Source organism: Argiope bruennichi, chromosome 5 (assembly GCF_947563725.1).
Source record: "Argiope bruennichi chromosome 5, qqArgBrue1.1, whole genome shotgun sequence".
NCBI classification, from domain to species: Eukaryota; Metazoa; Arthropoda; class Arachnida; order Araneae; family Araneidae; genus Argiope; species Argiope bruennichi.
Genome location: NC_079155.1, coordinates 128,803,684 through 128,925,828, shown reverse-complemented (window position 1 = coordinate 128,925,828; position 122,145 = coordinate 128,803,684). Strand labels below are relative to the sequence as shown.

The following is a 122,145-nucleotide window of genomic DNA, read 5'->3' as shown; positions in this document are numbered from 1 at the left end:
GTTCCTCCCCCATTTCAGTTGCCAACACTATAAGATCACACTTGATACCCTTTGCCAAAAACGCCATTATTAAATAATAATTCTGACCCAAAAATAGAAATTTACCCTGTTTCTTTTGAATTATACAAATGTTTTTTTTGTTGTTTTAAAAACGCGCAACAAGAATTCTGTTACTGCGGAGATACTCTTTACAATATTGAAAAAAAAAAAAAAAAAAAATACTCAAATGAAAATAAAGTAAAATAATAATTGTTAACAATATTATCTTGATAATTTTTAAATTCATAAAACTTATTTTAACAATCTAAAATGCAAGTACATGTTCCAAATAATTTCTGTTTTATTTGAAAACATTTCTTAAAATATTAAACATAAAATGGTTTATGCACTTGCGACAAACTTTTTATAATGTAACACAAATTAACTTTTAACTTTTGTTGTTGTTCTAATTAACAACAATAAAATATAATCTCTAATACAACACTCCCTTTATACTTATATCAATAAAAAAAGAAAATGCAAAAGTAATAAATCTTCCATTAATAAAGATCATTCATATTAAAATATTTAACCAGAATTATTTATTTGAGCTATAGTCCAATGTTACGAAACAATAACTGAAAGAATTTAGTACATAAGCAATCATAAAATGTATTAGAATGCTTTCCCGAATAACAGCAAATAGTATTAATTCTAAGAAATATCCTTTTAATAAAAAAAAAAAAACACACAAATGGCATAAATTAGATGATAAAAAAAACCCATAAATCTACTCTTTCCTTTTACTTATTTCTTGTTTTCTTTTTTTTTTTAACTGCCGTCAACAGGATTCATAAAACAAGAATGATTTATCCGGAACACCGGAAATGCGTATATCAATCAGAAAAGTATTATTTTTAAAATATCTTTCGTTCGGAATCGAAACGAAAGTGTTACTGGTAATTATTTTTCAACTAAAATACAGAATTATCAAGCACAAAATTCAATTAAACATATCACTTATTTACTAGAATACAGAATAATCAAGCATAAAATTCAATTAAACATATCACTTATTTAAGACAACAATCAAAATAAATTCTTTAATGTCCAGAATATCTGAAAAAAGAACATAAATATCAAAACAAGTGAAACAAAAACTCGTAGAGCTTATTATTGTATTTTCCAAGAATTAATTCCTTGCAATGTTTATGGAACAATTACTTTATTATATATTTAAAAAAAAATATATCAAAAGAACACAAGTTTTATTCTTATAAAAATAAAGAATTTATTATAAAATGATATACAATTATTTATGACAGCATTCACCCTTTCAAAACGAAACGATAGTGTCAACAGTTGTTCAGCTCATTTCTTGATAGAAATAAATTTTTAACACAGCATGTTTTAGTTTTATTTCTCTAAAAGGTACAATAATCAACTTTCTTTTTTTTTTTTTTTTTTACTCTCTTTATTTTACTGACATAAAATATATTTAATCATCGTAACCACTGACGCGGTATTATCACTGACGTAACAAATAAAATGGCGAGTTCCTGGCGGAACAAAGTATAAACTATAATAAATTAATACTTATTTGTGCTGTAAAGATATATTACCAACATGTTAGAAGGTGACACAACATGCAGAATTTAGAAATCTGGATATCACTGGCGTGGTACAACAACTTACATTCCTGACGGAACAAAATCACTGACGTGATACAACAAATTATATTCCTGACGGAACAAAATCACTGGCGTGATACAACAAATTATATTCCTGACGGAACAAAACAATATCTTTACATGCGCACCAAATCAGTAAACATTTAGCTTACCTGAGTTCCTTTAGCTACTGCCGTAACTTCCTTCATTACATACCTGGATTCGGTGGGTTAACTCGATTTCCTTCTGGATCAGCCGGAAATATAATAGACACCTTCATTAATCCAGATCCCGTTCGCTGCCACCAAGATGTCGGCGCTGCCGAGCTTTTTTATTAATTCTTATTTCTCATCAGAAAAATTAATAAGGCAAAGACTGCCCTTTTAGTAAATAAATGTAAACGAAAATAATTGGCATGACACCATATTTAAATTTTTTGACATTTAATTGACGTAGGACGAAACATAACATATAAGAACACTATTACAAAATTTAGTACGTTAACATCATAGAACTTTCGAACATCCAACTCTCTCCTTTCTTGGCCGCGTCTCTCCCGCCGTCCTTCTTCTCCACCCTCTTCCCTTCAGTTCGTTTTCTGGTTCTAATCATCCGCAGCGCCCTCACAACTGGCGTGATACAACAACTTATATTCCTGACGGAACAAAATCACTGACGTGATAAAACAAATTATATTCCTGATGGAACAAAATCACTGGCGTGATACAACAAATTATATTCCTGACGGAACAAAACTATATCTTTACATGCGCACCAAATCAGTTAAACATTTAGCTTACCTGAGTTCCTTTAGCTACTGCCGTAACTTCCCTCATCACATACCTGGATTCGTTGGGTTACCTCGATTTCCTTCTGGATTAAAAGAAAAGATAATAGACACCTTCATTAATCCAGATCCCGTTCGCTGCCACCAAGATGTCGGCGCTACCGAGCTTTTTTAATTCTTATTCCTCATCAGAAAAATTAATAAGGCAAAGACTGCCCTTTTAGTAAATAAATGTAAACGAAAATAATTGGCATGACACCATATTTAAATTTTTTGACAACATTTAATTGACGTAGGATGAAACATAACACACAAGAACACTATTACAAAATTTAGTACGTTAACATCATAGAACTTTCGAACATCCAACAACCTTCTCTCGGCCCCGTCTCTCCCGCCGTTCTTCTTCTCCACACTCTTCCCTTCAGTTCGTTTTCTGGTTCCAATCATCCGCAGCGCCCTCACATTCGGGAAAGTTGATTGTGTTATATTATCATACATCACTTCATAAGAATTATTTGCAGGTACTATTTTTTCTCCGTTTATTTCGAGAAGGTGTGACATGTAGAATCTAAAATGTATCATTTCATTATCAAATTCAAATTTGATATACTCTGAATAATGCTATTAAATTTTTGGGCGGCTTCTTTATTTCGATGTTCGTTCTTTTTGGTAAATTAACCAAATATTTAAATAGTGAATAAACTTTACTACTTTACTATGCGTTTCAAAACGCCACGAAAGTTCTGGAAGTAACATATTTGACATTTAGTTTTGTCATGCTTAGTTTTCCCTTTCGTCTACGTACAAGATCGTCCGAACTACCGACTTCAAATTTTTTTTTCATTTGCCTTCATCTCATAATTATCAAGCATTTCTAGTAATATAAATACACCCGTCCAAGGTTTGCCATTTTTTATTACATCACGAACTCTTCCATCAGAAGTAGAAAAGAAATCTTTTCTTCACTTTTAAAAACTGGTAAAGTCTAAATCATGAAGCTAAATTTAAAAAAGTAATAATAAATTGTGCACATTTTCATAAAGATCATGATTGCGGCAATACATAAATACTGAAAATATATCTCCAAAATTTGATTAATCTTTTTGCATGATTATGCCAATATCTACAGCTGCCAATTCAACAGAATTAAAAATAAAACAGAACATTTAAGACTGATTATTCTTATGGTTTCCAGAGGAAAACTATCATTAACATGTTATTTGGATTTGTTTTATTATAATTTAGCTAAAAGAGTATTGAGACATTTGACGGGTATAAAAGATAAAAAATTGTTTTATGACAATAAATTTGGTTTTATGAATTCTAGTTGAAGAAATCATTTCATGGTGGCGTAATTTTATTACGCAATTCATTAATTTCTCCGAAATGTCATAAACAAAAGAGTTAGTCTCTCAGTATGTACATGCAACTTCTGAAATTTCTAAAGACATTATTTTGATCCTAAGTTTATTAGCTGAGTTGAAACGTTAACAATATATAAATGATGCTGTCACCTTAAATTCGAATAGCTAAGTGCAGGGATGTTTGTGGGACCCCAAAAAATCCCCTGAAACTTTTACGGACTTACTACCGGCATTTTGGAGTTTCGAGAAGGGGGGGGGGAGAGAAATGAAAAATTATAATTATGAAATATTGAATGACCTAATTATAAAAGTTCAATGAATTACTTTTTTTGCAAAATTAATAACCATAAATTTTCAAACATATAAACTACTACATTTTATGCAAATATTTTAAATTACCTGAATTAATTCTTTAAAAAAATTATTTAATTTCTGCTGCTTTTTTTTATTTTCTGATGTTTGTGGGCTTGTCTTTCTTTTGTGGTGAACTTCATAATTGCAGGAAGATTGACTTTTATTTTCCTCATTTACAGTTGAAGAAATTTCCTCGAGAACTGCACATGCAGAGGTAGAAGCAGTTTGCTTTTCTGCTAATGTAGAAGGTTTTTCAGAGACTTTTATAGGTGACTCATCTGAAATACATGTTTTTAAGTCCTCTTGATATGTTTTCCAACTTCTGTTCATATTCAGTAAGAGATCTTTGTGAATTGGATCAGTCATTGGATTTTTTGAGCCATATTTTTCACATGAGGTTTCTTTAGAAGCCATTAAATCATATTTAATAGTCTGCACTGCATCTAGGGAATCAATCTTAAGAGAGGTTCTATAGTCAGTGACAAGTGTATCCATTAAGTTGAATGCACTTTCCACTAATGGGCCATGGAAGCAGCTAAGGCAGGCTTTGACCAATTTAGCCAATGTAGGATACTTATAATCATTTGTGAAATCATCTTTTAAATTAAAAACTTTAGACCAATATTTATCAATTGTACACTTGACTTGATTTCCACTTTCATCAGATGTGTAGAGCATTTCTTTGGTGATATCAATATCACTCTGGTATAACCTTATTTCAGCTTCTACTTTTGACTTTTCATTATCACTAAAAATATGGGACATAAAAGATGATAACTTTTCAAAAGCTAATATTGTACTGGTTTTACCTCTTAGCTCTGAATCTAATGCTGTAAAACTAATTAGATATGAATTTTTAAGGGGTAATTTCTGTTTCATATGCTGAAATTTCAAAGTGAAATTCTCTTGCGTACATAAATAAAAAAATATTTCAATAAGAGAAACGAAAAATTTACACGTGCATCAATAAATGAAACGAAAATTTTACACAGCGGAGAAAAAAAAGTTGCGAAGCGATCAATGACAAATAGCTAATACGGCGAAAAATCCCCCTTCTCTACTTATTGGCGCCACGCCAGGAGAGATAAGACCTTTGAACCCAGAGTCACGTGATCGCACATCTGGTCGCGAAGTCTCTCCCTTTTTTTTTCTGCCGCGCCTACTTGCCGAAAAGAATCCAGAAGAGAATGTCCGAGAAACGGGGGAATGAGTCATAACTCGCAATAAGGAAAGAACAAAAAAGAAGTTTTTTCCCCCTTTTCACGCATTATCACTGCCTTTGGAGAAAGAAAGGAAAAGTTTTCACCACACACGCTGACCTTGCGTTTTCTGCTTTCAAAGCAAACAAAATCGCCCAGATCAAAATAAATAATTCATTATTATTCCTACTTCCTTTTGAACGACGATCCCCGGAATTTCCGGGTATCGAAGTTCAAAATCCCCGGAATTCCGGGGTTTCCCCGGAGCACAAACACCCCTGTAAGTGGCAATTCAGAGGATTAAATCCATTAGGTCTTGGAATACTTAAAGGCATATGAATTTAAGCTTTTATTTCGGGAAAGATTTATCGGAAGACAATTTGTTGGAAGAAAAGTTTGTTTTGTGAAAGATTTGTTGGATTTGGTTGAAATTAAATTAGAATTTGTTCAAACTGAATGTTAATTGCAATTTTTCACACGCAGCTTGTTAACGAAGAAAAGTTAAAATATTCTAGGAAAAATATTTCACTAATTTTATAATTTGTGTATGTTTAACATTAGAATTATTAAAAAAAATTTGTCATCGCAGGAAGATATGATGGGATGAAGCGAGCGAATTATTTTTCTACAATACCTTCGTGCTGATTCCCTCATTCTTTGTGATCCTCTCCATTATCTTTGTAATTTCCTCATTCTAACCTCTCTCCCTGCAAGCTCTTGAAGGTACAGCTGTGTGCTTATGACGTTCAAGTAAAAATGCTGCATGATCTTTCGTCTTTATATCTGTGCGTGTTTGTGCATGCGTAATAAATGTGATGTCTGAAAGAACCATGACCAGAATATTGAAGAAAAAAAAAATTAAAGTAGATAAGAAAAAAAAATCTTTTTCAATGCGGGTTTTGAACCTGAAATTGTAAAGCTAAGGTAAAAACGCAATGTTTTATTCCCTACAAGACAAGTCGGACTGTTAACGTGAAAGTTAAATCAATTCTTTATTCATTCATTCCGATCCGACTTCCAAGATCAAAGCTTGAATAAAAGCACATTATATTCCTATATATCAGAGTACATATGAATTCGAAATCAAATAGTTTCATCCAAAGATATTCTTCATATCCATAATTTTTTTCCTTTCTTTCTTTGCTTAATGCATTCTTACAGACATTATTGAAATGTATAAATTTGGACTTTTATTATGAAAAACAGTTTTTTGGATCAAAACTTTAAGAGAAGAAATTTCTTGGTAATTGAAAGTGAGCTTGCTCTAAAGGTTTGTTCTTTAATTTGAATACTTCAAGCAATGCAAAAGAATATGTCCAATGTCGTTTTCTTGGTGCAAGAGAGACAGTCAGGGTTGTTATAAAATCCAAATTTATTCAGTAGAGCTTGGGTGATGACCATCCGGGTAAATTAGACGTGCTACATTACATCTCTTCTTCTATTTTAAGCCATGTGCTAAGGGAAAGAATGGATGGAATATCGCCATGAGCTTCTTGGTGCTTGCTACTTCGATAAATTTGGCGCATATCTTGAAGCGAGTTTTTTTAAATAATAAGAGATTATATCTGCAACAGCAATCCACTCAAAGTATGTGTATGATTCCACCCCCGTTTTTCTACGAGATAATCCACCTTTTTATTCCAAGCAATATTTAAATGCACTGGAGTCCATACCAGGGAGAATTTTTGGTTGTTCTAATTAGATAATTAACTCAGAAGATTTGAAAGATAAATTTTTCAAGACTTGAAGGACAGAAAAACTATTTGTTAACAACAGAAGATTTTTTCTGGAATTGCGAGCTTCTCAATGGCAAGATAGATGGCTAAAACTTCGGCAGATGAAATTAATAGGATTAATTTGATAGTCAAAAGATTGAGTGTCTGATAGGCACGTGACACGTGACAGAGGTGTTAAAAGGCGATGTAGATAAATCTGTCGAGATGACAAAATATTGAAATTTCTTTTGAGAGAGAATGAAATTTTTGGAAGAGAATTTTGTTGATAGAAAGAACTTATACTTCATTTTGGAAACAGACTCGGAAAGGAATAGTTTGCAAATTTCATTCCGACAAAAGGTGGTATATAATTTGACTAAAAGAAATGCCCAGTTCTTGAAGCATACTAATACCTATAATTGTGGGATTCGAAACTGAATTATCCAAAATAGGGTCGACAACCGATTCTTTTACCACCTACACCGCCGATTCACGTGGTGATGTTGAAGCAGGATTCCCTCATCATTTGCATCTTACCATCCGACAGATGAGTTGAATCTTTCCAAATATGCGCAATGTATTCCTATAGAAGTATTTCTGTGCATCTTCGAAAGCGAATTCCTGTCGATTATTTTAAAACAATAGTTTCCAAACACACTGTCTTTACATATTTCATAAACTTAAGAAATGAGAAAAAAGATCTTATTTTTCTGTAAAATTTCAATATATATATACATTTGACACAAGCGGGATTCGGAAGAAAAAATTCCACACCATGGCCGACAGCCTGTGCTCTTTTCACCTACACCACCGGTTCACATGGTGGTATTGAAGCAAGATTCTCTCATAATTCGCTTCGTACCATCCGCCATGCAAGAGAAATCTTGGCAAATATGCACAATAGGGAAGAACGAAAATGGCCTTAAAATTTTTTGTTTACATTTTAGTTTGATAATAGTGCGGAAAAGTTACCATTTAGGTTCAATAACAATATTTAAAAATTTTGTTGCAATATTACACGATCTTGAGTTATCGCAAAAACTTAAAATTTGCCAAAAAGTTTTTAAATTTTTTTTCATAGGTTTTAGTTTGACAATAGTGGTGAAAAGTTAGCTTTTACGTTCAAAAAGAATTTTAAAAAATTCTGGTTGTAATTGAACAATATTTACTGGTGTCGCAAAAAGCTTAAAACATGTAAAATTGAAAAATTATAAACTGTGATAAAATATTTTTACGAATTTTCCGTTCATATAATGTTACAAAAGATGATTTTAAATACATATATAAGCATTACAATTGGAAAAATTATTAATTACAAAGTATAATAATAAAAAAAATATTTTTTATGTCCAATTTGCGTTTTTTACTTCTTCTTCCTTAATGATTACAAATGTTACAGCTGTAAAATGTTTGTTTCTACTTCACTGCCACATTAAATTGGTTTTTTAAATTAAATTTTGGCATATTCATAGGTGAGTGAATTTTTGCTCTTATGTTTCCTTCTCTTGCGATTGAACCACAAACATTTCGAGCCGATTCGGCCACCAGTTTCACAGCTCTTTCCACTGCTTGCATGTAACAAGGAAGCCGGTGATCGTCGATAACCGAGTCCCCTATACTATTTGGTTCAGCTTCAGATGCCTTGTCTATCAAGTTTTTAATTTAATATTAAACCGCACAGGCACTTAGTAGTTTTATCGCTTCTTGTCTAGTTGATGGATCTTGTTGGCTTGCCTCTCTTTTTGTAAAGAACACTGTTGTTCTTCAGCGTTGTCACTGTCGTCAGTAATCATTTCTGATGCACTAGTTTTTGTCCGTTCTTTATTCCTCAAAGTGCTTGAGGTAGCAATATCAATATAACCTATAACCGTTTTCCTGTTAGAGCACTGATCGCTTAGAACCTTTCGTAACTGGCACTATATTTTCTCTCATACAAGTTAACACTATCAAGTAAACGTCTAGTTTATTCTCTAAATTCTGCGATTGATTGATTTTTTCGTTCCACCCTAATGCACAATATATTTGTACGGTAGAATTTCTGTGTATCTTCGAAAGCGAATTCCTGTCATTTATTTTAAAACAATAGTCTCCAAACGCACTGTCTTTATATAAATTTCCAAATCATTGCCTAGTATATATCTTTTTTATGGAACAGGAAAAAAAGTTATTCCTCTGAAATGGAAATTCATCCCCCCAAGAATGAGAAGCCACTTAAATTCTAATCACCAATGAAAATCCGAAAACAATCTTAACAAGCTTCTTAATGTGAAAGAGGAAATCGCCGGTGATTTTTCAAGTTGGAGCCAATCTTTGAGCAATTTATAGAAAAAATATTTTCTACACTCTTGCCCATGTAGGAGAGACCTATTGAGATGACTTCCCACATCCCCAAAGGGTGAAGGATTAATGTTTATATTAAGAAGGATTTTTTTTTTGTCCCAACTTTTACAAATTGAATGAATTAAACTAAAAGCAAATAAAGTATTTTGTAGGCAGTTAATATACACAATCGGCATTAATTGGGATTGGTGTTTGAGATCTTCCGATATAATAGTGTTTCTAAAAATATATATATAAAAGCACATCCTTAACTATATGCAAACAAATAAACCAGACTAAAATAGGAAAATCCTTTATTTTGATGACTTAAATAACAATGTATAATTAAGAATCATTAGATGGTAAAAAAATAAATTAATTTAAATAAATTGCAATGAAATTTGCATAGTCATTAATTCATCAAAAGAACATACAGAGTATATATAGAGCTATCAAACACAAATGGGTTAAAAACAAAATCTGAATAGTAATAGGTTAATGAGAGAATGGCTAAGAAAATTTCTGCCTTAAAGGGCAAATTAGTGTACCAGCACTAAAGCCCATATAATCAAAGTCAAGTAAATATTAATACTTAAAATATATGCATGGCATTCTTGCCTAGATGCAAAATGAATTTTCAGTCATTTAAGTATAAAAAAAATGAGCCACTAGAGACTATGAGATTCATGACAGTAAATTAACAAGATTATTGATTTCATTCATTTAATAGAAGTATAACAATTACAAAATCAATTCAAATTCCCTTCTAATTAATATCAAAAATAAACAATGTCAATAACTAACACCTATGATTTGAGGCATTTAGAAGTATTCCACAACTGTACAGAGTCTTGCAATAATTTTTGCACAGAATGGTGAGATAATATACAAAATACATAAGAGCCATTGCATAGGTAAAAAGATGATTTATGATACATTCCATAAAAACAGTAACAATTACATCTTGATTTAAATACAATACAACAAGAAAGCTCTAAAAATATGTTCATTGATCACTGTCACTTTCTTCATTGTCAGCTCCATTTTTCTTATTACTTTTGTAGCGACCACTAAAAGGGGGAGGAAAGCCATAATTTAAAACTTTATGCATAATACATCAATAATAAAAGCAATAAAGGTAAGATAGCTTGATTTTATTAATATCATTATATTAATTTCTATAAACAAAACTGATCATATCATTTTCTAAGAAAATAAAATTACTTTAGCTTCCTATTTATATGCCCTAATGTGACAAAATGATAGAACGATCTAGAGATGTTCACTTCAATTCACATTATTAAAAAGATCTTTCTATTTAAAAACCTGATCATATTTTAAAATGTGTAACAGTGAACACAGCAGAAAATTAAAAGATAAAAAGTTAAAAAACAACAATTATTTTATGCATTTTTTGATAAAATTTATAATACAACTTTATCATAGGAGACAAAACTATGTAATATTGCATAACCTGAATAAATAAAATTATTGAAATAAACATTAAAATAAAACAAATTAGAAGTATAATTATTTTAACTTTTTTTAATGTTAATTGATACAGCAAAGATTACAAAAGGAAGAACTAGAAGAAAGAAAAATAAACAATTTATAAGTTTCAACTTTATGCTGTAAAAAAAAAAAAAAAAAAGCTTATTTTTAATGAATTGGCAAAATTATTTTATTATTAATGCTAAAACTAATGGCTTATATATTATATATATATATATAAAACCTCAGTTGAATCAAATTTAACATACTTAAGCCATTGTGCTTTTGACTTATCACATTTACATGCTTCTAAAAGTACAGATTGACAGACTTTCAACCTCGTGCTAAATATAGCACAAAACCTGATAGTTGTCTACAATTATCGATGTTAAGTCTGAATTTTATCCACCTAGCTCTCTTAATTTATATCCAAACAGACTTGCTCTGAATAGATTTTTAATATTATATTATTTCCAGCTCCATTACAATATCAGAAAAAAGAATGGCAGGGGAAAAAAAAAAAAAAAAAAATTAAGTAACACTATTCAACTTATATCACCCCCCCCCATGACAAACTGAAGCATTAAATCTAAAATACTTAAACATTTTACTGATTTAAAAAAAAAAAAAAAAAAAAATCAAATTACATTTCAAATTAAAAAAATACTATAAAATACATGCAACCATAAAATAATTGCAAATGACGAGTATGTATCAGTAAAGCTGACAACAGCAGCCATTTATATAACGCATTAATGTTTCCTAAAAGATCCTGAATGTTTACTTACGGATTCATCAGTACATTTTTAATGGAAGGAGGTAAATTATTCACTGTCTTGCACATTTCAAAAAACTTTTTCATATGCTTTAAAAATTCATAGCACTCTTTATCTGAAACCTGAAAAATAAAAGAAAATGCAATTACCAAAACAGAAAATTCTGCACAATGTATATTACATAAAAAGCTAAAATGTCAACAATTTATAATATCTCCAACCTTCCCTTTTAGAAAAAAGTTAATGTGGCAAATTTTAAGAAGCCTACAGGATATGTTTTTAACCCTCCAAGTGCCGGAGACATAATTTTCTGCAAATCAAACCCCCTTCTAAATAGGCGGAAAAGTCTTATTTCGACCTCTTTGGTTGTCTTCAAGATGGACGCAAAAGGTTTATTCCTACTCCGGTTGTTGCTGCTGTAATCGGCGTACACGCCTTTTTTCACTTTTACTGTCCCTCTTTGACAGTGATGGACGAGAAGGACCGCAGGTAGTCCGAATGGAACTAATTTGCGCTGGTTAACAAATTCTTTCTTAAATCATTGTTTTGATTGCAAAATTTTATAATTATTTTCAAAAGTAAAGCAAAATATTTTTTGACGACCTTATTTTAAAGAGATATGAATAAACATTCTTAAAATATATCAATTGGCATTAACATGATATTAACAACAAAAAAATTTATATTTTTTCCTCTTTTATATTAAAACAAACAACCCACACACCCTACTTTACAGCAAAGTTCATCCATGCTACAAACACTTGGGTAGAAATCTCATTACTTAAAATTGAAATATGCATCTGTTTTGTTATATTTATTTTTGACATAAAAGTGCCAAGATTTTCTCTATTCATAAATTTTTCTTTTCTTTTCAAATACTGAATAAAACCTTGAAAGAAATTTCTGTTTCATTAAGAATTAGGGTTTTGTTTCAGTTTAAAACACAATAAAATATCAATAACCTTCAGAATTGTATTTGAGAAGAAATTCATTTTCAATAAACCTTTAAAGAAAACAAATTTTTTTTCTCGGTAGTGCCATAATATTGTGAAGAGATATAGAAATCTATTCTTATATGTTTTTTTATATAATATCATTCTATTTTATAATAATGCTTATGGTACACTCATTCATTTTGAAATACTAAAAAAAAATCATAAATCTGTTTTTAGAGAAATGTGGTTATAATTATTCCACAACTAATTACATATAAGTGTTAACAGATTTGTAAATATAATTGAAAAAGTAACAATTTATGAGCATTTTGCACAGGTTTGAATGAAACAAAGTAAGGTAAAAAAAGAACAGCCTTGCATAATGTATTGCTTGCAAACATCACTTAATAAATTTTTGTAAGCACCTGACATTTGTTTTTTTACATATTACAAGAAGTTAGCAAGGAGTAGACGAAAATTTGGTTTAAGAATCCCTGATTTATATATTTTAATTTGATGTATTTCCTGTGAATAGCGAAAAGCAAAAATCGGTGAAAAATGCTCTCTATAAAATAAGTGAGCCTAGAGATTCCAAATTTGGCTTTGTATTTACTACATATATAGTAAATGTTTATTAAGAAAAAAGTTTTAGAAAAATCAAAATTTTTATTTAAATAAAACTAATTAAAATTTTGATCCATCCAAAATAATGAATTTTCTTTCTTTTTATTGATCATAATTTCTTTTGTGGAGTGAACATGTGCTATTCAAACTAAAATTTGAAGTAATATGAATAAAATGTGATTGAATTTCTGTATTTTATTTCAGGTATGATTTCGGAAAAAGAAGCGTGAGGAAATTGAGTTAAGATATTAAACACTAGAATGTTAATAAAAATTGCTTCTAAAAATACATTATTTACATGACAGCCTAAAATAAACAAATAATTTTTTTTAAATATTAGCATTATAAAAATTATTAATAGCATTAATCATAGTAAAAATATTAATGAAAGTTTTTTTTAAAAAATTAAATAGTCCAATCGAATTCTAATTTTCCCAAGGAAAAAATATGCAACATCCATTTTATTGATTTAAGCTGTTGAGCAATCTGTACAAAACTGACCTCTGATTTTTACCCTGAGTGTTACAAGATAAAGTTTATAACAAATTTACACATTTTTGAGTTTAAATAAAACACTATTAATATAGAGGAAAAGTATTTAACAGTCCTTTAAAATTAATCTATTTTATAAAGTTTTATAAACTGAGCTATAAAATATAATGATAAATCAATAAGATCATGAGTTAATGTGGAATGAAAATTAGGAAAAATCATTTTTTTATACAAGATAAATTTTTGATATTCCATTTAAATATATGTTGTATATAAGGAAATAACTGTTTATTATTTATATTATTTTTTGAAAATTCAACTCTGTTTGGAATAGAAACCAAGGGAAACGAAAAATGGCTTAAAATACTTTTTTTTATCAGAAAAAATCCAAGAAAAGAAAAAGAATTGACTTTAAAAATGTTTTCTACAATCTCAAGTGGTGTCATAATAGCAGTTTAAAAAAAAAGTTGTGAAAATTAAATTTGAAAAAGAAAAACAGTCTTACATTTTAGTGATCTGATTCACAAGAAACAGGAAAGAATAGATAACGTGAGCAAAAAGATTATAGTAAAATGAATATTGGCTTGAAAATTGAAACAAAATGCTAAATGCAAATTAAATTTTCACCGCTTTTTAAAATTTAATTTCAGACTTATACTAAATTGTATTTTATACATGATTATTAATGGTCACAAATAAGCTGTAGATTTTTGAACAAAATATAAATTAAACAAATCATATTTAAATATAAGGAAATTATCCTAAAATACACACTTTAACTTCTTTTAGATAGGATTCTTTGAATTAGGAAACAATAAAATTTGTATAAGGATTTTGATGAAAATTAGTAAAATCAATTTTGAAGGTTGCTTAGTTGATACAAATATGTGCTTGTTATTATCCCCAAAAGCCTTAATTTCATTTTATATTCTGTTTCACTTAGGTTTCATTGAGAAATATGAAGCCATTTCATTTATAACATTCAATTCATACACTATATGCATTTCAAAATTTAAAAAAAACGCACCTATCTGTTAACTCTGATATTTGCAATTCTATCAAAATGATTTTAAAGATAGTTTGTGTTGAAGCATTAAACAGCGTTTCCTTGTCGAAAGTGATTCAAAAGAGAGAAAGATATTAAGACCATCTTTAAAGAAACAAAACTATATGGGGGGGGGGGGGGGAGTGAACAATTCATTATTTTTGTAAAAGCATTTTGCTTTATTTCATAGCAAAATTTAGATGAAATAGTCACTTAAATATAAAATTCCTGAATTTTAAGCTCAAAATTGAAAGATCCCAAGTTTATTAAATGTAGGGATGTCCTTAAACAATATTTTCACGCTTTTATATAAATGTCTTTATTTCAAAAGCTTGAATATACTTTTTAAAAAACTTTGTCAAAGAATGATCAAGGTATATTCTCCTCTATAAAATGACAATTGGTGAGGCGTCATCATAAAGATGTAAAAATTTCACCTTTCAGTGCAAAAAATACCTTAAATTAAGTCTGTAGAAAAAAGAAGAAAAAAAAAAAAAAAATTTATCCGTATTAAATATTACTTATGTTAATTGCTAAAAAAGTGTAAATATGATTTGTAACATAAGATGTCTTTCGCAAAAATGTCGAAATGCAGAAAGATATGTAATACACAATGTAATTATAGAAACAATTTTAAAAATTCAACTTAAAAAAATTAAGACTTCTAATGGAAAATATTTTTTCCTGTTCCAAGATGTGGTAGTTTTTCGATAAGTGAATTCGGATAAGAGTTTAGTTTGGAACTACATTATTGCTAATATGAGAAAAAAAGTTGGGGAGTAAAGAATTAGAGGAGGGAGGGGGGAAGTGGTTTCCTACAATACAATCTCAAATTATACTGTTTAGTTTTTAGAAACTAAGAATACTTACTATCTTTCGTTCTTGCAATCTTTAGATATCAATATTCTTTTTTAATTGAAAAAGAAATAACCAATACAATTAAACTTTTCTTGGTTTTTACTAAAATTTTTATATTTATCTGCATTTTCTGGGTTTTCCCAGTGACGTGGCAATCCCAATCCAAGTCCTGAAATTTGTATGACTCATAATTAAACAGCATGAGAGGCAATATTCCCCTTATATATAATTTTGTTAAGGCAATAAAGATAATATTGTTTTTTTTTGCCCCTTGCGTAAATATAAAATTTTAGTATCTTATTTCAAATAATGTTAAACTGTAACTTCCTCTCCCTGCTTTTTCCACTCCTTAAAATTATACTGCATTATAACTAGTACATGAATGCTATATGTACATTTCCTCATGTCTTAAATATATGTAGGAGTGTGTGTGTGTGATATTTTTCCAGATTTCAGTGGCAACCCTGCTGAAAAAACTATGTATTAACAAGAACAATGATCAAATATGCAAGAAACTAAAGAAGCTTAACTGTGTTTTTATAGCAGCTTCTCCGATGTTCTCTTTGGAACACCAAATCCACTGTGCTACATTCTTATCTTCCATTCATCAGTCCAGGATGAGTAATTTTCTTTAACATATAAAAAGGTTAAACATACATTTATCAGACATAACAAAAAATTCTTCACCATCTTTGAATTCTACTGAAGTCTGAACATTTTTAGATTTGAAACAAGCATGACACAGTACATATTTTATACTGTCCCTTCTGGATAACCTCTCCAGTATTTCAATGCACTGTTGAAGAAAAAGGAAGCAGGATAAAAAAAATTAAGTGTTATCTTAATATGTGTTTTAAAGTTTGTTAATACATGTTCAAAAGCTTCCCTCACACTTCGAGAAAATTAAGCACTTTTTAAGATGCACTCTTTTTAAATTAAGCATCGTTCAAGACATTAAACATCCTGTTTGTAAACATGAAATTAATATTAAAAAATATATATATATAAAAACTTATCTTACTGAAAGAACATAGGGGCTATTCTTGTTGGGCTTTAGTTTCTTTGTAGCAGGTAAGTAAATATTTTTTGTAAACTGAAGAGTATCTGCTAAGCTAGCTGTAAAAAAAGAAAGAGCAATAAATATATAAATTTCATAGCTAAAAAGCCCATAATACAATAAACAGCACCATGCAATATATTACATGATGCAAAATACCTGTCTTCGAAATTACCCTTTCAATATTAATTCAATATTTCAAAATTAAAGAAATAACTGCATATCTTTTAAATACTTACTCCATTCAACTGATATGTTATGTGAAGCAAGGCAAAAATTTTATTTTGACACTGACTTTAAAAGATTAAACTGTACACAAATGACAGAGGATATTATAATCTAAAGATGAAATATAATTATTATAAACTTCCAACTTTTCATATTTTCCTTATTTTATCTATTAGCTTAATCATTTTACTATTTTAAATATAAATAGTAGGTAGAAATGATGATAAATTATTCTTCTACTGGCTGACTAACATAATTACTACTATGCAAAAGAGTTTCAGAAGAATTCAGAGAAATCACAATTATTAGTTGAAGTAAAATGCATACTCAGTTCTTGTTCTTTTCTTTTTAATGGAAGCTGAGGATGTCCTTCAATGAGTTGCTGTTCCTCTGCTTTCCGATCTCGACCAGGACAGGCACAGATTTTTACATCCAATTTCCGTCGACCAACCACTTTACCCCTAAACAATAGAAAATCTATTTCATCCAATAATAAAAAGTTACAACTGATGTTTATATGATCATTTAAACATAGTCTTAAGATGATAATAACAAGAACAAAGCCAATACTGTTTATGTCTCTGTGGATTCTAAATGAAGATTAAGGATATTTCATAAGATGATCACAAAATGGTCTTTATTTAGAAAGTACATCTTTACTTCCTTTATTAGCAAAAATTTTTCTTTGTAATCAAGATGCCCTTTTAGTTATTTACAAACTGTACACAAAAAGTATAGTTTGATATCAAAAAGAATGCTGTTTAGTAGAAAGGCAGAGTGCAAAAGAATCAACATATAATATTCCTATGTTCATTTAAAATTACTATAAAAAATAATTAAGTATTAATTTTGATTAATTATGCATATACAAATATTTTTAAATTAAAAGTAGGAGCAAAAGATGTGTGGGATTCATGGAAAATTTTTATAAAAACTTTCAGCTCACATTCTAATCAAACATTTATTCAAACAAGATTAGCTTCCATAAAATCATGCATACCCCTTTTCAAGAGAGAATATGAGCATTAGAGGCCTCCTATTGGGTCCACCAGCACAGGATCCAAAGCAAGTGAACTTATAAAGATAGGTGGAATATAGTTGACCAGCTGGGGAAGAATAAATTGAATAAGATTAAAAATATTGAAAGGGGGGGGGGAAAAAAAACCCAAAAAGGTTCAAAAATACATAGTTAGTTCCATTACATACCAGGAGGATTTTCAAATGGAACAATGACACTATGGCGTTTAGTAGTATTGTCTTGTTCATAAGTAGCTCTTTGACTTTCACAGCGAACCAAATGTTCTGCCTCAAACACACCTGCAATAAGAAAATTTGTAGCAACAAAAATTCATACACGGTACATTTCAACAAAACCCTTAAAATTTTAACTTCTCAAAAAAGGGAAAATCAATGCTTGTCTGTCATTTTCCAATAAAAGTAAACAATGCCAGATAAATGCATGCAAGAACAACAAAATTTTGGCATTTGTGATATCAAAAAAAAAAAAAAAAAAAAAAAAAAAAATTGTGGAACTATTTTTTAATTATTTATTTATATATTTTTAATAAATTTATTTCATAGTGAAAACTGCCAATCCAATTTATGAAATACCGATAAATTTAAAGACAATTAAGAGTAAATTTTGATTGTTTAAGATTTAAATATAAATAGTATGGTTTTTGTTTATATTTTTTGAACACATAATTATCCTTTGTTAAAAAAAATGCTTACTTACTAAACAATTTATATACTTTTAGTTTACATAAAATTAGCATGCTCTTTCTTGTAATTGGGACAAGTGGTTAAAATGACAAGTGATTGTAGTTATAGGTATATGGAAAATACAATAATGCTAGTGTTAATATAAATTACAATATGAATGTAAATTTTTTACAGTTTTCTCAGTTTTAAGTAAATATATGTTGATTTCTTGAATTCTGCTTTGTCAGTAATTCATGTTGAGGACAGAATTTAAATTGTAAACAAAAAAAAAAAAAATATATTGGTGCTATAATATTATCAGAAATTATCACAGGAAAAGGCAACATTTTGTTAAACTGTAAAGTTTTAAAAAACCACTTTGAGGTACACATTATTACCCTCCAGAGTAGATATGTGTTTTCGGGTGAACAATGCATTTGGTCACTTGCATTTTTTTTCACCTCAGGACCAAATGCCACATCCACTGAAAGGCTTTAAAAGATCTATTTGCATGCATGTGCACCAGGCCTTTTTTAAAAACAAAATGATTTCTATTAACCTCTTAACCAGTTTGCCCGTACGAAATGCGTGTATCCATTTATCTCATTTTCACAATTTTAAACTCCAATTAAGCTTTTTGTAATTGTTACAATATTTCCAAAGTTATCTATACTTATAATAAAGCTCAATGTGTGTGTGTGTGTGTTGGCGCTCTACAGGCCAGGTCATTTGACATACAGCTACCAAATTTGGTACGCGTATACCTTGGAGGTCGGGAATGTGCACCTGGGGTTCCTTTTTTCGAATTTTTAATTAGAATTTTAATTATTAATTAAAAACTAACTTTCCCGCCAAAAAAATCTTCCATTTTCTCCACCGCCAAATGAGTAAGACTTCAGTTATTTTTTCTCCCAACAGTAATGAGGCTAGGGTTAATATTTTTCGGCGGATTATTTCAAACGATTCTGTTTATTTTCTTAATGTTTGATGCATTTAAAATTAAACATTGTTAATGAATCGATCCTTCAGATTCATTCTGAAGTACTTTTGAATTAAAATAAAACAGAACAAAGGAAATTAAAAATGTCTAATCCGCATAGCGTTACCCCAACTGGGGTAGAAAAAAAAATCATTTATTTGCGTTACGTAACTGGCGTTGAAAATTCACGCATGCGCTTTGTGTTCTGAATTCCGCATTGTGTTGACGAATTATTATCAACGGATGCGGACTGGATTAAAATTTTTTTTAGGTTCGTTGCATGCTTTTGTAATTAAAATGTATTTATGTTAGTTATATATTTTTTGTATATGCTTATAGTTTTAAGTACATCGTTTTTTAAGCAGTTTTTTTAAACCTGTTTTCGACCGATTATTTTAAACGATTCATTTTATTTTCTTAGTGTTTGATGCATTTAAAATGAAACATTGTTAATGAATCGATCTGTTCATGATGAATCTGAGAAAATTTTGTTGACAAATTCTTGAGATATTACATAACTTAAGAAAGATATTCTTTAGTGCCCATAAAGTTTAAACGCTCAGTGACTCTATTATCAGTAATCATATTATTAAAAAAAATGCTTTGTTTCAGTAAAAAATATTATTATATTAATTGCAGTTTAGTCATTTCCATTTTAATTTTAAGCATAAATTCTACCGAAACTAGCAGAGATACATATTATGTTATGGCTGAAATACTTTATATTATTTAGAGTGAATTACATGACTATCAAAATTTGAAGCTTTAAAATATTTGATGAAGAAGATATTAAAGTAGGAATTACATAAAATATTTAATTATTAAAATTTTAACGAGCAATAAGATTGGTGAACCGGCTGGTCGCCAAAGGCGGCTAGTATAGAATAAATAAAAATCCCAAGTGTTCTATAGGAATTCTCATTTGTATCAAAATAATAAAGTATTCCCAAAATTGAAAACTTCATCTAATTTCATAGTAAGGTAAATAAAACAGTGAAGAGGTTAAATTACATCAGTAATCCATATCTCCACCCCCCCCCCCCAAAAAAAACATTGGTCTCATATATTAGTATTTTTCTTTCCCAGGTAACTTTGGAGCTAGCAAGTGTCCAAGAATCACCAGGTTTCTTAAACACAAATAGAAACACAAACTTGCTAAGTAAAGAGAAATGACTGCTATAATTTATACTCCCAATTGAGAAAAAATCTTACTAAAATAACATTCTATCTTTTTTTTTTTTTTTTTGAGAGAGAGAGAGAGAGAGAGAAACAGAAGTGTTAAATTATGAACAATTATTTTATGGATATTTGTAATAAACAGTTAAAAAATATCAATTTATGATAAAAATGATTAAAAAGATGCATAGTTTGCTCAAAGTAAGACAAGAAATGAGACAACACTTATAAATTACGTAATATCAGCTTTTGTATTGATGTGCATTTTGAGATTTCTCAAATGGTTTGAAACATTAATTATTAAATTTTATGATGTATTTTAAAATATTAATTGTAAATAATATTTACTTTTCCTTATACTTTTAAATTTTGCATCAATAATCTAGAGTTAAGTATTATCAATAATAAGAAAATACACATTTTAAAAATATTTTTTTAGTATTAAATATTTTAATTTTTAAAACCATGACCAAAAAAATATATTTTGTCACAAAACTGTTACATTTCTTCGCAAAGGATGTATTTTGCAAATTATTACGTACATTTTTACGAAATTAATGAGCATTAAGGACTAGCGATAGAAAACGCCATGGTCTCTATGGCTACTTGTTGGGTCCCACCCAATAGAAGTCATACTTTCCATGTACATCCATCCTGAATGGTTATAATTAAAGAAGAAAATCAATTGACCACAAGAATGGGAAATTCAATTCTGGAAATACTGAAATCTGCATTTCTTAAGAAAGGCATCATGTTTGTTAATATTAAATGTCACATGGTCATACTTATTTTCCTTTATGAAAGATGAAGGAAAGAGAATATACCTTTAGAAGCTTCTATCATTGAATGATTTACGCAACGATGGACAACTTCTGATGCATGTTCAGGTGAGCTATATAAAGCAGTAGCACGTATGATGATGCCATCAGTCTCGCCAACTTTTGCAGAGAAGTTGATAGGGCAAGGAGCATCTTTTCCAACATAAAGTTTATCTTTCAACTTTGAATACTATTAAAATATTCAAATAAGAAGCAACTAAAAATTATATAATAAAATATTACTTGAAAAATTCTATTCATTCATAAAAATAAGCACTTACAGTCCATGACACTCCTTTAGTTGTCTTCTGCTGAGGTCCAAAGGAAACAGTGAAATCATACAAACCAGACCAATTCTGACTAAAAATATAAATAAGAGTAAAATAATCTATTTATATAAAACACAAACGAAAATTCACTTATTGTGTGTTACAGAAATCCTAATTACTAAATAGACTTTTATTCACAAACAATTGTAAATACCATAAGGAAGGCTTACTGAAAATTTAAATGATACTAATAATAAAATTTTTTATTAAAAGTTATCGCATATCACCAATTATTACTTTATTCAAAGGCACCCATTTATACTGAATAACAAAATTAATTTTTTAAAATTTTATTTGTCCCTGAGCTGCCAATTCCTGTATTTAATTAAATTTGATATTCTTTAAAAAATCATTTAAAAGATTTCAAAGTCGTTTGGCATAAATATTTTGATCTTAAATAAGAAGGTCGCAGATAAAAAAAGAATTATATATATATATACACACACACACACACACTTAAAATATTTATACAATTGCTGAATAGGCAACAGACACCTTTCATCATCCAAATTTTATGTTTTCTAACAACACTGAATCAAAATGAAAAATTTCACCTCACATTTAATATAAGCCTGAGATAGCATGCTCATGCTGATATGAAAATATCAGCAGTTGCTAATAATTTAAATTTTTCTTTGTACAAAGTTCTGGAAATCAATACAGATGGTATTGCTTTAAGCCCTGATAATTCTTTAATTGTTAATTACCATTTCCATATTATAAATATGGGATATTCCCTCAAAGTGGAACAAATATTTATGTCCATAACCACTGCAATTAAAAATATGCTTCCAACTGCCAAGCGTTATCAAATAAGACATCTAAAGGTAAGAAAATATTTTGGTTCCAATATAAAAGGATATAAAAAAGTTAAACAGTAAAAGTTTTATGCAGTCATCTATAGAAAAAAAAAAAAAATGTTTTCTTGCACTCAATTATGCAACTGCAAAGTTTAATCCTCATACCAGAAAAACTTCCCATGATATGAAAAGGTAAATTTATTGAAATACACCATTTTTCATCAAACTGGTGATTAAGGAAGCTTTTTGTTGTAATTTTCAAGTTATACACAATATGAAAGATGAATGATAGAATGAATTATAGAATTAGAATTTTTTGATATGCAAATAAAAATGCATTCATTTTAGCAATATTTGACTATATGATAACCACTTAATCATTTTTGACATAAAGGGAAGTCTTTTGAATTTATTTAATGATAAATTCAAAAGAATTCTCTTGTGTGTGCTGCCAAAGGCAATTCATCCCTTAGTTCAGATATAATGTCAATCAAAACTAATTAAAAATATTAGCAGCTATTCAGTAAAATTTCACTTATATTAATAATATTGTAGCAAATTCCGTTAGTATTAAATCCATCTACTTCCCTCCATATTATTCTACAAATATAATTTATATATATGTAATTTATATCAGATTATTTTATTATAAATGCTTAAAAATTTTCTAAGAATTACCGAAGCATACAAATATTTATATTCCAAACAATGTTAGGATTTAATATAGTATAAAAAAAGATTAGTTACTCAAAAACTACTGAATCTATAAAATCTCTACAGAGATTATGCATACCTAGCAGGCAAGGAGGAAGGTGCATAAGCTGCACTGGAAGATGACACAGAATTTGTCACAGGCACAGTTGAATTCACTTGAATAAGCTCCTGGAAAACAAAAAATCCTTCTCTATTAAAAAATTAAATATGTTCAGTCCACAAGTAATATGATCTGATATAATTATTCCTATTTTCATAAGCATTATCAATTTATTTAAAGATTAAAACTATACAGGAGGACTTTTTCACTTGTAGATTTATTCATGCTAAAGAAGAATATATTACCCAAAAGCTGGTCAAAATACGTCTTTATTTTATAAGCATCTTTAATTGTTCTTGCCTTCTAATTCATTCAGTATGAATATAATTAAAATCTTGATATGAAGGAGTATAACTTTAACAATTAACTCAATATTAAAGTACTTTAACAACTTTTTAATGAATTTAGATTGATGCATGTTATCAAATTCAGCTCCTAAAACATTAGAAACATTTTCAAGAGTATAAATATTATTAAAAAAAGAGAAAAATACAGTTTGCAATACTTGGTCATCCGGGGTGCGTAGCGAGAAAATGATTCAAAAATTAAAAACTTTTTAAGCACCTCAAAAAAAAAAAAAAAAAAAAAAAAAAAAAAGACCCTTTTACATTCATGAGCCTGCTTATTTTCAAAGCATGGGATGTACCCTGTTTTATAATAAAATTTTGTTTTCATTGAAATTTTTAAAATTACTTTTAAATAGTTATTTTGAAATTTTAAGTTATTTCTGTAATAACATAATAATTTCAATATTTATTTATGCGACACTACAAAAACATCTATTGTAAAATATTTAGCTTTGACAAAAACATAAAAATGATCATAGTTTTATCATTACCAAAACATTAAATCAGCCTATAAAAACGAGGCTCATTTTTCATTATTTTTTAAAATTTGACAAATTACCAGCTAATTTGGAATGATACACATTTTTGATTATAATTGGCACAGTGAAAGATGAACAGCATGACCAAAAATTTTGCATTTGATTTATATATATGCTGCAACAAATAAAATTCAACATGACTGAGATGTAAATTAAAATTTCCTCCTGCTCTAACTCAACATATTTAGCAGTTAAGCCCATTTTATTTGCCACAATAAAAACTAAGAACTAAAACATTCCAGGATGACTATCATCATAAGATTAGTGAAACTACCAGAAATTAACGATAGAACAAGAAAATTCTAACTGAATTTTTTAGATGAAATATTTTAATAGAAAAGAATAAGTATTAAGAAATTTACAGACTTAATTAAAAAGAAAAACCGGCCTTTTATTTTTAACTTCTATGTAAAAATAAATAAGATTTTATTACTTTAGCTTTAAAAAAGTAAGAAAAATGCGATCATATATTTTAGGAACAAATGAAAATGATTTCATAATTCCTATTTTTCAAAAGTAATGAAAACAAATTTGCAAAGTAGGGGGAAGAAAGGGGGAAAAACCCAACCCTGTAGCTACAAGTAAAATGGGTAGGGGGGGGGGGCAGTTAATGCATTTTCTAAAGAATAACTTTGAAACTAGTGCGACACTAAACACCACATTGCCTTTAAATTTAACAATATTTATCAAGCACAGAATCTTATTCAATAAATTCCTTTAAAATTTTGAGCTTAGTTTGAAAAACAAAGAAAGTACACTTTTAATCCAAATATTAGCACATTTAATGTGACTCAACAATTAAAAGAAATTACATTTCAAATTTTATTTTAAAAAAGAGTCCAAGATTAATTTTCCAAAAATCATTAAAACTTAAAGCATTTATTCAAGCAAAATTAGAATTCAAAGAACCTTTTTGAACCTTTAAAACAGTGTAAAAATACTTTTTACTCAAAAACATGCTTTGATGATATGGCGGGAAACATGTTCAAATTTTTTTAAAAATTAAATTTCTAATTAAAATTCCATAAACACATTCTTAGTGAATTCTTAATATTTCTACCACATTTCACGTTTCTAACTTCAATGATTTGTACTGTGTGTTGCTTTGTGAATCAGGACAAACCTTTAAGAGTTATTGAGACTTCAATGGGAAAAATATATCTGAATAAGTTACAAAAACAGGAAAAATAAAAATAGTTAAATATATTAGAATCTAAAACCTAAAGAATAATAGTTTTAAAAAAATAAAAAAAAAAAAGGTTAAGTACCAGATTTAGTACTTTTTTTTATATACATAAAACCTAAAATTTGTTGAGATTGGTCAAACAAATAACAATTTTCAAATTGATGAGGCCATTAAAAGAAAAAAAGGAAAGAAATCACGATCACTGAAAATTTATGGCTTTAAGTTAAAATCTCATCATATTCGGATTGTATCCAATGACTAAGAATTCAATATACATAGTATAGTAAATCCCTTTAATAAGTTATACAAGAGATTGCTCTAAACGAAATATTAACAAGAATAATGATCAAATTTGTAACGAACTAAAGATGCTTCACTGTTAGCGTTTTTGGATCTCTTTGGGACACCAAATTCATCTTGTTGTATTCATATTTCCCGTCCTTTGCAATCTGCTTTTTTCTTTAATACATAAAAAAGTTAAACATACATTTGTCAGACAAAACTAAAACAAAATTTTCACCTTCTTTGAATTCTACTGAAGACTGAACGTTTTTTGAAGTTGCAACGAGTATGGCACATTACACATTTTCTATTGCCTCTTTGGGATAACCTTCCCAATATTTCAATAAGCAACAAAACACATTGATGAAGAAAGACGGGGGGAGGGGGGGGTATTAGAGGTTACCTAGTTATTTCTTTCTTGTATTAGAAAATGCTAGCTTTTCTTTCTCTCACTCTTTTTTTGCTTACAGACCACATTTACTTCAATTTTAACTATAATTTTAGAGTGTTAGTAAACTTAATATAGTTAGGGGATCCCAATATTTCACATTTTCTAAGCCTGCTAACTCATAATAATTTAAATTAGATGGAAGTATTACTAATTTTCTACTGGCATTGCATTTCAAACACTTCAAAATATATTTCAGTGTTTAGGGAATCAGATTTTTATCATTCTTGAAATTATTTATGTTTCATACAATTTTACAATATTTTTATATCATAAGAACTTTTTATAATAATGATCTTTTTCTTGTTTATTAGTTCTGTATTATTATACTGGACCAATAATTTATATCTATTGTAAAATAACCTAGAATATTAATCAATTTATTTTTGTCCTATTTCCTTTTCGTAATATGTGCTAAAATTGATTTGAGGATTTGAGAAAGCTGCTAACATAATGCTGCTCTAAGAACTAACATTATAATAACTTATTACATTAAAGGGGAAGTTAATTCATTAATGCATGAATGTGGAAGAGATAAAGTCTAATGAGAACATTTCCAGGCAGCTTCGGGCCAGAGTTTTTTCAGTCATGCATGATGAAACAATTGAATGTAATTGGTTATCATCTATCTTTTGTTCATCTAACAACTTCAAAAACACTTATCCACTTCAAATTAGAAATGCCTAAATGAGGTTGGATGGCATAGAAATAACTTTTTTAAAACATTCATTAAAGGAAATTCATTTTTTCATCTTTTCATTATTTTAACCAACTTTCAAATATGATAAATTTTTAAGAGGCTAAGCTGCTCTAAGAACAAAATGATTTTAGGAAACTTTAATATATGACAAAAGAATTTTCATGAATTTGAATAATTAAACAAATTGCTATTCAGCTCAAAAAGATTTGAAAACATAAAAAGTAACTTAATAATAAAGAAATAAAATAATAATAAACTTCATATCAAATTGAAAAGAAATTATACACAATGTGAATAATGAATGACAATTGAAAGCAAGACTCAAAAGACTTTAAATACGAAACTATATCAATGGCCATAAAAGCAAAGTATATTTATCAAGCTATTTAGAATTTAAAAAAAGGCACATAAAATAATAAAAATAGGTAAGGATGGGATAGTTAATAACATTAGTTTAGATAATTATTAACATTTTGTTTATGTCAGTAGTAATAAAACTTATACTGATCAAGCAAGGCCATATTGCAAATTCTTAAAGACTGTTAAATAAGTATTGCAAACTTTCAATATTTAATTCAGGAATTTTTTTGAAAACTTACAACTGGAATTGCTTCTGACGTCTCATCGGGCTGATTTTCCTTGGCTATCGAATTTTCAAAAAAACTATCGTCCACCTAAAATTAAAAATAATATGTTAAGATAATAATAAAAAAATTCTAACAATTTTAAATAAATTTCATATTAATTAACAAAGATTTTCACATTTATTGTAACAGGAAAAAAAAAAAAGACATTAATACAAAATTAAAGTTTATGAATAAAATGTATCATGGACATTTATCCCTTACTGATTAACATTAATTGCAGTACTTCTATTTTATTGAAAGTGCAGACTAACAACTAAATATTAAAAATTTAATAAAGAAGAATTTATAGAATTTTTCAATCAAAAACATTCAATGTAAATACACAGTATAGTGGAATGAAGGATTTTAGAGAAAAACTGAATAATATCCGTTAATATAAACAGAAACGTAATTACAAGAAACAGATTTTGTTATAAATAATTTGAACATGAAAGACGTACACAAAAACGAAAGTATCAAAATAAAAGTTAAAAATTACATTAATAATAAATAATTGCTTATAATATCAGCTTATATCCTTTATATCTGCTTATAACATCACTTCCATTAATACACACCAAATATATTTTTTGTTTTTAATTATCAATAAAAGAATAATTATTCATATTCACAATATATTCAATACTAGGTACATAAAAGCATGCACTCACAAAAATGATCAGCCCGAAATAGTAAAAAGAAATCAAAAATCAGACTGACCATAACAATTGGCGGCAGATTCCGAGGTATTACGAAAGTATTTGACGTCGGCGAACACCACTTCATGACCGAACGAATTACAAACCGAACCGTCAATGAAGACGAAACGTGTCTGCAAACTGCTTTCCGAGACTGAATGACTATTTAGAAAACCTATTCAAAAACAACCCACCCGCTCCTACCTCATACATGCAGTAACCGAACAAGATTCAACTTGCACACCCGCAAAAACATGAGTAGACGTGATAGCAGCCTTCTTTCTCCCTACTGAGGTAGAAATAACATGACGCGTGTCGTCACACTTTTCGGAAAACGCAGGTTTCGCTTTGCGGTTTATTATCAGGATAACGTATGTTGTTGCACGTTTGAACGCGATGACATACAATATTGCGTTGAAATCATTGCAATTTTTTTTTTAATTATCAAGATAAAGAAGGAATTTATATTAAATAAATATTACCTCACACACCTATTCGTCGCTCCCATTTACATAAAGGATAATCACCCTTTTTTAATTGATCCATTTCATAAATGTTTTAATATAACGTTTAATTACTCTTTTCTGGTATACTAAATATGCACAGTCATAATTATACAAACTTTGCAACCATTACATCTACATCGCTTAAATAAATTTGAAAGCAATCACATAACAAATGTAAAATTTAATAAAATAAAAGCGCATAGCCGTACAACTATCCTAAAAAAATTAATTCAAATACGCTCATCATTTCAAAATCTTAATCAAATAGTTTCCATTGACTTTTCTTTGTAACTATGCTTTCCTTCTTGCACGGGTAAAAAGGACAACAAAAAGATTACATATTTACTGCAATTCATTGGTAAACATTAGATATGAAAGGGTCTATTAACGTGCATTCTTTGACAGTTAATCGTCGGCATGCGGTTAATACGTTTTTTACAATTATGAGTCTTATAAGAGACTATATAAAATCACAATCACAATAAAAAATTAATGTTCTTTTATTAAGTGATTTTGGAAGCAATGGACGAATCTATCGAAAACTTTCCCCTAAAATAAAGATCATCACAGACACGCAAGACGGAGGGGGGGGGGGCCCAAAATAAACTTGAATTGAAATTTTTAATTCAGTTATATGCCATCTATGTATTATGAAAATAGCTCTGCACAATCGTTTGAAATCACACGCATACACACGAGAATACAAATTAATAAAACTGCCGTTTTAGAATGAAATTTGTACAACAAAAAAGCAAGATTAAAAAAATGTATCCGTAATTACGATATATGAACTAAATACACACTATCAGCAATAAGTTCACTATTTTAACAGTGTACATACTAAGTAAATAAAGCACTTTTTAAGAACCTAAACAATTTTGCATATGTACAAATAAATAAAAAGATTAACATACTTTTTAAGCAGAGGATGTTTTCAGTTTAACAAAAATGCAAAATTTTATTGAAAAATGTTATATATTTTTAAAATTTGGATAATTTACATATTTTATTTTGTCTTTTTGGTATGATAAAAAAATAAAAATGAATTTTTTAGGTAATGGCGATTTGAATTAAGCTAACTTTTATAAGATTAACAATGGAGATTCCTGACATTTTCCAACATTTCTTAAAATTAGCAAATTGCCAGTAAGTTTAGATATGCACATTTCTAAAATTGTTGACACTTACATAAACATAATATAATCAATAAATTTTTAAAGGGTCCTAACAATTTTTTTTTATCATTGTTATATCAAAATCGAATAAAAAGTAGCAAATGCATTAAAAAATGTGTTACTTCAAGTTTTAGATCTTCTTAAATCTGAAACAAACATTTCACCAACTGCCTAAAAAATGTTAGTCCATAGGCATCAGGATTGGGTGCAAATTAGTTGTACCTAAATTTAATATACAGCAAACAAAATTTAATATGGCTTGGAATGGAATATATATATTTTATGATAGAATGTATTTAGCACTCAACCTTAACACAATAAAAGCAAAAGCATTTTAGATGTTGATCATCATAACATTCAAAAACTACGAATGTCATTTTCAATTTGCATTTTAATTGCCAAATGATTTTTCTTTTTAAAAAGAAAAGCAAGATTTAGAAATGTCCGAACTTTGAAAAATTATCTTATTGTTTCTTATTTCTATATTTTCAGATTTATTAAAAATCAGCTTTTCAATTCATAATTTATAAGAATATTTTAATTCTTAAACCAGTAGAAGTTATCCTTTCTCACGCATTGTCTAATAACAGTATTACCCTCCTCTACTTACATAAGATTATGAATATTGAGTAAAGCTGCAAATACACTGTATGGCTATAGGTACCTATAAATTGAGTTTGTGTTTTAAATGCATCGTTTCCAAATCCAAAATTTGATGCAGAACTACAATTGTAGCCAGAAAATCACAAACCAAATTTCATATAAGTCGCTGCATTTCTGAGTATCGTGTTTACATGCTTGTGAAGTTAACACCTAGAATTTCTTTCGATTCCAATAGATATCTACACTTCAGATGTTAAATCTGTGTACCAAATTTTATGCATCAATCGTTTCATTTTGTATACATTGCGTTAACATATATTCGGACAGAGTAAAAATTTGATAGAAATATAGAAACCTGCTGTAAAGACCATACATCAAATTTTATTAGTCAAATTCAAAGTGTTACTGAGTTATCTTCCTCACAGAAGGACAGATTGACATGATATTAAAAACTTTAATTTCGGGAAGATCTAGAATAGATTCAGACAAGGAAGTAAAAATTACAGAAAAACAGATTTAATAATTTGCATAAAACTTTCAGCAAAGGGTAAAATTGCATGATTCAGATTTGATGAAACAACGATATTGCTTTAAATTTTGTTACCATAAAAATCAGTTACAAATTATGTCTGAAACAAATTCTTTAAAAAAAAATATTAAAATTCAAGAGGAGGAAAAAAATAAATTCCAGCAAAGTGATATGAATTTTTTTAAAAATTAAGGCAGTGTAATTAATTTTTGCAAAATAATATTTGTTATTTGGTTTAATTTTGCAAAATAAATTGTGTTAATTTTTATTTACTAAAGTGTTGAACAATCTCAGAGAAATACGCCAGAAGAAATTTCCTGCTTCTAATCTTCAGTGTTTAGTTTGTATATTATTCTGTCTTTGTATAATGGTTTAGCAGTAGAAAACCATTATACAAAGAAAAAGATTTCATTAGAAAACTACAATTGTACTAATCTCACACAAATTTGATTAAAATTATTGAGTTTAAAAAACACAATAGAATCTAAACTTTTATTCTTTAAAGTTCTGGTAAGTTCAAAGTACAAGATTTAACAGAATTTTAATTTTATAGAAACTAAAATTTGGCACAATTAGTCCAACATGCAATGAATTTTTCAAGAGAATCGAAGTAAGTAACATAGGAAATTATGATCATCAAAAGCTTACTTTCAGGTTAAAATTTCATTATTTGATTTTACATAATCAATCAAAATTCTATGACCAGCAATTTATTACAGTACTAAAATCATTTAGAAGATTGCTTGAAAAAAGATCTGATCCAAAATTATATGCCTTAACATACTAAAGAAGCGTTTTTATAATAAAAATAAAAGCAATGAAGTGCCATACAGAGCTTGCCTCGAGTCTTCTTAATTGAATGCTTGTGTTCTCAATTTAATTCTTAGGGCACCAAATAATTATGATAATAGTTTAATATCTAGCACAATTAGAGTCGATCAGCATATTCTTTAACTATTCATAAAGAATTAAATATGAATTTACTGGACATAGCCAAAATAAATTCTTCACCATTTCATACACTAGAAGTTGGAGAAGTTCAAGTATTTTATGAGGTGCAACAAGTTTTGCACTGTCCATAATCCATATTGTTTCTTCAAATTAATCATTTTAATATTTTAAGATAAGGCAGTACCCATTTTTGAAGATTGAAGTACTAAAAAAGGATATTAAGGCATCTTACGATGTGTCAACACCCCCAGAATCTATCTTGCGTTTCCCTTCAGCCAATTTTCTTTCTTTGTATAACTGGGAAATAAAGCTTTATTACTATCAGGGATGTTTGTGGGACCCCAAAAAATCCCCTGAAACTTTTACGGACTTACAACCGACATTTTGGAGTTTCGAGAAGGGGGGGGGGGAGAAATGAAAAATTACGATTATGAAGTATTGAATGACCTAATTATAAAAGTTCAATGAATCACTTTTTTTGCAAAATTAAGACCTTTGAACCTAGGTCACGTGATCGCACATCTGGTCGAACGAAGTCTCTCCCTTTTTTTTCTGCCGCGCCTACTTGCCGAAAAGAATCCAGAAGAGAATGTCCGAGAACCGGGGGAATGAGTCATAACTCGCAATAAGGAAAGAACAAAAAAGAAGTTTTTCCCCCCTTTTCACGCATTATCACTGCCTTTGGAGAAAGAAAGGAAAAGTTTTCACCACACACACTGACCTTGCGTTTTCTGCTTTCAAAGCAAACAAAATTACCCAGATCAAAATAAATAATTCATTATTATTCCTACTTCCTTTTGAACGACGATCCCCGGAATTTCCGGGTATCGAAGTTCAAAATCCCCGGAATTCCGGGGTTTCCCCGGAGCACAAACACCCCTGTACTATGCTTTTGATTTGTCATATTCAACGTCAAAATACCAAATCTTAAAGTACTACAGATACTATTTTCTTCAGAAAATTCAGTATTTTTAAAGGGCCTTTTTATTAAAACATTTGCTTCCACAATTCACGATTGATATCCATCCACCTATCTAGTTAGATGACCTGTTCTTTGCTATCTCTTAAACATAGTAAAGAAGGGGTCATCTAATGAGATGTTTTGGTACTATTACATGTTACCTGTAACACACAGGTGCAAAATGTGGCTGCCAATGTGCTAAGTACTTTTTAGGTATTTAAAAATGGCTTTCAAATTTAAGCATCTTTTCATGGTGCTATGCACCCTGTACTTTTTCTGTTTTAGGGTGGAAAGTGGTGGGCAGGGAAGCTTGATATAATTCCCAGTAACCACTAAATAGAATATCTAAAATCCCAAGTTTCTTTGTTTTTAATTCATATGAAAGATCATGACCTCTAGATATGCCTCAAGACTTATTTTCCTCTTCCATTTTTGAAATATTACATAATAAAAAGTCCAATTGAATAAATTTTGTCAATTTTTCTCACAAATCTAGCCACTTTACTAGGATAACTAAGCAATCAGAATACTATTCGACCATTTATAATTTAAAGTAGTACTCTCCTCTGCTTTAATGAAATGCATTTCTTCAAAACTAGGTATTCTTTTAATAATGCCAATGAGATTAATTATGTTACACAACTTCAAAGAACATCCTATGACATCTAAATTATAATAAAATTGTTAAAATGATAAAAGTAAAAATAGACAGAAGTATTTTAAATTAGAGTTGCACACTAACAATAAAATTATTCTAATAAATTAGCAATATTTCAAAGTGGCAAAATCATCGAAAATTAGCAAAATGATCTATTTGTTGAGGTTGATGGCTATTTTAAAGATTTATTTTACAATATTCCTAAAAAAAAAGGGGGGGATGCCTTAAGTATATGATCATGCACAATAAATCAAAGCATTTCCCTTATTTCATTAAAAGTTAGTGCTCCTCCTCCTCTGACTAAATCTCATCCGCAATTTTTTTGTTTCAACATAGAATGCAACTCCACAATCCTTTCGATAGTTCTAACTATATTCTTCCATCAGCTTATCAAAATCATTCCATCTCAAACTGTCCATCTCTACCTTCATAATATTGGACAGACATCATAATGAATAAAGCTTCACAGGCACTTGTTCAAATCTTGTCTGACGAGTACTTGTGCTGGATGCATGTCAGATTGCATTTGACAACACTTCGTAGGCAAAGCTTCTCCTATGCAGGAATAAGGATCATCTTCAAACAAGTGTTCAGTACAAAATGTTACTCAAGATACATGCAAATATTGCACGAGACTTCACAAACATTCTGTGTAACATTGCCCAATAAAAGAAGTACAATTATATTTAATCAAATATCCAAAGCCCAACACTTAAGATTTTGAGCCCTGATAATATAATAAGAGACAGTTTGCACAAGGAAAACACACACACACACACGCACGCACACACACACACGAGCGCGCGCGCACACACACACACACACACACACACACACACAATCTAGATATTACAAAGACATAAAGAACTAAAAGACTAACTTCTGTAGTTAAAAATCCAAAGACTTAAAAAAAAAAAAACTAATGTTTTAATATTTGATAGACTTCTTAATTCTCATTAAATCTAATTTAATAAATTCAAATCATTTTAAAGTTATCTAACATGTTTAGCAGATACATTAAGATGTGTGCTAAAAAAGAGATAATTAGATCAAATAGTTAAAAAAAATCGCAACCATTTTGGAAAATATTGTTTGATTGTAAATTACAACATATGCATATTAAAGAGCTTGCTTTTCTTCTCCGTAATAAAAATTAAAATATTCAAAAAAAGTAATTTTACTCAAACACTGGCAAAAATACACCGGCAATAAACAGTGAAATTGGTTTAATCTTTTCACACAATATAATGAGAAATTATGATGGGAAAAACATGAAGCAAATTTCCATCAGAATAAAAGGTTCAACAGCATGAAATCCATGAAAAAGTATGAAATTTTATAAGGTTAAATATTATATAGAAATATTATTCAATGCAAATACAAATTATATGTTTAATATCATTTTTTATGATCTAAATAACAAAAACTAAAAATAAATAAAATGTATTAATACGTTCTGTAATTTTAGGCAATATTTCTTATAATTAATATACAAAAAATTCCTTTCACACATGACATTTTCAGAACTAATTGTGCAAATTGACATTTAAAGTATTCGAAAAAAATTTCGATACTGTTAAATTAAAGAGAAAGAAAAGACTACATATATGTAATCATATTTTAATATGTTATGTCAGGCTGAAAAGAAGAAACTTTTGAAATTTTAACTTTGATTTATTTTATGATTGGAATTTTAATTTGTACAACAAAAAAAAAGCAGAAGATGTGCCAGTCTACATCTTAACACAAGAGCAAAAAGACTGAAGTTTTTCCCTTCAATGATTATACAGTGAGATTTTGATAGGGATTTCTGTGACACTTGTAGATTTATGAAAGGTAACCTAGAGTATCTTTAAAAGAATGTTGTAAGCGTTAGGAAATATTATCCTTTCACTAGGAGCATGAGAAAATGCGGATATATAAAAAGGGGGAATCGGAGTAGAAAATAAAACATTTCAGAATGAAATTAATACAGGCTAAATTAAGATAAAATTAAGAATTACTTAGGATTTATGAGATTAAGAGATCATTATCTATATAAATGGCTCCAGCAAATAACAAATACACATTTAAAAAATATAAGATATCACTATTATGGAAGTAATCTAGACATTAAGGTATTTAATTTCTGAAGTTCTAAATTAAAATACAATTATGCTGGATAATGTTATTTATTGTTTTAACTAAGCATTCAAGATAACAATTATATTAATTGCCAGTAATTTCTTTTTAAAGCTTTTCCCACAAGTAAAATTTACAAATATGCATACAATACAATGTCAGAAGCTTCTGAATGTAATACACATAATATAAATTCACATAAATTTAAGATTGTCTGGAAAATTTTATTCCAATTTTTTGCAATCTCAACAAGTAGATTTTTATTGACTCGTGAACATAAAAGTGTACCTTCCTTATACCCTAGAGATATAAATATAACTATCTACAAGAAAAATAAATCGTAGTGACAAAGTACAAAAATAGACAGAAAAAAAATCCTGAAACAGTGTAAAAAAAATAAAAAGCTTAAAGCAGTGGGAAACACTTTTTAGTAAGCCCATATTTATAAATTGAAAAAATGTATGGCTATACAATAAAATGTAAAAGAAAATCCACATATAAATAAACAACAAATTTTTAAATTCATGGAACCCTGACATAATTCAAGAATAACAATGCAGAAAACCTCTCAAAAGGTAGTTACTTTAAGAAAGGATGACTACTTTTTTAAAAACATGAAAAGGACTTTTCATTTTGGAATAACAATTTTTTTCTAAGAGTAAATCAACTTTTATGGTTCAGATGACCATTTAAAATTTTAGAACACTTATAAAATATGGATAATATACAAATAAAAATATATTAAATAAACTAATGAATAAGAGTGAAGCAGTTCAGCAGATGAGGTTCAATTATATTTACAATTACACAAAACTTCAAGGGAAGGTAAATTATAAGTGAGAGAAGAATGAATCAATAGTCATTTAAATGACTTAAAAGCTAATATCTTTACTGTACTTCTATCAGGATTTCAGTAATCAACCATGTCCATAAAATAACGATCCTAAGTATACTGTTGGAAATGTACAGAATGGCTGCAGACAAAAAAAAATATATATAAAACACACACAAAATAGAACTTACCTAAATAAAAATTGTCATCCTGCAGCAGCTGCCTTATCTTTTCTCATGCAAAATTAATTGAATTAAACTCCACTCAAAAATGAAAGCAGTCATCGAAGTCTGATGTTTACTGTAATAATTACTTATTGGTATTTCAAAAATAATTTTGTAAATTGTCTTTTTTCCCCCCTAGCTTTCATATTTTTCTGATGTAAATGTGTGTTATTTTTAAAGGTTACATCAGTTATCAAAAAAAAAAATGATATTATTTTAAAATAAATAATAATTTTATTACAGAAATAAACCACTTTTTAAAGCAGTTGCTTCTTTTAGTAATTAGAAGTACAGAAGACAATATATTAAAACATAGAAGGTAAGATTGTTTATTATTATTTGCAATAAATAATAACAAACTGCGAAGAAATAGAGAAATACTAACTTCGTTCTTAATAATCACCGTGTTTAGCGAAGGATTAGTTGTCGGAGGCGACAGTTGGCCTTCATATTCATCAGAATCAAGCGGTTCTTGCTTTACTTCCAACACATTTAAATGTGGTACGACACCTTTTTTCAAAGAGAGAGCGGAAGAATTATCTTTTAAAATCTCAAAATCATCGCTGGTGAAGTGCCTCGAACAGACAACTGATTGCGAACCATCACAAGTCACTTCTCTTCCGCACTTCATAAGCCATTTTTTCCGTTCTTCATCGTCTTCAGGTAAACGATAGAATATTACGCTATTAAAATCATTTCCAGATCTTTCGTTGCAGTTTACAACCAAGCATTCTTTCGTATTCATTAAAAAGACTTTTTAAATTTCCAAAAACAAAAAATTTACAAATAAACGGATCATGCCTAAACACGATAAGACAAGAATGAACAGTGAACACTCCCTTTATCACTGTTCAGATGTAAACATCCTTACTGCGCATGCGCAGCTTTGATTTCAAAATTCGTTCAACATGAATTTGATTTCAAAATTCTTAGTGAAATTTTACAGACGAAGTCAAATTATTTAGCGCTTTAATTTCATGTTTTTTAATACATTTACATTTCTTTTTAAATTATTTATTGTCATCTTCAACAATTTCACCTTTTTTTTTTAGAACAAATTAGTGGAGCCATCTATGAAAAACTAACGGAAAGAAAAAAATAAAAAATATTAATCATAACATCTAAGTATTTCTGTTAACCTGATAGTTAACTATAAGTTTTAGATGCCTCTTTCTAACTAATTTTAACTCATACAACATAAATATCATATGAAATAAATTTAAAAATTACTAATAATTCTACATGAAAAATAGGTTAACAATTTGCACTAAAAGCATCTAAATTAAAATACTGTAAGAATTACAGGCAACTTACAATAAAAAAAAAAACCGAATAAAATGTTTTTATTTTCCAGATATTCTTAAGAACATTACTGTTATTTTAAGTCAGTACAATAGCAGAAATTCAGTTCTCTCTCTACCTCCAAATTATCAAAAACTATCTAAATAAAAACCCACACCCATCGGAATCTTATTTTTAAGCATCTCAACAATACAACATGCACTCCATGATAAATATTTGAAATCGCAAACAATTTTGGAATCTTTTCCTTCCCTTTTTGAAATCTCTTAGAAATATGAAATGTATTGTATTTTACTTCATTAAATATAATAGCAATATATTACACTTTCCATCTACTAATTAAAATATTTCAGCCATCAAATTCAGAAGATTCACTTTACAAGGTCTTATGTTTTAATAATAATTTATTTATATTCTTATTTTTATATAATTATTTATTATATTTATATTATTTAATATTTTTAGATTTCAATTTTAATCGCTTTGTGAAAAGTAAATGTCAGTATTTATTCCTAATTTTATTTCATGTTATATATAATTAAATTAGATGTTTATATATAATAAAGTTTAAGCAGATGCTTAGTATAAATATTGCAATAACAAAATAACATTATGAAACACAGATTCCTGAGCAATTTTATTAGACAAAGCTTTAATATCTTAATATTTTATTTCACAAAACTTATATTTATAATGCAATTATGCAAATATAATTTTATTTAACTAGCTTCCGTTGCAACCATCTCCCTGGCACCATAATCTGAAGTATTTGCCTAGTATAAAATCCATTATTGAAATGCAGCTGCCCTAAAATAAAACTGAAATTACCTAAAATCAGTTTTAATAATCATAGCAATATTAAATTCCATAATTTGAAATCTTAAAATATTTTCATTGATAAAAATCTTTATTTTTTATTTAAAATTTTACTCTTAAGATTTTATGAAATTGTTTTTCATAACTCAATAGCCAAGTTAACCCATTTGAGATGGATTGCACATCATATGTCATATGTATATACATATTTGGTATAATATGTATATACCAAAAAAGACGGACAGCACCCATTGTGAGCAAAGACAATGAACAGAAATTATCAGTTAGTATGAAAAAAGTAGGCTCACATGGAAAAGCAGCAAAAAAACTTGCACTGTTCAGAATAGGTTAATATCATTGCTTAATTTACTGTCTTATCAAAATAATACAGCAGACTCGAAAAGAACCATGTTATACAATAAAATAGTGTTCATACTATTTCACTAATGGAACAGTTACTTTGATGATCAGCTTGTTTATCCAGAATTTTCAGTTTTTTCAACATTGAACTATAATATATAGAATACAAAGCTATGTAAAATTTCTGCTTTATGTTTCACGAGACTGAAAAACTTGAATGAACAGAAACTTAAATTTATACAAATATATCACTTCAATTCTTGATTTTGAATATCATCTTTTCTATTAGTACAAATGAATCACTTTTTCTTATTCCTGCTTTTAAAATAAAGAATGTTAATTATAATTATTAATTAATCCAATAAATTTATAAATGAAAAAAAAGATAAAATAATTACATTACTATATATAATAGATTAAAGAATACTATGATTTTTTAAAAAAAATAATGAAATAGTTTGAAAAAGTAAATTTACAAAGCATATGTAAGCAAAACATAACAAACCATTTAAAAAGAGTTAACTCGGAACTTTTTGTGAATAAATTTTTTTAAAAACAAAATTCAAAATGCCTGAAAGTAAGTAAAGTTTATTTTAATTGCAAAATTAAAATGAGACCTAAATCTTTTAATTCGACAGCAAAGTAAAGGCCCACTATTATTTTATAAAAAGGATAAATTTGAAGATGGTGATTGGAAGTATTTTACTTGGGGAAATTACCAAATGAAGAAAAAAGAAAATTCTTCATTCAATTGAAAAATATACAATGGTGGCCAAAAATATAGACACTTTTGAAAATTATGTTTTCGAACTTTGCATGCTTATAGAAAATGTTACATTTCACAAAATGCGAAGTCTTGTATATCATTTTAAAGGGAATTTAATACTAATTTCAATACAAAAACAAAATTCGTCTATTTGCAAAACAAATAAGTTGAGCGGCAATAATTATCGAGATGCGTTAGATGCTGATGACAGCAGTGTGTTATCAGTACTTAGTAGGGTAGTTTTTACTTTTTATTACAGCTTCATATTGATATTTCATTGAACCGACAAGAGTTTAAGCTTTTCCTTCATCATTACATGATGCCAGGAAACAAGCAGGAGTATCGCCTCAATTAGTTCTCTTTTATTTCATGGACACCTCATTAGTACAAAAGTTTTCAAACAGTGTCAAACTCTCAATGGGATACAGGTCAGGACTGTTTCCTGGCTGTTGGGAAGGTATAAGTTTTGGCTCTAGGCTAGTGTCGGGTTTTTTTTTTTTTACATTTAGTGTCCTATTGATAACATGAAGGCGACCATTACCATTTGCCAGCATACACGACTAAATCATAATATTAAATAAGTTCTTCACAGTTGCCTGAACACAGTCAGGATGTAGCTCTTCGGCTATTCTACCTCTTACATATTTTCGTCCATCACTACCGAATAATAATATAACTTGTGACCACAGATCATCAGTCTAATTAATGTGTTCCTTTGCCCAAAGTAATCTTTTTATGCGTTGCTGTAAATTGAGATAAGGCTTTTTTTTTCCCCCGAGGAATTCTACCTCTGAGTCCAACATCTAATAATTTTCTCCTGATTGTTCTTGAATTGACAGAAAAGCCAGCATCATTCATTGGGCTTCTGATGACATTCTTCTATTTTGGAGACAGTGTTTTTATTCTTCTGTCATCAACAGATGCGGTGCACCTTTTTTCCAGCTTTGTTTTTAATTGAATTTGTTTCCTGATATCAAACAAAAATTTCAACTCCAGATGTAGTCACTGAACCACCCGTTTTGTAATTTCAGCATAGGAAGGACCACATTCTAGTAACACAAGTACTCTTAGTTTTCTTTTTAGGTGTACAATCTATTCTTTTATTTGATATCCTTGATTTTTGAATAAATATTAGAAATATTTACAAAAATTCCTACTAATTCAAAAGTTTAACAAAATTTCTTACTAATTTCATTACATAAAAAACAGTTTTCCTTCTACAGAACAAAGCAGATTAATGACTTGTTCCAACTTTAAGCCTGATGTCAGCTGTTGCTGGAAGTTATTAACATTTGATTGGTTCCCAGAACAAGAATAGTGATCTGTCATTGAAGTTAGAAATCACAATCCACTTCGTTACTTTGTTTTCCAGATTTAAGTATAATTTTTTTTATATTGCAAATATTTGAAGTTTGCTTTTAATATTGAAATCAACATTAAATACTCTTTAAAATGACATGTAAGAATTTGCATTTTGCCAAACGTAACATTTTGTATAAACATACAAATTTAGAAAAAAGTGTCATAATTTTAGCCCTACTGTATATTCAGAATCATGCGTGCATATAGCATCAATCTATGATAAATTAAATTAACTGTGGAGTTAATATATCACAGAAAGAAAATATTGATAATCATAACCCTAACAGTGCAAAATGATATTGTGATTAAAATACCAGATAATACAATAAAGTTAGTTTCACATTCATTTATAATAAAACAAATATTGTTGCGAATCAGAAATATATATAATTTTAAAAAATTAAAATTGAGAGATAACATAGTAATAGGTAATTGACATAGTTTAGAAGGAAATTTTTGAAATTTTATGATGGTGCTAAAATTATTTTTTGTGAAAATATTTTTGGATGCCTCAGAGAAACTTTATTTTTAATTAACTAATATTTCTATTGTTACCTGGACTTTTAAAGTGATTAAGTGATCTTTCTGTGATTTTGAAGAGTACACAAGACAAATTTCATGAAAAATGGACAAAAATGCGATTTTGAACAAACATTATCTGCTTTACTAAATATAAATAATCAATATAACATATTTAACATAGAAAAAAAATCCAGCAAAACTTGGTTCCAACAAATGTCAAATTTGTATTTTATGGTTTATTTATGCTTTGTCAGTAAAAAAAATTCCAAAAAAGTTGAATGTAGTGCTAAGATTTGACAGGTTTTTGACTATGATCATATTAAAAAGGTACTCTTATTGCCCCTAATCATTGAAAAGCTTAAATGTCAATTATATTTTGTTGGCAAGTTTTGCCAAACTTTGGTGGCCTTTTGTTTGAGACCACACAACAATGTACTAAAATGGCCAAATAAATAAATAAATAAAAGAGCCAATGTAATATACTCTTAATGCAATCCACACGTATACTTCACACACCCTCAATAAAACGTTAAGGAAATCGAAGTCGATTGAATAAGATTCAGGCTAAAACAGTTTTGTGTAATCATGACTCTACATAACACTTTCACAAATGATTATGAAGCAATGTGATATAATAAAAATAAATGTTGAATATCTAAATGTAAATTTTAATGCAATTAATTATTATGAAATTATTCTAAAAGGACTTTTTGGAACTGGGTAATCAAACCTATCATACACATTTTTGAAAATGCATACAAATATTTTAATAAAGATAATTTAATAAGATGCACATATTTTAATAAAGAACAAATAGTTATTTCATAAAAAATATATTTATTTTGGCTTCAGAAATTTAATTTCTTATCCCTAATTTCTGGAAATAATTCTACACTTCAATATAATAAACAAAGAAACCCTTCTAGTGTACACAATTGATTGAATCAATCACATAAAGCAAAAAATTCTTTCAACATAAATTTCATGTTGTGTCTCCTGAAACAACTGAAAAACGTCCCACAATACCCATTACTAAGGGCTGCATTTTCAAATTGCAAGCAACCACAAATTCTTCTGAGAAAAGAAAAAAGGTTTTCTCAGAAAGTTACAAGCTGTAGTCACAATGACTTACATATAAAAATCTGTTGGAAGCATTTTATATTTAATAATTAAATTAAAAAAAAAAGTTCAATTTACAAATGCATAATAATTTTTTTAAAACATAATTTACTGTAGAATTACAAAAAATTTGTAAAATATCTTTGGCTGTGAAATAATTCATGAAAGTTGAAGCCATTTACTTGGTTTTAATTGTCATTTTATTTAAAAAAGTAAATGTGTAAAAATTGTAACTTTCATTTTCAGATATTTGTAGTATGCTTCACATTAAATCCAGACATGTCATTTAAAGAAAACGTCTTCAATGTGAAAACCTCTTTAGTGCATAGTAAAGTGCTAAACAAAAGAGCTTTGTTGGCTTACAGGAGATAATTTTATAATTCAAAACATTTTTGAAATATCTTTGGAAGAGTTATATAAATAATTTTCTACACAGTTTAAAGACCATTTTAATTTGCATCTAAGAACATTGCGAAGACTTAAGAGTACTTTCTAGCTGCTTTCATTGAAGATTCTAGGTAGTTACGGAGGAAATCCCGATTGTTTATTGATTCTACAAACTGCATTGAGAAATAAAATTGATTTCATGATAAAACAATAAAACTATACAATATTTTGGGCAATATTACACAGTATTGAATATACTGAATGTTGTATTAACAACGTCATACAGTACTACAAAGCCACTGGAAATTTAAAACTTAGCATAAAAAATATTAGTTTTAGATTCATTCATTTTATTTGATAGTTAAAACTAAAAAATTTCCGAAATAATTTTTTTTGATGAAGTCTAAACACTGTATAATAATGTACAATATAATGGGAATAATACAAAAATAAAGTATGTTAAAAAACAATAATCAATAATGCTGCTAATTCTACATTTAATAACATGATATAACAGGTTTTTTTATACGTTACACCTGAAATCACCAAACATTCTGGAAATCCTTCCAAATACCTTGATTTTTTCTTTTTTTGGTTTTAAAAAAATATCTAAATTTACGTTTTAGTTATTTAATCAAAGTAAAATAAATGCCAGAAAAACAACAAACCACAATAAAAAAAAATAATAATAACTTAGCCTTTGAACAATTTTTTCATTCCAACTTTCATTTATGTATAGAAAGAATACCAAAGTTATTATTAGTAAGAAAAGTATCAAGAACTGTGAGAAGTAATCCTTAGTTTAAAGAAAACTTATTTCACATTTTGCTTAATATTGAAATTTCTATTTATATAAATTAGATTAAAACTAAAGAATGGTAAATTGTTTCATACATTATATTTTAAAACCCGACATCCAAAATTTATTCCTATAGCAGATATAAGTTAAGAGAAAAAATTTTTCTTTTTTGACATCAAATTAGCACAGAATTCCAAAAAAGTCATTAAACTAAAAGAATAACCCAAAATAATCAATTGGAAGTACACATTGCTTTCTACTTAGTAAAACATATCATTACCACAATCAACAAGAGTTCTTATTTGTCTAGTAGATAAAATCCCGATTTTTAACGGAAAATCTTTTTTTTTTTTTTTTTTAACTTAAAATAAATGGAAGACAAGAACACAATAGATATGGATTAAAAAAATAATCAAGATATATTACAAAAATGTTTGTTATTTTTCATATAATAGGTTTTAACTGGAAATATTTTAATAGGTAATTCTTGGAAACTAGATTGTACAATATTGGAGCCCAATATCAATCCAGTCTTACATTTTACAGTGATTTAATATTGTTTTTCCAATTATTACAATATACTGTGCTACTTGAGCACAGTATATTGTAACAGCACAAAGTTTGCATAACAAAAAAAAAAAAAAAAAAAAAAAAGGCACATTTTGCAGTTTTTTAAAGAATCCAGGGGAAAAAATATCAAGTACTTTTCTCACAACCTTGAGTACAATAAAATAAAATCTTAGGAGTTATCAAGGATTTTCAAGATCATAGGACCCTGATTATAAGTACAACCTTGTCTTGTGAAAATGAATTTAATTTCAAGCCCCCTCCACACTAATGGTAAACTTTATACCTTATGGGTAAGGGAATCAGCATGAGAAATGAATAAATCCTATCACACCAATTGATAGCCATTCCTCTAAATAAGCTGGAATGTTGAAATAGAAATGTGAAAATATTGATAGTATATTAATGTTTTAAACTTACTACTGTTTCTACCCAGTTTATTACATGAAATAATATATTAAGATTTGTTTGCTTCTAGCTATAACTATACATTTACATTTACTACAAACTGCAAAATAAACTAACTATACTTTTTATACTACAGTATTATTTTTAATCATTCATATAATATCAAAAGATGTGATCTTCCACATATATCGAATATTCAGATGATAGATTAAAGACTTTTATTATGATCCATATAGTTCAATGCTTTTCCCAATTTTGAATGAGGCATTCGTTGCTTAACATTGTGGTAAATATTGGATGGGATTTTCTTTATTTTTAAACTATATTAAAATAAAACTATATGGGAGAAAGGTATCATTAAATTTTAAATTATCCTAAAGGTGAATGACATTATATGAGATTGAAATGCATTTTGAATATCTATATTTTAACTCTGAGTGACAAGATTTGAAATTATTTTTAATGCAATAAAAAATGACATTTTAAATGCTTTATATAGTCCCCCCACCCACCAACCCTGAAGAAATCCTTTTAAAAGTTTAAGTCAGTAGCAATAGAGGTAAGATTTGGTCTCGGTGGAAAATCAATTTTCACCGACAGCTGAAATGCAACATTTTCCCTTGGACACATTTCAAAAGTAATCACATGAATAAATTTTACCCCAAGGTAAGATACATAGAATCAAAGAACAGCAAACTATAATAAAGATGAATGCATCAATTTTACAATTGTACTTATTATCTTCATTTTACTGCCCTTTTCTATTAAAAATTCTTTATTTTTGTGCATAACAGAATATAATTTTAATTAAATAAAAATTTGAAAGTTATAACGGAAATTAAAAATGGGTGAGGTACTGATGTAAATAATATACGAGAAATAAAATTTTAATTACATTTATTAAGAACCTTGAATAAGGAGGAATTAAATGGAATATGGTTTTAAGGAGTGGAAAAAGCAAGGGAAGGAAGCCACAGTTTAATGTTAATCGAAATAATAGCATATTAAAAGAAGGTTTATATTTGTATACAGAGAAAACAAACTATGATCTAGAATTTAGCTAGAAAAAATTTATATATTGGGGGGGGGGATATATAACCTCTACTTATTAACTGTAAGTCACATAAAATTAAGGACTTGGGCGAAATAAAACACATTTGTTATCATGACATAAAACATTTTTGTTATCGTGATACACATTTAATGATTACTAAACAAAAAGCATTAAATAGTAAAACTACTTTATTTTTGCCAATTTAAGTATTTGGGCATCAATTTCTGCAGATTTTTCAGTCATCAGTTTCAAGGAGCTAATGGCCATAATCCGTAGCAAATAAGGTAAACCATTTCTGTATGACCCAACGTAAAATTATTTCACTTTAATTGAACATATGCGAAAATATTTCCGATATAGTATTGAATGGATTAAAGGATGAATGTGATGCAACAAATTTTAATGCACATCAAAACTCAACTTTAAATGATTGTTCTTGAACTAAATAGTTTGAAATCAGTTTATTTTCGGAAATTAAATTTGACGTTTTCGTATTTGATGCGTCATCTTTTCCTGTATTCCTTTTAGATACTAACTCCAACATCAGTGATGACTTCTTTGAACTGGTACATGCTTTCCCATATTATTGAAACTTATTATCCTCTTACAAAGGGAGCAACAAATGCATTTTGCAGAACTTCTCAAATCTATTCAGCAAAATCAGGATTGATCTTTTTTTATCCGTCCAATTCCTATTAAATGAGATTTTGAGACGCTCATTGTTTTAAAAAAATTCTCTAGTCTACTTTGAATAAGCTCACAGTTTCTCAAATAATAAACCATTCAATAAATTCAATATAGTAAACTAATGATCTCACGGTGAAAGAACAACTGTCACGAAAATCGAAAGATTTATTCAGAAAAAACGGGAAGAGAAAGGGACTGAGTTACCATATTACACTATCTCGAATGGTATTGATTTGTTTTTAGAAGCTATGAGTATAATCTTATATTCTTGCAATCTTTAGAGATCGACATTTTCTAGATGGGAAAAAAATAACTAAGAAACTTTAAATTCCCAGTATTTTCTTGGTGCTCCCAGTGGCATGGCATATCATCTTTTCCTGCATTCTGTTATCCAACATCAAAGATAGCTTTTTTGAAATGGCAGACAGTCTTTAATGTTTTTCTCTTTTGGCACAACTAGCAATTGCCTGTTTTCCTATATTACTTAGGCTTATCCTCTTACAAAGCAAGCAGAATGCAACAAATGAACTTTGTGGAACTTTTCGAACCCATTCAACAGAATCAGGATCGATTTTTTTTTTTTTTACCCGTCCACTTCGTATTAAATGCGGATTTTGAGCAGCTGGTTGTATTTTTTGTTTGTTTTGTTTTAAACATTCAATAAATTCAAGTATGGTAGACTAAACACCACCACGCTGCTTTCACAAAATGAATGTTGCCTTGCTCCAGAGAAATGTATTCCTTTCTTTCATGCAATAAGAGAAGTCTCGTGCATGCTCATTAGTTGCAATTCAGGAATTTCATGGAAAAAGAAAACTATCCTGCAAATCGAAACTGAACTGATTTATACAGAAAAAAAAAAAAAAAAAAAAGAGGCGATAGTAGAAAAGGGGTGAGCTTCGCAATTGTGAATGGTATTCTTTCGTTTTTGGAAGCTACGATTACGATCTTCTATTCTTTATCACATTTTTTAGATGGGAAAAATTTAGGAAACTTAAAATTCCTTGCATCCCCCTCCCCGTTTTTATAAAAAAATTCTAATTTCATGCATTTTCCAGTTTTCTTTAGATGATTTATAAATTCTCTGAGTTTTCCCATTTCTTTCAGATGATTTTTAAATTTCCAGGTTATCCCAGTGGCTTGACAACCCTGGTATATGAGTTGCACTCTACAGGTCAGGCCATTTGACTTATGGCTAACAAAATTTGGGATATGTTTTCTTTGGAGGATGGGAATGTGTACATCAGAGATATTTTAAATTTTAATTAAACAAAAATTAAGCTGGATTTTGACGATTTTCCTTGGTAACTTACAAAAATATTATTGCACAGACAGATTTTAAAGCAATTTTTTTAATTTTACACTGGAATTAAATTTATGTTTCAAAATTGTTTTTTAATGATACCAATTTATTAGCTATGGAAACTTTTGCTGAATATTGGAAATTAAAAAAAAAAAAAAAAAAAAACTTTTTGTTTGATTTACAAAAATAAATTACAATGTTGTCCAGAAATTCAAATTGTTTTTTTCCACCTTATTTCATCAAATACTTAATCATATTATTTTTCTCCAACTGTTAAAAGCTAAAGATGATGGATTTTTTTTTTAATATCTAGTTCAAAAGATAAATAAAAAATATTTATGCTTTTAATAGCACTATGATATATCAGTACTGTCTCCATTAGAATGCTTCACGTAGACTATAGAACATGACTTAATTAAGATAATTAAAACAACACAGATTTAATGACAGACAATTTGTCAGAATCCTGAACATGAAGTTATAAAAAAACGATTTATACGAAATAAAATATAAAAAATATTCCTGATGAACTTTTTTTTTTTTTTTTTTTTTTTGCCTGAGTTGACTATATTACCCATTTATTTTATAAATTTGGATAAATAAAAATTAAATAAATTTAATTACAAATTAAAATAACCAAATTATGTGTTCATTAGGACTATGACAGCTTAACACTAGTCTCCATCAGAAAGATTCATGTACTCACTAATTAGAGCATGTGCAGGTCAATAAAATAGTATGGCTTTAATGCTTGAAATTTTGGGAATTCAAAATCATAAAAATTTATCTTAACAATTTCACTGGAATTACGTAAAATCAATAGTTTGGTGAAACAGCTGGTCACCAAATGCAACTAGCATACAAATGCTTATATTTAATATTACACAATTTGAGTGTTGCTTGGTGAGAATATTTTTATTTGCTTGCATCTTAAAAAAATAGAATACATAAACCTCCTATAATATCGATATGATCAACTGGAAAATAGATAATTCTTTATTAAATACATTTGCGCAGAATTTTAATACCTGAAATGAATATCAAAAGTTTAAAATGTAATTATCCTCCTATTGAGAATTGATTCATCCTGTAACTGGATGACTTGTTAGCTTCAGCCATATCATCATTTCTAGAAACCTCTACTTTTTTCCAAATGGAGATTTAACAATAACTAGGTTATTTTCTACCGGCAAAATGCCACTAACAAAAGTTTTAACTGACTTAGTCACAGCAACATTTTCTTTGAGTACTTCACAGGCTAAACTTAAAATTATAATCATTTAATACCACTTTACATAAACTGAATTGATATAAAAAATAATACATACACAATTTCAAAAAGTGTTACAAGAACAAACTAAAAGAATATAACCTAACCAAAAAATATTTTGAGAATATACATGATGTAGAAAAAAATCATATCAATAAAAGAGCAGATATGTTAATTATTATATTTTTGGCAGAATGTGCATTTCATTCCACTTGAACATAATATTAAATAAATGTTAAAGAACTTTTTTAAGGCATTCACTGAAACTTAGTATTTTTTTGTAGTTTTCAGTGCCATATCCAAATTTGTGATAAAACCAAATATATATTTTCTACAATTTCGCACATTAATAAAAAAAGTAAATGTGAATAATAATTTTCCCTTCCAAGAGAGTTTTTCCCCCCTTCTTCCTTTTCTTTTTCCCTTTTAAACTACCAGAAATGCTCCACATATGGAATTAATACTAAACCATATATTAAGTTCTAAAAATATAAAAATATTTTATTTCTAACAAAAACATATACTTTATAAAATTTAGCATAAATGGAAATATTGAAAGTCTGAATATAACTTATTTTTTACAAATATAACATGTTAAAAAAAAAGATAAAAGGTGCTAAATATAAATTAACATAAATAACTTACATTAACAGCAAAAGGTGGTAATATTGAGAGAGGAGGCTTGTCCAAAACAACCAACCTAGGAAAGAAAGAAGAAAACATGAATACTAAACAAATCTACCAAAAATTTAAACTGATATATTTCATTTGACTAATTAAATGAAAAGAAGTTTCATTCACTAATTTCTACGATAATAAACGAATTTATTTCATATGTTATTTAATGTTTATTCAGTTGAACTAAAAATGAAGCATAAAAATGTTTTAAAATAAATATTTGAATAAAAGAGAAAGTCTAATGAATATTTCCTAATTTATCTAACATCTACAATGCAAATTTACACAACAGAAAAAAAGTTTAAAATACAGAAAATTATACTTATCATTTAATAAAATTGTTAAATATATTTTAGTTCCATTTATGCTAAATCAAAACATATTTTTAGTAAAATAAACACTACATTTAAAACTGTACAATAAAGAGTTTCAAAGAAATTTGAAATTATTAGTAAGAAATGTAAAGTTATCACAATTAAATTTCCATTGTATTACAAAATGTAATGTAAATCAAAATGAAATTTGGACAATGGCATTTCAGACCATGTATTAAATTTCGAAACAAATTTTTCTACAAATGAACACAACAGGTCTGCATTCATTTCATAAAAATAGTGAGAAAGCTGCCATTTGGATGTGACAGAAGCATTCTCAATAAATGCCCGAAGTTGCACAGGATAAGATACGTAAAACAAGGAACAGCTGTTAAGAGAAAAAAGGTTGAACAAACTAGTATAGGCGAAAGTTTATCATGATAAATATGGAAAAGTGCACTATCCATCATAAAAATCATCATCAGAATCATCATGGGCACAGGGTTCACAGAGTCCAAGGATTAATTTTTTTAAAGCACTTGTAAAATGTTTTTAAAGAAATAATAAGAACAAACCTCAAAGTAGTATTTTTTAAAATTTATTTTTTATTATAGAGCTCTGAGTTCATTGAAATAAATTAAGTTGAATATCAACCAAGTAAGTGCCCACTTTTATACAAATGCATATAAATAAAAATATAACTGTTCATTCAAAATCGATGATCTCCGGAACTTCTTCAACAATTTCTTTTATATTTTGGTAAAAGTTGCATTTGGCAGATTTTTATATACTTATTACATAGATGACACACATATAACAGGTAAAAGCATTTTTAAAAAATGTTTTTGATAATGGAGTCCAAAAAATGATGCCATGTAAAACAGCACCATCTGTTGGAGGTAAAAGCAACAGATGCTAAACTAATCAATTTTAATTAAACTAATTAAATTCCATTTCACTGTTTCTGATTGCATTGTTAAATTGAATTTTCAAAAATTTTAATGTATTTTCATTTTATTTTAAATACTTTGACATTTCACTGGAATTCAGCTGTGCATATTATCATAATGTTCAATGATATAATATGTGCTTAAATCAGCGATGCAGACATCGACAAGGATTTGCATGAAGTTATGGCGAAAAATATGATCAATATACCTTTCGGTACATCGAATCTGATTTCAACATGCATGACAGACCAGAAATGCTCAAAGGATCTGTTGAACATTAGTATGTAACACAGTTACAGGAAATGATAAATATCCTTTACACAGAAGATCAGCAGAAGAAAGCTACTGCTTCGTTTGATTTTAAAATACGTCATAAACAAAACTATAACATGGATGATCTTTTGCATACACAATCAAATATTCTTATGCAAATGTTTGAGTAAAAAATACATTTGCGAAAAATTATTCAAATTATCAATAACGGTCCTGGAGAAATCTTCTTAGATATGTTGTGGCTTGAACTTTAACAGATAATATCGCTTTCTTTATATATTTTTATTGTTTGTTTGATATTCAGTTTTGTTGTTCAAAAAAAAAAAATTATATGGTTGTTAAGAGCTGTAGTGATTTTTTTAAAAGTAAAATGTGGATAAAAAATTATTTAAAGTAACGGATTTCTAATTATTACGATTAATTTGGAGTCAGAACCAATAACTGGTGACCCGGGATTTTTATTTTAAAGTCAATAAGGCTGAAGACAATAATCGAAGATACTACAAACGAGCTGCGCAAAATAAGTGTTAAAATTCATCCTTTCAGTTTTGAAGCACAATTTAAAATAAGTGGAATTTTTTTGGTGGAAACCAAATTTAACTACTTAGTGTCACAATTAAAACCCAAATATGTTGAGAACATATGGGATATTGTAGCAAGTAATTCCGCAACTAAATATTCAGAATCCAAAACAAGGCTTCTAGATTTATTTAAAGAAATAGAAAGTATTGGAATTAAAAAACTTGATTGAATTGTATTTTACTGTGCCCCTGAGTTTGGCGGCAATATGGTAACCCAAAGAAACAATCTTATACGGCTAGGATAGAAAGCATAAATATCCTTTTATGCAAATTCACAATATTTAGTAATTTAGACCATTTTATTTGCTTACAAAACTAAGAGCTAAAGTATTTCAGAATGGATACCATCATAAAATTAGCAAAACAGCCAAAAATTAATAACAAAAGAACATGCTCTAATTATTTTTTTTTAATAGAAAAGAATAATAGTGTTTAAAATTGTTCAGACTATAAAAAATTAGTTTAGCAAAGGGCATTTTAACATTTTACATTTTGAAAATTTAATAAGAGCCTGCTTTTTAATCTGTATACAAAAATAAATAAAAACGTTGGCTTTAAAAAATAACAGGAAAATTGGTTACACATTTTATAAGGAAATAAAAATGATTTCACAGTATGAAATCCCATTACTTATGCAAATGTTTTCATAAATAACAGAAATAAATTCACACAGCTGCAAAAAAAAAAAAAAAAAAAAAAAAAAAAAAAAAAAAAAAGAGTTAATATATTTTTTAAAAACTATTTTCTGAAGCTGGCATGAAATAGGTCCCACTGTCTTAAAATTTAAAAAACATTCAACAATCAGATAATCTTATTCAGTGAACTGTTTTAAAGTTTTGAATTTTAAATTAAAGCAAATAAAGCATTTTTTTAATCACACCATTAACACGATTAATGTGATTCAACAATGAAGAAATGACAATATTTTATATTTCGTTACAATAAAAACCCATTGTTACAAATTATATCCAAAATTAATTCTCCAAATATTACTGAAATTTTTAAAAAAATGCATTTATTTAAACAAAAATCATATCATTGGAAAGTCACCTTCTAAAACTTTTGAAATGATGTAAAAATAACTTTGGTGCGATAGTAAGTTTTGATGTTATGGCAAAAACATGTTAAAGTTCTGTTTTTAATTTTTACATTATTATAAATAAAATATTGAAAAATCCATTCTTAGTAAGTCTCAAATAACCGAGAAGCAACTTTTGACCAATTTTCATGTTACTAACTTCAATAGTTTGTGCTATGCATTGCTCTGTCAATCAGGATCTGTATGTATAGAAAGATTTTTAAGGGAAACAAAAACAAAAAGATATTTGTAAAAAATGGAAAAAGAGAAGAAAAAACCGCTATTAAAATTACAGAATCTGAGCCCTAAAGATTTGCTTCCCCCCTCCTTTTTTATAAAAAAAAATTAAATGGTAGATTTAGAAGGATTTTGTATAAACTAAAATGTGTCCATATTGGTCCAACAAACAAATTTTCAAATAGATAATAATAATAATAATATTAAAAAAACTGTGAAAGAAATTATGATACTTGAAAACCTATGGCCTCAGGTTAAAATTTCATCATACAAAATTTTACGCAACTGACTAACGTAATTGCGCACAGTAATGAATTAAATTGAGTATAGTAAAGTAAAATCATTTTAAAAAAATTGTTCAAAAGACTGCTCATAAACGACATACTGGTGAGAAAAATGATCGAATGCGTAAAGGACTGAAGAGGCTTCACGGTAAATCTTTTTCAAGGAGCTTCGGCAAGTACCAGGCATTACTACAGAACATTCGTCTAAGTAAATAAAACAATCTGTCAGATTTACCATACACAATTATAAAAACTTCATGAAAAATAATCGTTTATAGGATGGACAATTACACCCTTTGTGCGATTTTGGGATTAGCACTTACATATATCTATAATAGTTTTGTAAATAGCATGTTTTGAAAAGTAATAATATGCTGTACCATAACTTAGTTACTGGGAAGGGAGGACTGCTGTGGCTTGAACTTGTACAGAACTTTAAAATAACAGTTAATATTGTTTTACGTATTTATTTTTGTTTTGTTGTTTTTGAGATGGCAACAAAAAGATATCCAGTTTTGTTGTTCAAAAAAATATAAATTGCATCTGGTTGTAAAGAGCTGCGATTCGATTATTATTAAGTAAAATGTGGATTAAAGTTATTTAAAGTAGTGGAGTTCTAACATTACTTTGGAGCCAGGACCAATAGATATGCCAAGAGAAACTGGTAAAACTTTCCTAATTAGATTGATTCTAGTAGCAATTTCATTCTAAAATGAAATTTCCATTTTTAAATTGTCATGCAATTTATAGAAACTCCCACATGCAATATTTCCAAAGCATCCAGCATAAGAAAAGTATTGCAGATATTCAAATTTTTTATTCTGAATAATGCACAATGGCACATAAAAATTTTCAAAGAAATATCAGACCATTAGGGAATGCATTAATTCTGCTTGCAGGAGATTTTAGGCAAACATTGCCTGTAATTCCTTGATTGATACCAACAGATGAAATATTTGTTTGCTTGAAATACTTTACTTTGTGGCAAAGAGTACATTAACGTACACGTTGCAAATAACTACAAATATGTGTGTCCAGCTATAAAACAATTTAATACATGAGATATTCTCATATCAATTGCCATGAATGTTGCCAATTGAATGTTGCCAATTTATCTGTCCTTAGGATGAATTTCATTGTCTCATAATTTCTGGAATTTAGTGACAAAACGAGAACTGGTTGAAAAAGTATTTCCCAATATTCAAACCAATTACAAGAATCACAAATGAGTGAGCGAGTGAATTGCTGAATAAGTAAGCTATTCTTGCAGCCAAGAAGACATTATGAGCTAAATAGTAGTATTTAGTTTAACCTTTAAATTGAGGCTGTCACTACAAGCCCACTGACCCTAATGTGAAAACAGGTGAAGTGACTAATCATTCAACAGAATTTTAGAATTCCATTGCACTTACTAGAATTGAAAATTGACATGAAAGTTATCAATCAAAGCTTTGCGACGGTCATGGCTTGCAGTAGAGAGAATAAGCAACATCGAAGAAGAAGCAACAATCTTAACAGGATCTTTCAATGGTGAAGATGTCCTCATTCTTCACATTTTAGTGATTCCAACAAATATGCCATTTTAATTTAAGCAATTGCAATTCACAATTCAAATGACATTTGCAATCACCATCAACAAAGATCTGGGCTAATTTCTAGATTTGTGCGATTTAGATGTAGATATGGATTCTTCTCACATGGACAGTCATGTATTGAGCATTCAAGAGTCAGCAAATCAAAAAATCTTTATATCAGCACAGACAAGAGAATAATTAAAATAATGTATACCAAAAAAACATGAAATTAATCATATTAGAAATATTTGCTTTCTCTTAATATTATTTTCCATTTAACCAGAATGAGCCAAACCACCAGGTCGCTGGGTACAGATAGCATAAAAATAAATTGCTACTAGGAATTATTAAATATTTTTCACTAACATTGAAACTATTTTTTTTTTTTTTGTTTCACTTAACAAAACTTATTGAAAGACTTTCATAACACAACTTAAATTATTTAATTATACTACTGGTTAGTAGCCTAAGAAGGAAAAAATTATATTGCTATTTCATTAGCATTCACAATCCTGGAAGAAGGAAAAAAAACAGTTTAAAAACCATAAGTGAAAGTTCTTGAATGCAATAATAATAATAATTTATTAAGCATGTTAATAAAAAGCTGTTTCTTTTTTAGAGATTTTCCAAATACTTTTGATCCATTCAATTTTTTCCATTAATAACTTTCCCAATTTATTAGATTTATAGTAGTGAAAAGTCTCTGGCTTGTGAAACAAGTGCATCAGCTTAATATTCAATTTCAATGATTTTCTTTTCAAAGAGAATTTTTTTTTTAAAAATCATAGTATTTTTTATTATGCCATTGACAACTATTTCTTTTGCCATCTACTTCCCCCAAACTAAATATTTTAATGAGCTGATGTTGCAATATTCTCAATTCTTTAGTAATGTTTGCTGAGTGAATTCTGCTAGACTGCTTTGTGCAATCATAGACTATCATGTTGTAATCACGCTGTAAAACATGATATTTTTCAATTAATTCCCATTTTAATATTTTAACACCAAATCCTCTTTCAATAAATGCATATTCATGAGAAAGAATGAATATTTTCCCATCACTCACTGCATTTTTTTTTTTAATTTGTGATCTTCAAATAAAGAATTTTTAAAAAAATCCTCATCAAATTTCATTTTCCTGACATGAAAATTATCAAAATTAAGTAAAGACAATTAGATTAGGAAATCTATAAACACCATGAGAATAGCATCTTCATACCATCTCATCTTTTCTGATAAAAGCACAACACAGAACATGATTCATTTTTCACTTATTTATTTTCTGCCAAAACAACACTTCCAATTGATGCAAAATTTAATGAATTCATTTTGCATTCCAACATTTTTAAAACAAACTGACAAAAGCGTACAATGTTATTGGATATTACTTTTGTAAAATGCAAGTCTTTCAATAATTTGTACCTTCTTTTGCCTATATTTACTTTATCAATTGCAGAACAAGGTACATTGTCAGAAAATCATACTGGCATTAGCAATTTAATGAAGAAATAATCTCAATTGAAAAATTCTCTTTCAAAACCATAAAAAGCACAACAGTTTTCTAACTTATGTATATCATATACATAATAAAAGCAAAAATGGGTCATCGCTGAAACATTTAAAGAAATTGCCCAGTAATTACTCACTCTCACTAACAGCTTTTCCCATTTATTTTATTAGTAGGGAAAATATCCTGGTATGTTGAATAAATATATTAATTTTATTACAAATTTCAGTAGCATATTTTCCTAATTTCTTTTTCCATAAAGAGATGAAATTCGATCTGAACTTTCTTTATGCCATTGGCAACTATTTCTTTAGCTATCTGTTCCTCCAAAAAGTAGGCAATTTTTTTTAATGGGCTGATATTAACTGAGTGGATCCTGACAAACTACTTTTTATAAATTTGTCTTTATATAAAAAATAAAAACTCACCCAATCTTATTTTCCTGAACTTAAAATTTTTCCAAACTGAGTAATGATGATTTGATCACAAAATATGTACACTCCATGAGAATGGTATCTTCAATTTTGTTCTTTCTGAATATATTTCATTTTTTTTCACACTAATTCTCCACTAAAACAATGTTTTTTTAATTGAAACATAATTTATTGATAATCTATTCATTATGCATTACAACATTTTTAGAACAAATTACTAAAATTCATGCTTGAAAAGCACATAACATTATCAGATATTTCTTATGTGGAATGTAACCCTTTCAATAATTTATTTCCTCTTAACACTTGCACTCATTATTGATTGCAAAACTTCACACATAACTAGAAAAATTGAACTAGCATTAACAAATGACTGAAGAAATAATTGCAACTGAGAAATTTTCTTTAAAAATTTTTTTAAAGCTATTTTCTATACCAATGTATATCAGATGCATAAAATAGCAAAAGTGAATCAACACTCTGATACATTTGAAAAAAAAAAAAAAAAAGGTTTAATATGTTTTCTCACGCATGTGGAACTAGCAGAAAATGCCTTTACAAGATGTTTTATGCAAACATCTTAATACAGGAGCTGTCACCCCTCTCACTAAAAAGTGAGGACTTAGGACAGGGCCAGGAAGGGCACAATTAATTTCTGTATTTTGTGTTTCATAACATAGCCAGCATTTTTAAAGCTTTTTGGTTCCACAGATAAAATCAAAATTTGCCATTGATCTACAAATTTAACAAGGATAACATACAAAATTTCACTTATTAGGATTGTCACATTTTTTTAATTAATCTGAATAAACAGACTGATACATGATGGATTTTGATCAAAATTTGATACAGATCTATACTTAAGTTGCAAAAATTGGGTGCCAGATTTTACTGACATGGCTCTTTGGATTTGTAGTTACAGCATTCACTTCATCCAGGCAAACAAACTGTGGTGGTAACATTATAAGCCAGTTAACAACTTCCAGAGAAGAGTGTACACTTTTGTCTAATGGCTTTGGTACGGCTTCTGGCCATCTCGTGAACCTATCTATCATTGTTAAACAGTAATAGTTTCCTTGAGAAGAAGGTAGAGGGTCTACAAGGTCCAGGTGCACATGTTCGAACCTCTGTGATTGGTCTACAAAATTTCCTACTGGGGTTTTAGTATGGCAAATTACCTTCGATTTTTGACACGGGATGCAATGCTTAGCCCAATTGTTGCAGTCTTTTCGAATGGAAGGCCAAATAAAACGCGATCAATTTAATTTTGAAGTGCTGCAAATGCTAGGATGAGATAAATTATGTAGTGATGCAAAAATTTGTTGATGAAATGATTAAGGAATATAAGGTCAAGCTGTACCTGATGATACATCACAATAAATGGGAGTTTCGCAATTTGGAAAAGCAATTCTTTTAAATTGTAATGTTTCAGAATTATCGATTAAATTTTTTAATTCAGAATCAATTTGTTGCGCTTGTGCAATTTCGTTATAATCTATGGGATTTGGCATATTTATAGCGTTTATCCTAGAAAGTGCATCTGCTAAAATATTCTCTGAGCCTTTTATGTGGTGAATATCGGTGGTAAATTGGGATATAAAATCTAATTGTCTAGCCTGTCTCGGAGAGCCTTTGTCTAAGCGTTGTTGGAAAGCGTACGTTAACGGCTTATGATCCGTAAACAAAGAGAAATTTTTAGCTTCAAGCATATGCCTGAAGTGTTTGATGGCAGCATAAGCAGCTAATAACTCTCTGTCGTAAGCACTATAGTTTCTTTCTGCTGGGGAGAGTTTCCAAGAAAAGAATGTGAGTGGTTGCAATTCTTCATCTACTAATTGAGACAATGTCCCTCCGATTGCAAAGTCTGAAGCGTCGACTTGTAAAATTAATGTGGCATCTGGTTTTGGATGTGCCAATAAAACAGCATTTGCAATTAATTGTTTACAATTTTGGAATTCTTCCGCTTTATCTGACCAGTCCAATTTCGTTTTATCATTCTTTTTCGCACCTTTTAAATATGAAGTTAAATGTACCTGATGTTTTGCTATGTTAGGTAAAAATCTACGGAAGAAATTTAAAAAAAACCTAAAAATCTTTGAAGATCCTTAACTGTTTTTGGTTGTGGATACTTAAGAATTGGTTCAACTTTATGGGGTAAAGGTTTAGTTCCTGAACTAGTAATTAAATGACCTAAGAAAGGAATTTCTGAGATGCCAAATATGCATTTTGAAACATTTATGGTTAGTCCATATGTATTTAATCTCTCCAGTACGATTCGTAAATGAGCTTTATGCTCTTCTTGACTGGAACTAAATATTAAAATATCATCCAAATAAACATAGCAAAATTTAATATCTCACAGGATTTCATTCATGAATCACTGAAAAATTTGTGCTGCCCCACATAGTCTAAAATTTAAGAATGTGAATTCAATTAGTCCAAATGGTGTTGCAAAACTTTCTGTAATGAATTTTGTTTAAAATTTGATTTAAAAAATCTATTGTTGTGTTTAGAGATAGACATAATTTCCAAAAATCTATTTTTCAGAAGTTTGATTTGCTAGAATAAGAAAAGAACCTCAAGCTTGAACTTTTTTTGACAGTTAAAATTATTTTTATCTTTTGTTAAGAGTAACAAATTATCTTCAAGTAACCTTGGTCCACCATGAACATTCTGCCCTACTTTTATTTTTGAAAATCATTGTATTCACTTTTGAAATTCCATAATGAATTAAAAACACATTCACATAATAATGAAAAAGTTATAAAATTTTTTGCACAAAAATCGTTTACAGTGAAAATACGTAAAAAATGATGATGAATCATAATTAAAAAATGATCTGCAAAGGTATAACTATATGAAAAAGTGTAACAAGCTAAAGTTACTGTTGAAAACTCACATGGTTTTACATGTGACCCTAAAATCCTTGTCAGTTCCAATTAACTTAGAGTCAAGTCAATGAACGGGTTTATATTTTCCACATATTTTCAATATTTTTCTACCTTTTCCATAGACCTCAGATTTATCGGCAAGGAAAATAATATACAATAGGGTTAATCTAGCAGGATGGGATATTTTCCCCTCCTTTAACAAGAAGAAAAATAAGCACCTGAACAAAAAAAAATAAGCATTTATAAATCCCTCATATAAAAATCATTAAAAATAAGTAATTTTTAAGGTCTTTTAAAGCCTTGAGAATTATTGCAAAACCTTGACTACTTTTTTATTACCAACTAATTTTTTATTTACTCAAAGTCATAAATTGAAAAAAAAAAATGCATTTAAAAATGTTATCCTATGATTTCAAATGATATGATAACGATTTTTAGAAAAGAATGGTGAAAATAAAATTTTAAAAAGCGACCCCCCCCCCAAAAAAAAACAGCTGTTAAAAAAAACTGTGAAATAATAGTGTTCCCAAATTTAATGACCATCAGAAAATGCATTTTGACTTAATATTTGTGTTAAAAAGTTAATTTCAAATTTTACTTTAACCTCTTTTTTTTCATTAATTTTGATTATTATAATGCCATTTCAAATGCTAAAGCAGCAATCTTAGAATAGAATTTGTTTCAATCTGCTAATAAAAAATAAATTTTACTTATTTTTCAATTACCTAATAAAATAATTTTCTGGGGCTGTGAGTATAAAACAAAATTCACGGAGGAGTCAAGTTCCGATAAACCTAATCAGAATATCTTGATATTATTTACCACTGGATGAAAAAGATTTCAAGTTCTGTATAATCAGTTTGAAATAATAACTAAAGAGCGATGAAAGGATTAAAGAAGAATTTCTTGAGGAAATATTGATTTCATTGAAAATGATAACTAAGTAAAATAATCTCTCTTTCACCTCCCCCCCCTCGTCTGCCGCATTTCACACATTCATAACAATTCCCAGCCAATCATAGTCAACTGAAATGCAATATCCTAAATCGCCATATTACAATCTATGTCATTTTGCAGTATTTGGTAAATTAAAAAAAAAAAAGTTTTGCTAATGATTCTACTTGCATGTTGATGTGAAAAAATGTTTGGGAGAGGGTAATAGTGCGGAAAAAACATCTGTTCAGAATTCTAAAAGTGCAAATTTATCAAGATTTATAGAATCACTATTTAAATTTTGGAAAATGATAAGTAAAGAAATGAGAAACCATCACAAATATAGATCACATGCAGAAAAACTATCAAATTATTTTTTTAAAAAAACTATTATATACATATATCATTCAATTAATTTATAAAAAAATAAAGAAACTTACTCATTCCATAAAAATTCAAATGTTTCTTGAGAGAGAGGCAAAGATTCTTGAGAAGAAACAGTTGCAGTACCATTTTCATCACCCATTTTCTAGAAAAATTGGGGAGAAAAAATAAAATCAATCTATTTTTTTTAATAACTTTCCATAAAGAAGTAGGAACTCACCTATTTGGAAAGTTACTGAAAATCAGTGAAAACGAATATAAAATATCAGAACTAAATATAAAAAGCACTTAAAAAATAATCAAGAAAGTAAAATTATCAGATTTAAATGACGAGGGGAAAAAACTAACTAAAACAGCAAATTTACATCAGAAATATATATATGTAAAACATGCTTTAAAGAAACAGTTGGGTTCTTTAATAATTTTTATTTTTCATTAATTCAAGGAAATCATTCCTTTTTTTGTTTTGTCAAGATTTTTTTTTTTTAAATCTAAGTTATAATGAAAGCAAAATAGTGAACCAGATAGAAAAGCAGAGAACAGGAAAGATAGAGGAAGAGTGACGAGACACAATAAAGTATTTGGTACTAATATAATTTTAGAAAAAATAGTCAATTCAACAATTTGGTTCCATGGGTAAAATAATAGTCTGCATTACAGTGAAACTGGAGCTCCAGTGATTATAAAAATCGCTTTTGGCACATATATTAATTAGAAATTATATTACACACACACACATATATATATTTAAAAATCACAATTACAACCAACTTTAAGGTAATTATATTTTCATACAGTTCCTGAAATACAGAAAAATACTTTTTCAACCCTGAAAACAGTAATCAATTTAAACTTTTATGATATTCATCTAAAAGCTATTATGAAATTTTACCTTATTATTTGTGTAAGAAGATAAATCATAAAATATAGACAACATAATGCATTGCTATATGTCAATTTACATAATATACTTATCTTTATTGCATTTATAATTACAAAACCAACCAGAATAAGAAAATGAGCAAAATTTTAATAATGAGTAGAAATATATGATAGTTTAATAATGAGAAAGAAAACTGCATGCTTGCTAGCATTCTACAAGGCGAACACAAAGCCATAAAATTTAACATAAATATACCTTGGTAGGTGGAAATGAAATCTTAGAATTAATTCCTTAATTTTAGTAGCATCTTTTTTTTTTTTTTTTTAAATTTTCAATTTGTGGCAGAATTTTTCACTGATGTTATATTCAGACTGGTTATCATTTTTTGTACAAATATTACAGCATTAAACTGTACAATGAAATGCTATTCATTTCTTATCTTTGGAATGATAAATTTTTTTATATTTGTTTAAATTTGTATAATATCTAAATAAAATACTCTAAGATTAACTATGCAAGAATACATATTCATTGTTTGAAATAATTACACTGATTATTTTCTAAAACATGTTTCTATTCAACTAATATGCTGTTACATAATTCAAACTTATTCATTTTTGCTTCAACATAAAATTTAAATCTCAAATGAGATAAGATTGTAAAGGGGCAGCTACATGACACAGAATGTCCAAAAGAATTTGGATTTAAAAGCTGATCACTCTTTTCAGCTTTATACTTCCTTTTTACATATCATTAATGCTTTTCCTGTTGCTAAAATATCTCCGCCAAAATACTACAAAAGTTACGACACTTATTTCCTATACATAATTTTGATTTAGTATTATGCACATTATAACTCAACTAACATACTGTTTATTATTTGAATTTTACATCCTTTCTGCTTTCACTCAAAAGTTCAAATTTTAAATAGCTTTAATATCAACTCTATTAACTACAAAAGATGAGTGTGTGTATATATATGCTGGTGCTATACAAAGATGGATGTTTAAGTAGATGCATGAACACAATCAAAATAGCACAAAAAATAACAGGTTAAATATCTTCCATAATATGAAGTTCCAAATGTCTTATTCAATTGGTGTGAACATCACCAATATACAGGCAAGCAGCATTTTTTTAATAATTAGCAATATAAATATGAAACAACTCATAACAAATATTTCAAACTTATTGAAAAAACATACCTTTACCATCAAAAATTTTACAGAATTTTTGACATATAAAATGATAGACATGGGTAGTACACTAATGTACAAACATTTTCAGAAAAATTATCTTCAAAAGCATCAGTGTAAATAAAGATGATTACAACTGCACTATTCAGTAAAATATAGATCATATATCATCCCTACTAATAATAAACATGAGATAAAGATCTATACTAATAATAAAAGTATATGTGTATGCTAGAGTTCTTCAAAGACCATATTGCTTGATCTATACACCAGATTTGCCATTGACATATATACTTTGGAGTGTGGGAATGTACATTTCAGAGATTTTTTTTATTATTATTTATTTTAGTTAAAAAATTTAGTTAAAAATTAGCTTTTTTCCGTGATTATATCCAAAAATAATATTACACAAAAATGAATTTTACACCATCTTTAAGTCCAAAAAAATTGTATTTGTAATGATATTGATGCAATAGTCTTAAGAATTTTTACTGAATTTTAGAAATTTTTAAAAAATATTTTTTGTCTAATTTCCAACAGTTGACTACATTGTTAGCCTGATATTCAAACTGCTTTCATTATTTCCTCAACTAAATGATTATATAATTTTCTTCTATTTTTGAAAGTGAAAGAATTTTATTAAATATATGCGTAGTTTACAAGACAGATAAAAAAGTGGTTATAATATTGCAAAATTTATAAGACAGATGAATCACATATTGAAATTACACCATGATTTTATTGAACTGGTCTCCATTGAAAAGTTCTTTCATACAAATAATTGTAGAATATAAAACAATTAAAATAGCACATGTTTGAAACAATTGAAACTTTCACAGCACCATGAATATGAAGTTATATCTAAAAATTTAAGTGAAATTAAAGATAACCATCATCCCAGGTGAACCAGTTAATATATTGTTTAATAAAAATGATTCAGTTTACTTCAAAAGTTTAATATTCATATAGTTTCAAAATTCTATTCATAAATTAAAGTACTATATTTTATTTATTCATTCATCTGGAAAATTTAAACTAATAGATTTTCTTAAAATAATTCCTTTTGAATGAAATACATATTATTATGATTAATTTTTTTCAAAGCTAGACCATAAAAATGCACTTAACAAAAAAAAAAAAAAAAATTATCTAAAATTACAGAAAATATTGTGTAGAAAATCTGATTGAATCCTTAACACTCCAATATGTCAAACAAATTAAACTGAAATCGACATTCAGAGGATGAAGATGTAGTAGTGGTTTATTATTTGATCAAGTAATTTGCTTGTCTTTTTTCTTTCAAAATTTTCATTTAATTCCTTTTGTTTCTTCTCTTTATACCCTTCAAAATGTGACTCATGAATCCTTTACACTTAAAATCAATTGTTTTGACAATTCAAAATTACTTATTCCACTATTTGCTTGAATGCTGTCAAACAATTTTTCTTGCAATGAGTGTTTATTCTTTCATATTCTTCCATACATAATCCTTATTGATCAAAAATCCTCTCTCAATATTATTGTTGCCATGAAAAGGTATTGTCATTTTTAACAATGGTATGTCATCATTGCAAAGTTTAGAGTTGAGAGCACATCAAACTAAAACTTACTCACTCTCTGTGTTCTTTAGAAAGTAAAAATGATCTTGCAGAAAGTTTCAGTAGGGTTGCTATTAATATTCATGAGTTTATCATTCTTCTTATTGTAATGAAATTTAAAAAAACAGTCCCCATACCCTTTAAGAAAGCTGTCCCTGGTTTTGAGGATGTTTTTAGAAATAGAAAAATATCTCATCTGCAATCTTCCCTGATGATAGATATTTTTATGAATTCTCTGATTTTTCCCTAACTTTCCAATTCTGTCTCTACCCTTTAATTTTATCAGTCACCTAATATTAACTTTTAGTTAGATATAAAATAATTTAATACAATATAATTAAAAAAAAACAATAAAATAGAGCAATTTGAATGCATTCATTTAAAAAGAGAAAATGTCAATTAAAAATAACCACAAAGGTTCAGACAAAATATTGATCCTTTACAAGGTTGAATGAATGCAGAATAAATACTAAAAATTATTTATATGAAATATATAAATATATATAACTATCACTATGCCATATCATATTAAGAAAATGTTTAATACTGACAGTATAAATAAGTGATTCACATAGAGTTCATAATTTTGATAAATGGTTATCTTTTAATCAGCATCTTTATTTTTTAAAACAGAAAGAAAACAATTCTGCAGTAAATATTTATCAAACATACAACCCTTGAATATGAATTAAAAATAGGTTTGGAATCACTTTTGCAATCGGAATGCAGGATTGAAAGAACAGTATATTCAGATTAGAATATACTGAGAAAATGGGTTTAATGAAAAACTACATTTCAAATCATGAGAAACTAATTAAAAATATAGTTTTGAAAATGACTGACAGCAAACAAATAATTTTTAAAAATAAATTACAATTAAAATTTTATAACAAGGTCATATTGTAATAGTTTTTTTTCAACCTTATGTCATTTCATAAAGCTCAATATTATATAGCTGTCCCAATAAGATAAAATCAGAAATACACCATGAAAAATAGCATCAACAAAAGAAAATAAATTTGAATCAAATACAGCTTTAATTCTTGAAATGCTAAGATACTAAAATACAAGATAAATACATTACATCATTAAAATTATATATACATGAAATTCTTAATTTTTTTTTCTAAATATATAATTTTGTTTTTAAACCTCTTGTCATTTAAATTTTTAGAATAAAAGAGTTCAAACATAAAATGTGCTGAATTTTTTTTATTTTACCTATTAGAGACAAATAAGCTCTAAATACCAATAAATACCAATAAAAGAATTAGAAAAATCAGAAATTAGTCGTTACTTGGAGCCCCCCCCCCAAATTTTCAATTCAAGTTTGTTAAATTGCAACATACACACAACTAATACTAGAAAGAGTTACAGTATTTTTTTTATGATGATGTGGGTATAAAATGAAATAACAAGTGACATCAAATTTTGGATTATGGAAAATTAACTAGCAGTTGTGTCAAAACTTGAGAAATTCAATGACATTTGTAAAAGCAGCCTTAGTCAAAATAATGAGACTTTAAGCTACAAAAAGAATTGTATTCTTTACTATAATACTCCACCACCACATATACTCTGACAGTAAACACTCAATATTTGTGAATTTATTACCCACTTAGACAGTATCACAAGTCAACTTCATTTATTCCAAATTTCAACTATGAAATGTTAGATTTGATAATTAACATCAAATGAAATGTTCAAATATACAAGATAAAATAAAATTTATATGGATAAAATGAACTATCTGAAAGCAATGTATTATAGAAAGATTATATTTGCACATATTAAAACAAAATTTGAATAATTAAAATGTAGAAAAATCATACCATTTCTCACAATATAATGTTGATGGTATTTGAATATATTAGCATATAATCCAAAAATGAAACTTTCCTTTTTCTATAGATAAATACAGCCTAATACATAAATAGGATTACAGATAGCTAAAATAGAGCCATTTTCACACCAATATCCTTGACCAGTACAAATTACAGAAATTTATAGATCTGCTTTTACAAAATGAATTTTATGTCACATTCTAAAAGCAGTAAAAATTTGGGATCAATGTGTTACCTAGAAAAGGTTATTATTTTGAAGGGGATTGTATTCAGTTTCCATAACTAATTTTTTAAAATTTATTTACAGGCAAGTATAATGCTTCATTGTAAAATTGCATACAACAAATGCAAAACAGAAAAATTTAGATTCCATATGGACAATATTTCAAAATAACAAATTTGATTCTATATTCTATCTGAAATACATAAATTTGTCATAGTAGATTATAAAAATTGAATCAGAAGAATGAGAAAAAAGAATAATTAATTTCATAAAGCTTATAGATGTAACAATACATAAATTTTCCTACCAAATGAAACTAGTATCAAATAATAAGAGTAAACATAAATTAGAAAGAATTGAGCTTAGAATATTGCAAAACTCCATTGAAAAGCATGGCAATTTAATTCAATACTCAAAGAGATATGTAATAAAAACAAAATTTAGTTGAAAAAAGACTAAGTACCATATCACATATAGTAAATTCAAGATTTAAAAGTGAGAAAGAACAGCACCTTTCCCTCCAATAAATACTTAAAAATTATAAATTCCAGAATAAGTCACAGGATGTAAAGAAAGAATTCATGAAAGAATTTTCATGCAAAATCTTGATGATAAAAGTCATTGTGCTTATGTATGTATATATGTTTCAATCTCTTCCAAAATGACTTGCCAATTTCAATGAAACTTAGCACTATTTTTCTTAAGGACAAGAGAAAGAATACTGCCAATTTTTCAACATTTAAAAATTTATTAAAGATTAATCAAAATTTATTTGCTTTTCTGTAATAACTTCAGAGCAAGTTATCTTACAATAAATATTTTAATATATTAAAATTCAAAGTTTTGACTATTCAATGAAATTTCTTTTTTCCCTTCACAATTATTACTTCTTTTGAAATTTAATAAGACAAATTTGAAATATAGCAATTATAAAACTATATATCACTACTCTTTATATTCTTTTAAAGTCATTATTTAATATTGCCAAAGAGCTGATGGTACTTTTCCATTTCGTTGCCACAAGTGATAAAATCGCCATAAATGATGCAACCAGCACAGAACAGAATATCCCCATTGACAAAAACATTATTAACATTTTTTTTTTTTTTTTATGAATATACTGAGTGTTGTCACCAATTAAGTTTGCTAGGCAAGGTTTGCATTGGCAAAATGGAAAAGTACCAAACTGACCCTTCAGTTTCAAACAATTGTAAGTGACCAGGGGTCAAAGACAATCAAGTGAAGTAGTATAATAGAAGGATTAAGTATATTACATTAACTTATACAAAATTAGTTTCTATATTAAAAATATTGCACATGAAAATATTTTAATTCTGAGCAATGCTAAGTAATTTATATAATGTACTTGTTCATATACTTAGAATTGCTCAGAATTAAAATATTTACATCATAGTAACAGGTTACATAATCTAAATGAAGTAAATTAGTAATACAAAAATGTTTGCTACTTCTTAAAATATATATCATGAGACAAAGAAGAAAACCATCTAATCTTCTATTTATGATTACCAAAAACCTGAACATACTATATATTTAAAATATAAAATAAATTATTCTTCATACCTTTTTTTCTTCTTTCATAACATTGGAAATTGATTTAGGTAAAAAAAATAATTTTCAAATATTAATAAGGAAATCATTTGTAGGAACTAGTAAATAATTTCTGATATTCCAGCATATATAGATAGCGCATTTTTTGACATTAAATATACACTAACTATAATAGTGATTTGATTTACGCATTTGATTGAAGAATTGTACAAATCTTCCTGAAAATTTAGCAGAAAATATATGCAACACTTAATTGCTTTTATATTATTAATTAATTTTACTTAGATATAATTTGATTCAATTAAAAAAAATACTTCATATTTTTTATCAACATTTTTTTTCCACATAACTTAGAATACCATTGAGTGATTTCAGAAGAATTTAATTAAAAGCTAAGAAATTCTGAAATTTAAATATTACAGCAAATGCAATGGAAAGAAAAGCACTTGCTTTTAATATTTACCTATCATATCTTTCTTCTTTCTCAAACGAAATACTTGCAACTCCCACCTATTTCCTGAATAGTGAAAAGTCTCATTAGTTCTGTGAAGAGAAAATTTTTAAGTTGGGAAAATTAGAAAATGCAGACAAAAAGAATTTTCAAATCCAATTTCATCTTGTATTGAAATAACATAATCAATTCAGACTTCAAAACATATATGCTGAAACCTAAAACAAATTTAAAAGATATTTGAGGAGATAATTATAAAATTTGTTATAAAGACATGCAGTTTTGGAGGTATGCAGGTATAAGATATTTAAAAGCTTTCATGAATATCTTAATTTATTTTTTATATTTTTGTAATATTTTTACTTGTACAAAGCATATTTGCTTTTTTGAAGTTTAAACTGACATTCAATTACCTATAATAAATTCAATTTATCCACATTCTTAAAATTATTTTTTCATTAAAAAAAAAAACTTTCAACTTTTAAGTTACACTACCATCTGGCAATCCTCTGACTTTTATATCCACTGACAACAGACTTTTATAACTATCCACTGTTAAGCTAAATTATTACATGAAAAACATGTATCTAAAATAAATTCTTCCTCTGCTTACATTAAGGGAAAATTTTTTTTTGAAGTTACTTAAGTTCTAAATGCTTCCCTGCCCTTTGATTTAGCACTACTCACATTTCAACTTGTATTAGTAAGAAATGTTTCAAAAAATTTCATTTATAATTATAACATCCATTACTATTTTATTTCTATTAAATTATGATGATATAAACACAAGAATAGATAGTGCGAAAACAATCCAGTTCGGAAATGAAAAGAACATACCTACATCATTGTCAGGTCACCATATAATCTTGTTAAAAAATTCTAATCAACTCTATTTCAGGATAACAGATATTTCTATAGCTTTCCATTAAAAAAAAAAAAAAAAAAAAAAAACGAAATTTTGGGCAAATAGTGTTAACTAATGCATGCTGTGTTTACAAGAAATTTTACTTAATGAATCAGAAGAATTGAACTCATTCTTCCAAATTCAAGAACATTCCATTTTTTTTAACAAAAAAATATTTTTGATTTGTTTTAAAACTTATTCCACACATATGTGTCAAAGATTTTAAAAATACAACAAACAAGACCAAGAAGATTCAAACTCAAAATTCTTAAAAGTAACTACTCAACTAACTAAATCACTACACTAATAAATGAATTTACAAATTCAAATACTTATAAATATCAGAATTTCTCAATTTAATTTTAACATCTACCTCAACTCAAAATTTGAAACATGTTAAACGTTTTAAAGAGGAAATTGTATAGTTCAATTAAATTACATAAAAATCTCCCTTTTTTTACATTTTAGTTATTAGATGAACAGCTTAATAAATCTGAATAAAATTATGCTATTTTAATACAAGATGTACTGGCTGAAAAAGAAAAGCAAAATAAATCTTACTATTAATAATGTTTGTATTTATTTATTTAGATGCTTTTTTCCTCATAAATTTACAAATATACATCAAAAGTTATATTTAAATTTGTTTTGAAAGGATGTAGCGGATTGTTATAAGCGAGGATAGAACCTGGGACCTTGTGGTTTGCAGCCGAGTAACATGACCACAATACAAAAGCAATCGCACCTGCAGCGTAGCTGTTAACTGGCTTATAAGCTTTCACCACAGACGCTCCCTCCAGTGAGTCGGAGGCGAGACAAACGATATGGCTGTAGAATAGCGATGTATTAGCTGTTGATTCTAATACGCCTGTAGCCATTTGAGTAGCGCCAAGCGTTATGGTGAGCGTGTGTGGGTGAGTGGTTGCTGATGTTGTTACTGTGTCACGTGACCTGACGACTTTGGGTTGCTGCGTCAAGCGAGTCTGACGACTTTGAGTTGCTATGGGTAGATGGCGCCACAACAGCTGTACGAAGATTGAAGGTTCATCGTCCAAGGTCACCAATGTAGCGGATGTTATGAGCGATTATAGAATCTGGGACCTTGTGGTTCGCAGCTGAGTAACATGACCACAATACAAAAGCATTTGCTCCTACAGCATAGCTGTTAACTGGCTTATAAGCTTTCACAAGGATTTTATTTTTGATTCAAAATGCATAATGATAGGGATAATTTAAAGATAAAACTATACAAACTCGACTTCTGAAATATCTGTTTTATTTTATTTTTTGGCATACTTTTCATAAGTACAGAAAAATTTAATTTGGAATGCTTGGAAAACCAAAATTTAAAAATGTTTCTGTAAGAATAGAGGAGATATGTGCAACTTAAAATACCATTTAAAAGGTAAAGTGGCAGACATTTTGAATCCCATTTAATTACTTTATCCATACAATTGATCAAATTAGTATTCTATTTTTAAGTTAAAACAATCAAGTTCAGATCAAAATTATAATTATACACAGACTACAGTCACATGATGAACATTAAGTGGTCAATATGATGAATTTAACACATTTCAGGACTACAAGTAAAGGATTTTTCTGGAAATACGTTTTTATGATTGTGATGACTATCTGGTTCTAAAGCTGAGACCATGCCATGAAAACATTGTTGCTGTTTCCTTTGTATACCAAAAGAGCACAAAATGAAAAATGAGATTTTCCTACAGAAGACAGGTAAAAAATTGTGAAGAAATATAACTCCTTTATTTTATATCTGCAGAAAAATCTTCACACATTTCCTTCAGTATATATCATACTTAATAGTGATTATGTATCTTATGCAATGCTTTTGAATAGTATGACCCTCAAGCATTCCAAATCACTTGATTCATACACTACTCATAACACAAATGCTTTATCAACTTTGTATAAAGATTTTTATTGCATTTAAAAGAAAATCCTTTTTTGATAGTATATAGAAAATTATAATATTACACCTAATTTCATTTAATAAATTTTCAACAACTATCATTTTAAGAAATTCTCTTTTGAATTAAAAAAAAAGTAAAACTTTAAAAGATTATTAAAAAAATAGCAAGCAATATAATACTTGTATGTAGTAAGCAATAAAATACAAGGTAAATTTCATTTCAATGCAATCTAAATAGAATCATTTGGAGCACATAAATGCTTGATACCATTCAGTTCTATATGCTATAATGAAACAAATACTGAACATGCATCATATTTTGATGCCTATAAATATCTTATAAAAACAATTAACTCAAAACTAACAAAACTGTTACTTAACTATCCATTGAATTATCAGAGCTACTTACCTTTACTGCAAAGACTTCAATCTTTATAAAAATTGTCACCGTTTCTTAAAGTACATATAAATTATTACTTAATATAATTATTTAATAAATATATTTACATATTAACTTTGGAACAGGAAATATTGTTTTAGAAATTTTTCCAAGCAACACAAAAACAGTATGATCATATTTTGATCTAGTTCAGTACACCCTTCTTTCTATAGTTTGTTACTAAGCAATATATTTCAATAACTTGATAGTTAAAGTTTTTAGTTTTTCTGTTTCTCTCTTCTTTGAAAATTTCCTGAAGTATTTATGTAATAATTACTTCCGAGATTTATTATATGTAATTAAAAAAGAAAATATTTTTAATAAACATGAAAAACAATGTTTTATAAATTAAAGAATTTCACTTATAAATAGTTCCAGTAGGTAAAATATTGAAAAATAAAATTATACATACCTTTAAATATTAGTGCATATAACTAATCAAATATACAATATGTTTTACATTAAAAATATTTAGAAAAAATATTAATACTGAAAGAAATATTAATAAACTTGTTTATTATCTTTACATATTTTTAAAACTTTTTTAATTTCCTCTTTTATGCATTGTTTAAATAAAATTTAAATATATAACACAAAAAATTAGAATAAGTTATATTCTGAAAACATAGCAATTTTTTTAAATAAAAGTTATAAATTCTTTTATAAATTGAAAACATAAGTTATGACCAAGACATTGTATTGACATATTAATGTATGAATAAAAAATTTAAATGTTTAGAAATTATTGGTGAATGAGTTGGTTAAATAAATATTTTATTACATTGTAATTCAAAAATAAGTTAAAAGAATATCTTAAAACTAAAAATGGCAAAATGTTTCATTTTTAAATTGTTATTTCTGAAGAACTGAACAGTAGTAGATATCCACTTTAATTCAATATCTTATATTGAATATATTTGAGTTGAAGATATTCAATTATCCAAAACAGAATACAATAATCTGCATTTTCAGCTTTGCTTAGAATGTACTAAAAAAACAATAACAATTTAGGATACAATATAAGTATTTATAAATGAATATGATACATATTATAAAGTAAAGTCTCGAAATCTGAACTAATTCATGTTCACAAACAGTTTATCATGAAACAATACTTCATTAAGGAGCAGCAGTTATTAAAGCTTAAAAAAATTATAAGATAGATAAGATATCTAATAAATAAAATATGCAAATTTATAAATAAAACCTTTACAACGGAATTTAATTTCTATTGTTCAATTTTGAAAAATCTTAATTTCAAATCATGCAAGTCACACATTTATAAACAAAATTCTTAAAGTGGTTAACAAAAGTGTATTTCTGATAGTAAATCAGAAAAATATATAGCTAACATTTTGTTTATACATATCTTATAAAATCAATAATAAAATCAAAATAACTTTAAAACTCTACCTCAATGAAGAATCTATAAATCTTTTTGAATTAATTTTAAATTTCTTTAATATAAAGGGCCTTAATTTGTATTATCCTAATTAAAATTGCACTGGCTTTTGAAATATCATAAGATTGTTAGATATACATTTATATAAATAAATTACAACTGTTAGAGATTCTTTTCAAAATATAGTTTTCCCCACCTTCAAAGAGCAGGTTGTTTTGCTACAATAATGCATTATCTTTCATCATAATTGGCAGCATAATATAATAATTCATTGCCCTATACATCAACTCAATGTTTCATAAATAAAATAAAATTCAACAAAATGTTCAATTTATTTTAATGCTTCATTACGTTTAAAATTTATTTTTGAACAAAAGTATGTATTCGTATTATCAAAAGATTTATTTATTATAACATTGTTTCCTCATATTGCAAATTAATCATTTTCGATAATGTAATTAGCAAAACTTATTAAGTGATAAAATTATCAAATCATTTGTTAAGAACCAAAGAGCCTTGTCAAATAAAGTTATTATTTACAATCTAGAACATATTATATTTATAATTTATACATATGCAAAAGAGAAATCATAGGAAGATCTAGCAAAATCTTAAAAATGTAGAAGCAATGTATAATTGCTTTAAGGTCAGCTCTCTAAGAGAGAGCCTCTCCATTTTAAAAAAGCAGAATGCTTAATTGAAATGCTAAATCATCATTTACCACAATTTGCACCTATGATTGATTTAATTATAGATTTCATTTTTAAATCTTAAAAAATATTGCATAATACAAATAACAATCTCATTTTTGAAAGGCAGTCTAACTTGAATTCTACATGTATAAAAGATATTCACTATTCAATATGTCAGTATATATATATTCCAAACTATTGATTTATTGTCCTCAATTGTAAATACTTGTAATTACTACAAATAATACTAAATAATTGTAAATACTACAAATTCAGCATAAATAATAACCTATATTCTTAATCAATTATACAATGACCAAAGAATGAGTAAACTAAAAAATATTTAGGTAATAAATAACTTATAACTTTTTCACATAAATATGACATAAAGTGAAGTTTATAAGGTAATGATTTATTATTTTGCTTACAAACAAAGCTTGCATAGTTTAAGATACATCAAAAGAAAAAAAAAATTAAAATGAAGAAGATTTTATATAATTCCTATACAGAATTTTTTGAAGAAATTCGGTAGAATTACAGTCAAATAAATTAAAATATATTTACAAAAAAATTACTTATGTTTACATAATTATAAAATTTATTAATGCTGTAAGTTAAAAAGAATTTTCATATGTTTACAAATGTTGTGCTGGATTATTTTATAAACATTCATCATGACACTATTTATAAATAATATTAAATCTAATATTAATATTTAATAACAAAATATATTTAAAGGATCATAAATGATGCAATAAGAAAAAAACATTTTGTTAATAGGTTATTTTTATAAGTTATTATAAACTTTGTTCCACATAAATACAAATCCTCTCATTTAAATATATCCATTTGAAAAAATTCCTTGATTAAATTAATATTTACTAATTAGAAACTTATTTTAATATAGTGATCTAATATCCTTAAATGTTAGTTATATAAATATATAAATTTAGTTAATATTCTTTTCTTTGATTAAGTTCCAGAGAAAGTTATTTCATTCAGCAAATCTGCAATATATATGTTTATTAGACATAAATAAGAAGTTCCCATGAAGAAAACCGACACTATAATTTTATATGATACACAAAATCTGCAAAAAAAAAAAAAAAATTATTAATTAACTGCAATCAAATAAGCATACATATCACCTGTACTTGCAAGTATCATTTTTTTAAAAAACTTGCTGGAAGAAGAGCTATAGAAAATAAAAAAAAATTCAAAATTATGCAATGAAAAATTATTACAATACCAGGGCCAGTCTTAAAAACAAGCTATAATAAGTTCATACAAATTACTATACAATAGGAAATTAATTATCATTTTCTTCTCTGTATTCTTTTTAATCTATCCATAATTTAAATTTCACTAGTCTTACATAACATTTATAGATTCTTATTTAAATTAAAATAATGCAGTCGCATTATATATTATTAATATTTATTTGTTTGTTTGCTAAATATGGCTATTGTCTGTTTGATAAATAAAGTTATATTTAGAGCAGCATAGTTAAAATATAACTCACTTTTATAACAACAACAGAAACAACGAATTGCGGTGCGGATTGAAGAAAATTTCTTTAAACTTCTAATTATCCTCATTCAATTTATTAACACAAATGTTTCTTTATAAGCACTCCAAATCAGATCTGCAAATTTGTTCCACAAACGCCAACCTTACAGCAAAGCGTTCGCACCGCACCGCACCAGCACAGACACACATGAACATGTCAAATCTTGTTTACAATTTCGATTACAGTTAAGTGAGTGGTTATTTAAACGTCAACTATGCAGTTTGTTGACAATTATTTTAGTTTCCCATGTACATTTATATACATTTTGATAAGTATAATATTAATAGAGATTCAGGATAAAACTATTTATTTGTAAATACTGGAATAAATTTTGACAAAGTTTAGATTGAACTAATACAGAAAAAAAAAAAAAAAAAAGGGAAAAATTGAAATTGGAAGCCATGTAAATTTTGTAACCGTGGTATTATTCGGCGTTTGTTTATTTACTGTTTGATCAAAAGTAGAATAACGAGTACGAATATAGAAAGATAAATTTGTGTTTGAATGAAGAATTAAAAAACTATGATATATTTATAAAAATAATTTAATACCGGACTTACCAGTATTTATTGTTACTTGCTATTGTTACACTGGTTGAAATTATGAGTAGTGCAATTAATATTAAAACAAGAATTATATTACTGAGTTGCGGGTCTTTCAACCCCATCACACACATGCATCTTAGATTATTTGGTGAGCAAACTTCTGTTGTTTCAAATATTTTAAATAAAAATTATAATTAAACTGCAAATAATGCGGAAAAATTTGTTTGTAAGGATTTTCTAAATACCACATTATTAAAAATGTCAGCCATAACGTCACTAGACGGCAAAACTGAAAAATATGCTATGAATCATTCGTCAGCCTATTATTTTTGCTATATGATGTTATCAATTATATTCCGTAATTTAGATGAAATCACATGAGTTCACAATACACCGTTTTCTCTTGATATGAACTGTAAAGATCATATCATCCTCTGTTTTAATTTCCATGTCCCTATGCCAAAAAGAAACTTATTAATTTTACTTTTCTGAAGATTTTCCTTGCTTAAAAAGTATGCACATTTTTCCCTCTCTTATTTTTTATTTATTATTATTATTTTTTTTTTTTTTTAGTATGAAATAAGTGTAACAGGATTTTTATGCCTTACATAGTAATAAAAATTTCATTCTCAGGTGCTTTTTAATTAGAATAAGATGGTGCATGGGATAAATTCACTTTTATGTAAATTAAATTTTACATTCATCAAAAACTATAACCAATTAACTTCATTAAAACTTCATTCTATAAAAACTACATTCTACAAGAGAGCATTCATCTTAAAATATTACAAAATTATTCTACACAAATTTTAAAAAAATCAATGTTTAAAATCAAATTTTTTAATTTTATATTTTTTAAAAAAGGAGTTAAGGAAGAGAAGTTTGTAGGACATTGAAAACACCGTATGATGTTTTTTAAGTGACATTTTATGATGTTTTAAAAATATTAAGTTAACTGAGGTTACTGATTAACTGTCTATTAATCTATCTATTTATGTATATATGAATATGATAACTAAAAAGTACTTATTAATTAATGATGAAAGAGCCAAATGTAGCACCAAAACCTAATTGGCATTGCTATCCTATAAGTGTACTCCTAACTTATGAAAAGAAAACAAACATCATTTACATTGTTTAAGCAAAGTTTATAAGAAGAGAATTGCATTTTTTAGGAAATTTCATTCGCTAATCATTCACCATTAATTAATAAGTACAGCTAAAAATGTAACTAATTAAATAAATGGAATTTAATGTCAAATCTTGGTATCCAAATCATAGATTATGATTTTTTTTTTTTAAATCTAGTCAGCCAAGGAAAAGAGATTTAAAAAAGCATTCTTAATTCAGTATAGTTATATTAGTATACTATGTTAATTCTTTTCATAGCTATACATAAAACATCCAAAATATATTAGCGAATGACAGAGCCAAAGGGTATACTTTCCTATGGGTTCTTTTATAATTTATGCAGAATTTTTTAATGAATATTTCTTTTTTTAATATCACAGCAGCAATGTTACTGATATAGCTAATTACTAGCATGTGGACTCCTTTAAAAAAGATTTTACTTATACATGCATTTAATTTTTAATGTGATTTTTGTATTAAAAAAGTATTTCTAAATATTTTAGCTATTTTAAATATATTTTAAATAAACATTTATTACAATTTAATGATATATCTTAAATAAATTAAATTATTCTCATAATTTTTTAAAAATTGTTTAATAGCATTATAACTTGCAAAGACATTATGTCATCTGTCTAGAGCATATCATTTATTTTATAACTTTTTGATTCAAAAGTAATTGCAGGAAATATGCCAAAATGCAGTTCAATTTTTAAATATAATTTAAAATTTCAAAAAAAAAAAAAAAAAAAACCTGAGGTGCACTCTGAAATTCTTTAGCTGTAGATCACATGTCCTTGCTTGTAGAGCACCAATACACACACATTCCTCTTTATTAATAGTAAAAATAAAGATAGGGGAAGTTATACTTTTGTTTTCTTAGTTATATCAATAATCAATCTATACACTAATTTACAAGACTAAAAAATGTGTGAGTACTTCCTTTAAACATTCATTGATACTTTATCAAAAATTTAGCCTCCTCCCTTTATTTGAAAAAAAAAAAAAAAAAAAAAAAATTAACTGTTTCCAAGAATATAGTATCACTGTATTTATATATATATATATATATATATATATAGTGATATCTTAAAATTTAATTTAATCCTAATTAATTTCCAAAGTTTTATATTGATCCGGCCCATGTTAACTTCATTCTAAAATATTCTTATTTCCTAATCCCATTCCATTTTTTCTATTTAATTAATTCAACTGAAGCTTTTTTAAAATGTTTTGGTTGGCAATTCCCACACTCAGAGTGAAGGGATAAAAAATTGTAGAGCTAAGACATTCTTTTCGAGGATCCCTATGGTTCCCTTACCGAAATCGACACATCTGTGTGTGGGGCCTTTTCAAGGTCTCCCGGTATATGATCATGTGAATTAAATTTCCATCAGCTTTTCCTCATTTTTGCTTTTGTGTTGATGTGCTCATTGCTTCTGCTTGTATATAAATCATGCCACCCGGGTTGTAATAAACCGAAGTTAAAAATTCAAGGTGTCTTCGCTGCCTTAGGCCAGGATTCTGCTTAAAAAATTATTTTTATATATTCATAGTAAGTTATTCTTTGATTAGGATTGCTATATCCTCACAACTTCTGAAACCACAAAAAAATATGAATAAATTTTTCACCTTATATTATTTTATATTCACAGTATTATTTTAACAGTTAGCATAATAAAGTATTATTTATTTTTGAAATGTAAAATGCCAACAGCTAATAATGATAAAAATGTGTAAGTTTTTCAGGGGGGGGGGGCCTAGATGTTTCAGTTTCTTATCTCAAACCATAATGAAGTTTATTGATTTTAAATTAATTATTGTATATAATTTTATAAACTATCTTCAATTAAAGTCTTTTCTTGAGCTAATATCAATAATATTTTAATATTCCATTTCTTAAAAAAAAGAAAAAAAGAGGCTTTTAAAATTGTTAAGACAAAAAGTAATAACTCTTCAGCTGACTACTGTTTATTATGCTTTGATTGAACATATATGTTACGGTCAGTGCAATTAATCAACTATTATTAATGAATAATAAAAGTGAATTATCAATTTATCACATTGATTATTATTTGTATTGTTGTTATTGTTACTATTATAAAATGGTCTAGTTTTGCTAGAAAATTTTCAAATATCTAAAAACCTCCAAAGAGTCAGTAAATAAAATCAGGTCCTTTAAAACATCATTTTATTATTAATACTTATTAGTTCTAATATTTATTAATACTATTCATTTTATTATTCACTAACTGCAGTTAATATTAATAATAACTAATTAATCACATTGATTACAATATCTATTAAAAATAAAGTTGCATGTGTTGATGGTTTGCTGGCTAGACTATTTGACCTAGGACTATCAATTTTAGTAGAAATATAATTTGAGGGCTGAAAATGTGCCTAAAAAAATTTTTTTTTAATTAAATTAGATTTTGATGTTTTCTTAGTAATAATTTCCAAAGATATTTCCACACAAAAATCACTTTAAATTACTTTAAAGTTCAAAAAATTATCGTTTCAATGATAACAATTTATTAGCATTAAAATTCTTTAGCTTTTTTTTCGTATTTTTAAGAATATTTGGCAACATTTTTACTATAATGAATGAAACATAAATCGTTTCGTTGATTATCTGTTCATGTGAATTTTTTCCTATATTGAAAGCTAAAGAAGCTTTCTGTGTGTTTACAAGTTGAATAAAAAATTGCAGTTAACAATACCATAAAATTTAGAAGATGAAGTAACTGTTCATTTATATTTTTAATAGCACTATGATGTCATTGAACTGATCTCCATTAAAAAAGTCCATGTATGCACTAGGATCATATGTAAGATAATTTAAATAGCATAGCTTTAGTGTCTGATAATTTGACAGAATCATGGACTTGAAATTATGTCTAAGCATTCTAACTAAAATTTAATATAAATATTATCTCTAGCAAACCAACTGGTTACCAAAGGTCTTTTACATCAATATATATTATTACAGAGCCAGCCTCAAACTTTTGTTTCATTTTAAGATTAAATGATGTCTTATATTGGGAAAAAAAATTAGAAACCGCCTTATATTTGTAGAAAGAAATCATAATGCATGTATGAATTACTGGATGCGGAAAGGGAACGAATCACAAAATTCATATTTTAATGAGACATATACACAAATTGTATCCTGCCATTACTAATAAAACAATATTTAATTTAAATTTTTCAAAAAATTTATGGTTAACTATGAATTTGTGAATATTATTTTTTCTTTTAAGAATCTTTTTTTTATATCTTGAACATATCAACTTATAATAATTAGACTTTATTAATTTAATAATGCTCAAATGTGGCAAAATATTATTTATAAATAAATATTATAGCTTATATTATAAAGCATAAACATATTTCTGTTTGGAAAATTGTAAAAATATAATAAATAAGCTGAGTAACTTTTAAAATGTGAAATAAAACTGGTCATTGTTTGCCGGGGACATTATTGGCAAGCATGTTATGTTGTTCAAAAACTTATTTCTTTCCCCCATCCAAATAATAATAAATTAAAGTTTTCTTAAAGTTGCCAATTTTTAATGAATTGATAGTATAGATTTGAAAGTTTCAGTATTCCGAAGGCAAAATTTAATATAGATAGTGCTTTTCACTTCACAAGTGTGTGTGTGCGTGCGTGCGTTTTGAGGAAATATTTAGATATAAATCACATACTGATTACATATGAATATTTTTCAATCGTACCTACATATGATTAAGGTCGTTTAAATAAAAAAAATAATGACTGCACTTAGTTTAACATGTTATTCGAAACAGTCTGCTATATGACAGTATTCATTCTACAGTTTATCTATCTTTGACATCGCGACCATTTTTCAGAAAAAAAGATGTCTTCTCTGAATGAAGCCCCTGAAGCAGGATCAAAAATTCATACACTTGGGGGAGGAGAAAATTTTGTTTGGACGGGTCTGTTTGTAGCAACCCGTGTTCGATGTCAGTAGACACAGGAGTTACTGCGACCCTGTTGGAAGTGGATTTGTCTCAGAGGTTGAAAGGATAACCTATCTTCATGCGGATTGCTACTGATATAATCTCCATGGCTAGAATCGCTGATCCTTGTAGTCTCGATCTGGATTTCCTACAACAATTCGGCTTTGTTATGGATCTGAATAAGAGTGTGATGCGAATAGGAACCGAGGAATTTCTTGTGTATCCGGACTAATTACTTCATCGCAGAGAAACCTTTCCTACAAAGGCAGATTTGCTCTTTAACCTGTTAACCGGGTAATTAACTCATATTCAATTCGTTTTGCATTGAAATACTTCGCCATACCCAGTTAACAAATTAAAAGATTCTGCGTTGAGAGCTGCAGGCAGTTCTCGTGCATATCGAGAATGAGCAGAGAATAAGTGGAAAAATTCCCATGAAAGCTTTGGAGACAACGGTGAAGAATTCCTGGCTTTTAAGTGAACTGCGGAAGGCACTGATGTAGCATCCTGATTTTTGGTTGATTTGATGGAGCAAGTTGAAAGTGCACAATTGGCCCGCTTGGTTAGAATTCGTACCGGAGAGTTCTGTTACAATACGATGTTTGGTTCCTTGGGACACCTTGCATTTTAAGAAGCGGATTCAAATCTGAATGTACAACCCGAAACGAAGAAGTGGTCTAAGGCCCAAGCAGCGAGAGGGTTCAGAAGAATCTTTTATTATCGTCAACATAGTGAATGATGTCGTCAGCGAAATTGCGCATATATATATATAATGTTGATTCCCAGCACAGTTAGCTCTATCGTGGGAAAAACCGTTTAACGATCACCTTTATTGGATGCTGATCAAATGATGCCGGATCAATGACACCAGGTTTGGCGACGAATTTATTTTAAGTAAAAACACCTATATAAATAAATTTAAAATGTAAAACCTTTTCTTAATGTAAAATTTTATCTAAATCGTTAGTCCTTTCTGAAATAAACAAAATAAATATAATATATATATATGTGTGTGTGTGTGTGTGTGTGTGTGTGTGTGTGTGTGTGTGTGTGTGTGTGTGTGTGTGTGTGTGTTTGTTTGTGTGTGTGTGTGTGCGTGTGCGCGCGCGTGCGCGTGTATGAATTGCTCATTTAGATATATAAGATAATGTATGTGTGAAAATTTTTAGTTTTATAGAGAAACTGTACTTTCTATTTATTGAAAGAAATAAAATTGAGAGCATTCTAATTAAAGAGAAATTTAATCTTTCTTTTGTCAAATATCACTGAAATCAATAGTCTTCAAAATAGACATTTGTCGGAAAATCCACAAATGAAACGATGGTGGGAAAGGGAATGAACGCAAATCTGCTAAGATGAATTATTTCAGACATGAAGATATTTGTTGTTTGGTTTTCATGTGTTTATAATTTAATAAAAATTTTACTTTTCTTTTTTAACTTTAAAATTTTCCATCTTGAACTTAACTAAAACAACAGGCTTAAGGTGAATAGAAAATCAAAATCGGGAGCGACAATGGACTCACATAAATTTTCTTTTTTGATGAATGCCACTTTCAGGGGTTTTTAGGGCAAACGGAACCCTAAATTTCTCCTGCATTAGATTACTGCTATAATTAATTATAGCCATTGAAAGTTGTTGAAATGGGCAAGTCTTTGATAAATTGGATATATTGCAGCTGAAATGATATTTGTGATATTCAACATTGAACAATCTGATTTTGGATTTTGTCAAGGTTTCAATGCCAGTAACAGAGCTTTAAGATCTGGATGAAAATGGTTTTTATTTTATAGGATGTTTCTTTCTCTTTCAAAATATATATTTAGGTCTATCAGAAGCAGGAGTTTAAATCAAGATTCACTTACATAACATAATCATTAATGAAAGTGATTATGCTAAATTTAAGTATAATCACTTTATGTGCCACTACTTGCAAATGGTAAGAGATAGGACAGGGCTCCCATAATGTCCACATGCTCTCTTATCATTCTTTTTCATTTAACAGATTAGATTAAACTCACTCAGAACACACATACTAGTTCTTGAAAATTGTATGTTTATATATATATAGTTTACAACTGAAAGTTCTGTACAATCAAAAGGACATTTTGGTGTAAGCAATCGGCTTTTCACTGAAAATAGAAATACTTTATTCTATTATTAACTTGTCAAAGCCCAATGTCCTTTTTATAGGACAGTTACATTTAACTTCCATGCTAAACCAAATATGTTTTTTTTTTGTTGTTGTTGTTGTTTTTGTTTAAGAAAGTAAATATGTTTTCAAATGGTATATACCATCCAAGAACCAGATTTTGAAATCAAAGTACTATCATTTTGAAATTTTTTGTTTTGGTTTATTTTTGAAACAATGCAAAGGATTTGAAAATAATCTTTCTTTTTATATTTTACAATTTTTTGTGTATGTCTATAAAAAAATTATGTCTATATATGTTTTATGTCTATAAAAAAATTATGACATTTTATTGATCTTTGCATAATTTGTTTGCTGTAATGATAAAAAGAAATTCGTAATTTCATATTGCTTCATACAATAATCTTTATCTTAGATTTTCAGGTAATTTAATAAAAATTTACTGAAATATTTACTTAAATTTAAGTTGGACATTAAAGGATTAGCAAGCTTTGAATATGATAAACTGCTATTAAGAAAAGAGTAGTTCATAAGTACTAAATATCAAATATTCAATAAATTATGCCTTAATAGTTTATCAGAACTTTGTGTTATTGTTTCATGATAATAAATTATATTTCCTAGTCTTACAGCAACTTTGTTATCAATTTCAAAAATGTTTTCTTCTCTACCATAATTTTATCCATGTATTAAATCTCTGAATATAATCTCAGAACTATGTATGCATTCTAGAATTAAATCTGAAAAGTGTTTGGATTTTTCATTTTACAAATCTACCATTTTCTTATTTGATAAAAAAAATTTAAAAAATTATCTTACATACCTATAATAAATTTAATCAAGAATTTTCTTAAATGTAATTTTAAAAGTGTATTGAAAAGTAAATTTTTTATTTGATATTTAATCATTTTTTTAAACTTTTTCATCTAATTTGGAATTTTTTTCAATATTATGATTATTTCGTAACATTTCAGTGATTTTGTTTTGTCTCAAAAGTACTTAATTAGTGCTATATGTGTGGATTAAATATTTAATTATGTTTGTCTTTTAATTGATAATTATGTGCTAAAAAGATCATTATTATCAGACAAGTGCAAAAATTTTTATAACTCTCCCACTGGATTTTGTAACTATCATATCACTGAAACATAAAATAGGTAAAATTAAATGAAAATTTATAAAAATGCCAATTCCATCCAAACCGTTATAACCCCTAACCTGTACATACATTATAATTATTTCATGTGCTTTTATTACTTTGGTAGTATTGTTAATTTAATCTTTTCAATTCATAGTTCAAATTTTCTTTTTAGAATTGGCAAGAGATTATTTGCACAGCACTGGACGATTTCAAGTTGTGGGTGGGATTATTTCTCCTGTCAATGATGAATATAAAAAGAAGGATCTCATTTCTGCAAAACACAGATGTGAAATGGTAGAACTTGCTCTGAAGTCTAATGACTGGGTCAAGTATGCTTTTTTTTTTTTTTCCTCATCTTTATGTTTTTCTTCTCTTGTCAACTGTGAAATGTGTCTCTTGTTCATAACAGTTTTAAATTGTTCAAATTAATTTTTTTACAGTTAAATGTATCACCTCATCTATTAAAAAGTTTGGAATATCAAATAATTCTGTAATTTATTATAATTAATAATATTTATTATCATATTTTTATTATTCATGTATTGCAGTTCCTGTTAGTGAATGCAGTTCTGTTTCGTTTTTTCCAAATTGAGACTGCATTATGCCATATAAATATGTAAAATTAAAATGAATAAAACATAAATTTTTCCATCATCAATTTAAAAATTTCAAAATAGTGTGGCGATTTTTACACTTTATATAATTTGAAATAGTGTTGATCGATAAAAAATTTGGATGTTATTATTGTTAAATAATAAACTGATTTCTTAACAATATTCTGAGTATTTTGCCAATCATTTCAGATATGAGGCTTAGAAAAGTTACTAGTTCATACTAAACTTTAAGCATTCAAAAGTAAAGAGCTGATCAAAATTTTTTGGCTGTATTTTTTAGTAAAAAATTTACATTTTTTTTTTTTTTGAGGGGGGGGGCATGATTTGAATAGATTTCTGTCAAGTTCAAAAAGTTACCAGCTTTTGATTCTTAATATTTATTTTGAAATAGTTGTATTTGAAAAGTATGTTCCATATCCACATAATTGCTGGGGATGATGATTATGTAGTCACTCTGAATCATTTTAACAGTATAAGCAATTTTCAAAAATGTTTCGAGAAGTAGAAATTCTTTTTATTTTAATTCTCTTCTGCTTTTCAAAAGTTAGTTTTTAATTTATTATTTGAAATACTATGGATCTTTGAAATAATTTTGTGTCAATTTCACTTCTAACAATGAATGGGCATAGGTTAGAAAAGTAAGTTCGGGATAGGATTTTGTATAATGGTAATATAACTTTACGTTATTCATTCATTAACATTTTAAATCGCAATTGTCAGCCAGTTCTGAGAAAATGATCCTTAAGCTTTGAGAGTAGCTTTTAAACAAGGTGATTGTAATTAAAGTACCGATTTCAAAAATCGATCATTTTAAAACTACTGGTCAGAATGACTTGATATTTTAACAGAATATTTGGGAGGCATTGGAAAAGGGGAAAAAAATAGTTCCAAATGCGCCGATAGATGGCGATGTCAGGGTTCACATTATCTGGAGACATGCGATTTACTTCTACGTGATATGCGCATCGCAGACATAGTTGCCATAATAATGCACAGCACCAGCTCTTCGCCTGAATGCTTCATCACGACTCTGACTATGAATGACCGCGCTCTGCTCTTGAACCATTTTTATAAGAAAGATGAATGTGCACTTACCGCTCTCAGAATAGTTTCGGACATTAACATTCATGAAATTCGGATCCAATAACCACAAATGGCCTGCGAAAAATGATTGTTAAATTCGAAGAGACCGGTTCATTTGATTTGAAACGGGGCAGAGGAAGGAAACCAGTTTCGGCTGCGGAAGATGTGGCTACAGCATTACAAGAACAAGAATCCCAATAATGATGCTGGAATCAGCAGTGCACGGGGAGTTGGCCGAAGGCTGGATATGTCGATCAGAATGATACGGTTCATCTTACGTTGTTATCCATACAAGGTAATTCATGTGCAGCAGTTGCTACCTGCTGACCAGGAAACACGTGAATCTTTTGCACTACGATTTCTTGCCCGGATCGAAATGGACAACGGATGGTCTTGGAAAATTCTGTGGTCTGACGAAGCCCACTTCCATTTGCACGGTTCTATAAATGCGTAAAATTGCAGGATATGGGCGACCGAGAATCCGTTTCAGTTACAGTCGTTACCTCTTCAGTCTGTAAAGGTTACTGTGTGGCGCAGGATAACGGCAGCGTTTATCGTTGATCTGTTTTCCTTCAAGGAGATCACACCTGCGGGTCCCGTTACTGGCTAGTGGTATGAAGCACTTTTGTGTAACCATGGCCTTCCGGCACTTTAGCAGCGTCAGTGTGTCACAATATCCATGCAAGTTGGTGCTCTTCCGCACAGTGCTACTTCTGTGAAGCAGCTGCTGAGTGCTCATTTCAGAGACGATAGGATCATAAGTCGCCATTTTCTCCCGACTTAAACCCGTGGGATTTCTGGATTTGGGGGTATTGTTCGTCAACGGATTCTGAGACGACCGCATTTTGACGATTCCATATCATTAAGACGAGGAACGATGAGCGCATTTCTCGTATTCACCTTTGACCTTGGATTTTCCCCATTAGATACTTTTTAGTTCAATTTTTTTTTCAGGTGCATGTAAGTGTTGTGTGCATGTGAGTGTTTTTACCGCATTTTATTTTAACTCAAAATTTCGTATTGATATGGCTAGTTCAAATAGGAAAAAAGCTTTCAGGAGTGGTATGAAGAAAATTTTACATAATATCATTAAATATTGTGACCAAGAAGCAGAAAACGGGAAATTAAAATATTGCCAAAAGAATTTAATAACATATAAAAAAGAAGCATTTTAATATAAAAAAGATCATTATTATTATGTAATAAAGTAATTACCAAATTTTAAGAACAGAAATTTTTCATTTATTCTTCATAATTTAATGTTTATGCACCTTACATTAAATGAAAATTGCTTTGAAATATTTTACTGTGCATTAGTACCTTTTTCCTTCTGTATTATTAATTATCTGTAATGTTTACGTCTCATTAACCGGCGAGTCTTCATTGTTAAATGTAAACATCTCCTCCTTTCCTCTGGCCCCTATTTTGTCGAATTAAACCCTTCCTAACACATGCGCAAAAGCGCAAAGAGTTTTACAATCCGTTGACAAACAGTACCTGAAAAATGTTGTTTACAGCGAATCGATTGAGAATCTAGCAGACTTAAAGGCAAGGATCGCACACCACATCCATTGTATCAATACAATACCCTCCGATTTGTTGTGGATCATGCCGTTTTAGCGCTTCCAATTAGTAGCGAAGCAAGGCGGGAGGCATATCGAACAACTTATGCCTTAACCATCCATCAGTAAGGTGTTTGTTCCATGAAACTTTTTTTTTTTTTTTTTTGTCATTATCACTGTTGTCGATGTAAACATGTATTCTTGTCTTATCGCTAATAAATTTTTAGTAAACCCCCGAACACTATTGTTTCCTTTTGGCTAACAATATTCCTGCATTTAGCGAATCCTATTTTGGTCTTTCCCTTGACTGCGCCATCTATCGGCACATTTTGGTTTTTTGCCCCTTCGCCAAAAAAAATTCCATTGCTTGATGATTGTTCTGCTAAAATATCAAGTCATTCTAACCAGTAGTTTTAAAATTAGCGATTTTTGAAATCGAAACTTTAATTATAATCACCCTGTACTAGAAATTTGCAACCTTATCTGACCGTCCTAACAACACAGTCGGTAGAACTTTAATTTTTCATCCGTGAAAAACAGGTTTCAATCCTGGCCTCTTTTTTTTTTTTTTTTTTTTTTCCGCTCTTTTTTTTTTTTTTTTTTTTTATTTCTTTTTAAAAATAGTTCAAATTAACACATTACAGATACTTTTAGTTAATTTGCTTTTCATTTTGTATGCATATATAAATAAATGTTCATTCTCCTAATTCTTGAATTATAATTTAATTTTTAAACAAAAAATAATCATAAATTTAGATGTGTTTTTATAAATGTTTGAAATTATTTAAATTAATTATGATTAATTTATGGATAGTTTCAATTAATATGTTATTCACTTTTGTAAGCAAAAAATAGGCAAAAATTAATACTTTAATTATAATTTAATTCTTAAAAGGAAAATAATTATTTATATAGATCTTATTTTTTAATTATAAAGAATATTTAAATTAAGTTAACATGTTACAAATAGTTTCAATTAACAAATCCTTTGTTAATAAATTTAAAAAAAGTTCATTTACCCGATACTTTAATTATAATTTAATTTTAAAGTATAAAAATAATTACAAATATAATTTAAATAGTGACAAAAGTTAATCATAAAAAAAATTTACTAGATATTTCTAGAAATTTATTATTTTCAATTGCATGAAAGGAACAAAATGGTGTTTATCTTAGAATTATTGGAAACAAAACCATGGTTGCCACGTCACCAGGAAAGCTTAGGTTATTTAAAAATCGACTAAAAGAGACCAAGAAAATGCAGGAAAATTGAAAATTTTCCTAAAAGCCAGTAAAATACAGGGATTTTTTTTTTTTTTTTTTCCCTGTCTAAAATATGCTGGTCTCTAAAAATTGAAAGGATAAAACATTGTAATCATAGCTTCCAAAAACGAAAAATACCATTCACGATTTTGTAATGCAGAAACTCAGCTATTTTATACTCTCTCTCTCCTTTTTTCTGTATTGATCAGTTCAGTTTCACTTTGCAAAAGAGCTGTTCTTTTCTATGAGATTCCGAATTGCAGCTAATAAGCATACACAAGACTTCTGTAACTGCATAAAAGAACATAATACATTTCTCTGGCTGAAATAGCAGAACTCAGTCTGCGGAAGCAGCGCTGTGGTTTTAAGTCTATCATATAAGTATTTGAGTTTATTGAATGGTTTGTTTATTATTTGAGAAACTGTGAGCTCATTCAAAGTAAATTAGAGAATTTTTTTTAAACAATGAGTGGCCCAAAATCTGTATTTAATACGAATTGGATGGATAAAAGATTCATTCCTGATTTTGCTGAATGAATTCGAGAAGTTCCGCAAAATCTTTTTGTACTTATCGCTTTGTAAGAAAATATGGGGAAACAAGTACTTACTAGCCATGCCAAAAGAGGAAAACATATAGGAGTGTGTGCTAGTTCAAAAAAGTTATCATTGATTTGGGATGTAAAAGGAATACTTGAAAAGATGACATGTCATATTTAATGCCTGAAAATAAACCGATTTCGAGCTTTTTAAGTTCAAGAACAATAATTTAAAACTGAATTTTTATGGGTGTTAAAAGTTGTTGCTTCACATTCGCCTTGTATGCATTCAATCATATATCAGAAATATTTTCACATATGTTCACTGAAAATGATATAACTAAGAGAAAGGCCGTACAAAAATGTCATATCTTATTTGTTACAGATTAGGTCCATGAAAACTGCAGAGCTCCATTAGCTGTAAAAGTTACAGAAATTGATGCCCAAATACATGAATTGCAAAAAATGAATAAATAAAAAAAAGTAATTTTGCTTTCAACGTTTTTGGTTAAGTAATCATTAAATGATTTGTATCATGATAACAAAAGTATTTCATGTTTTATTTCACCTGAGTTTTTAACTTTTGTGACTTACAATTAAAGAACATGAGAGGTAATGCCTTAATATATAAATTTTGTCTTGCTAAATTCTAGATAATAAATAAAGAGAAATTGTTCTTTTTTTACTGTATGTTAAATATAAGCTTTTTTTTAATTCGCCGTTATTTTAAATAATATTAAACTGTTGCTTTTCACTATTTTTTTTAATAATGCTAATATGCGTTCTTTTTCTTGAGTGCTATTTGTGCATTTCCTTACATTTTTAATAATCATACAGAGAAAGCACAGGGAATTTTATTTTCCAAATTTGAGGTACTACTCTAAAAACATATATAACTATCTTGCACAATTGATAGCCAATGATTGTTCAACAAAACAACATTAGATAGATCTATTGGAAAGCAAGTTTCATTTACATTTAAGAGTATTTGTCTTTCATCAGAAAATTGGGCAGTGTACCGTATCATGTTATTAAAAATATTGGACTGTCTGGCTATACGTTCAATAATTCAACACCTGTTTCTTATTTGTTTTCGATTTTGTGTCTATAAATTGTTAGTTTGAAATATTTTTGACGGAAAATGAAATGGGGGAAAAAAAAAAACCTAGCCCAGGATCGAACTTTGTTCTTGCAAATGAAAAGCTAAAGTTCTTTCAATTGTGCTGTCAGGGTAGTCATCTATGATTGTGAATTATGTATAAAAGCTATACTCAAAGTTTGGGAGTCATTTTCTCGGAATTGACTGGCTATTAATTTTAGAATTTTAATGAAGGAATATAATAAAAGGTGTACTACCATCATACAAACTCTCATCCCGAACTCAATTTTCCAACCCGTGCCCTCAATTCTGTAAGTGATCCTATTTGTATAGTTTAAAATTTAATTAATGTAGAATGAATTTTGAGATATTAAAATAATGTATTATCATACAGAACACACATCTGCAAAATTTGAAAACTCTTGCTTATTAGAAAGTAAGTGAAAAAAATCAATTAAAAAATTGCATCTTTGCAAACTTGCAGCAAGTTTAAGTTAAAATTGAACAAAAACGGCCATATCCAAATGCAAATAATTGATTACATTTCTGTTTTGTTCAACTTTGTGACAATGCTATTTGCTTTTTCTATTTTATAAAATTTGTATTAAAAAATTATAAGATAGGCAGATTTTTAAAATCATAGTTTTGAAATTGAATGAGCTATTATGTAATATCATTAACCATAATTATTTTAATTTAACTGAAATAAGAACAGAAATTGAATTTAGTAGAAATGTGTTGTTAATAGTCAATTTATTTATTATTACTTATATGCTTTCTTACAATAGAATTTAAGATTAAATTTTCAAGTCAAAGAATTTTATTTATCACCGTGTACCTGATTCATTTAGTTGGTATAATGATATACGTTGAATAAGAGTTTTTATTTATTTGTTTATTGTTACATCCACTTTTACTATTTTGTGAATCTTATCATGAAGTTTGTCATAGAAACCTTGTCTCTCAGACTAAATCATTTTTAAATAATATTGATAATAGTAATAGTCCTGTTTAAAAAAATCTCTCAATAAATAATCTCACAAATTGGGCTATTGAATTTTAATTCATGATTTCATATTATAGTTATTTATTTTATTTGTTACATATGCACATTATTAAAGAAATTTTATCTTTCTAAACTGTATTGTTAAAAAAGTTAACATTTAAAAATTTTCTTAATTTATAAAATTTTATGAGAATATTGCCTAATTTATTTTTTATTTTAGATTGGATTGTTGGGAAAGTGACCAAGAAAGTTGGACTCCCACTGTCAAGGTTCTGGAATACCATCAAAATATTTTAAACTCCATTACAAATGCCAATAACATTCAAATGTCGGCTTCAAAAAAACAAAAACTTGATGTAGAAAATATGAATGGTAAGTATTAATGGCACATATTTGCCAGAAATTTAGAATTATTTTCTTTGTGCTCTCTTTTCAATTGTTTGTTTATACCTCTGCAGTGTTGTTCATTTTAAATTTCTGTTGTGATACAACAATAATAAACATGGAGGGGCGGGGTGGTGGTGGTGGTGGGTAAGCAATTCTTATAATCTTCTATCTGTTCTTTTGAAAAACTTCAAAACATGTAAAATATAAAAATAAGTTTATTGCATACTATAAAGAAAGTGTCATTTTATTTTTCCTTCAATATTGCTTTGAATATTCCATTATCTGCCCCATCAGTCTGACATCAATCATGTAATATAGAGCATCAGTAAGAGCATTTGAACCATACTATATGAAGTATTGGGGAATCAAGTTTCAAGTTACTTTTATTCCACTTTCTGAAATGGAAACAATATACTAAGCTTTCCACATATCTTCATAAAAAAGTATATCTATTTAGAGATCTAAGTAGTCGTGGCATGAGACTTCTTTTCACAATCTAGCATCTCTAAAGTTTTACTGATTTAATATTGCAATTTCTTCCAAACTATAATGCTGAGACTCTTCTGCAGCCATTCATTAAAAAAATTATTTTATTTTATTTATTGGAATAAAAAAATTATTGAAAGTGCATATCTCTCTTACTAATTTTTTAAAAAAAGTATAAAGATATTATTTCTTTGCTTGCATTGTATTTCCTGAATCTAGCTATTTGATTTGTAATGTAATGTTATAACTAAAACACTGAGATTTAGAAGATATCAAAACCATTATTATAGTTTTTACAAGCTCAACTGCAGTTGTACTATCTGCCTTTTGTCTGCATAAAAATAAGCTAAAATATTTTTATGAAATATAATTTTCTACATTTATTCAAAATTTTGCATATATTGGTTTGATTACATTCTTTCCAAAATTTACTCAAAATTTTATGTAATACTATTGGAATTTCAAAATTTTGTTTTAGTTTAAAATTATAAACCAAAAACAACAATAAATTATATACATTTATATTTAAAACATTTATTTATATGCTCCACTGACACATTGTCTGATGAAAATATTAAATATGTTTTTTTTGCATATGCATTATCATGGCTGTGATTAAAATTAAAGTTAAGAATATCATGACTATCAGAAAAAGAAACACTTGGGCATGTTAAAATTAGTGTCTGCCTACTGTTGTCACTTTTTTTTTTTTTTTTTTGAAGGTTTGGAAATTAAATCCTACATTTCTGTATCAGCCATGGTCTGGATTTCTTATATTGTTCTTTAACTTTGGGGAGTTTTTAAAGATTTGAAATATTTAATGGATATATTTGTTTTCTAGTCAAATATAACATATTGAAATTTTCTTCGTGGAATCAAACTACTCGTGGAAAAGAATCTTTTGCTCTAAAATTGATCATATCTTCTTTATTTAATTTCATCAACTTCTCAATATATCTTTACATAATGTAATTTGGATGATCATTAGTTTTTTTTCAATTTGGTTATAAGTCTCATGATCCTATTTAATGAAAATGATAATGATTTAATTAATCATTATCATTTAATGATAATGATCATTAAATCATTAATCATTAAATGATAATGATTTAATGATACAAGCCATTGAAAATTTCAATGGCTTGTATCATTCCCATAATTCTTTTTTTGTAACATCTGATTCCTTATCATCTTCAAATGTCTCCATTTCTCCAGTCACCAAAGATTTAAAATTTTTTATCTACACCTTCAGGAATTTTTCATGTAATTGCTAGTTTGTACTCCAAATCAGAAACTCTTTTGGAGATTGTGAGATGTAATATTTAGAATCATTAGTTTCCATTACATTTCAATTGTTAAAGTTGAATGCAACATTAAATGTTTCAATGCATTTTTTTTCAACCAGTACTGACATTTTATAATTTTTCATCTGCATACCATAATCTACTGAAGTACCTTTTTAACCCAATTTGGAGCAGTATCATCAAGGAATTCTGACACACATAATTCCTGGTATGAAAAAAAAAATTTAGGTGCTTTCAGAACAAAGGTTGTTTTACTGTGTTTCTGATGACAGATTTCATCCCATATGTATGTGAAACATGATAAGGCTTCAACTCAAAAGTTATTTCCAAGATTGTTGTAGTTTAAAATGCTCTTAACAGCATCTAGAAGTGTATAATTGAAATATTTGCTCACTCTATTTTTTCTGGGATATATTCTTTCAATTTTTCAAGCATAATATCCCGATTACCAAGAAACTTTCAGAATTTGGTGTGACAAAACTCCATTGCTTGGTCAGTTCTATAATTATTTTACTATTCAGAAATGTTTCTGCTTGTTTTTGAAATCTAATAAAACAGACAAAAATACTATTTTCTTTTTGATTGGATAAACAGTTATATTATATGAATAATTTTCCATGATATGAAGTATCTATGAAGTCCTTGAGATTGTGACAATTAAGGTTTGCAGATATCTATGAGAATTATTCTAAAGGTTCTCTGAACTTGGTTTTACTGAGCATTTTAAATTATCGACTTTTCTTTTTTGCAATTTAGTTTCTAATTTTTAAAAGCTGGTAAACCTTTTACTGTATTATTTTTAATTGTACTCACAGAATATCAGATTAATACGTCAATATTCGTATATTTAATGCAATTACATTTCTTTGATTTATTAATTAAGAAGGATGTGTGTAATATAAGCTATTTCCCTTTCTGCTGGAAGTAGCTTTCTGCTTTCTTTAAAAAATATTCAACTTTGCCTTTCTCTTCAGGGATGAAGCTCCACATATATCAAACAGAAGTGCTTCATCAACTGTCTTAATTTTGGTGATTGCATTACATTTGTTAACTATTTCTCTACCACTTTTGAAGAGTAATGTATCAGTTCCTATCAATTGTAATTCAAATGTAAGCATATATGCATTTATGCACTGTGTCGTGCAAGCACTGTCTTTCATTTTATCAATAATGCCATTTCAAATCAGAAATGGATTTCAACCAATATGAGCTCGATAAGATGTGATCCAAGGTAATAAAAAAACACATGGGGTAACAGTAGCAGTATGGGGATGAGCATTGACCTCTTGAGAATGATCCCTAGGGTAGTGATCTAAAATGGCAGCGTAATTGATTTGATCACCACTCTGATGTACAAATTTGTTGTCAAGGTATAAGGGATAACAACAGTGCTCTTATTATTATAGAAAATTTCTCACGAGATTATAAACCCTGGTGTAATTTCAGTATATGTATATGCTGCAAAAAACTTGTCTCTGCACACTCACCTGGGTCTCCTTCGAACCAACATTCAAGTATCATTGGTACCAAGATAGAAATGCTCTTCTCAGAGAACACTACAGATCTCCACTCTGTTTTTGTCCTTCTCTGTTCTGCTCTCTAACTTGATATATTGCTGAAGTTGCTGATAATGTGACTTGAAGTTAGTGATATAAATGTTATAGAGTGCATAACTTGGTGCTTTACTCTAGTAATCGCTTTGTTATCACACTGATTCCATCAAAAACCCAAATTTTTGCTGTATAATGTGAGCAGCTATATGGCAAATGCGATGGTCTTAGCCAGTTAACTGTTTTGACCTCTTCGGAAATTGTCACAAACATGTATATATTATATAAATATTATAAATAATTAATTATAAATGTAATAATTGAACAGTTATTATATAAATATAATAATTGTCATTGAATAATCTCGTCATACCGAAAATGTTGTACTTTTTCTATGATGAGTATACTCTTCAAAAACAGTTAACTGGTTTAATATTGGCCTGCATGCGATACATATCCTCCTGTAACCTCTGCTGCATGAATATATTTCGAAGACAAACTCAATGGATACATTACTACTGTGATTCCGTGAACAGTAAATTCATTTTTTTGTGACCCAAATGCACAGCCTCTCTCAATCTCATTTAATTGCTAATGCTGCCTTCTTTTCTTAAAAACCATTCTTGACTCAGAGTTAACTCATTCCGGAAGTTAATGAAGTTTACATTATGTTTTAAAAATAAAGTAGGATTCCCATGGTCCTTGAAAAAGTATTAGGATTCAGCCAGTTGGACCAGTTGCTCCCAATAGGATCCTGCACAACAAAGACTGTAATCAAATTTAAATTCCGAACATTACAATTTTTTCGTACATCTAAATTTGTTTGCAAACCCTTGTCATTTTCCACGCACACCCTTTCTTACAGTGGACAAACTTGCAACTGTTGATTATTAATGTTTGCCATTCTTCAGTGAAAAGTGGAAGGTGTTTCATTGGCATTTAACTGCTAATTTAAACTGTAGGAGATGTTCTGTTTGATAATGAGTTCTAAATCATTTTGTTTCTTGTCCAAATGGAATCACAATCACCTTGACTCCCAATATTTTAGCAGTTTTTGCCTGAATTTTTGGAGATACGAAATTCTGAGACTCGCATGAGATATACATTAATGCAGCTTTGTTTTTAAATATGAATGCAATTATTTTCAACTAACTTGGGGGGGGGGGGGGGTGCCGTTGTTTATTTGTTTCTTTTTCAGGTAATTTATTAACAAATCATTAAAGTTATATTTTCATTACATGTTCAGAATTAAAAATATTTGCAATAATTTAACTAAAAATCTAAGCAGTAATAACTAACAAAATATAATGTTAATTTTAATGTTGATATATAAGATTAATTTATTTTTTTATATTTCAGACAGCATTTATGAATGATACTTAAAAAAAATTCTGTAGAATAGCATATATATAAATTTTTTAATTCTTTTAGAAAGGAACTCATCAAAATATATATATAAGGTATTATAGCTATTAAATTTAAAAAAAAAAAAGGAACAAGCATTTAATTTTTAAAAAATATTGCAATTAAAGATATTTATAAATGCCTATAGTTTCATATTTCAAAAATTTGCTGAAATATTTAAGGGAAATTTACAACCATTTTTTCATACATCATATTGGTTTCAATGACTTATGTTGTATATATTTCACGGATAATCCATATATCACAATAAGTTATTAAAATGCAATCATTGTCTTGTTAAAATAAAAATATTTTTTAGTAAAAAATAATAATTCATTTATTTCCTTCCATTAGGAAAAAGGAGTTCCAAAATGAACTCTTTCGACATTTGTACATAGTTTCATTCTTTTAACAATACTCGTTCACATGCAATCCCACCTATTACTTGTAACATTATGGCATGTTTGTTGAATTCATCGACAAATATCTGTTGCTACAGGAGGTTAAAAATTAAATGGTCTAATAGATTAACGTCAAGCCAAGTAATCTTGGAGGAAATTCAGCAAGTCCTTGTGAGGCAAACCAACTATCATTCATAATTCTGCAGTGTACTAGTGTTTTACCGCTGATGTGTAGTGAGGAGGAGAACCATATAATTGCAATGTATAAGTAGGAAACAGGCTGTTCTATCGTTAATTCAGGCATATATAATCTAGATGAATTGCCATCAAAATGTAGAATATATGTGTGTATATATATATATATATAACAACAATTTTGTTGACTTTTGTTGTTGGTTATGGAAAACAGGCACTTGCAAGTTTGAACCTAGTTACCGGTGAAGATTTAACTTCAGTTTTTCACTCTTAAATAAAATATGTATTAATCTTAGGGGGAAAGTTTAAATGTTATAGACATTTAGAAATGAAAAAAATCTTCTGAGAAATTATTATACATAAAAAAGCATTAGATTTTAATTTATGAAGTTTTCAGCTCGCAAATTTTAGAATTTGAAGGGGGGGATAAAACATTAAACGATGCAAAATAGCCTTAAAATCTCAATTATACAAACATAAATTAAATGTAACTTCATGATTAACTTTATGTTTTTTTTTTGGTTTTTTGTATTATGATTTTTGAAATTCACCTCGAACTATAAGTTTTTGACTTATTACCTAACTGAAAGATGAACTTAACAAGTGTAACCTTGATGTTATTCACTTAAGAATCTGGTAGTACCAAACATGTAGATAATGTTAAATGTGAACTTTAATGGTAGAAATAATTTATCATTTGTATGTTTATACTTAAAATATGTAATAATTGAGATGATACACAAAGTTTTGAAAGAAAGAAAAAAAACCCTTGGAAAATTATGTTATATTAATTTTATTTTATTTTTATTTTAGTGCGTCATAAATATTACTGTTTAGATATGGGTGAATGGTTTTTATGTTCTTTCATGTATTTAAAAATTAAAGTTTATTATTATTATTATTTACTGGAGCTTCTACTCCATATTTAGTCCAGTATCCTTACCTTCCGAAAGGTAGCAATAGGATATAGGAAGTGATATGTGAAAAGATTGAAATATTCCTTCAATTTATTTATTAAATCTTTATAAAGGCAAACCTTAAAGAATTATTGATATAACTATTGTTTCAACATTGTAGACAAAAAATAAAAAAATAATTTTAACTTGGCTTTGCTGATAAGGCAGAATTTCTTCAAAAACTGAATCAGTTGTTAACCTTCACTGTTTTTTGCAGCTGTGAATAACAATGGCCAATCAAAAGACTGGGATCTGTCACAGCCTGTCCATCTGATGCTTCTTTGCGGAGGTGATCTTCTGGAGTCCTTCAATGTGCCGGACCTATGGGCTTCAGCAGATGTAAATTATTCTCTGATTTTATTTTGAATGTGCAAATGAAAAATTAATTTTAAATCAAGTTAGCTTTATAAAATTCCAAAAAAAAAGTGATTTCTTTCCCCTCCCTTAAATCTTTTTATTCTCCTGTAGATAGCTCGAATTGTTGGGAAGTTTGGTTTGGCAGTAGTTACAAGGAGTGGTTCTAATCCTCAGCGGTTTGTCTATGAATCTGATATCCTTTCAAAGTTTCAGGTGCCTTTCTTCTCTGAATCACTACTAAAAATTATTGATATTTTGTAATTCTACATTATATTTTTATGCTGCTACCTGTAATTTTTTGACAATAAAAATTGCTTATAATGTAAAATATTTTCTTTTAAAAAATTGGTTTACAACTTTTGTTGCAAAACATTTAATTTTATTTCGAAAAACACTGAATATTTATTATTACATTTTAAGAATGTGCTGCTAGTTGATTATATTGTTTATAGTGCTTCCCCCCCCCTCATTGTTATTCTTTGTTCATTAATTTCCTGCTCCATTTTTATTTCAGAACAATATACATATAATCACAGAATGGATTCCAAATGATATAAGTTCAACTAGTATAAGGTATGAATTAATTTCTAAGTCTATTTGTATGCTAAACAGATTTTCTGAATATGTTTTTCTAGAAAGAATCCTTTCAATTATTAAGTATTAGCATTTGATATAAAATAAATTTAATTTTCATTTTGCAGCCTTTAATAAACTATCTGCATAAAGTTTATTTATTGGACTTTCATATATGTAACATACAAGGATATTTAATGAAACACATTAACAGAAGGATCTCCATGCAATATTATGAAATCACCATTTTAGGTAGAATCCTGTAGGAAGACTGCCTATTGCAATGGTTCTCATGACAAAATTTTGGGAAAATTTCTGCTGTTCTTCATTGATTATGGTCCCTAGAAACTGAAACCACCCTTTGCTGAGTAGTAACTAGAGTAATTTTATTTTGATTTTAACCTGCTAGGAATCTGTTCTAAGAAATGTAAAAACCTCGGTTGAGTTTTTAGGCAGGCCATCTTGCTCAAAGGAAATGGACATGGTGGGAGTTCACTAAAACTTCTTTAATATTGAAGATAGAAAAATAAATTAGCCTTATTAGTGTCCCAGTAAGGCAAGAAACTATGAAATTTAAAGTTTTAGATGGCTGCAAATGCTTTGAAGTTAGGTGTTTCAAGCCCTAATTTTGACTGTTTCTAATATAAACAATTTTTGTTGCCAATTTTGAAAAAAAAAACACCTTTTTTTTTATTTTCATAGTTTCAAATCGTTTAAATGCATGTAGAGTGAAGATTAAAAACTTGAATAAACCTAATTAAATAATAAAGTAGAAAAAAATGGCAACATTATGTAAAACAATCAACTTAAAAACTTCCATGAGCTGCATGTTTTATAGAGTGTAATATATATATATATATATATATATATATATATATATATATATATATATATATATATATATATATATATATATATATATATATATATATAATGAAACTCGTTATTTCAGAATTTTTGTTTTTACTTTGTTTTGATGTCTGCTACATTACTGAGGGTATATTGTATTAGAAAGATGCTGTAATAATCAAAGACAACCATTATGGCTTTAACCCAAGTATGAACGCTTTTATTAATCGACTAATAGCAATTAATTGCCCAAAAAAATCGGCAATGATATCTTGTTAATCTATTGACTACTTCACGAATGGCATGCAGTTAATAAATATGCAAGTACCAAATAATATATTTAAAACAAAACAGATAATAATTTTTTTTAAATATAATTAATAGTTAAAATTCAAATATTTTAATGTCCAACAGATAAGATCTTAGTTTCAGTATTCATGACGAAAAGCAGACGGTTTCTCTCCTCCCATTATAAATTAAAAAGTCAAAAGATGAATTTGTACTTTCTGTCATAAAATGTCATGGTTTGCATTTAATTGAAAGAGTATTTGCAAACGTTGAATAATGTATTCAAATTCATTTAAGGTGAAGAGATAAACTTTCAGTTCTCTTCAACGTTCACAGACTTTTGGTACTTGTTTTTCAATAATAAAAAATGTATATGTTATTTTTGTAATATTTGTACTTTGATTTTATTTATTTTTTCATTAAATATTGAATTATTCGATAGCAATATAAGCATTATCTATGGTTGCTTCAATATGTATTATTTCATTGTAAACGAAGTATAGAGAAGGTATTGTCATTGTCAAAAAAAATCAAACTCAAGATTTTGATGAAGTTCGGACTTTCTCGAGTCCGAAAAACTTATTTTTAGCATTTTATTTTTTGAACAAAGGTAACTCAAAAATTCTTTGAGGTAAACAAAAGAAATTTCATGTACGGTCTTTTCACCCACTTTTTAGATTCCTATGAAATATTAAAATTCGTTCCGACGAAGTCCGGCTGTTTGAGTACAAATGAGCCCCATTATTACATAATGGAAAGAGATATGTAAATAAAAATCATGGTACGAGTTTTTTAGCATTTAAAACGGGGAATTCATATTAAAATTTGAACCGAAACAGTTGGCCATCTGTCGGTCCACACTTTCTCATGCATTTCATAAATGCAATGACTTAAATGAATGGAATTAGTGACGTTACCGTATGAATATAATTGCCATTCGTGTCAAATTTCGGTGGCAATCAGGTCTTCTAAAAGGCGTCCAAAACACGCATTCTCAAACTAGATTCATGCCAAAGATTTGTATTTCGTACCTATCATCAGATCTGCTATTTGTAACTACTTTGCATGATGTGAATGAATGCCATGGGAGGTATCCTAAGTCTGCAATTTTATGCTGGGAAAAGAGAATAATGTTTCGGGAAGACCGGTTTCAGTCTGAGGATTTTGAAATGTAACTTAGATGAAAAACGAATCTACCTTTGCCTTCCAGCTTACTGAGAATTTTTTTATTTAATTGCATTTTGCATGCTTGGGTGGGTTTGACTCTTCCATCTAGAATATTCATTGAGAGCAAGTGACTAGTTATAGTTTTCATTATTTGTATTTAAATGTGTTCTCTGCTTTGTATATTTTTTTATAAATGTAGCACAAAATGTAATAATGTAAAAACTCATTATATTTTGTTAAAACCCATTTCTAATTAAATTTAATCCCAAAGAGAACCTTCGAGGATAGGTTCAGTATTCAGTAAAAGTTATTTGAACTGCAAAAATGTAATGTGGGGGGAAGGGTGCTGCAGGGATTGTGAATGAAATAAAAGAAAAGGGTTCTGTAGATAAAGTAGGCAGCTCAGGTTTGATGGGGCAGCATGAGAACATTGTTTCATGAATAACCATGTTAGGAGTCTAACTTAATATCAAAAATAAATATTTGGATTTTTTAAAGTGAGGATGCAGAGTACTTACTTTTTGGAGCAGTACTCACATAAATGCTATTATTTGTGTAACTAGATTGTTGTGCTATTGCAAATTATTCCATTAAATCTTAGTTTTGTAATTTGTTTGGATTTTTCATTTCCTTTTACTTAAACGACTAACAAACAGTGCTTTGTAATGGCCCCAGTCACATGTTCTATTGCAAAAAAGACTTTTTAATGGATGCCTGAGTTATCTTTAAAATTTGTAAAAGGCCTTTTGGAACAAATTATGTTTTTAGTGATTATATATTTGTTTTCCTGTTTAGTAACTCATATTTAATATTGCATACACAGGAGGGCTATACGAAGAGGGAACAGTGTAAAGTATTTGATACCAGATGCTGTATTTCACTACATCAAAGAGCATGGTCTTTATTCCTCCAATAAGTAAGATTTTATTGATTTTTTTAAAAATTATCATAGCGCTTATGCATTTCATATCATTTACAAGATTTTTTTAATTTCCCTGTCTTTGTATAACAGCTATTCGCATTTATATTAATATTTGTAGAACTGAATTGAATTAATATTTTTTATTTTCCCCCCCTCTGCATTCTCTAATCGGAACATTAGTAAGTATCATGTTACATTTCCTGAACTCACTGATGCAAATTATGCTTTTATCAAGAATCTTTGTGATGATATTTATCTTGAGTCTGAACAAGAAACTGCTGTGTAAAAATAAGGTATATTGAACAATTTCACTGTCTGTTTATATGTATAAAAAATGCTTTTTTCATACATATGGTTTTTGTAGAAAGGTACCAATAGATATACTTAAGATTCTGTAGTTGTTGCAAACAACTTATCAAAATTACACAATATTAGTCTGTGGGCTTTACCATATCAAATAGTTTGATAGAATATCTGCATGATAATTGTGGAATTTTGCATTATACAGATTCATCAAAAATACTTTAGAATATAGTGCTGTACACTATCTTGTCTGATAAGATCAATCATAAATTATTTATGTCAGCATGCATCATAGTTCTCATCTTTCTTGGAAATGTTGATTCAGCTATCTGATATCCTCGAATTCTGAAATATTGTGCATTTGCATATCATGAAAGAGGGAATTATACTTCTGTCAGGACTATTGCATGCAAATTCTGCTACCTACTGAGCCATTCAATTCACCAGTATTAGCAGACTAATATATCATTTCGTTACAAACGATAACTGTCAAATGATTATGAATCTCACAGGTCTGTGAATGCCATCCTGTAGTTTTATATACTACCAAGAAATATACCATAAACTTTCAATTTTTGCAGTATATATATTTTTATTCCCTAAAAATTAAAATTTTTAATAGAAAAATCATTTTCAGTGATGGCTTTTTGAAACGAATATGTGCCTGCAGAATCAAAGTAAATATGTATTCTTTTTTGGAAGAGTTCTGTAAACGCCCCCACAAAATTCTGTTATAAAAGAATTCCTAATCTTCCTGCATCTAAGTAGAATCTACTCTGATGAAATTTCCATTATTTCCATACTATTGCCAACAGTCTTTGCTCAGCATGGTGAAATTAAAACCAAAGAACATGAAATGAAACCATGAAAATAAAGTATAGTTATATATACATTTATTATATATATATGATATTTATTTCATCTTAATAGTATCACTATATAAACCATAAACAATAAAATTCGAAATAATTAATTGAAAATGAAGAAAGAAAAAGAAAAGAAAGAGAGCATTATGAAAATTTATTGCAAACGGTGGTATCTATATATTGAAAATAATAAGGAAATCCAATGAACTAATTGCCCAGCTCTAATCACAATAATTTTTGTTTCCTTGGAAAACTCGTCACTTCTAAATATGTGATCATGTGTCCTCCTTGTTTCTCCGATTTTGATGGAAATAGAAAAAATCTGTTCTTTACTGTACATTGTCTGTGAGAAAATTTTGTGGCAGAATTCGCCAACCCCGACCATTGGACCGGTTTCGAAAATTTTTAATTTCGTAACAAAGGTCATGATATCTAGATACATCATCAGTGGTCGCCTCCATTTCTTAGAGAAATCAGCATGTGCATTCTCCAGAGGATTCAATAAAGATCGCCATTGTGCCGATTTGAAAATTTGTATTTCTTATCAGTGTTCATAAATCTTTGTCATCAATATTCGCCTAACAACTTTTCTCATCATCTCTAGAGATTGCAAAATAAAATGGTGACAAAGTCCTTGACTCTAACAAATAGACCTGTTTTCGTCGCCATGTAATTAAGTGCAACTAATCAATCAGAGTGCTCTGTAATTATAGCTTAAGTATAATTTATAATAATAAGTATAATATAAGTATAATTTATTTTTATGGAATAAGATGTAGTTCTTTAAAGTTGAATGACATCACTAAATTATATATTATTCACAGTTATTACATTCATTGCACCAAATGAAGTCATTTGAAAATTTGTAATTAATTTCGTATGACATGTCCATAAAAAATGCTTCGATTATATCATAGCAGCAGCGGACCAATGAGAACAATAGCTGAAGGATGTCAATTTAATTTTAGCATTTGAATATTCACAAGTGTTTTATTCTTACCACTTTGCAAACTTTATTCATACTTTGAACAAGCACCACTGAAAGCAAGTCATTTTCAAATTCTGAATTATTGTGAAATGCAATGTGATTAAATTTCCTAAATGATTTAATCTTTTTTTTTTTTTTTTTTTTTTTTTGCGAAATGGCTGTTTTCAGGTTTTCCATTTGGGAAAGGTTATTAGTACTCCAGTCCTTAATTTCATGGTGACTTAGTAGCATGTGACTGACATAAATAATTTATTTCCTTCATTTAATTATTTTTTTTTGCACTTTTTTATTTTATTCTGTTTTTTTTTACTGTATTTGTGCAGCAACCAATATTTTGTTATTTTGGCGATATATTTAACAACTGTTTCAGAAGTAGTTATACTACAACTGAGTCGAACAGTCAGAATCTGAAATAAAAATGCTTATGAAAATTCGTCTCACCATAATGAAGCTAGATCATCACAATTAGCATTGAATATTACAAAACATTAGAACATTACAGAACTTTACAAAATTCAGTCATCACTGTATAAAAATCAATATGTAAATACAGTCTACGTTTAAGGAATTGAAAAGAAGTTAATGCTATATGCAGAAAAACGTTCAATCGGAATATAATAAAAATAAAGCACTGGCATAAAATGAGAACTGATTTAAGTTTAATTTTATACCCCCTTTTTTTTCACAATGATTTGAACAATATTTTTTTTTTTTTAATTTCTTTATAAAGAAATCGATTACTTTACTTTGTATCTTGCTTTTATCAGTTACATCACAAATCGCATTCCCGATGCATATGACAGGTTAACATAGCACTGGGAAAACGGGAAAAATACAAGGGATTTAAAAATCTTCTAAAAGCCAGGAATATTTGAAAATTTTCATAAAAACCGAGAAAATACACGCAAATTTTTCCGTAATTCTCTTTTTTGTTCTTCTAAAAAATGCCAATCTCTGAACATTGCAAGAATAAAAGATCGTAGTCAAACGGAACAACCGTGTAAACGCGGAAATTCACCTCTTTTCTACACACTACTTCCCCCCCCCCCTTTTTTTTTTTCTGTATAGATCAGTCCAGTTTTGATTTGCAAGACAGCTGTTCTTTTTCAGTGAGATTCCCGAATTATAGGTAATGAACATACGCGAGACTCCTGTAACTGCGTGAAGAAGTAGAATACTCTGGAGAGTAAAAGTAAGAGAATGTAATTTTCTATATGTGGAAGCATTGCTATAGTATTTAGACACTCACAAATGAATTTATTCAATTGTTTGTTTATTTTTTGAGAAAATGTGAACTTATTCAAAGTAAGATAATAAGCTTGAGAAAACAAGCAGTAGTCATACGAAATGAGGGGAAACATATAAAATTATGTGCAGGTTCAAAAATGCCATCATTGATATTGGACTTCCTATCGAAAGGAATACAGGCCATGTAAAGTCCAAAAACATCAAATTTAATGTCCGAAAATAACCCGATTTTGAACTGTTTCATTTAAAACTGAACTTTTATGAATGTTAAAACTTGCTTCGTCGCATTCGTTCTTTAATACATTCAATGATATATCGGAAATATTTTCACATATATTCACCGATAGCGAAGCAGTCAAAAAATTGTATGTTAGATCATTAAAAATGCCGTACGTTTTTTGTTGCAGATTAGCTTCATTTCTACCAGAATCTCTTTAAAATTTTTAAAATAAATAAAAAATGTAAAATGCTTTAACAAAGATTTGAACAGCATTTCACAAAAGTACCAAAAAGATCTTATTATAAGATATTGGTGTGAATCAACCGATAGATATAAGATATTGGAATTCACTATTTTTAAAACATACATACATTAAGAACTGTTTAATAATTTTTAAACTTGAAAAAAAAATAGTCCTTTAAAATTTTCATGGCTCAAATTCTTCATGAATCAATCACCCATATTGTATTATTTTTTGTTGAGTAACGCATATAATTTTTCACTACAGAAACACCCGTGCCATTACATTTCTATACCATCTCTCATTCTGTTTATTCTGCAGGATGTGATAAATTGTTTTTCATGGAGCTTTGGACAAAGAAATTCCTACCTCTGATTATAAGAAGAGAATGTGATCTTATGTTTTTGCTGTGATTAATAAATTTATTATTATTTATTTAAGTTTGGAAATTAAAATGTTATTGCTGATAAATGAAAATTTGAATGAAAGTCTTTATTCCCTGTACATATTGCATGAATTGTATTATTTATTAAATGTGATGTTCTTCTAAATGGTTCAATTTGACATCTTTGTATTTATGTGCATTATTGTTGTTCATTTAAAGTATTTTATGTTCTTATTTTTACTCTATCACTTATAAATATTATTTTTTAAGAGAACTATTTCTGTTTCTCAACTTTTTATTTCATTTTAAGTAAAGTATGCACAATTAAAATGGATTTGCTTGTGACAATTATTTTTATACAATGACTTATTTTTCATAATTTTCTATTGTTATTAGCTTATATTTTGTGATCTTTCATTTTATTCATGACTACAGCTTTCTAAAACAGTGAACTCCTGTTAATAGTAATTTCTTCCTATCCTGAGACATTGAAGTATTCAAAATATAAATTTCATTGCTATTTGGGAAGAAAAAAATGTGACCCATATCACCCACTGCATACCTGTTATTTAGCGAAGGACTTGTAAAGTAATACAAAATGAACATCTTTGTAAACAATGGTATTGAGTGAACAGAAACAGAAGAAAATCTTCCTGCTTTATTTGTGTTTCTAATAATTGATCTCTGTGGCCACAAAGACAACATCCTGTTCACACCAGACTCTGTGATGTGCATTGATACCCTCTGAGTATCTTCAACACCATCTCTGATCATGACTGACTTATGGAATGTTTTGGATGCAGTCAGTGAAAAGATTGGCTGATTTAAGTGAACAAAATCTGCAGCTCTGCTTGCAGACATCTTTTCTGTTTGTTGCATTGAAGCATTCTAAAAGGTTTTATCTTTATTTTTCCTTTATCTGCAACAATAAACAAACTGTTTATTTTATTACAGCGTTGCCAGCCGATAGGAAAACTGGGAATAATTAGGGGAAACTCAGGAAAATTTATTCTAAAACTGATTTTTTTTTTTTTTTTTTTTTTTTTTTTATTATGAGAGAACATGATGTTGTTTTGGTTACGGGGTTTTGAAGCTCTAAATCACGTAGGCAATAAATAAAGCATAAATGACAATTTTCATCATCATCTTTTAATCGCATATATTTTTTACCAGTATTGCATTATTATTATGTATGCTTTTTGAAAGCAGGTGTATTTTTAAAAGGTTGATCTGCTTTTACCAGTATTACTTTATTTAATTTTATTTATTTTCGTATAAATCGGCAATTGTTATCGAATATGATAATCCATTGGTATATTTTTATAAGTACAATGAAACATCGTTGGCAACTAAAGAAAATCAAATAAAAAAAGGCCACCCGTGTTTCTGCCCATGCACTAGACTGTGGAAAATTTATATTTAAATTTCTGACGGATTGAAATTTTGGGTATATAATATTATCAGTGCTATGTTTAGAAAATCCATCAGTTCTGAACAACTCTTATGCCTCTAGCTTATAATAAATACAAATTGTGCTGCTATTTTATATTATAATTTGTTAATTCATTGTTTTTTTTTATCGAGTTCAATTGATAAAAAAAATATCAATTCAACTCGATAAAACCCATATGTATCTACGTAATGGGTTTAGCATTACCCAAAACTGTTTAGGTACAATAAAATTGGTTAAATTAACATTTAAAGTTAAACTGGAAAAGAAAGATTAACTACTATATTAATTTATTATGTAGATACATATAAATATATAATAGCTTGTCTAAAAGGTGTTTTTCATTCAGAACGTCAAGTTATTGACATAATTAATGAAAATGGTTTTGCATTGTATTGGGAAAGGCAGCCTAACTTAAGCTCAATTTCTATTACTGTTGCAATTTTAAGCTTTAATGGGTCTCTTTTATTTAAAATGAAATATATATATCCTTTTCTTCCTTCAAACATCTGATTGATTTTACCACATGTTACGAAAGCAAAAATTTGAATTTTGAGCTAATATTCAAAAAAAATTTTAATTGGATTAAAATATTGACCATTATTATTATTCCGAAACAATTTATTTTAATTAAATAAGTATTTACAATAATTGTTTTTCTCCTCTTCTCGGAGATCTTATATGATGAGATGAAATATTGGACGTTATTGTTAATATTTTCTTAAAATATTTTGTTTCTGTTTATTTTTAAGCATTATGAAAACGGATTTGCCAAATTCTATATGGGCGATATGGATTTGACGTTATTGCTATACTCTGTTACAACCTACATAACTTGTCAGTAGTTTATATTCTTCGCATGCCGAATCGCAGTCGTTGTCAGGGGAACTGGGTTACTTTAAAGTACAAAGTTACTAGAAATGCAGATGGCTGGCGAAACTTTATCTCGCAAATTTTTCGCCAAATATCAAATATTTATTAACTTTATTATATTATCATTTTAAAACAAAAACTAATTCTTCCCTTATTTTCATTATTTTGTTCAATATTATTGATACATTATTTTAATAAATCTTTAGAGCTATTTCATTTCGTTTCATCGTTTTTAAATAAAAAAGAACCCAAATCTTTCAATATTCAGCAAAGTTTTGTTCAGCTAATATTTTTCGAAAAGATATGTCTGTCATCGTTCACATCTTTTGAAACTTTATCTAATGCTGGAATCTCATTTCTACGAAAAAAATGCATGGATTTTTCGTCGAATACAGGATAATGTAAAGTCATCCTATTTTGCGAGCCTTGAATGTTTACCTACTGAGCCTGCTCGCTTCTTTCCAAGGGTGTTTAAAGGACTGGATACCTTAATTTCTTTTTTCAAGCGGAAAACTGTTCTTTGCGAAATACTTGTAAGATGCGAAACTTTATCAACGATTTGATTGATAGAATCTTGAGGAGTTTTCTTTTCGGAGTCTAAAATAAACATTTAATATGTTTCTGAGTGCTGCACTTTTTATTGGTTTCCCTCGTCTTGAAGGTGTATACAGCGTGGTCGGTGATAAGAAGTGAATAGAAAGGACGACTTAAATAAATATTCAACAATCGAAATTAATAACTACTAATGTAATTAATAGTATCAAAAATATCAGCTGGTAAAAAAGCGAGAATAAAAAAGTACGAATGATGATAATAACGGTTGCGAACTAAATGAAGCAAGGTTGGCGGTGACGTACAAGAAAAGCGCGCCAAATATTTGATCTAGAAGACCGGTTTTAGCCAAAGTGGAATTCATTATGTCAGTCTTTGGGTTTTATTCATTTGCTTTATTTACAAAATACTTAACAGGTAAGCACTTCTAACTTAAAAATAATTTTAAATACATGCTGGTAAAAAAAAAAAAAAAAAAAAAAACCGATTTCTGTAATTTGTGATATTATTTGATAAATTTCTGCACATTTTAGTTACTTTAAAGTCAGAATTGATGGGGAACTCTTACCCAACGCAGGACCTCACATTTTCTGCCTTTTACAGTACTGCTAAGTTAGGGTGAAATAGAGTATAATATTTTTGTTAACATTGTTTTTTATTTCGCCTTTGTTTAAAATTCCCCAAGCATTCAATAAATAATTTTAAAGTAATATGAAACACAAGAAATTAATTTGTTTGATACAAATTATATATAAGTATGGTTTTATAGGTATACATCTCTCTTATGCTTTAAAAGATTTTTTTAAAAAAGAGAACAGTTTTTTTCCCTTCTTATATATTTTGATGTTTATGTCATAAAAATTTTCAAAATACATTCCTTCTATATTTTTTGAAATTTATACTTTCAAAACATTTTTCAACGCAATAAAAAAAAATGAAGATTAAGATTTTCCACTTTTTTCTCTAATTTACGGGTTAAGCATTCAGTCAACATGCAGGCGATTTTTTTACCATAGTGTGTAAACTAAAAGTTAATGGAATGTTAATATTGAAGAATTTTTCTTATTTTGGTGGTGTAATTTCATTTTGTATTTGTAAATGATTTTTTTTTCTGTTAGTAAAATTATTGTTCAGTTCTGGTTGGTGGGTTGGTAAACAGCATGGATGGGGGAGAACCCAATGGAAGACAATGAATCATTTCATTCTTAAATACTCTGCCAATGTGCATGTTCTTGTACTGCATCTTTCTGGATTAAATTTGACTAACAGTTCCGAGATATGACTAAATGGCTAAAAGCTGGTCTAAATGGCAATGTATCTTTTTGTGTTGGTTAATATATTTCCAAAATAAGAAAGGAATAGGCTTTACATAATTGAAGCTGTCTGAAAATAGGCTGCCAGAAATTCAGTAAGTGAAAATGATGCTCTTTTCCATCCTTACTGACCATCGATCCCTAACATTTGCTTTTGCTAAAAAATCAGATTCTTCTCCAAAGCAGCTAAGATATCTCGCTTTCATATCTCACTCCAGCACTGATATCAGGCAGATATCGGATTCAAAAAATGGTGATGCCGACGCATTGTCCCGAATTATCGGCGCGCATTTACCAAAAGTAGACTTTTCTGCCTTGGCGGATGCCCAAGCTTCTGATGGAGAATTCCAAACACTTTTATCAAAGAATGAACTGTCACTTGGTTTGAAACCTCTCTCGACTGATCCTACTTCATTGAAACTCTACTGTGACGTCAGGAAAGGCAAGTTTCAGAAAGATAATTTTCCAATCTTTGCACAACCTCTCTCATCCAGGCATCCGTGCAACTAAGCGTCTAATTTCGGAGAGATTCGTATGACCATCTATGCAAAAAAACATTTCGAATTGGACTCTTTCATGTCTAAATTGCCAAAGATGCAAGGTAATCAAACACACCAAAGGACTCATCGTTCCCGCAATGGAACGATGAGTCCTCTAAGATCTCTAAACCTGCCTTCAGCGAGATTCACTCATGTTCGTCTTGATCTCGCTGGACCTCTTCCCCCTTCAAAGAATTGCAATACTTACTCATCTGTATAGACCATTTTACAAGATGGTCTGAAACAGTTCCCATCTCCGACAATTCTGCCGAAATCGTTGCGCGTGCATTCATTGGTCAGTGGATCTCGCGCGTCGGTTACTTTGACAATTCGAAAGTAATTTAAATTCTTGTTAAGCAAAATTTTGGATGTCCAAAAGATCAGAACATCACCCATCCCGCAATGGAATAATCCAGCGATTTCATCGTTCTTTAAAGCAAAGTCTCAAATGTCACGCATTTCACGAAATGGACTGAACCAATTCCACTAGTCTTACTCGGACTTCGGCGGTGCACATCAGCAGAATTGATTTATGGCTCAACCCTGAAACTACCAACGGAATTTTATAGAACCCTTCACTTAACGTCAAACTTCTCGAATTAAAAAAAAAAAAAAATTACGAATTGTGATGGAGAAACCTGCTTCAGCTACATTTCATGGTAGTAAAAATGTTCATATATCCAGTTTTAGAATCTTGCACTCATGTGTTCGTGCGCCACGGACGCAATTAAGAAGCCTGTTACATCTGATTTCGTTTCAGAAGTGTTTCGATATATCAGGCCCTTTAAATTTACCCGATTTCTTCTTTAATTCGGTGAATTACTCAAAAAGATGATAAAATCCATCAGCAAATACAGTCATTTGCATTTTAAAATATTTATTTGATTTAGACGCAACATATTTTTTATCAATTCACACTCAAAATACAGCTATGTACAATGCTTATATACAATCAGCTACGAAACCGGTTTCCGTTCCTCATGGATGCCATGGACCAATAAAACTTTCTGCTATAATGCTTACATTTGTGTATTAGTTTTATTATTGATTCATCAATAAAATAAATTAAAAATAAGAGAATCCGATAATGGTACCTTTTGTAATCTTTATGTGATGAGAAAAATACCTTATGGTGGTTCTGTACAGTGGATTGCCTGTTAAGGAACATTTTAAATTATGAACCAATCAGAAAATGAACAGCTTCGCCAAAGAATCGAATATTGGGCACATTAAGGAGCATATTCTCTTGCATGTAAGCTTAGAATGGGAAAAAAGTATTATCGGCGCTAGATGTTATGGAAGAAGCAGCCAACTCGCCAGGAAGAAACGATGCGAACACAACAAAAGTTCTAAGTGACAACTTCCTTATATAACTGTGAAATTCTGAGATGAGTAAACTAGAATGGCGGATTTGGTTTTACGAACGCGATGCACTAGTTCCGTTTTGACACAATTTCACCTTAGATTACTGCTTATATTTCGCTGTCTGTTCGACGATTTAAAAAACAACAAAGAAAAAAAACCTTAAGAACAAATCTATGTAATAATAAAAGTGTTGCATTATTATATTCAATAATTATTTCATGTTTTGTGCTCTTCCTGCATTTGATGTTGGACTTGCCTCACAATTTTCTGTCAAACAATACTCATTTATATAGAGTTGTGCCTTGCTGCCCTTTGCCGTGCCCCTTGAATTTAATTGCAAAATCTTATGAATAATTCTAAGTATTTTAAATATTCATTTTGAATGGGCTTGACACATATGTTAAGAAAATCATATCGTCGTATCAATGGTCAAGCATGTAATTAGATATCGTATTTGTATACCTATAGTTAATTGTAATTTTAAATGTTTACTTTTTCTTACTTTAATAAAAAAATATTATTAATTTGAGTTTTAAATAAACGTTTTAAGGTATTTAAAAATATATGATGTATATCTGTCAGGTTTTTGCCATAATTTCCATTTGTTAAAAATTTTAATGTCTCAATTTTACGAGAGTGCTGTGTTTGCTTTTATATAAAAATTAATTTTAATGAGTCATAGATTTAAAAAAAAATTCTGAAAATAAAGTTGCCAATTTCACTTTAAACATTTGAAAGGTTTTTTTTTTTTTTTTTTTTTTTTGTAAAAAAAATACTGTAGAGTCTGTTGTTTGATACAAACGGGAATTACATTAGATTAAAAACACTGAATTTAATTAATTTTATTTTGAAGATAAAAAAGAAATGAATTATCTATGCATATCATAATTTTAAAGCAACGTAAAACGACATTAAAATTAAAAGGCAAGATAATTTTTTTACGGACGCACCGTCTCTCGTGATCGGTTCCGGAGGTATAAAGAATCTTCAAAAGACATCTGCTTTTATCATACTAATTTTGGCAAAAACACACACAAAAAAAATGTAATTTACCTTGCTCTTTCAATTCTACGAAAAACTAAATGGGCGATTGTCTCCTGGCCTTGGCCACGATCGCCAGGTAAATAGAATCATGTTGGCCGATAAAATCACTAAATTGAAATTTTTGTTGGATAGTGAAGCAGACATATCAGTTTTGCTGAAACATTATGCTCCAAAAACCGATCCCTCAAATGAATTATTCCTTATAGCCGCTAATGGTACAGAAATACCAACTTTTGGTCGGAAGCACCTGACTCTAGACTTCAATTTGAGTTGAACCTTTACTTGGTCTTTTATAATTGCGGATGTTAACCAACCAACAACCATCTATAAAGTTTTTGGGATGTTTGATCGCATCCGAAGGTATCAAACCTCTACTATAAAAGGTTGAGGCTATTTCCCGATTTCCAAAACCTCAAAACATTGCTGAGATCAAGCGTTTTTTGCAGTGCTTAATTTTTACTGTCGTTTTTTTGCCTAATGCCGCACAGATACAAGCTAGTATACATGAACTTTTAAAAAATTAAAAAAAAGAACAATAAGCGACCTATTTCCTGGACATACATCTCTTTGGAAGCTTTCGAGAAATGCAAAGCTGATATTGCTAATGCAGCTACTCTGACTTTTCATGCACCTAATTAGCAATTATTAATCATGGTCGATGCTTCTGATTTAGCTATCGGAGCCGTCCTTCATACTACTACATCCGATGGTCAAAAACCACTTGCATTTCATTCGCGAAAACTTTCACCTTCAGAACGTAAATATAGTACTATGATAGGGAACTTAGGGCGATATATGCAACCATAAAACACTTCTGATACTTATTGAATGGTCAAAATTTCATAAAATTTACTGACCATCGATCCTTAACATTTGCTTTTGCCAGAAAATCAGATTCTTCTTCTCCAAAACAGCTAAGATATCTCGATTTCATATCTCAGTTCAGCACTGATATTAGGCAGATATCAGATTCAAAAAATGGTGATGCCGACGCATTGTCCTGAATTATCGGCGCGCATTTACCAAAAGTAGACTTTTCTGCCTTGGCGGATGCCCAAGCTTCTGATGGAGAATTCCAAACACTTTTATCAAAGAATGAACTGTCACTTGGTTTGAAACCTCTCTCGACTGATCCTACTTCATTGAAACTCCACTGTGACGTCAGGAAAGGCAAGTTTCAGAAAGATAATTTTCCAATCTTTGTACAACCTCTCTCATCCAGGTATCCGTGCAACTAAACGTCTAATTTCGAAGAGATTCGTATGACCATCTATGCAAAAAGACATTTCGAATTGGACTCTTTCATGTCTAAATTGCCAAAGATGCAAGGTAATCAGACACACCAATAGTCCTCTTAGATCTCTAAACCTGCCTTCAGCGAGATTCACTCATGTTCGTCTGGATCTCGCAGGACCTCTTCCTCCTTCAAACAACTGCCAATACTTACTCACCTGTATAGACCATTTCACAAGATAGTCTGAAACAGTTCCCATCTGCCGAAATCGTTCCGCGTGCATTTATTGGTCAGTGGATCTCGCGCTTTAGTTACTTTGACAATTCGAAAGTAATTTAAATTCTTGTTAAGCAAACTTTTGGATGTCCAAAAGATCAGAAGAACTCCTTATCACCCATCCCGCAATGGAATAATCCAGCGATTTCATCGTTCTTTAAAGCAAAGTCTCAAATGTCACGCATTTCACGAAATGGACTGAACCAATTCCACTAGTCTTAGCTCGGACTTCAGCGGTGCACATCAGCAGAATTGATTTATGGATCAATCCTGAAACTACCAATGGAATTTTTTGAGAACCCTTCACTTAACGTCAAACCTCACGAATTTTTAAAAAAATTACGAATTGTGATGGAGCAACTCAAACCTGCTTCAGCTACATTTCATGATAATAAAAATGTCCATATATCCAGTTTTAGAGTCTTGCACTCATGTGTCTTTGCGCCACAACGCAATTAAGAAGCCTGTTACATCTGATTTCGTTTCGTTCAGATTTTCAGAAGTGTTTCGATATATCAGGCCCTTTAAATCTACCCGATTTCTTCTTTAATTCGGTGAATTACTGAAAAAGATGATAAAATCCATCAGCAAATACAGTCACTTGCATTTTAAAATATTTGATTTAGACTTAACATATTTTTATCAATTCACACTCAAAATACGGCTATGTACAATGTTTATATACAATCAGTTACGAAACCGGTTTTTTATATTGATGGAACAAGAGCACGCAGGCTCGTGAACAGTCCGTTCACTTCAGTTTGTTTTTAAACGTGGACAGCTTTCCTCACATCCTCCCCACTTTTTGAGTGATTACTGTAATTCAAAAACATACATAGTTTGGTTGAATAAATCAAGCTTATTGGGAGCTTTGATACATCTGCCAGATCGTGTAAATTTACATTCGGTAGCTTCAGGGATGGAGGAAGCGTGAGAAAAATCGCCCATATATATAGTTTCATTTTGAATACTTTCATTCTCACTCTTTGTGAGAGAATCTATTTCATTAACGTTTAATTCTAGTGGAAAAATTCGCTGCACAGGTCTCGGAGAAACTCCAGATTGTGTTTTTACTTTAACGGTACAAATTTTTCCGTCGCGACCTGGCAACACATCTACCACTATCGTCAAAGGCCAATTCAATCGTTTTTTACTATCGTCTCCTATTAATACAACTTCACAAATATTGGGTTCATGAATGTCTTTTTTCTTATTTTGTTTTTGAATTAATAAACTCAAATGTTCTTTCCGGAAACGAAGTCTTAAATCTTTCAGCAACTTAGTTCTATATCTTATCCTTTTTCTTAAACGTTGGGTCTCTACCATGTCTATGTCATTAGTACTAAAATTTCGATTCTCAATTAAAAACATAGAAGGAGTTAAAGGAATAAGATCATCTGAATTTTCAGAGATGTAAGTGAGGGGACGCGAATTTATAACAGACTCGCAGTCACATAACACAGTCTCGAGTTCCTCAAAAGACAAGATCGATTTTCCGAGAGAGCGTCTTAACAGTTCTTTGAGAACTCGAACCAACCATTCCCAAAAGCCTACCCACCAGGAAGCTGTGTGAGGATTAAATTTCCACAAAATTCTACGAATGTTTGCCTCCCTAGTGATTTTTTCCCAATCCAGTTCAGATAGTTCATTATTTGCATTATTTTTAGAAAGGAATTAATTAAACCGAAAGTGGAATTAGATCAGGAAATAAGAGAATATTTTACTATGAGCTAAATTAAGATAAAGTTTTGGAAATTAATTTGGTTAACTTAAGAGTTTGAAATATCATTACATATATATATATATATATATATATATATATATATATATATATATATATATATATATATATATAATTTCACTGATCTAGAGTAAATTATCGCATTTCATAAAGTTATGAAATAAATACATACATTTAATATTTTTAATTAATATTTAAAGATGAATGTGGAAAAAAAGTGAATTGTAGTATAGTAACATTTTTGCACAGCAGCAATGCTTACAAGCTAAGTGACCAGAATGCAAAAAAAAAAAAAAAAATGTGCTCATGCCGCAAATAGTTTTCGAAGTATTCACGAAAATTATAAAATTACCGTACTCGATTTGCAGCGCCAACCTTTTCAGGACCGTATATTAAATTTATCTGTATTTATAGATCTAATTTTGATGAAACAACCATTATAATAATACAATATAATATCACTGTTATATAAGAAAGTAATATACTGTTAGATTATAATATAATATAACAGTATATTAATGGTTAAATATTAAATTTATTTTCAGATAAGATTATTTTAATTTAACATAAATTCTGCTTTTCTTTAAAAAAAATGATTTTTCCCCCATTCAAACGGTATAAAATTAGATTACAGGATAGATTGACAGTTGGAATGTTCATTTTTGTTCTTTACCGGCAGTTATCGTTTGCAAGTAAATGAAATAGAGATCCAAGGAAATCCGCGCCATTTCTTAACATTCTGTACATTAATTAACGCTAAAATAAAGAAATGAATTAGGACTATCATTTATATACTTAATGGCTTAATACTGAGCACCCAATTATAAATTTCGTTCATTAGGCAGAGAAAATTTCAAAAATGTCCATAAAAGGATTCCCTCTGAGTTATAAAATAATATCCTCTTTGCAGCTTGCGATTATGAAAAAAACATTATGTTCGAACCTCTAGTTGAAGATATTGTAGTATGATACTGTGCTTGACTCAAATCGTTTGTTCTGATTTATCTTCATTGCATCAGTCATTACATAATATAAAGAATGTCCGTCAGTCTTACATTAGTAAACTGAATAAATCTTCTTTCCAATTAACAATTCTTTCCGCCTAAAAATAAAAAGTCCGTCCTTTAATAAACACCTGTAATTTCATTGGCTTAAATTGTCTTTACAGTATTTGCACTTCTCCAAGTCGACGATGTTTTAAGGGGGGGGGATAAGTTAAACAACGTATGTATTTCTTTTGTCATAAATGGGTTTATGTTTATTTATGTTTCTACATAAGAATATAAATCTCCATGTCATGGATTATCTTATTATTGTATATCATAATCATTTGCTATTTATAATTGTAATTATCTAATCCAACTTCAGAGAACTGATAGATACATAAGATGATACCTTAAGCTGTCTGCTCGCCAGTACAAAAATAACCTAAATTTTTGAGCTATGAATGAATAGTCCATTTTGACGAATATAACAATTACCTTCATCATTAACGATTTCTCCTAACAGCAAAAGTAGTTCTACAGATTTCACAGAATTAGAAATGCTTTTTTTTTCAATGAAAAGATTTATTTCATCTGAATGTCAATAAATGCTTCGAGAAATGAGTCGTGAGGTCGGTGTCTTATTTATATCAGCCGTCACAATATTATGTAGTTTAACGTTTAAATCGAGGCAGTCACATACAAGTTCATCGGTTGTATTGTTGAAGTAGATGAAGCGGTTAATCATCCAACATAATTTTTTTTTAATTCACTCGATCTGCCAGTGATGCCTCGCCCTCAATTGCATTTGAAAATCTCTGTGCCAAGTATCAATCAAAGCTTTGGAACTGAGAGCAAATTAGAGATATATATAGTACAATGAGCAAAATATCATAAGGCTTCTGTAATAAAAAAAGTTATGTGACTATCAAAATTTCAAACTTAAAAAAATATTTTGCTAAAGAAGCAATTAAGAGTCAAAGATAAATAAGTATTTAATTGAAAAATTTCGAAACCATTACTCCTGACGAACCAGCTGGTGGCCAAATGCCGCTAGTATTTCATAAAATATCCTTGAATATTTTAAATAAGAAAGTATCACTATTTTACAATTAAAACTGATTGAGTTATGAAAATTATAAATATCTAAATTCCATAAAAACGTGCGATTTTAGAACTCACCATCGACTATCTTAAAGAAATACGCCAATCAGCTCCGGAGTTTCCTCATGACTGATTGATCTAAAATAATGAAATTTTTTATTGTCCTAAAATAATACTATTCAAAGCTTTGTAAGTCGGTTAGATTTGATCTCAGGAGAGTGACACGTTTGACTATCAAAATTATTTTGCTGAATATGATTCACAGGACCAAATGACTGTATGAAATTTAGACTTTTTTGATAATTGTTTTCAGAATTGCATTTATTAGCTGAATTAAAATAAAATATTGCTTATTGCATTTAAATCCTCTTTAAAAATAAAATTGATTTTTATGATGCACCAGAGAATTTTTTTATTGAATAATTGTATTGAGATATTGTATAAATTATAATATTCTGTAATATACCAGAGACTTTAATGCTGAAAGATTCTATTTTCTGTAGTCATATTTTTAAAAAAACATTTTGATTTCAACAAAAAACTTTTTGTATTTAATCACTTCTTCTTCAATTTAAAGTAAAAAATTTTTTTTTCTTCTCAAAAGCTTCGAGAAGAAATAATTTTATTCAAATATCCGCTATATAGTTTTTAAAACTTAAAATTAAATTTAAGAAAAAACTATGACTACGACTATGATTATTCACCAGTATAAAACTACTTTTCGTAGAAATGCGAAGATGTGAGTAAATGAACAAATTTGCTTAAATAAAAGCAAAGTTGATTTATTTTTATACTTATATAAATGTGTCGCAAATATTGCTGAAGGTGTATAAATGTTTGATAAATGTTCCCTTCCAACATTAAAAACGAAAGATTTTATTTACTAGGCGTTCCTCTCCTTGATTCCGGGCTCTCCTTGATTAGGGATCAAACTCCATGGAAGGTGCTGTCCTTGCTCTGACTAATAGAACATGCATGTAAATATTAAATGGCGTGCATTTATCATATGATCTCGTAAATGCAGCCGTTACTACTGAGCTCCACTTGAACTGATTCTTAAAAATTATTCTTATGCCTTTCTCGCTTAAAAAATACGTTTATAAATTTTGGCAACAATTTAGCTCTTCAATTTTCTGATCTACATAAAAAAAATTAACAGTAATGATCTAAAAAGGATCATGTATTGTCATATAGGAATCATGTATTGTCAGTATTTTGGATACTCCAAAACTCATGTGTATATTTATTGATTTAATGACAAAAAGACTTTGTTTAAATGTTAAACATCATTGAAGTTCTTCAAATTAAATATTTCAAGAATCAACTGAAATTATTGAATCAATTTATTTAATCAAGAATAATTAAATTATATATATATATATAATTTATATATTGTGAGTGGATTTGTCAAACAAAAACATCATGTTCGATATTTTGTTTATGAGCTTCCGTCATATATTGCTGTTTTCAGAGAATGAATTTATCAAATAATTTTAATAAACTATATTGATTTAAAACTTAAAAAAAAAACATTTTAGCAATTAAACTTTATTCTTGATCCAATTTCTACTTTCCTAAATTACTGCAAGAGTTTTTCAATGGTCCAGTTTGAGAATAGAATTAAAATTGACACCGTATCCCTCGGAAAAATCACAATAAGGATGTTTCCAGTGCAGGGTTGCAGATGCTTATTCAAACTGTCTAAATCGAAATGATGCTTCTAGTCAAGTTCTTTGACTTCCTGAACATCTGGTTCAAGATGTTCTATTAGTCTCTAGGACAGATTAATGTGTACATTGAATGAATAATTCTAGCACTAAACCACAACAAGAACACAAAAAAGGCTGAAGTAGAATCTTATGCTTCAAAGCATTAGTTTGTTTTTAAATCGCGCAAAAATGTCGTAAACCGAGCATCAGCCCCCAGCCTGGAATGCGCATTAGTCCAAAGTCAATACGAAAGTCTCTCTTTGCGACTAAAAGTAAACAGCGTAGCAGCCTAAACAAAACATTTACCCCT

At 28.4% G+C, this 122,145-nt stretch overlaps 2 protein-coding genes across 8 annotated transcripts; one reads left to right on the top strand and one right to left on the bottom strand.

Moving 5' to 3' along the window:
• Nucleotides 1-9,687: 9,687 nt before the first annotated feature.
• LOC129968511 (cellular tumor antigen p53-like) lies at nt 9,688-76,603 on the bottom strand. 6 transcript variants are annotated; one of them, XM_056082478.1, is made up of 14 exons: nt 76,399-76,603; nt 69,519-69,572; nt 61,796-61,884; nt 50,267-50,321; nt 27,615-27,689; nt 23,493-23,581; nt 21,852-21,930; nt 21,577-21,760; nt 18,103-18,213; nt 17,897-18,002; nt 17,224-17,357; nt 16,633-16,727; nt 11,670-11,779; nt 9,688-10,460 (listed from the first exon to the last, which is right to left on the bottom strand). In XM_056082478.1, the coding sequence occupies exons 3-14, from the start codon at nt 61,879-61,881 to the stop codon at nt 10,397-10,399; spliced, it is 1,188 nt and encodes a 395-aa protein (XP_055938453.1). In that variant the 5' UTR covers nt 61,882-61,884; nt 69,519-69,572; nt 76,399-76,603; the 3' UTR covers nt 9,688-10,396. The 6 variants fall into 6 exon arrangements, 4 of the variants coding, with proteins under 4 accessions (XP_055938453.1, XP_055938454.1, XP_055938452.1 ...); XM_056082479.1 differs by lacking the exon at nt 69,519-69,572; XM_056082477.1 differs by lacking the exons at nt 50,267-50,321; nt 61,796-61,884; nt 69,519-69,572; nt 76,399-76,603 and adding an exon at nt 37,285-37,755.
• Nucleotides 76,604-76,873: 270 nt separating this feature from the next.
• LOC129969202 (nicotinamide/nicotinic acid mononucleotide adenylyltransferase 1-like) lies at nt 76,874-107,841 on the top strand. Of its 2 annotated transcripts, XM_056083646.1 has the most exons (9): nt 76,874-77,139; nt 85,572-85,728; nt 92,783-92,934; nt 99,463-99,584; nt 99,714-99,815; nt 100,117-100,175; nt 103,303-103,395; nt 103,582-103,694; nt 107,589-107,841. In XM_056083646.1, exons 1-8 carry the CDS (start codon nt 77,049-77,051, stop codon nt 103,685-103,687), a joined length of 882 nt encoding a protein of 293 aa, XP_055939621.1. In that variant the 5' UTR covers nt 76,874-77,048; the 3' UTR covers nt 103,688-103,694; nt 107,589-107,841. The 2 variants fall into 2 exon arrangements, with proteins under 2 accessions (XP_055939621.1, XP_055939622.1); XM_056083647.1 differs by lacking the exon at nt 103,582-103,694 and having other exon boundaries at nt 107,589-107,835.
• The last annotated feature ends 14,304 nt before the right edge of the window (nt 107,842-122,145 follow it).

Coding starts and splice junctions, on each gene's coding strand:
- LOC129968511 (XM_056082477.1), bottom strand. CDS start 37,644: ATGAATACGAAAGAATGCTTGGTTGTAAACTGCAACGAAAGATCTGGA. Junction 23,582..27,614: donor CGTCAGAAGCAATTCCAGTT/GTAAGTTTTCAA, acceptor TTTGTTTTCCAG/GAGCTTATTCAAGTGAATTC. Junction 17,358..17,896: donor ATATTCTCTCTTGAAAAGGG/GTATGCATGATT, acceptor TCTATTGTTTAG/GGGTAAAGTGGTTGGTCGAC.
- LOC129969202 (XM_056083646.1), top strand. CDS start 77,049: ATGAGTAGTGCAATTAATATTAAAACAAGAATTATATTACTGAGTTGC. Junction 92,935..99,462: donor TGATGTAGAAAATATGAATG/GTAAGTATTAAT, acceptor TGTTTTTTGCAG/CTGTGAATAACAATGGCCAA. Junction 103,396..103,581: donor GGTCTTTATTCCTCCAATAA/GTAAGATTTTAT, acceptor TCGGAACATTAG/TAAGTATCATGTTACATTTC.